Source organism: Castanea sativa, chromosome 1 (assembly GCF_040712315.1).
Source record: "Castanea sativa cultivar Marrone di Chiusa Pesio chromosome 1, ASM4071231v1".
NCBI lineage: Eukaryota > Viridiplantae > Streptophyta > Magnoliopsida > Fagales > Fagaceae > Castanea > Castanea sativa.
In genome coordinates, this window is record NC_134013.1 from 1626322 (window position 1) to 1770500 (window position 144179).

A 144179-nucleotide genomic window follows, 5' to 3' on the forward strand; every position below is an offset into this window, starting at 1 on the left:
GATTTCGAACATCTCTCCAATCAAAATTAAGTAGCCCATCGAACTCCTCCATTTCAGTTGTTCCCTCTCAAATGTAGTAACTCCCAGTGAGTGCCCAAATGGCCCAATCAAAGTCAAGTTCAGATGCATAACTCAAGAAGCAATTCATGAATTTGTTGTCATTTGTATTGGTCTCTCTCTTTCGTCCATCCCTAATTCACTCACAAATAATGGAAATCCCTTGTCCAACAAAAATCCTGCCTTGATTAGGTGAAATTTTTTTTTTCCAACTTCAATATTCCTTTCGGAGGGATACAATTCGAAAGTTTCAAATTTCCAGAAACTAATTTTCTTCAAATAAGTAAATTTGAAATTAAGGAATGACAAATATGAAAATAAGGGCCTCCATTCGTAAAAAATTTGATTCAATAGTTGAGAGAGGGAGGATTTAAACTGAATGTTTTTCTTGGAAATACTATGAACTAATTCTTTTTTCTTTTTTCTTTTTTTTTTGAGAAACTACTATGAACTAATTCTTACATATAGCTTTTAGGGTCAAATATACATTGGATCCCTAAAATATGGATTAAGTTTACTTTTAGTCCTTTAAAATTCAAAAGTTCACTTTATATGTAAAAATTTCAAAATGGAACAATTTCATCCTTTCGTTTGTAGGGTCGGTATAATTTTGGTTCCTTAATTCGTTGTTGGCTTGATTTTGATCTAATTATGTCGTTTGTTCAATTTGGCTCCTCAAAAATAGGGTGTCTTAAAGCATTTCTTTGTCAAGTAAATCAAAAATAGATGGAGGGATCAAATTGTTCACGTTTTGAAATTTAAAGGACCAAATCCTATCTTTTTAAATTTAAGAGATAGAAATCAAATTTACACCAAAATTTAGGGATGGAATGTATAATTTATACTAATTTTTAGTATTTCTATTACTAAAACTCTCACAGAACAAATTGACATAATGGGATAGGTTCACCCATTAATAGAGGGTGATAGGGAACTGATTTAGCCTATCTCCGAGTCGTTCATAACCCACCTACTATTGTAAACACCCTCAGAAACTTACCTACAATTACCTCGTCCAGGGAAGAAGAGCTCTGGACGAGGTAAGCACCACCAGAGTGATGCACTCGTCCAGAGTGCCGACAACCTCGTCTTGAAGGAATTTTCCTGTTAGACGAGACAACCCCTGCGCGTATACCAAAGCACACTCAACTAAGGAACTCCAGGACGAGGGTATCATACTTAGGAAAATCTCCGAATATGACGTGATAATCCCTTATCCCACGCATAACCGCCAGGTATCCGTTGTGGAACAGAAGCATAACTTCTAAACGGTTATGCAAGTTACGTTTGATTTCTAACTCTCCTTGAATCCAGGAGAAGTTCCAATTTTGATAACCGCCTATAAGAACACTATATAAAGGCTGTTTCAGACAAGGCCAAGGTATGTTCATTTTTTACTCCAAAAAAGTTGGAACTCAGATAACATAGAGAGAAAAACTAACTTTGCCATCGGAGGGTTTTTGGCCGGCAGCTCCGGTCGCCTTTGATTTGCTTTTCTTTCTTTTTTCAGGCTGCAGAGAGAACTAGTAGTCTTTTCCAATCTGAAGCATCCAGCCTACTGATCTTCTTTGCATCATCAGAGGGTATATTAAATCAGAGTAACACATAAGATTGTTCTTTTGTGATATGCAGGCCCAGGTTTACTAGAAACTAATACACAACAATTAATTTTTCATCCTTCAACGGGTTTATGCGTCCTAAGAAGATCGGTGTTTGAACCATTAACATTAGGACCATGCACCCACCCTGAAGCCTTGTGGAGCTACACACTCGAGAAAACTATATCCCTTAATGGAACAAATTTTTGCATACAAGCAGATGGACCAGGAAAGCTACGAAAACTTAGTAATATATGCATCAACTCTGACTCAAAGTGGGAAGCCATCTCAGATTCTATGCTGCGTCTCTCATCCACGGTTGGTGATGGCAATACTGTTTGCGTGGATGTAGATTTTAACACAAACAATGTTGTGACAAATTGGTGCAAATGTGTGAGTGATGATAAAACATGTGGCCCAGGTAGCCAATGGTTCAAGCTCATTAAAAACACAAGATGAGCTGTGGTTCATATGATACTTCTCAAAAGTGAGAATGGATAGTGTTGGATCTGGCTTTATCAACATATCAAAGGCATACTCACTAGTGTAGTTCTTTGTGCAAACTTGTTATTTATTCAATTTTTTTTTTACTGTTATTGATTTGACTCATTTGAGTTATGGGATGCTATTTACACAACAAATATAGTTGAAAAATCATTGAATGCATGTGTAATAAGCGAATACAAATATATAATTTAAATGTAAGATACAATGAAAAAAGTGGCTAACATGTTAAAGTGAGATTCCTTAATATTTGGTTGGAATATTTTGACCTTGGTTGATTTTAATCAACTAACTGAGTTGATTAATTAAGACAACTATATATTAGATATGCCATGTAATGGTCACAACCGTATCGCAATTATTAGATGTAACAAAAATAAATTTATCACATACGGTTTTATAATGAAACGAGAACTCTAATGGGAAAAATCCTATGAGTGGTTAGGTCAACTTCAACACTACAATTGGAATTTTCTATCCTGTGAAACTCTTCAACGCACGAATACCCAACTATGTCTAACTAAGCTGCCGCTTATACAAAAGCTCCGCTTCCTCGTCTTGCTACTGGCAAAGCTTCTACCTACAACAACTTCATCGAAGTAGGTTATGGGTCCGTTTGGATAGAACTTATTGCTGAAAACTGAAAACACTGTAGCAAAATAATTTTTAAATGTGTAAATAGTATTGCGGGACCCATTTTTAATAAAAATTGCTAAAAACGTACATGAACAGTGCACGCACAGTACGCGCACAGTGCGCGCACTGCGCGCTTGTCCCCCCGCAGCAGAAGAAAAAAAAAACAAAAAACAAAAAACAAAAAAAAAAACAAAATGCAAACGCAGCACATAATAAGCTGGATCCAAACCAGCACTATATGTGCATCAACTTCACGTGGAACACCTCTTGATCTTCAATACAATGTTGGATATGATGTTTGGTACAGGCCCCTGGTGCACAACAGTCGCAACAAAATCTTCTTTTCATAGGTTGCTATCCTTATATTTATGATGACTTAGGCTGCGGTAAATGAAATCAGGAAAATATTTTCCATTGTGCTTGCTGTTTGGGATGCTCAGAAAATTCAATCAAAGGGAAAATTAAATCAGTTGACTGTAAAATAACAGGGCTTCAGGTGGAAAATAATTTACACTTTAATTTACCTTCAAATAGAATTTTCCAAACTGAAAACAGAAAAGAGAGAGAGCAACGGTAGTCACACCAGAAAAGAGAGAAAGAGAGAGCTGAAGGGAGATTGCCGAATCTGGTCAAATCACGCCGGTAAAGCCTAGATCGTCGGCCTCAACCCAAAGCCCCACAGTCGAGCTTGGGCTGGCGAGATTGAGTCGAGAGGTCGCGCGGTCGAGCTCGCGCCGGCGAGATCGAGCCGCGAGGTCGCGCGGTCGAGCTCGCGCCGGCGAGATCGAGCCGCGAGATCGCGCCATAGAACTCGTGCCTTGAGATCGTCCCACAGAGATCGCACTGTGAGATTGCATCGCCGAAGCTTGCCACCGCTGGACCGGTCTCATCGCCCATGACCCACCGACCACCAATCTTTCTCTTTCTCGATCTACCTCTCCCTTTCCCTCGATTTGCGATGACTCTCTCTTCCTTCTCCCTCTCTCAGTTTGACTGAATGATTTACTTGCCTAGAATTGTGTTGTTTTGATTTTTGTTTGTTTAAAAGTTGATGGATTGCAATTTTCTATTATAAAATTTGTTTAGAAGTTGAGAAAATGTGAGAAACTAGTAGAAAATTTGTATTTTCAAAATGTTACCAAACACTTGAAATTATTTTCTAATATAATTTTTTAAATGCAATCAAACACTAGAAAATATTTTCCTTTCCTGAAAATATATTTTCCTGAAATTATTTTACACTTGGAAATATTTTACACTGAAACAAACGCATCATTAATATGTGTTTAAATACGTTTTAGCACCCTAGTGCATGAATCCCAAAGCTTTTGTTTATCATAGGATGCAAACTTTAAATTTATTTTACCGTAGGCTTGATCAATTGATTGGAGATGTGGATAAATTTACATGATCATCTTTTCATAGGTTGCTCTGCTTATATTTATGATGACTTAATATGTGTTTAAGTATGTTTTAGCACCCTAGTGCATGAATCCCAAGGCTTTTGGTTATCATAGGTTGCAAAGTTATAGATTTATTTGGATCCGATCAATGTAAGGGTATACAATAAACCATCTCTTTTTTGAAATATATTTTCCAGAATTGAAAATGCTGTCAATACTTTTTTAATTTTCGATAAATAGTTTAAAAAATAATTAATTATTGTGTGTCTCAAGGCACACATTAACAAAATCCAATTTATTTTACGGCCTAATCAATTGATTGGAGATGAGGATAAAATCGAGTTTTAATGAATCCCGATCTATTGAGCTGCAGTTGAGCTTGCAGTCAAGTCAAGGCAATAGACTTGATGGCTTCCGAGCAATTTCCCATGTTTTCAATGTAACTCTTTGACCACTCTTTTAGAAACTAAAGGTCACATCTCAAGACATGTTTTTGAACACGTTGTGGACACATATTGTTCAAAATAATATAGGCATTTGCGTAATGGGTTTGATTATTGAGTATTTGAGCAGTGGGAAACTTTAACAAGGGATGCTTGTCTATGATGGTTCAATATATATATATATATATATATATATATATATATTAATAGGTAAAATTTAGAGAAAGTTCAATTATAATTTAAAGTTAAAATCTAATTTTACACCATATATCTAAATTTATGTGAGGATCACATCATAATTATCCACTTAAGTTTGTATCATGTGTCCATTTAAGTTTTTTAATCTTTGTGTTAAATGAGTTAATGAGTGTAAAATACTAAGAATATGATATTAATGTATTGTGGGGAGTGAAAGAACCTAAGTGGGTATTTGGGCATTGGGCTTTATCAATGGGTGCTAGTTCGTTCTTGACTAAAGGCCTTTAGGGCCATAAGTTGGCTCGCAAGCCGAGGGTCCGAAGAGTCACTCCTCGGACAGATCAGTGACTACTTGGAGGTTCACTAGAAAGATCAGGGCAGAGTTTTGAAAAGACTGTAGGTTACGGAGGGAGTCCAAATATCCTCTAGACATTTTGTTGTAAGAGAAATATCTCAGGAAAAGGCTACTGCCTCCACATTTAAAGATTTCAAGAATGTGGTAGAAGGAAATTTTGGGTGACACGTGGATAAAGGGAGAAGGAAAGGAAGTATATAAGGGGAAGAGGGGGTGGCAGAGAGGGGGTGGTGGTTTTTTGAAAAAGAACTTAAGAATGACTAGAGGCTGTAACCTTTATAACCAAAAAGAGAAATAATATACAAAGGGTCCTCGGCCTAATTCCGAGGAGGTTCATTTTTTCTCTATTTGTCCATTACTTATAAATATTATAATATTTTGGCTCGTTCATCAAGTTTCGAGCACCATCGAATTGGATTGAGAACTCACACTCTACAAATTGAATTGTTTAAGGCTCATTGGGCCTGAGCCCACGTATATTTTTAGGTCCAGGTGCAATTGTGGACTTACATGTATTATAAAAAGAAATTACACTTTATTACTCTAAACTATACCTCATGTTACACTTTATAACCTAAACTTTTTTAATGCACTTTTTGCACCTTAAACTGTAACCCTTGTTACACTTTACAGCCTGACATTAAATTTGCTGTTAACTTAAATGGAAAAATATGATATCACGTGAAAAGACTTAATTGCCCCTCTTCTCAATACTTAAAAATAATAATAATAATAAATTATACTTTACCACTTTAAACTATACTCCTTATTATACTTTGCACTCTAAACTTTGCATTTTCATCCAATTTAATAGCAAATTTAACGGTAACGTGCAAAGTGTAACATGGATCATAATTTAGGGTACAAAACGTGCATTCAAAAAGTTTAGGGTACAAAGTGTAACATGAGGTATACTTTAAAATGGTAAAGTGTAATTTCTCAAAAAAAAAAAAAACCAATCACATTTATTCAATAAAAATTACTACACAACAAAGATCACCAAACTTTTTATCTTATTAAAAATTAGAGAAAAAAATTATCAAAAGAAGTATTAAATTTATGTAAGAATTTTAAGATGACTAATTACGTTTACTTTAAAAAAAAATAATTTGACTAATTATTTATATTTTATGAAAAAAATTGTGTTTAATTTTAAATATATCTATACATATTCATTTGTTACATGCTATTTTTTTAAAAATAATTTGAATAAATTGTTTATATTTTTATAATAAAAATTGCGTTTAATTTTAAATACACTCATGTTTTTGCATAAGTTATATGCTAGTTGATTATAGTGGGAAAAAAATTAAATGCAAAACTTATAAGACAAAAACCACAAATCTACTTTATTATATATATATTTTTAGCTAAGCTCAAATTTTATTTTATTTTAAAGTCTCCATTATCAAAATTAAAATAAAAGAATATTAATAAATACTACAATTATCTATTAATATCTACTATAATTATTAAATAGGAAAAAATGTTATTAGGTAATTATGATATTTGTAATATTTTTTGGATACGTAGGCCATGGGAGAGGGCGAGTTGAGATTTGAACCACAAATATGAAACGCCTCTATAAGAGCATCTCCAATAGACTATTTAAACCCAATTTTGGAGAGCAAACCCACAAAAAAATCAACTCCAATAACCTCTCCAAAATCCAAAAGTAACCAATTTTTTTTTTAGAGTTGCTGCAATAGCTCTCTTGACCTGGAGAGCACTGTAGCAATTCCAAAACAATATAATCTCTTAAAAAAATACCAGGTTTAATAAAAAAATATTTTTTCTCTTTCCTTTTTGTTCACTCGCCTCCCTTCTCAACAAAACTCTCTTCCCTTCTCAATAGAACTCATTTCTCTCTCTCAGATATATCTAAACGGTAATAAACAATCAAAACACAACACAATCTTGTTCTCATAAAACCATTTTAATTACAATAACAAAACTGATCTGACCCAATCTTGAATGCATGCACTTTGCTGTGGGGAGGAGGACGAGCAGCAGTGTAGAGGTGACAGTGGATGATGAGATCTGGTCTTACTTGGCTGATCAAGCGACACTTCTCTCTCTCAAGATTTGGTTGATCCCTATTGGCCTTCGCAAAGGTCCTTAGCTTGAGTGAGGCAAGTCTTCCTCGAGGGTGTGATGGCGGTACGTTGGAGTAAGGTGGCAGTTTCTCTCTCTCTCTCTCTCTCTCTCTCTCTCTCTCTCTCTCTCTCTCTCTCTCTCTCTCTCTCTCTCTCTCTCTCTCTCTCTCTCTCTCTCTCTCTCTCTCTCGGCTATTCCTCTTTTGTGTGTGTGTGTGTGTGTGTTTGACGAGAATAAAACAAAACGAAAGGTCTGTGAAAAATAAGAAGGGCCGGTTATGTATTCTCAAATAAAATGTGTGGACATTAATGATAAGTTTTGTTTAAGGAAAATTAGTTATAAATTAATGAATAATAATAACAATAACAATAACAATAATTTGTTAAATTAAGCTTTGATAGGTTTCTTCAAATGAAATAAGAAAGGTATACGATGATTTAAGGAATATAAATAATTAAAAGATAAAAATTAGGCAAATGATAATAAGTGTGGTGTGAGCTTGTATGGTGGACTTCTTCTTCTTTTTTTTAATGATTATAAGTATGTTAAGTTTTTTTTAAAGGAAATTAATTATAATTTAATGAATAATAAGAAAAAAAAATTGATCTAATCGTGTGATAAACTTTTTTTAGTGATAAGTGTGTTAAGTTTTTTTAAAAAGAAATTTATTATAATTTAATGAATAATAATAAGAAGAAAAAGTATTGGTCTAAACATGTGGTGTCTGGTGGATTTTTTTTAATGATAACTATGGTAAGTTTTTTTTTTTAAAATAAATTAATTAAGTTAATGAATAATAATAAAAATATATATGATTGGTCTAAACATGTTGTGTTAGAAATTTGAAAAATATAGTTGATGAATGGGAATGAATAGAGGAAGAATAAAGAAATATTAAAAAAATAATATAAAAAGATTATAGAAATAATAAAGAAATAATATTTTAATGAAATAGAGAAATGATAGAGAGTCTATGTATTTGAAAAAGTAGGTAGGTAAAAGGTAGATGTAACTGTTTACTTTTCAAACAGTACAAAAATTTGGAGAAGCTGCTGGAAATACTCTGATATCACTTAACCCATGTCTTAGAATGACTTTTCTAACCTCCATTAATCATTGTTTTTCACAAGCACTTCCAAATGCATTGTTTTATTATATATATATATATATATGAAAAAAAAATTGTGTAGTAAAAAGGGAAATGAACTAATATCTTTTTTAACTGTGAAATGGTTTGTACAATTATTCTAGAAAGACAAAAATAGTAGGAAAATGCATTACAATTTTCTTCCCAGTTCCTATCTATAATTCTATATACACCATAAGTAAGGCTGTGCAAAAAATATGCTTGACCCGCTAACCCACCCGACCTGTGCAGGTTAGTGGAAGGCAGGTTTTGCTTGTTAAAATGTTGGGTTAGCTTGACATGCGAGCTGAATTTTTAAAACCTGTCAAACTTAACATGCCTGGAAAATATTTTACCATATTAAATAGCTTAAGGTGTCAATTTTTTTGTGGGTATTTGTTTTTTTTCTTATGTTTTTATTTGATAGAAAATCAAGAGCTATTTGAAAGAATACCTACTAAAAATTTCTATTTCATAACCTAATTAAAGAAGTTCCAATGTAAGCAAGCATATCTTATTAACTCTCACATCTCCACCCACCCTATTGAGCAAAAACTAACTTTCTACTAACTCGGAGACTGTAGAGATTGGTCAATTGGTGATGGTTTAGAATTTTTTCAACTTGTCCAAGGAGATTTGGTAAAAAGTTTAAACCTCAACCTTCTTCCAACTCAAGCCATACACAACTTCACGTAACTCATTAAGCAGAAACTACTTATATTTTAGACTAGCCAGATGATGGTAGAGATTGGTCAATTGGTGATGGTTTAGAATTTTTTTCAACTTGTCAAAGGAGATTTGGTTAAAAATTTAAACCTTAACATTCCTCTAACCCGACCCATACCCAAACCCATCCATATAAGTTTAGATCTAAATTGTTTAGTTTTACTTTATAAACGGATCTATAAAATAGTCTCTCAATACTTTTGTGATATAGACATGGGTTAGAACTTAGAAACTAAGTATAGTTAACCATAGTTAGTACACTATGGTGAAGATCTTCACTCACACACCTCATCCCAGTCATTCATCACACCCGGTTCGCAAGAGAGAACTAATAAAATAAATAAAATGAATTTGTTACTATTTGTATTTGTTAATACATGAGAACCAGACGGCGTTAAAAGGTTCCGTTAATTCAAATAACGCCGTAAGGGGATTCAAACGATTAGACGGACGGAGTTGACGGATTATATGAGAGAAGCAACGAGGGCCCTCTGATTATTGATGGACGGTCAGGATTGGACAGTTGAAACGTGACGGAGAGTGAGAGAAACGGGTATAAAAACTGAGTTTTGAAAGAAAGAAAGAGAGAGAAAGCCATTCGTTTTTATCAGAACAAGAACAACAACAAGAACAAGAACAACAAGCTCTGTCTGTGTAGCTTTGTTTCGTTCTCTCTCTGTGATTTTCTCTCTCTTTTTTCTTTCAATTACTTTCTTAGAAACCAAACACGAAAAATTACGACAGCTACACTATAAAAGCTGAGGATCTGGATTCTGAACCTCGTAAAGAGTGAGAGAGAGAGAGAGAGAGAGAGAGAGAGGTTTGTAATTGAGCACAGAGTTCGATTTTATAACTTTTGCTTTCTAAATAATCTTCGAAATAATAACTCATTTTTGGTGTAAATTTGTGTTTCACAGAGTTGAGAACGTGGTTTCTGTAGCTGATTGCGAAGAAGATTGTGTTAATTTTCATTGAAAACAAGAATTTTAGAGTTAAAGAGGTTTCCAATTCGAAACAGAGTTTGATTTCTTTTTTCCTTTTGTCCGATTTTCTCATCCGAGATAGTAACAACATTTGTTTGTGTTCGATTTGTGTTTCACAGGTTGCATTTCGGAGAGATTTGAGCTGTTTTTTAAGGAATCTGAAACTTTTGTTTTGTCGTATGAAAAAAATTCAAGAGCAGTTATCTGTTGGAGAGATTAGATTCTTACATGGAAATCGAAGATTTTCGCTCCGAAATGTCAACATTTTGTTGAAATCTGAGTAAATACAGGTGAGAGAAATTAGTATCTAAATTCGAAGATCAAGAAAAATTTCAAGTATTGGTTTTGTGAATTGAGCTTAGGAATTGAATTCCTTAGCGGCTTTCACTGGCAAATCGGATTTGAAAATTGAACCTCTGTAACCAAACACTAATTTTTTCCAGCTGGTTCTTTGTTTTTGTGCAGGGTATAGGAAACTACTGGGTTTCTCAGATAGTGATTCGGTGAGATTTTCAGGTAATGCGTTCAATTCCATGACTTTCTCCGATAATCGGTGCGCATTTGAGTCAGTTTCTCCGATGAAAATCCCAACTTTTTTTCCTTCTTGTTGTTGATTTTGGTCTGTCTTCCCTTGAATTTTCTTCAAAGAAAAAGAAAAGCTCTCCGTTTGAAAATTTCACTTCACGGTTTTTTGAATTGTGAAATGCAAATTCTGAGTTCTGACACAACGACCCTCTGTTTGGTTTCCGAGAAATCTGAGCAAAAGAAAATGAATTTTTTTTTTTTTTTTTTTCTGAAAAAAATTTCATATCTTTGAGATCCTCATAACCTTCAAATGATGTTCCATCATACTCAAAACGCAAAATCTCCACCATGATTTTTTGTTTCGTAAATCTGGACCGTCCGATGATTCACAATCTCTCTCCTTTGTTTCCATTTTTTTTTGTGGGTAGCCCCAATAGCCGTATATCCAAAATCCAAACTTTGCTTTGTTGTGCTATGCCTTTTTGGTGCTTCTTATTAATCTTCGCACTTTTTATTACTACTAAATTAGTACAAGTTAACCTTTGGGTTATATAGAAAGTTAACCTTAGTTACTAATTTAACTATGGATGGGACAGCTGTGTATAAAAATGGATAAAGACTCTGTGCCGAGGAACAACACCAACAACAACAACAACAACAACGTTAGAGGAGGAGGTGAAGCGACGTCGTCGTTTTTGAGACCAAGTATTGATAGTAGTAGGCAACAGGCAACGACGTCGTCTGATTTCGGGTTCCAGTGGGGGAATCGCAAGCGGCTTAGGTGTATGAAAATCCAGGTCAAGGACAAGGACCACGACTCGGCCGGACCGGTTCACAGGACCACGGTTCGCGTGGACCGCCGGGTCGTCCGAGCCGATAAAGACTCGTCGAATAGTCACCCCAGTAATAAAGGGTATTTGAATCTGCGTCACCGACCCTCTTCTTCTCCCCCACCGCCACCTCAGCGAATTCTCAGGTACACGCACACTTTGATTTAAAATCTCTCTCTCTCTCTCTCTCTCTCTCTCACATATTTTTATGCTATAGTAGCGGCGCGTGTGAGACACGCTACGCTGAGTCGTGGAAATTTGGCTGTGCCGTTGGGTTTTTTTTTGTGGGTTGGGGTGGTTGGGGAAGTGGTTGATTGGGCTGTCTCTGACTTCTAGATAAGTGGCGCGTGGGCCAGCTTCGCGCTTTTTATAGTTGTGGATTGCTGGATCATACGATTGCTTTTTTAATAATAGTAAATAGTATGCCACGAGTTTTTAACTATTTTTTTTTTACCCTTTTTTTTTACCCTGTGCTTTTAAATGTTTTTCTAAACCTATTTTTGGTTAGTCCGTGATTTCACTTTTAATTTGCGTTTAATAATCAAATCTTTCTAGGATTTATATTCTTGTTGTTTATTCTAAATTTGTGGCTGATTTTTGTTTTTGTTGTTGTCTTTTTGTCTAAAAACACTGCCTTCATCATTAGAAAGCTCTTTGAATGGAAAAATTAAGGTATAGTCCTTTTTTTAGGTATTATATTTGAGTTTTTTTAAGTAAATTTAAAGATGTAGTTTTTTGTTCAAAAAAAAAAAAAACGATGTAGTTTTGGAAGCTATATATAAGGAACTGCATTAGTCAATAAGTGGATAAAGTTTTGCTGCATTAGCAAATAAGTCCCTTGAATTTAATTTAATTATAATAAGGGATCTAAATTCTAAGGTACAAAGGTAAAAGCCGTACAATACTTCAGTCTTATCAACTCATAATGCGTCTTATTTTAGAAAACTTTATTGCAATGTGTGTGCATTTATGTTTGAGAAAAATAAATAATAATAAGAACTATGAAAAGATATACTAAGATGTATTCTGATGGCACGTGACACTCATTCCATTAGGTCACGTGATATTACTGTGAAATGAAAGTCTTGTTATCCGATCAGTGCTCTGTGACTATGCTGCAATTTCTGAAAATTCATATAGAAAGATACTTTTTTCACACTTTAATGGGCTTGTTTTGGATTGGCAAAAATGGGCGGATATGAAAGAAGTGGAATGGTGGGCTCCCACTATTTTTCTACTTGGAACTTTGTAAAATGCACATTTTAAAGGAAATGAGTGGTTGGATGTGGACCCTCAGATATGCGGTACATAAAGCCACAAAGTAGATTCCTCTAATTAAAGATATTTGAAATCTTCTTTTAGGCCCTCGTATCCCCAAAGGACAGTAAACAATAGAAGAGATATTATTGCCAAATACTTACTTTTATCTTCCATTCTTGTTTTAATTCTATTAATTTGTTTTATAACTTTTCGTACACATTGTAAAGTTGGGTTAAATTGCTATTGTTTGTTTGTCCCTAATTTTTTGGTTGAGTGGGTTTAAGATACTTTAACTGATAAAGTTTAGATGGTTGAATAAAGTAATTGATGTCTTGATATGATGATAAAGTACTATTATTAAGAACAAATGCTATGTTAAAACTCTAAAAAAAAAATATTTTGTTTAACTTTTACTTTATTTTGTTCATCTACAACCTTTTCTAAAGCTTTATTTATTTATTTTTTTAAGTAGAAATATACTTTAGTCTCTAGCTCACTTTTAACACCAATCAGTGGGACTCACGCATGGACCTAATAATTTCTTGTGCCTAATTGGTTTGTGGTGAGTGACCTTATACAGATTTTACATGTGAAATATCAGCTTCAAATGTGTCAGTTTTGTCAAAATCTTGAGTTAGATGGACTTAAATGCTGCATTGAAATTTCACCTTCAATGTTACATTTGGGCTGAATAACCGTACTGCTTATTTTGTCCGCTTGGATGGTCAGGAGCGTGAAGATTTATCGTTCAAAAGACTTGCTCATTGTAAGTGCATGAGGGGGCCTCTTCCTGTTAGGAATTAAATATGTTTAACAGTTTAAGGTAGGTTTTTCATGTGGTAAATTTTGCTTGAGGTCTAGATAAACTGACAAAAGTGACAATCTGATTCATGAATAACTTGGAAGAAAAGTTAAGTTGTAATATTGTATGTTTTTGCTGAAAATTTAGAGATATTTTTATGATGAGAGTATGATATTTTTTTGGGAAGATTGTTGCTGACCCTGAAATGGCAGTATGTGCTATAGAAAAAATAGTAATATTGTATATGGTCATGATTTGAATGGTCCAAAATTAAACAAAGATTAATTTATCTTTCCTTGAGCTTGTATGAGCCCCAGCTTTTTAAATCTGGATAAGGATGAGCTTTTATTGTCACCCGACAATTTCACATATATTTGTTTTCTTTTCTCTTTTCTCTTTTCTCTTTTGGGTATTGATGAAAACTTCGTTCACAAGTCCTAGTCATTGTTAGTCTCCTATCCTTCACAAAATTGAATTTTTTTTTCATGTGTTCAAGCTTGAGTTTATGATAATTTGAGGTGTCTATCATTTTCTTTCTTGTTTTTAAATGACAATGAGCTTGTATTATTTGTTGATTTTTCTTATTATATAGTCAAAGGCTGATGATGAGTTTAAGGGTCTTGTGCTTTGCTGTTTTTATGAGCAATAGTTTGGTGTTTGTTTTTATATAATGATTATTTTAACTTCAATTTAGCATTATTGGCACTAGTATGTTGCCTCGCAATCTGTCATCATTATTAGCATATTTGTTCTGTTTTCTATGTTAGGTATATATATATTACTTACCAAACAATAATGTATTATTTTATGTAATGGTTGATACAACATCTATCATATATATTCCTATGATTGGATTTTGGGTTACACCTAATGGTAGAGGAATGTTGTATATGCCTAACTGTAACACAAAATACCACCTCCTTCCTAACCCAATATACATATGACTTTGGATCCTCAACCATATATTATCTACACTGAAAGAATATATAAATCCCATTCATATATTCCATTAATGATTCTCCTCCCAAACTTAAACTTGTAAGGATCAACTAGTCAACACAGAATGGGAGAGCTACAAGGAGTAAAGTAATGTTTAACTTGCAAGTTGCAAAAACATTATCTATGAATATGTCAAAGCGAAAAGCCATTGGAATTTCCACCTAGCCCGTGACATGTGTAACAACGCTATGTCTTCTTCACCACACCTGATCATTTCCCACACTGCATCTCATCCATAATATACCTTTCTGCCCAAACACTCCAACAACAGTGCCTCCTCACAAAAAAATAAAAAGACCTGTCCAAATTTTTACTGACTTTTGTCTAGATCTTGTAACAACTTTCATGGGATCGGGAATTTTTACTAATTCTTATTTAGAGCTATTACTAACAATTTATTACAGTAACTGTCACATTAACGTATTTTTTTCTATTACTAACAATATGTCGTATCAGCACGGTGGAAATTACACTTTTCTGCCAGAGATACGCCAATTCATAGCCGTCCGATGACATGTCGGATTAGGAATCTGGTCCACCCCTACCCCCACATGCCACTCCACTTTTCAACACGTAGCTATATTATTATTAGTTCCTAACACACACCCAAAAGCCAATTCTCTTAATCCAACGCCTCAAAACTTTCCCATCAAACCAGCTGTTCAAATCTCTCTCACACACACTCCCCTCTCAAATATCTTAACTTTTCATTAAAGAAAACGAAATTAACATCTCTCTCTCTCTCTCTCTCCTTCATTTTAAAAGCAAAGACGCAACAAAAAAAACCCACCCCATTTTGTACGCAAAACACGACGAGATTCTAGCCCTCCTTTCCTTACTACTCACACACCCACCCACCGATCTAGATCACCCACAAAGGTTAATTTCGTAATTTCCCCTTTAACAACTCCAAAAAAAAATTTATTTTTACCAAAAAAATAATAATTTAATTTTTTTTTGGGTAAATTTATTGTATGATATATTTCTACCATATGGTATTCATATATTTTTATTATTTTTTGGGTTGTATTAGGAACTCTGCTGAGATTACTTCAAGTGCTATGAGAGGAGGCCAAAGCAACGGAGGAGTTGTGAGGGGAATTGTTGCCTCACCGGACAGAGCGGGTGCGCACGATAAGAAAGTAACACACACCAATCACAATAGCCACCACCATCACCATCACCATCACCAGAATGAGAATAATATCAATAATCATAATAAGTCAGCGGCTGCTGCTGGTTCGTCCGAGACCGCGCACGATAGCAAGAAAGGTGGTGGTGGTGGCTCGTCGTCTGGGGGTAGCGGTGACGCTGGTGTAGCGGGTGCAGGAAGTGTTGTGTGGCCTCCAAAGTTCGTCATTGCTTTGACCAACAAAGAGAAAGAAGAGGATTTCATGGCTATTAAAGGCTCTAAGCTCCCTCAGAGACCCAAAAAGCGTGCCAAGTTCATCCAGCGAACCCTCAATGTAAGCCCTTTTTTCTTTTTTCTCTTCTAAAATTTTATTTTATTTTTTTCCAACCAAAATAAAAAATTGAGAGTTCAATTCGTTAGGGGCAGTAGTTTATTGAAACAGTCCAATTAAAATAAAAAAAAAGTGTTTAACAAATAATTTGATTATTGTAAACTTAAAATATAAGGGTTTTTTTTTTTAATAAAAATTATGCTCTTGACTAGCTTAAAAAAACTCTTACCAAACATGAGGTTGCAAACTTGCAAGCGACCTTTTTTATTATGTTGGTTTTGGGGAATAGGACACGGTTTCTGAGGAGTTAGTTTTGATGTTTTATTCATCAAAGGATAGACCAATTTTACCAAGTTTAATAATATTTTTTAGCTCATCTGGCATTTTCCATGTCCTGCTATTTTCAATTTAGAAAATCAGTAAAACAAATCTTTTGGTAAAAAAAATATTAGAAAACGAAACGGTCCAAGTCTACGCAAAGTTTTAAGTAATCGTGGAGTAGAAATAGGATATCCGTGACAGTTTTAGTTTCTATAGGTAGGACTATATATATTTTTTATTTTCGAGAAGTATTACTTTCGCGACAAATCATTTGAATAATTTTATAACAAATTATAGATAGTAAAAATTGTTTCACAACAAATAATAAATTGTTATTAGTTGTAATTGAAGTCAATTTTTTGCTAACCAACAATTGCTAGGAACAACCTGTCATTCTAGAAATCTTTGAATATAACATTTTTTTTTGTGGGTGAATAGTGTATTTGTAATTTTAAACCCGTGTCCGGGAAAATTTCTAGGAGTGGCTAGACCGTACAGATAGAATTGTTTTATTTGTTAGTACTAAACTGCTAGTACTGTAGGTTTTTTTTTAATCTTTTTCTTTTTTAAAGTTTGGATCTGCTGCGCTTTTGTTGTTCTTTGATTGGGAAAGCTGGAAAAAAAGGTAAACACGTGTCAGTCACGGCGTGGATGTGTAACTAACAGTGACCTAATGTTTGTTACCGCTTTGAGTGAATGAGTAGGGACCGAACCAGGTGCTTCGGAATCATGCTAATTTGAGCTTTGTTATATGAGGAATATTTTAATATTTTTCACATCTACTATTTTTTTTTTCTTTTTAAAAACAAAAACTAAGAAAGATAAGAATTGATAAAGATTTTGTTTCAGCACACGCGTGAGACTAAAGCGGATAATTTAATTAAGGTGATTAATTTCATGAGAAAAGAGATTGTTTTATACTATATTTACTAATTTAAAGTTGTTTATGTCACATGGCATTACTTGTATTTTTTAATTAGTAAGAAAAATAATTCTTTAATCTTTACCATGAAACGAATCTATTTTTTGGATAGGATGATACGAAGCTTTACTTATTAAAGGAAATGGTAAAAATGTTAATTCCTCGTCAAGAAATGGATGGATTAAAAAAGTTCTAAAACACGGGTTAAGCTCTTCTAGAAAAAAGAAAAAAGAAAACAAGAGATATTGGTTAAGTTTATTTTTATGGTGATACTTATTGGTACTCCTGTCTTGTCATGGACATTTTGGTTCGTACCACTTCAATCTATGTGCCCATCTGAGTAAACATAGCCGTTAGATCTGAATAAAATATGTTATTTTGTGTGTAAATTATGTGGAGAAGCATACTAAGCAAATCATGGATTCTGAATGAATTGTGATTTTGCTTTAGACAAGCGGCTTTTGCTATGCCTTTGTCGGGTCCAAGTGTCTAAACACGAGGCTTAGTGGGCCCATTCCCAAAATTCCCCACTAGGGCCACTACAAAGTTTTTTTTTTTTCCTTGGCCAACTAAACTCCAAATATGTTACTACTTTGGAGCGATGTCATGCCGTGACATAGTCAATCATATCATTTTCCTAGACATAAATGGTTGTGAAATATGTAATGGATGTTGTCTAAAATTTTAAATCTTGTAATGATAATGGTGCTTACTAGGTTAAATATTGTAGCTTAATTGACATTACATTATAGTTATTTAGGTTTTGAATTCTTAATTAATGAAGTATTCATTAAAAAAAAGTGTTTAGGAATACAAAAGGCACTCTCTAATTGGGAGAGGCACCTACACGTGTCAGTTATTGTAATTTAATAACCGGTTTGAAATCCGGATGGGAGATGATGGGGGAACCTATTGAAATTGACGGTTCATACAATACCAAGTGTACGGTTCAGCACTTTTCAGTGGGGGATAGAAATTATGGTTATTGGGTCAAGGACTGGGCCACTTGTGGCCCAAAATAAAGTGCCGACATAAAGGGCATTGAGTGGACAGTTATTTGAGTCACTTTTTTATAGTAAAATCTCCTATTATTAAGGGTATTTTAGGCACTCTAACAGCCTTTTGATTATTGTGGAAGTTGCATATTGTTTTCCAGCTTTGGACCATACTGGCCAGTGGACAAAGCGCAAAAGGCACATGATGGCCACTATGTACATGCACTTAAGCATGGCAAGGAGGTAGGGTGAGATTGGATCTTGTGTGATTTGTTTACGTCGGTGGGTCGAGTTAGGATGGGGTGGAGGTGTTTTGTCAACCGACATGAGGTGGTTTCAATAGTAATAAGATAGAGTTGTGAGAAAAGAGGATTAGTTGCATTATGAGTGTTGAGATAGAGAGAAAAATGTTTTGGGATGGTAATAGAATATATATTAAAAATTAAATTATAAACAGGATGTGTATAAAAAAGATTAAATTATGTGTGTGTGTATATATATATATACTCGGGGTGAGGTGAGGCAGGCAAAACATCTCCGATTGGGCGTGTGACATTTTCGCCATCCCCAACTCTTGGTTCAATTTAATTTTTAGGAAGCATTTTACTTTTTTGCTAGCTAAATTTTATATAAAAACAACATACATGGTGAATAGAGAAATTATATTCAAGCATTTATATTTGCGAATTGCGATGTTTCTTAGAACGCTATTAATACAATTTCTGATTAAAAAAGAAGAAATAATTACAAAAAATTAATTATGAGGGTGCCTTGTGTAAAAAATTTCCATTCAAACTGGTTGTCCTAAGTGTGTGGAAGAAGTCATTTGCCTCCTTTGTTTTTTTAACGATTGGGTATAAGAAATTGATCTGCTTCTGACTATGTTTTCTTTGCTGTAATTTATTCCACAGCTGGTGAGCCCAGGAGCATGGTTGTGTGATCTGACCCTGGAACGATACGAGGTCAGGGAGAAGAAGATATCCAAGAAGGTACACTTTGCTCTTTCTAACTTAAAATTTTTTTTCTTCCCCTTGTCTTTATAGTGCGGACTGCCTGCCTTATGCAGCCAAAATTAATATAAACTTCTAATGGTAGAGTATATTTCTTATCTTTATTGCAACAAATATAAACTTTTGAAGCAAAAACCACAAATGTGGGCTGGGGTAACTCTGTTAAATGTATCACGGTCTATATCTCTGGGCTCTATACAGGTTTATTAAGTGAAAATGTTGAATCTAGTGCATGAAGTTCCCTTTTTTTTTCTTTTTTTCTTTTTTTTGAGAAGCGAGTGCTTAAGTTATTTGTATCTATTGCAGAGACCAAGAGGGTTAAAGGCGATGGGCAACATGGAATCTGACTCTGAGTAGAAGACTAACCCTTTGGAAAGTGAAAATTGTAGGATTGCAAGAAAATATAGTGCTCAATGATGATGAGGAAAATGTGAGAAATGTTAGAACTGTGTTGATCAGCATCACATTTCACTTATTGAAAGAATGAAAAGATAAATTTTCAGTTATTTTTTTCTTTTATCTGTAGCCTTTTAGTGTTAAAAAAAAAAAAAAAAAAAAAATCTATATCTTAATTTGTCTCCAAGATAAAGTTGAAACACTGCTCAGCTTAGGCTTATATGCCCTAGATCTTGAAGGCAACATTTCATCAGTCAAAAGGCCTAAACCCAATTAGTAAGTTTAGTGTCTTACTGTAAAAACCAGACCTAACTTTTCATCATCCAGAGTCTGTTGATCTTGGTCATAATGTTTACATCTAAAGGGGGAGACAAATTTCGCATACTTATGTTGAGGAATGCAGAGAGGGCCTTCTCCAAACAAAAGCTAGAGCTTTCGGTTGAACTTGGAGATCATAGCTCAACATTTCTATAGACTTGTCAAATTTAAGAGAACTTAATAGCCATTTCTGTTTAAGATATCCCAGTCCTTATTCTTTCTGCTATACTCAACTACCAACTTTTTCAATGGAAGATTAATACATTGCGCACCTGCTTCGGAGGATGATTTAAAGACCTCTATGTTGTATCTAATAGCGGAAAGGCTTTAGGCACTGATGGCTCTTTTCGTTCTAAACATGCCTTGGATTAATGTTGGGAGTAAGAGCAACGTAACTTTCATATGAACCTGTAACTAAAATCACTTTTATTTGCAACAATTAAAATATGTCACCATGGTGGTCATGAAAAAAATGGTGGAGATTAAACTGTGTTAAAGAATCGGTTTCAAAAGTATCTACAACTAACGCCATTTATCAGCAACAAAACAATAATAGAAGGTCATCTTAAATTTTTTTTTTTTTTTTTTTAATGAATATGCTTAACCACCACTTCATTAATGGCCATGGAGGGAATATATATATGAAACTTTAAGGAACAAAATCAAAATGACCTCAAATTATAAGTGTATAAATTGTAATTTAATATTGGGGTAAATATATTTTTAGTCACTATATTTTGACTTTTTTTCATTTTAGTTCCTACATTTTAATTTTACCACTTTTAGTCCCTAAATCAATTAACGCATTTCATTTTAGTCCTTTCCTTTAGCCCACTAACGGAAATTGCTTAGGTGGCAAACTGAGTACATTGCTGACACATTAAATATTGACGTGACCAATTAAAAATAAAAAAAATTTAATTAGCATTAAAAAAAATGTCATGTCAGCTTTTAAATATATAAAAAATTTATTAATCAATTTTAACGAAATTAAAAAAGAAAAAACAAAATTAAAAACAATAAAATACATCTCTAATTCACTTTAAACAAGAACACAATTACAAATTTAAACATCAACACAATCACATAAAGCACAAACCCAGAACCAAACACAATAAACACAAACTCAAATTTAAATATTACCACAAGATCACAAACAATCTATCCTCCACAGGAAACAAACTATCCTCACAAAGCTCATTCCATTTTGCCAAAAACCCATATCCCAAATGCATCGAAAACACCCAATTCGTCAATAAAATCCTAGAAATCCGAGGAGAGAAGAAACACCCAAATACCAAATCCACATGGGTCAGATTTGGGAACCGAAAAACCAACCGACCCGATTCGAGAAAGTGCTAAGATAAGAGCTTTAGAGTTCGAACTAAATGGCTTTGGAGGTTAAGCCAGCGCTTGCAAACAAGGGAGATTGAGTTGTGATTGGAATCTGGGAGTTTGGAGAGAATTTGGAGCAGGGTTTGGTTAGAGAGTTTCTGGGTCAGGTCGGACTTGGATTTCGAGTAATTGAAATTAGGGTTTGGGAATTTGGGGAAATTGGAAATGGGGATTTGGGGATTTTGGGAAATTTGGTGTTTTTGTTGTTGTTTTTAGTGGTGGGAGTGATAGGAGAAGAGAGAGATTGGAGTTGCATGGTGAAGATAACATGCTTAAGAGGCTTAGTGTTTTTGAGCCACAGGTCTGACCAGCTTAGTGGTCGTCTTTTTGGTGCAAATGACATCTTTTTTTTTTTTTTAGTTTTGAGTTTTCTCAGATTTGAAACTCATACACAAACTCAAACTCAACTTCGACTTCGACTTCATGGTCTTCGTCGTCGCCACTGCTATCGCCGAGAATCATTTGCTGGTGCTAGTAGTGAGTGTCAAGACCCAAATCCATGAAACATGAATTTAGATGTATGACTATATTGCTAACCTTACCTAACTCAATAAAATAATTTATTTAAACATAGTTCCATAAATCTCCAAATAAACAATGCTACTGATAAATCTCTTACAATAATTAAAATCCACAATTTATAATAATCTCCAAAATACTGTGAAGTCTAAAGCGGAAATGTAAAAATAACTAATAATCCTTTCAAAATTCCACAAATTGGAAACAATCTCCACTATATAAAACGTGAATTACCAAAACAAAGGTAACTAAAATTCTATGAGTCTTCAAGTAATACTGAAGTCGCCTACAACTTATACGCTCTACCTTGCACCTTACAAAGCGATCAAAGGGTTCTAATTCCCAACTACACTTTAATCTGAAAATATTAATTGATGGGGGTGAGCCACACATCTAGTAAGTAATTATACAGAATACACAACGGAATAGAGTCAAACAAAGCACGAGTTTGATTTCACAATTTCACTCAAAATATCCAATATAGTTTTCAAAACATGTAAAGAATCACTTAATACACATATAATCAAATCTTAAAGTCTTTTGGAAACACATACAAATAATTGATCAGAGCACAGTGTCACATATTCTCACATACAATCCTGTGAGCAGATACCAACATCTAACCCCTGCTGGTGAGGGATCAACACATATTCTCACATACAATCCTGTGAGCGGATTTACACATATATCTGATCAATTCTAAAAACACTCATATTGAGTCACATATCACAAACAATAAAGTTTATACAATATATAACAAATTTCTCAATATTAACAATTGTTCCAACAATAAAGACATATTGAATATCACAATATCAAATTGAAACATAAATCAAAAGATGCTTGACTCTCTTAGGGAACGAATAAGAACTGAAGAGTTTATATAAATATTTTTACAATTCTTGAGTAAGTTTGAAAATCCAGTTTGTTGAAAGGAACGTCTTAAATACCGTTTGAAAAACAAGAATATGATTTCGAAATCACTTGGTTTGAAACAATTTAAAGAACAAAAATCTTTTTAGAAAACTTACTTTGAAACTCAATTATTTTTAGAAAATAGTTTTGATAGGGTACTAATTTTGCCTATCTCCAAGTCGTCCATAAAAGTCGTCCGTAACCCGGCTGGAATTGTAAACACCCTCTAGAACCTACCTGCAACTATCTCGTCCAAGCAAGAAGAGTTGTGGACGAGATAAGCACCACCAGAGAATAGGCGCTCCACCAGAGAATAGGCGCTCCACCAGGGAATAGGCGCTCGTCCAGAGCGCGGACAACCTCGTCTTAAAGGAGTTTGTCTGTCAGACGAGACAGCCCCTGCGCAAGTGCCAAAGTATACTCAACTAAGGAATTCCAGGACGAAAGTATCATACTTAGGAAAATCTCCGAATATAATGTGATAATTCCTTATCCCACGCATAACTGTCAAGTATCCATTGTGAAATAGAAGAAATAACTCCTAAACGGTTATGGGAGTTACATTTGACCCTTGCGCCTCCTTGAATCCAGGGGAGGTTCCAATTTCGATAACCGTCTATGAAGGCACTATATAAAGACTGATTCAGACAAGGCAAAGGTATGTGGATTTTACTCCAAAAAAGTTGGAACTCCAAAAATATAGAGAGAAAAACTGACTTTGCCATCAGAGGATTTTTGGCCGGTAGCCCCGGTCACCTTTGATTTGCTTTTCCTTTTTCTTCAGGCTACAGTGAGAGCAAGTGGTCCTTTCAAGTCCGAAACATCCAGCCTACTGATCTTCTTTGCATCATCAAGTTTAGTTAAAAATCATCTTTTAAATGAGTTTTGGACATTCAAAACATTATTTAAAATTCGAAATTTCTTTTAAAACATTATTTAAAAGCCAATTAAAATTTCTCTTTCAGTAGTGTAAGAATGCTTTTTGATAAACTTTTAAAAAATGTAAGCTTAAAAATATAACTTTGAAAATCTTTTAACTTCTAAGAACCTAAAGAATAAAACTTGTGCATATTGTGCATAATTACTTACCGCACTCGAATCACTCTGAAAGTCCAGCCAAAATAATCTCCAAAGAGCCTCAAGACACTCTTAAATAGGATCTATAATCAATCATGAAAATATACTCAATATTCTCTACAATCATAAAGCTTATAGAACTATACAACTAACTCACTATGATTATACTTTGTTGAACTTATTAATAACACCAATGTAAGGAATCTTTGCCCAAAATGTTTCCTTGAATTTATCAAACCTTAGAGGCAGTAACCAATATATTGTAAACTCAGGATTTGATATATGCCCCTACAAAAATAAACCCTTATACGTTATTTAAGCTTTAAAATCTTGATTTTTGCTCTAGAATACAAGTTGTAGTAACCCTAGGATTTAATATATGTAGATATATAAAACCCAAAGAACGTAAAAGCCTATTTCAACTCTAATATATAACCTTAAGGCATAGCATAATCTCAAAGAAAGGTCCAAAGGCAATGTTTTGCCGAAATCTTTGACTTCTTCTATATCCATTATATATATATATATATATATATATATATATATATATATATATATATATATATATATATATATGTACAATCCGACGGAAGACTTAAACCAAAATATTAATTCGTGAAATCCCATGGCTCAATCTAGAATTATTTATATATCCTAATGAACAATCTAGCATCTAATGTGGATACCCAGCGGCAAATCTAAACGTTAGAATATAAATTTTAGGATCAAAATCAAATTTCTAAATAACCTTACAACTTTTAATTTTTTTTTTGTTCCTAATTGTGAGAAATCTTACCTTGAACAATTTGATTGTCTCTTCAATTGTATGTGCTCTAACTCCAAAGAAAACACCTCTTAGTCTCTTAGATAAAATCCTGACTATCTCTTCCTCTACCCTGTAGTTTGTATTATAAGAAGTGGGCTTAGTGGGTAGCGGGCTGCAGTAATAATTAAAAAAAAACCTATAGTCCATCAATTATATTTCAAAGAAAATTTTTAAATAAAATTATGTGGGGTGTTACAGTGAGGGTAGGCGTGTATGTGAGTGTGAGGGTGAGGTTGATGAGCATGGTGAGGTGGCAAGATGCCAGCGCTGGCACCATCATGTGGGTTTCTAGGCAGATTCGAAACCCCTCTCTCTCCTCACTTTCTCATCTCACTCTCTCTTTATCTAGGTTGAGTTTGTTGTATTTCTTTTGGATTTTTGTTAAATTTGAAAAGGGATAATATGGGTTTGTGAAAGGAAATTTTTTAGATCTACTGTTATTGTGTTTTTTGTGTTTGTAATCTTGTGTTAATGTTTAAATTTGAGTTTGTGTTTTTTGTGTTTGGTTCTGGGGTTGTGCTTTATGTTCTTGTGTTGATGTTTAAATATGTGATTGTGTTCTTGTGTGTTCATGTTCAAAGTGAATTAGATCTAAATTAATGTATTTTATTATATTTAATTTTTTTTCTTTTTTTAATTTCATTAAAATTGATTAATAATTTTTTTTTAGAAGCTGACATGACATTTTTTAAATGCTAATTAAAATTTTTTATATTTTTTAATTAGCCACGTCAGCATTTAATGTGCTAGCAATGCACTCAGTTTGCCATCTAAGCAATTTTTGTTAGTAGGCTAATGGAAAGGACCAAAATACATGTTAATTGATTTAGGAACTAAAAGTGGTAAAATTAAAATGTAAAAACTAAAATAGAAAAAAAAAAAACCAAAATATAGAGACTAAAAGTGCATTTACGCCTTTAATATTTGTATTATAAAACCGCCTATTGTTGTGAAAAGTTTTGTCTCTAGATTTATTTGTAAATCTAGAATGACATGGTTATATAATCAAGTCCTCCTTAGATTAAGAAAGTTACTCCAAAGAAGTTAATGCCACGTTCAACACTTTCGTACACAATGTTTATAATTCTACCACCGCGCACCCTTGGCGCGATGATCATTTTACAAGTATAAATGTTTATGAGGAATAATGGCCGGGGTTCAATTCTCTAGGATGAAGCTTTACATGCATATATACACTTAGATTAGAGTAGAATAGAATTTATACCTTGTATAAAAATATAAAAACCTCCATGTATTGCAGAGTCTAGAATCCAAATCAATTTCTTGTTGGAACACTATTTAAAGCGTATGTTTGTAATCATAAACTAACAGGCTTAAGCATTAAAAGTTCGTTTTTTGAATGATTTCACTACCTCAACTTAATCAACTTTCATTTTTTGAAGAAGTTAGATGGAAATGTGTTGTATCACTTTGCTCGAATATGTAGCACTTACTAATAGTAGGTTAGACTGTTAGAGACCTTTTTGACGATAGGAAAAGCCTGAGGAAGAGTGATCTATTATTACGTTCATGTTGATTATTGTTAGAAAGGTTTTTTCACACATGTTTTATGGATGCCGTAAGGATATATATATTAGATTCCATTGAACATAAGTTGATAACTAGTTACAATGGAGACATTGTTTTTAAGTTTTTTTTTTTTTTTTTTTTTTATGTGAAAACAGAAAATAGAGATTCACGATTGTTTTTCCTTAAAAAAAAAAAATTATATTTTCAGTAGAAGATTGTGGAATGCCACTCCCAACAATTATATGATTAGAAAAAAAATTGCCTTCTTCTAAAAAAAAAAAGAAAAATTGCCAGTTTGCATGCCGAGCTTAATTGGGAAAGTGATCAAAGACAGAGGGTTGAAGTTTTCAATTCTAAAGCAAGGCCACTGTATAACATATTCGGTGCTATATATAGAATTGTTCTTAACCACGTGACATGTAGAATGATGACTTGTAGGAGGACTAGGAATTTCGTCTAGAATATAGAAGGCTTGTATAAGGATTAAATTTTTTGTCTAGTATGTACAAGATAAGCATGTGAGAAGTTTCGTGAATATTTACAAATAGTAAAGAGATAGTTTTATCGATATTTACAAATAGTAAAGAGATAACTTTATACTTGTGTTAGCCTTATCACACGCGTTTTGTACATGCGATGAGGCTTTTTATTTTTATGTTTTTGAGTATAGTGTCATAACTTCCCTTTTTTTTTTTAAAAAAAAAAAATTTTGGATAAATTTATTTTGAAGACATGTATTAGTAGGAAAGTGTTCTATTTTGTAGGCATTTTAAGTGGAATTGGAGATATATTTTTACCGGGTTGTTTTCAAGTTTTTTCCTTGTTAAATGTATGGGTTAGGAGTATTTTTAAACCATATAAAAGTGCAATTCAAAAAGAAAAATTCTCTTATAAAAGTATAGATAACTACTTATCTACATCACCTAATAGGCTAATATACAAACTTTTATTTTATTCTTTCATGAAAGCTATACAGAAGTGTATAATAGTTGTGATCCCTTCTTAGCTTGTAACTATTCATCTGAGACACTTAATGCGTTACACGACTCTTTAGTTTTTATAGTATTGCATCTCACTTTAGCTATATAAAGAGGTGTCATTCTTTTACACCACAAATAACAAATATAACTGTTTAGCAAAAAAACACAAAAACAAAAAACAAATATAACTTTCTTACTCCATTTATAGCTTATCTTTCAAATGATCTTTTGTGTTAGAGCATATGTTGAGTTCTTTTCATGTTTTTGATAAAAGATAATGTTTTATTTTGCCTTCTATTGTGCAAATGTTTTCTATTAGTGTACTGTTTGTGTTAAGTACACATTTGGGGTTTTTAGGCATGTACTTCCCATTTGGTTGAATAAAATACAAATTTATGGGAAAAAGAAACATCAATAGTTCCACACAAACCAAAGGATCGGGTTCCTTAATTCTGGCTTACTCTCTCGAAGACCACCTTGTAAAAACTCATCTTATAAAGTTGATTTTTAAATCTTAAAAGGGAATTCCAACTGAACCAACTATTTGACCCTAACAGACCTCCCCTAAATCTCACATGATTTGCTATGAGAGGGTAGCTATATATCCCCCATAAAAAAAAAAAGAAAAAAAAAAACTAAAATTGTCAAGCTCTTGGGCCAAGTTTTTTCAAATTTGAAGTAATTAAAAAATGTGTTCCCATTTCAAATTTGGGGGGGGGGGGGTTTGATTACTTGATTGATGTGAGTGAAATAACGTTTTGTTAATGATAATTGTATTAAGTTATTAACCAATTCACGAACTGGAGCCCACAATAACCAAGAATTAGGTAAGCAATGAACGCAATCAATTATCAAACTCAACCCAAATTAAGCCAGCTTTTATGATCAGTCATCAGTACTCTGTCTAGGTAAGGAAACATTAAAAAATGTGTTCCCATTTCAATTGTACAAACAAAAGCAAAAGCAAAAAGGACGGTGAGAAAAACAGTACTGGTAAGCGAAATTAGAGGGGGGACATAGGATTAGCTAACACTTTTTTTTTTAATTATTAGTTACTCTCAGATACTACATACTAACGTACTTTTTCTTCTCATATAAATAATAAGTTTTACCATAAAATTACTTAGTAAGATCTACTATTTATGTAAAAAATGAAATTACAAATTTATGATACCAAAAGTACGTAATAATTTCTCACATTTTGACCCTTTGCAGAACTTTGGCATAGGAATTTTCAATACGAACCAACAGATATTCTAGCCTTAGGTGTCAGTGTGGTATTATTTTTATAGTTCCTAAAGGTGCTTTCCACACCACTCCCACTCATGTTATGAATCCATTGTGAATTCCAACACATAAATAGTATATAGTGTGAATTAACAATTGTTTGGACACGGACAAACCTTCTTAATTTAAAATACCGTGACACAAATTTGGTACGTCATAAAATACACAATTTGGTACATCATAAAATTCTTTCAAATCATATATAAAAAGTGAACTACTCCAATATCACACAATTTATTCCCTTCTATATTATGAAAATATTATAAATACAATTCTCCAGCATTATTTTGAAAAGAATAATGCAACAACTTTAATATTATATTATATACCACTCCCAAAAAAGAATCACACTCCAACCGTATGAAGTGCGCACCAATGCATTATTATTCTCTTGCACCCACCAACCACATGGTTGATGCATTTTCACGGTTCGACTATTTCGGTACAGAGAGTACTTTCCTTCAAAGTTTTTTTTGGTAAACTTTTTCCTTTCCTTCAAAGTTATTTACTTATATATTATGATTTTTTTTTTTTTTTGCATACTTCTCATTAACATTTGTTTGATTATTACCAATCTCACCGCATCACTACTTAGAGCCTGTTTAAATACCACTTATTATTGACCAAAAAAAACACTGATCGCGCAAAACGTGCTTTACTTGCCGATATCTAAACATACCCTTAATGCCTAATTGCCTCTCACATAGCATACATAAACAACTATGAAAACATCTTTATTCAGATTTATCGCTTAGTACATGGGGTGACAATGACACACCCAAATACATTAGGTGTGCCATTATGTGTTTCAGTTTTTGTTGCAGTTTTAATTATGCCTTGTCCTACTCTATAAAGACAAAGCCGTTTCAAATTCACCACAAGGTAGGAACACGTGATTCTCTTGAATAATTGGCAATAGGTGCAGGGGTAAATCTGTAAATAAGCGTAAAGACAATTAACTTAAGAACTAAGAAATTTGGTCAAGTTCTTAACAACGAGGACCCAAGTGTGACAAAGTGTTGATTTTGGTTTGAATTTATTCTCAAGCATAAAACCCATCACTATCTGGTCCAGAACGAAAGTGATAGAAACCCAATACTATACTCCCAAACACAATATTCACAAATTCCAGGCTTTCATTATTCAAATCAGGAAGGCAAAATTAACCACCCCACCCAACATTTTTTAATTTAAAAAAATTACACACTAAAACCGTTTGGTAACGATGGAAATGAGTATAATATTATTTAATAACAGAAAAGTTGAAAGATCTGTTTCGTATATGTATTTAAAAATTAAAAATGATTGTTTGAAAATATTTGTAAAAATATGTTAGGAGTAAAAATGTTAATTAAAAACTGAAAAGGTTAGTTTGAAATCACAAACCAAACACCCCTAAGAAAGGCTGCAAAAGTTTTGTTAGTTTCAAATCAATTCAAATCCCAACTTTTCAAGAATTGGCAAATCCATTAATTTTTTTTTTTTTTGAGGATCAATCAATTAAAATTTCGAAGGTTTAAATTGGTATAATTTAAAAATTTTAGAGTTAAATAAAGTAATGATACCATTAAATTTAAATTGAAACTATCACTATAAGATGAGGTTTCAATTTACCAATTACTTTTTTATTAAAAAAAAAAGTATATTTGTTATTTAACTCATTATAGGTTTCAAAGGTAAATTTTAAACAAAATCTCACAATCAATTTTAATATTCAGATAGAACAATTGTAATTACATTGATATTAAAACCACAAAAATCCAGACACAATTTTCTTATATCCAAAACGTTTATTAGTTTTCAGAACTACTTTTCTTAATTCAACCTTAACTCAATAAATAAAACAATAATTAAGCTAAAAAAATAGAACAAACCGTTTACACTTTTTTAACCGCAAGAGTGAAAAAATAGGAACCGCATAATTAATAACAGAACGAGAAAAACACAAACACAAAGAAAAATCTCAGATCTAAAATAAGAAGAGGAAGAAGAATAATAAATTATTTACTACAAATGATAACACGTTAATAATCGTCTCTCAAACCATAGACAAAATAAAATCCATCACGACGCATTATATAGATTTTTCTACCGTCTGTGCACCACTACCAAACTCTCTTCACCTACATAATATCCATATCACTCCCTAATAAAAACAGACATAAAGAAAATTAAAACCCGAAAACATACCAAACTAAACATATAAGCAGAAAAACCCAAACGACGACTCATAAACATCGCGACCAATGAGCGAATGACGCGTCACGATCACGATCACGAACGAACGAACGCCTCAGATCCTGAGAGAAGATCCGAAGACGAGAGCAGCGACGGCGGCGAAGAGAGCGGAAGCGACGGACGGAGCGATGGCGGCGGCGGGGGAGGTTGGGCTGGGCGCGGGAGCCTCGACTTGAGCGCGAGCAGCTCCGATGAGAGAGAGAGCTGTGAAGAAGAGGAGAGCCATGTGAGCCATCAACGAAGCCTTGGAGAGAGCCATTGATGAATGACTGAATGAGCGAAAATCTCTGTTTAGGGTTTCGAGTTTTTGATTGAGAGAGAGAGAGACAGAGAGAGAGAGAGAGAGAAAAGTGTTTGGGTTTGTTACTTTGTTTATGTGTGTGTAGGTGAGGAAAAGGAATTGTTGTTGGGAGCGTTTATATAGGGAGAGAGGTTAAGGGTAGCTTAGCGGTTTACAGGCTGGCGATTCTTCTGAGTTGTGACAGCTGGTTCCTTCACTACTCTGATTTCTAACGTCTCTCTACCACTACTTTTCTTGTGCGCGTGTTCGTGAACATAATAAATGTTCGTCGTTTCGTGTACAATACAAATACGTGGTTTCAATTTTTTTTTTTAATTATTATCTTCTTAAACTTTTGGCACATCCGGTAGCACCTGTAATAAATGACTATAAATCAATCAAGATGTTTAGAAGAACTTTCTAAAGAAAAGATTTTAATAAGAAAGAAAAAAAAATATTTGTTTTATATGGGTAAAATTTGGGTCTAGTGTTCAGTTGAATTTGACTCGTTGGGATAATAACACGTGTCACTATCTTAACGAGTCTAGTGTACTGGACCTAAATCTCACTCGGTTTATATTTGTATATTTAACAAATAATTTAAGTTTAAGTTTAGTTTAAACTCAGCTATTGAATGAATTAAGATCAAACATAGTAATGTATTCATAGCTCATAAGTTTAGATGTTTATATCTTTCTAAAAAAAAAAGAAGATGTTTATCTTCATGTATGTGTATGGATATATTTCCATATAGATTTTATATTGAATTGTATAAATTTGTAAACAAACTCTTTAATATAAAATTTTAACTATAGTTAAGACATTAATTATTGTATAGATTTTTTTAGAAGAATTATTATATAGATTTATAAAGAGGTAAAAATTTTAGTACTTGTAATTTTACTAATTTGTGAATAAGCTCCAAAGTCCAAAATTGTTCAATATGATAATAAAACAAATTTGAAAAAATTTATCATTTTGATGACGAGTTCAAACTTTCCATGTATTCTCCTTATTATTATTATTATTATTATTAATTTTTTAGAAGAATAATATTTTCTTTTTTGTTTAAAATAAAAATTAAATTAATTGTGTATAATTTGAACATCTTCTAAAATATATAATTTAACCGTTTAATTGTAATTGTTTTTAATTGTATTCGTACATATGCATGAGATTACACGCTAGTTATTAAAAAAATTGTAAACTAATACCGTGTATTATTTGAATATCTTCTAAAATACAATATATAATTTAATCTGTTTGATTATAATTATTTTTAATTATATTCGTGCATATGTACGGGTTACACATTGGTTATAAATAATCAGGGGCAGCTTGATGCATTTAGGGACCTAAGGCGAAAATTGATTATCATGTGTTTAGATGCAAAATTACTATTAATTAACATGAATTATGTAGTTTTTTTTTTTATAGAAATTTTATATACAAAAACAATTTAAGAAAATTTTTCATACTTGTTGATGTGAGAGATTGATAATGGTAAGTAAAAGAGTAGCGTTAGTAGTAAACTTGGAAAGCCATGAATAAGCTAAATTATTTGAAAATATCACTATAATTATTTTTTCGCTATCAATAACAGGTTGTATCAACCTGCTACTTAGCATTAGTTGTAAAAGTGTTGTGAAAAATATTGTGAATGTTGCATTTTTCTCTATTTTTTTTTCATCTGGTAAAAAAATATTATTTTATTTATTGATTATATATAATTCTATTGGTTAAAATTTGGGGGCCTTTTTTTTTTTACTTGAGGCCTTAGACGACTGCATTTCTTGCTCTACCATTCAACCGGTCCTGTTAATAACGCATTTAATTTGATGGATTATTTTGCGTTATTAAAAAAATGTAAGTTAATATTGTGTATAATTTGAATATCTTCTAAAATATAGTATATAATTTAGATCGTTTAACTATAATTATTTTTAATTATATTCATGTATATATACTGGTTATTAATAACGAATTTGATTTTTTTTTATTTGATAAACACACATATAACGTATTTGATTTGATTAATTGTTTTGCGTTATTGATTCACAATTCACGCGTTAGATAGACGCGTACGTAGATATGGTATGGCGCTTTTCCGGGCAAAAGGATTGATTTAACAAAAAAAACGGCCACAGAGCGCAATCATAGCGATTCAGTAAACGGATAAATATTTGTGTCTCTCACATTCACAAGGACCGACCTGTAATGTGTGGCTAAGGCCAACCGTAAATGGACACGTTGATTGTGCCCAACAACAGCTTGTTCAAATTGAGGCAAAAAGATCTATCACATTCGCAGCTCACAGGTGTAAGGTTCGGATTTTGTTGTGGGTATTGATTCCTGAGATTCTTTTATATTATGGTTTCGAGAACCTTCTCTTGGTTTCTACGCCCTGCTAGTGACTTTGTATAATGTGTCACAAGTACGCAACAATGGTCCCTGTTAGTGTTATTAAAGTAATCTTTAATAAACCCCTGATGCCTTGTTGTGTGCGTGGGAGAGAATATTTCTATTTTGTAGTGCACTTATTTTTGTTCCAATGATCTGTATGAGCTAATTGGAAGACATTTTAGTTAATAATCACACGTGATAATACATTTTTTTACTATGAATTATTTATTTTTAATCTTTTTAAGTTTAGCACTTTTATTTTTGGCTATTATACTTTACTTTCTTACACTTTACTTTTTTTATTTTTTATTTTTTACCTTTACTTCTTGAACTATCCGAATGTATATTTACTTATCTCTAAATTATATATTGTTTTACATATATCCTTAAACTATACATTTTTTACACTTACTTCTTTAAACTATATCATTTTTTACACTTACCTTCTTAAACTATAAGAATACACATTTATTTTCCTAAATAATTACACATGGGATGGTTATAAAGTATTTCACAGGTAGTTTAGGAGAATAAATGTGCATTCTCATAATTTAGGTGAGCTGATATTACACGCGTAATAATTAAGGGGGTTAAATGTTTATTCTCAAAGTTTAAAAACTAAGCGTAAAAGAAAGTATACATTAGGAGAGCAAGGTGCATTATCATATACATTTTGTTCTCTTATTTATACCAGTATTCCTTTGAGGGTGGTCTTAGAAATTTATTTTGATTTATTGTCAAGTTTTGATTTCGTTTTTTTCTAATTAATAAAAGAGTAGGAGGTGATTAGTCCGTAAAAACACTACCGAAACTTTCACAGGTCTGTTTTGATGGGTTTGATCTAATATTTTTACTTTCAAATTAAATGAATTATGTGAGTGGTATTATTGACAAACCAGTGTACCATAACCATGGTCTACGCTGGTGTTGATTTGGGGTTTTGAAATTTAAAAACTTATTGTAGGTGAAAGAAAAGGAAATGACAACTTTAGTCTGCATCAATATTAGATACATATTTAGTAGTACCTTTTTTTTTTTTTTTTTTTTTTCTGCTGAGATAAATTTTATTGTACTCAATTTATTGTGTTCGTGAGTCATGACCACCTATCTTGTGCCTTTAAGCGGATAGTTAAATATTTAAAGAGGGTTCATTCACTTCATTGTCGCAAACGTTGCTTTAAAGCTCAATCAGTGCGATGGTGAGTCATTCACTTCATTGTATACTCATTTTTTGTATACAGAAATCACTGAGATTAAAGAAATACAAATCTAATTGAATTTTAGTAAATATGAACCCTTTCAAAAGGTTATAGTGCCTGCAACAAAAGATGAATTCAAATTACGGTGGTGTTCAAAATTGACTTTAAAGTAAAGCTCATTTCTTTAAGCGTGGTTGGCCTGTCTGCTTACAGACCAGCACATTTATTGCCTGAATGAACGGTGAGGTGGGGGATCACCCATGATGATGGTAACGACTCTAACAAGGTATGACCGTGATAGTTGTTCTATCTGCTAAGATACCAATGCTTAACCTGGCATAAAATGGTAAGGAGACTACAAAGTTTCATATTCAAAATGTACAGTTGAAATGAGTTTTTCTACCTTGTTTCTTTAAAATTTGGGAAGTTTTGGTAAAGAACTCTGCAGAGATATACCTTGTTTTAAAGTCACTCATTGTTTAGCTGAAATCTTTCCTTGGCAGTCAAGTTTTGATTAGTGATTGGTGTGCAGGAAAGGGTTATCTAGATTTAATGTGTAATTGGTTTAAAATGTTCTAAAATCTCTTCAAAAACTGGATCAAAACTAGTTCTTGGGGTGGTAAAGAAGCAATTAAACATGAGATTATGAACACGAAACCGACTTTAGATTTCTCTGTCCATTCGATTAAACAAATAGTGGGTATTTGAAAAGAGAGACATTTGAATTCAGAAAGATTGCAAAACATGGGATGAAGAGTTATTCAATAGAAATTTAGGTACATGTTTGAGGAAAGTACATGGTATTGAAGAAAGAAAGGATTACCCTCTTCACCATTTCCAGAAAACATTGGAACCACACTTGAATTTGTCCTTCCCTTCACATTCCAACTCCAAATCGTCAGAGAGAAATGGTACTTTCTGCATCAACCCAGAACCAATTAATTAGAATCAGTTAAAGGAAAACCATTGTAGAATCAAACCAAGAAACAAGTGATTCTGCACGACGCAGAGATCACTAGTTCAAATTTCTCTTTTCTCCACTTCCCTTATGATCAACACTCATCAAAGAGAATATATATATTAGAACTAAACCATTCCATGTCATTTATGAGTCAAACCTTTTGCTTGGCAAGATCTTGGCAGCCAGTGAAGTTTTCAGGGAATTTACATGAGCCAAATTGAACTGTATAAGCTCGTGCAAAGTTAGCACCACTTGTGGCCAGCCTCTTCTTGTCATTTAGTTCCTATTACAACATTCAAGCATACTGTAAGTCTCATATTACAACATTCAAGCTGAGTTTAAGTCTACTATTAGAAAACAAGGATGACAAACAAGTAAGAATGCATAAAAGTAGGACAAATCACATATCAACAATTAAAATGCACTTCCTTAGTTACAAATAAGCAATTCTATATATAAGTAGCAAAAGCATGATGCTTTTTATGTATATGAGTATATCCAATATAACTATAGCTAGAAACATGACAAACCTTGTTAGCTTTGCTCTTCTCAAGGTAATCTTCAATGACCCCAGCATTGGAAGATGAATTGGAGGCAGCAGCTGCGAAAAGGGTGGCTGTTAAGCAAAGCAGGGCAGCCCTTCTTCCTTCACTCCCTCTTGATTCTTTTGATTCAGAAACTTTAGCCTGTTGGGCCCTGATCACAGGCAACTTGTGACCATGCACAACTGGGTATGCAACAGAAGGTGTGGAAGCAAGTTTTGCATTGAGCTCAGATGATCCAGCACCCGAGATGGCATAGTTGCATGCCAAAACACTAGAGTTCATGGCTGCCATTACAGTAGGAAACCAATATTCACTTTCTAATAGTGAACAAAGGTGAAGAGATGGTGGTTAATGGGTTTTTTTTGGGGGGGAGGGGGGTTATGGATAATTTGATATGGAATGATAACGAATGTAATAACAGGTTGTGGTGGGAGTGTGGATAAGGTGAGATTGCCTCACTCCTATTGGCAAACTCTGCTCTTCGTGCTGTTTTGGGGTCTTGAATTTCTATGGTGAGCTATAATTTTGGCCCCACTTAGGAATAGAGTTAGAGTGACAGACCCAATTTACATCAAGGGATGGATAGAATAAATAGATACACAATTTTGTTTTTCTTTATCTATTTTTTCTTTTCTTTTATAGCTAGGAGCAGTAAAGCTCACCACTGAAGGTAACAGATTGATGGTAGGAGTTCCTTGAATCATCATTCTTGCGAGTCCAAGAGTTGTGGTTCGAGTTGTAGCGCTTAAGTTTAAAATACTATGCCCAAATGGATAGCTCCAAGTAGCTTTGGTGGTCCCACGCCATAGAATTTGGGTTTAAGTAAACTAGGGCAATGATACCACGCCGTAGGAGCACTTGTTTTTATTCAATCAAAAAAAAAAAAAAAAAAAAAAGAAAGAAAAGAATGTAAAGCTCACCCTATGGGGTGAGCTGGTGCCTGGTTGGTCAAATGTGAGCTCACCTCTTTGGGTTAGCAGGTGGGTCGCCACTAGACCCAGACCTTAGACTACATTCATGTGTTTTAAGATGGCAATAATACATTTAGTCTTCAATGAAGTATCTCAAACTTAATCTACTAATTCTATATAAAATAATAATTAATCTACTGGATTTTTAATGGGTTTGTTACATGATCTTATTGTCTAATCTCTTGACAGTCTATGGTTAATGGCACAAGTTTTAGGAGCGGCTTTAATCAAAACAAGAGAAATGGGCTTCCAAAACGTGATGGAAATATAGGGCTGTAAATGAACCAAACCGTTCATAAACAGCTTGGGTTTGGTTCGATAAAAAGCTCGTTCATGTTTGTTTATTTATAAACAAGCCAAGCTTGAGCTTTAGTTTTAGGCTTATTTAATAAACGAGCCGAGCCCGAGTAAAAAATATTGTTAATGAATAAGCTCATGAACACCAAAACTCGATCAAAAAGTAACAAAACAAGTTAAGCCTAGGCTTATTTATGAATTTGGTAATGAAATTGATATGAGCTTGACAAGTAAACTCATATCTTCTAAGACTTTAATTAATTATAAGTTGTGACCACTTATCCAAACCAAATGGGCTAGATAATAAACTTGATATAAGCTTGATAATATATTTGTGTCGGATCTAAAGCTCAAAAACATGATACTGAGCTTGAGTTTGGGTTTAATATAGAGCTCGAGCTCGAGCTTGGCTTGACTAATGAACCGAGCCAAGCCAAGCCGAGCTCAAGCTTAAGCTTTTATAAGCTCAAGCTTGAACATTATTTGTAGGCTTGTATCAAGCTCAAGCCAAGCTTGAACATTCTTTTTTTGCTGTTGAGCCGAGTTTGAATATTCACTACTTGACAAAACTTAGCTTGTTTACAGCCCTATCGAAATAGAATGAAATGTGTTGAAAATAGAGGATGCCTTGCATTATGTCAGAACAATATGTGATAAAGCTGCGCTAAGTTTAGCAGCTATTGCTAAGGAGATACAAGGCTCTTCCACTTGGTTGGGAGAATGCCCCGCTATTCTTCTCCCAATTGGAAACGAGGCTATATGATTAAATCATAAGCTATGATTTGGGTTCAAAAGAAAATCTCTTGATCTAAATATATTAAATGATCTGAGTTTGGAATTTTTTTTTTTGGAGATAATATAGATAGAAGACACAAGAATGGAGAAAGAGGAAGTGGAAAGACAAGACTTACAATACTAACCCTTACAAAAGGGACCTTTGTGTAAGGCATAATTACGAATTAGAGACTTTATTTTTTGTTTTTTTAGATACAATAAAATTCCAACATATGCACTAATCTGCTCTATGAGGATTACTCTTTATCATCAAATTTGAATATCAATGGTTTTTCGTGTAAGCAAGGCTCAAAACCTAAATCTCTTAGTCAACGACAAAATTAGAGGCTTAGTTTCAGTAACATTTTCATGCAAATTTTCCTTTTTCTAAAGTTAATTAGAACCCTTTTTTATTAGATAATCACAAAGACAAAAATAGATGTGGGCGTTACAGACTCCGTTAATTTAAATTAGTCAACAACAATATGCTTCAAAGTCAAGCAAAGGTAGAATTTCTTCAAGTTAAGTTTCATCTTCTAACTAAAGGCCAACATGTTTACCTCTGCAAACTAAACCCTAAGTACAAATTGCATGCAAAACAATCTATGTAATCAAACAATCGTATTAATGAATTAATCAATATAAATACTTCTGTTCTGTCAGTTCTGTGATGTAAATCTACATAAAATAAGATCATAAAGTCGTCTATGTTAATATGGATTTTCAACATACTTCCTCCCAACATATATGCACATAAAGGCACCAAGGAATACAACAAAAATTGTAAATACAAAGAATAAAGCTTAAGGAAAGTAACTGAAGATAAGAGATGGTCAAATGCTCAAAAATTCCTCCCAAGTCCAAAGAAATTTTTGTACAGATGCCTTCTTTAGAACGGGGTCCTTAAATTTGCTCAACCATGAATGTGCAACTGATGTAAAATTAAATTAAACCTCTGATTTCCTCCAATGTCATCTCTCATGATACCAACCAGTCCATATTCTTTGAAGATGGCCAAGTGTATATGACCCTTGGTGGATGCATTCAAGAGTTTAACACCACCGGCAATGGAGTAGGAATAATCAATTATGTGAAACAATTTAAAATGAAGAAATTTGTGAAGTTAAATCTAGTTTGCTTTGATCTGAACTAATCCCAGAAGGAAATCTGTATCTATAGAAATTTGTGAAGTTAAATCTAGTTTGCTTCAGTCTGAACTATCCCAGAATAAAATCTGCATCTATCAACTCAGGCTATTACCTTAGTCGTGATAATCTTTTCCGCTTCCGGTTCTTCTTACGTACAGCAGCAGTCTGCATACCCTGGGAACTAGATGGAAGAGCCAGAGTGGGTGACCGCTTGCCAGCATTTGTTCTGCCTTTCTTTGAAACCCATTTCAATGGAAGATTGTTTACCACAGTGCCAATGTCACTAGAACCAGTAAGTTCAACTAGTTTCTGAAGTTGATCAAGCATCTGGTGAGTCCAAGCCACCGACAGATCTAGTGAAACTGAATCATCCATTGGTTTTCTCCATAAATTCATCAATATCTCTTTAAATGACTGAAAAGACATAGAAGGTTGATAACTTTGATGATTTGCGCATATCGTATTGACCTTAATTACATGCTTGCAAAGGTTTCCTTGAATTGACCATGCACAATCACAGAATGCAAATTCTGATCCAGGATTCCACACAAGACGTGTTAGACTGCTGTCTTTCTGGCTTAAAACCTTGGCAAAGAGTTGCTCCTGATCATCCAAGGTGACGGCAGAATCAGGAATCTGCAATGCCCGGTGCCATGATGTAGAAGCAATATATTCCTCCTTCACATTTTGAAAAGAATCACTTTCATCTGCATAGCGGTCAAGCCAATAGCTTGAATGCAGCTCAGTAGTTAGCTTGTGCACCAGCCAGTCAACTCTTTGAAGTGCACCGAGGTGTGAATCATCAAACAGTTTGGCTTTTAGCTTCACATGATAGGCTTCTATGGCACCAGAAGCCTCTTGGCTAGCTAGAGGAAGAGTTCTGATAGTTGAAAGCCACATTTCTGTCAAACAAAAAACAAGCAAAACTTAGATGCAAACATTCCAAGGAAATTTCACACATTTGTCTCTTGTCCAAGTTGTGTGCGTATGCAGGTATGTGTCCCACAGAGAGAGAGAGAGAGAGAGAGAGAGAGAGAGAGAGAGAGAGAGAGAGAGAGAGAGAGAGAGAGAGTGATATCATACCAATCTTAGGCACCCAAGAGGCCTTGAAGTATTCCATGAAAGCAGTTTGATCAACAAAATCCTGGGCTAATTCTTCTAAGGCAGCAAGAGTATCAACTCCACCCCAAATGCTGTACACTATCTTCCCCAGCCGTTTAAAAATTTCCCGCTGAACTTCAATGTTATTGCATTTCCTAACAATATTCCTTAGCCATGATCTACGAACACGCCAGAGGGAAAAAAGAACAGGGCAGCAAAATATATCCCTGAAAACCAGTCAATAATATTCATAAACTACTCTATTTTAAGGTTGCATATTATTCCTTTTTTTTTTTTTTTTCAAAACATGAAGTTAGAGCAAGTGATTCCTGCCTTATGGGATCAATTTCAGCCGCTGCATCATCAATCAAAAACCCACTGACCTTCCACCCAGGCTCCACACTACGGGCTCGACCAAGTAAAGCTTTCATCCATTTGGACACATCAAGCTTTGCAAAGCTGCGTGTGATAACCCATGCAACAGGCAGCGCATGTTGCCTTGAATCAAACACAAGAAGTGTGCTCAAGGGGTACTGTAATCCAACAAATAATAACATAAATATCCTCTCTAATAATTTTTCTATAGCTAGAAAGAATGCACATAATGAAGTACTTGCCTTAAGTCGCTTTATGCCGAACGTTGAATCAGCTGCAATTAGACTGCGATGGCCAAAACGGATCATTTGTTGCAATTGCCACTCTGTTTGAATCCCCAAAATGAAAGAATCTGCTTCTGAAGTATCCTGGTAAAAGAATATTGACTTTCTATTGCGTTCAACCCACATCTGAATGCTAGCATGGTCATCCAGATCCAACTCATGGGTGGATCGTCTTATAATCATCCCCAGTTTGTGGACATACTGGGAAGCAAGGCTATTAACTTTCGCATTTGAACCACAGTATCGTTGAATCCCTTCTATGTGTTTCTCTAACACATTCTCCTCTGGAATGCCCAGATAGATCATAGACATTGTCTGCTGTTGAATCTCATTACAGATATATGGAATTTTCTTGGCACCAGGGCCTATGGCATCTCTATCAAGTGGCCCATGGCAGACAAAACCAGAATCATTTACATGGCGCCTGTCATTATCATTATATACAAGAAGTGCAAGTGATGGACGAGCATACAGGCGTTTCACCACAAAATGACATTTGCAGCCTCGCATGGATTGAGGTCTAGCAGCACGATTGCGGGTGTTAAGTCGATATCTTCGACTAGGTAATATACCCCCACCTTCCCCATAATTTTCAGGACCAAATGAACACCAATACCTTCAAGATCAAAATAAGAAAATGACATTAGAAACTTGAAAACCTTCAATTGAATAAGGATATCTATCATCTTTTATCCATCTAGACCCTTGCTGCCAACATGTCTTATTATACAAGCCCAACCAGATGGTTAAATAGGTGGGTTAGTTTGTATGTGGTGCTCATAAAAAGGTCTCAAACTTCATTATACATTGATCTCAAATATCAATGGTAATCAGGGGGAAAATAACTCATTTTCTAAAAAACATTTATGTCAAAAACAGAGTGCAAATAGTAAATCTTTAATACCAAGCAAACTAGAAACTTACAGCCTATATTCCAAATAATCATCATTCTTGTACTCCTTCAAGCTGCCAAATGATCGTTTCCGTACCCTCTCAATATGAAACCGTGTTGGGCATTCTATGTTAGAGCATTCACCAATTATAAATGCATCCACACGCTCGTAAGGAATGAGGGCAACATCATCTTCACGTTCAGAAGTGCGAAATTTGGTCCAAGTCAAATCAGCCCAACAGAACTCCTCCTCTGCTGGATCTTGCACTGGGATATCAAGTATGGATTCTACTACAGCCATATGCTCTAAATTTCAAGCCACTGATATATTGTACCAGCTTAAAATTAGTACAGCATCATCTGTGAAATAAAGTGCACAGAATAAGATAAGTTCAACAATGGCAATGAGTAAAAGTAAACCAGTCAAAGCAGGAAAGATTGCATAGAAAAGACTTTGATGAGACCATTACTACTTGTTATTCTATGCACGCTTTATAACAAAAATATTTATTTTTGCAACAATTAAAGAAAATTATTTTGAAAAGTTGAAGAGGGGTTATCAATTGATTGAGTTAGTGGAAGTCAACCTAGAAAAATTCATTTTCATATGGACTTCAAAAAGGAATGATCAGGTACTTTTCTTTTAACATGGCAATGTTACAACAGTGCAGCCCAAAAACTCCAACTTGAGTGTAGCAAGATTCTGTCTCAACAACATGAAATTTGTTGAAAACAATTAACTGGAGTTGCAAATGAGCAGAAAAACTAGTTCATGTGACTTTCCTAATTATGACAATGAGGCTTTCATCCCAAACCAATTCATGGTCAAAATACCACTAAAATGCCCAAGATGATCCAAATACCTCCCAAACCTCTAAAATGACCAAATACCTCTAGGTTCTAGACCTCTAAATTGACCAAAATACCCTTGAAATGCCTAGAATGATCAGATTACCCTAAGAACCTTCAAAATGACCAAAACACCCTGAAATGTGTAGAATAGAATCCCAAAATGACCCTAGAACCCCTAACATGTCCTTTATTTTTTATGTATGTGTGTGTGTGTGTGCATGTATTGAAGATACCTGCATGTGTGTATTGAAGATATCTACACTAGGCAAGGTACAACTACAAACACTTTTGCAAAAAAGAAAAGAGTGGATGATCTCTAAGAATAGCATTTTTCAACTACATCTGACTTCAAACATCTATTCTAGTCATATATACTATTGGGTGTTTATTAGTGATTATCATTGAATTTCCTTTCACTTACTATTTTTTTAAATGATTTGCTGCAAATTTATATGGATTTCAATTGTAGAAATTTAACCGAGCTGGCCAGATGCTTGTTTCAGGCAATTAAAAACAAAACAGGTCCCAAAACAAATTAACCTGAACTAGATGCAGGACAGAAATAAAAAAATTATTATACAGCTTAAATAGTTACTACCGCTTACCATAAACAGCAACTCTATAATAAAAATGCAAAGAGACTCTATTTTACATACTTAATTTTTCTTTTAAAGGTTTCAAAATTACTTTTCTCCCTGAACACGAAGAGAAAGATTCTCAGCTTCAGACCCTCCATAGCCGACATCCCAACAAGCGGAAAAAAAAAGGTTCAAGCGGTTCCAACTATTGAAAGAGAAAAAGAAAGACAGAGAGAATCCATGGTTATGCAAAATTGGAAGATATTCAAGCTCTTTGTGCTCAAGGAATGTAGATTAGAAATTAAAATGATTAGGCCTGACAAAACCAACCAAAAACGTAAAAAATAAAAGTGAAGAACATAAAGTCCATGCTATTGGACCATATGATGCTAATTTTGTAAGTTAAAATGATATAGGCCTGCCCCTAGAATAAGTCATACAATACGTTATGCTCGCATGGGAGTACAGAAAAGCCCAACCATTTCGAAATGAAAAGTTAGGATCAAGTTTCTGCATAATGCTATCAGAATAGTCACAGGCAATACAAAATGATCTAATAACACGCAAATTTAATCAGATTAGTAAGGAAAAACATGAAGCAATTATTCATGAGACCATAACCTAAACAGAAAAAAAGAAAAAAAAAGAAAAGAAAGTATGGAAGGCCTGCCAGAAATCAATCATCCAATAAAGCATAGAAAAGTAAAATGAATTAGTGTCCATTTGGCTTGAGCTTATGAGCTCAGTTTTTAGCTTTTATGTACCGCTTTTTAAAACCTCACTTTTTTAGATTACAAGTATACTTTAGCATACTTTCAGCAAAGAGTTAGATAAGTTGTTCCCAAATAGACCCGAATCGAACTTATCACAAAAAAAAGAATGACAAATAGCATGAAGCAAAAAACTAATAGATAAATGGCAATACATCTCTCTCTGCATATTACCAATTGAAAAGCTTAGAAGCATGTGAGCAACATTCTTCTTCACCTACTCTTTTTCTTAGAGGTTAGTCCATTTGTTTTTCACAACATTAATCTCAATCCTATCTTATGCTTTTGAAAGTTACTTCTCCATTTTCTTTTGACACAATCTCACGACCATTGATGTAGAGAAATAGTCAGAATATCAAAGGAATTTCTCTATATATTCAAATTCATAATCTACACCCAATTCAACGACTTCATAATCTCAATGAATAGTATATTTTGTTTGTCTTAACTGAAATTCAGAGTCTTTTTTTTTTTTTAAATGATCAAAAGCTTGTTACAAAAACACCATAAAAACCCATGATAAATGAAATCAGTATACTAACAACGTAGAAAATACTCCAAACAGAAAAACCCAATACTTGAAAGACTTACCTGTGAAAGCTACATAATAGAATGAGAGAATCAAAAGCTTATCTGTTTGGTAGCTGGGAAAATTAACCGAGAGAGAGAGAGAGAGAGAGAGAGAGAGTCAGAGAGGGTTTTAAGAGTAGGGTTCAGATTTTTTGTTTTTATAGTATTTATTTTTCTCTTTTAATTGGAAATTTCGATCTCCATTTCAAGGCAAGATTTAGTTTAAATAAAATCTATGGTGTAGGATTTGCCACCTCATTAAAAAATCACACGGACATAATTAACACAGACACAGTAGTAAAAAGTAAACAAAACCATGGTTCTAACAACTGGTAAAATTCGGGTCATCTGTTTTAATAATGTTGTTTAAGTGTTGTGAAAATTCGTGCAGATGAAAAAGTGATGTGAAAATATATGTTGTTTAAACAACACAACCAAACGGGCCTAAAAGAACCAAAAAAGTGACTGATTATCGATTTTCTGATCGAAACCGTGGTCGAACTAATGATATTATAAATAATTTAATTAATAATTTTTTAAATTATACAAATAAATAATAATTTTTTAAAATACTAAAACTAATAAACTAATAGTAATAAATACGTTTCCTTCAAAAAGCATACAGCATATAAAATCTTTTTAAAGAATTTAACATAATAATCATCCTTAACATTATAAATATTCACCAAAACCAAATATACAAGTTCATTACATTCCAATAGCAAATAAGTTTCAAGTAGATAATTAAGAATTTGTTTAGATACCGTTTATTTTACTGAAATTGAAAATTTATTGCTAAAAGTACGGTAAATAAAGGTAAAAGTTAATTGAAATAGTATAGTAGGGTCCATAAATAGTATCAAAAAATGTCCATAAATAGTATCAAAAAGTGTCGTGGGTCATGAATAGTTGCAAAAATAAATTAAATAGTAAAATAATTTTCATTTTTTATTGGTATTTAAACGAGGCTAAATAAGTTCATTTTATCAGCAAAAAATCCATCAACACACCTATCAAAACAAAAAAAAAAAAAAAAATCCATCAACACAACATACACAAAATCACAAATAAATAATTATACAAATAAATCCACCAACTATGAACACACACTGACAGGCACACATGTAAACTAAAATGCTCTGTAAAGTGTAAACTATAATGCTCTATAATTCATTAATTTCTAATAATCGAAAGAATAATTGAAAGACTGAGAGATTCAAATAAAATATAGAGTAGAAAGAAAAAGAAAGAGAGTTCAATTTAGTGTTTACCTGAAGAAGCCAAGAGAAAAAGAGAGGGAAGCGAGAGGCAGAGGCAGTACGGCACAGACCACCGAAGTCCGAAAGCAAAGGGCCAGAGGCAGTACGGCACAGAGAAGACGAGAAGCAGCAGAGGCACTGAGAGGCGCCCAAGTCCGAAGCAGAAGAAATGAAAGTTTTTTTTTTTGGTGATGAATGAGATGAGAGACGCGTGTGAGGGTGAGGGTTTGGGTTTGGGTTTAGCCAAAACCACGTAGTTTTAGGTTTGGGCAAAAAGGTCAAAACCGTGCAGTTTTATTTTTCAGCGTAACCAGCCAATAACTGGTTCAATTATGCGGATTTTCGGTTTTCCCGGTTAAATCGGCCGATTTTCGATTAATCCCAATTTTTTTGATATCTTCTTCTTGTTTTTAGTCATAATCACACTGAATTAGTGGCCAATTCTTGGTTGAACCAATTGGATCAGCTAGTCCAGTCTAATTTTTAAAACCATACTTTAATATCAATTTGGTTAGAATACAAAGTACGTGGAGAATCTTAGTTAAAGTTTCAGATATGTTAAGATCGAGAGCTCTTTCACATAATGTAAAGCTCAACTAAGTTCCTAGAGATCTGAATAGAGTTGCTCATGTTCTTGCAAAATGGCCTCTTAATAATTACTTAGCTAGTATTTTTGTTTTAGGCTATACTCTTGTTTTTGTTGATGTAATTCTTCTTGAGTAGAACTTAATCTTTATAAGTGGCTTTTGTATTTTTGGTTTTTGTATAAAAAGAATACTGAATACTTGACTAAAATCACCCGTATATGATATATTTGTAGTCTCCTATCTATTGGGGCATTTGATTCACCATAATATTATATTACATCGTAATATTATATTATTATAATCTTACATTAATGTAATCTCAATACAAGCATACAACATTGTATTGTTTTAGGAAGGTGGTGAGATTAAGGTAATGTAATATATTTGGTAATTTTAGATTACGGTAATATTAGAAAAAATAAAATAAACTGAAAATTTTAGGGCTCGTTTGATACGTGTGTTTAAACAACATTTTTCAATTTTTTTGAAAATACATGTGGATAAAAAATGTGTGAAAATACATATAATGTTGTTTAAAAACTGAAACATGTGTGTAAATTGATGTATCAAACATGCCCTTAATGTCACATCATCATAATGTGCATCCCACGTGGTCTAGGGTGTTAGCTAAGAAATTTATTTTGATTCATTGTCAAGTTTTAAATTTTTTTTTTCTAATTAATAAAAGGGTAGGAGGTGATTAGTCCGTAAAAACACCACCGAAACTTTTACCGGTCTTCTTTGATGGCTTTGATCTAATTTTCTGACATTCAAATCAAATGAGGTATGGGAATGGTATTATTGACAACATAGTGTACCATAACCATGGTCTAGGCTGGTTTTATTTATTTATTTTTGAGAAGAAGGTCTAGGCTGGTGTTGATTTGGGGTTTTGAAGCTTAAATCTTTTTGTAGGTAAAAGAAAAGGAAATGACAAAATAGTGTACCGTAACCATGGTCTGCAGTAATATTAGATATATATCTAGTAGTATCTTTTTTATGCTGAGATAAATTTTATTGTACTCAATTTATCGTCCTTATGACCAGTTGACCACCATCATGTGCATTTAGAGGATTGTTAAAAACTTAAAACTTCATTGTCGTAAACACTGCTTTAAAGCTCTCAATCAGTGCGGTAGCGAGTCATTCACTTCATTGTATACAGAAATCACTGATATTAAAGAAAATACAAAACTAAATGAATTTTAGTAAATATGAAGCCTTTCAAAAGGTCATAGTGCCTGCAACAAAAGATGAATTCAAATTACAGTGGTGTTCTTCAAGTAAAGCTCATTTCTTTAAGCATGGTTGGCTACTCGGCTTACAGACCGGCACATTTATTGCCTGAACGAACGGTGAGGTGGGGATTTAGCCATGATGATGACTCTAACAAGGTATGACCATGATAGTTGTTCTATCTGCTAAGAAACCAATGCTTAACCTGGCATAAATGATAATGAGACTACTACAAATGCTTCGTTAAATAAGTTGGGTCATAGCCTCACTTGAATTCCAATTAAAGTTTGCCTATACCAAGACCCTAATCACTAACTATTAAATGAAAAAAGAGTGGTGTTTTATAGATGAACGCCTTAACTTTTTTCCCCCCTTAAAAAAGATGTTCATTACTAAGAACTAAAATAAGTATGCTTGAAAAAGAACTCAAGAGCATTGTGCAGAGGCAAGAGGAATTTGAGATTAGATACCTCACTTTAAAAGTCCACTATACCAGCACATGTAATTATTCTGTTGAAAGGACTTGGAATTGCTGAGCACAAATATAAAGCTAATGCACAGTTGTACACAATAGAGGCAGGCTTTGCTAGATCAAAACTCATAGAAATCATATTGCAATACAAAAATGTGAGTATGATGCTAAATGCTAGTTCTCTGTACATCTAAACTTGTTATTGATAGTAGCATTGTCTAAGAATTCAAAAGAAAAAAAAAAAAAAAAAAAAACCCAATATCACAATTGAGGTTAAATTTATACCATCAAAAACATGTATAATGCACAGAATTTAGTCTTGCACTCTCCCTTTGAACCTTTTCTGCTGTGGCAATTTTCACTTCAAGATGTAAAATTGATTGCGGATTTTATAATCAGAAGCCCAAAACCTTTGGTGATAATTGTAATAGAGGTTCCAAGGCACTTGGAGCAAATTTTCTTGCAAAGAGAAAACAAACTGAAGAGGCACGATTATTGTAAGAGCAGTTTTGACCTTCAACAATTCTTTTAAAGAACTCTACCGTGACATCTGATCTTCCAAAAGTGGCCGGGTGGGGTCCACCCCTTGACCAATCCACCCAAGTGATGCTTCTATTTGCTAATAGGTTCCCTGCTTCAATGGTTAGCATGGTGGGGAAATAATGCTCATCCACATAACATGCCGGTCTACAGAATTGTTCAAATTTTGGGTAAAATGTAGTATCTCCGACAATGTTGATGGCAAGCTTCCTGTTAACTTCAAACCATTGGGATCCTTTACGCCACTGGGAAATATCTACCTCAGGTGCCATTTTATCATTATAGCGTCCTCTCCCATACGGCCCAGGATCATCAAATGCACCCATGAAGCTATGTCCGGATTTCAGTATATAGTGGTATATGACATTGAAATTATAGAGAGGAATGCAAGATTCAGAAAGGAGGATGAACCATTCATTGGAGATATCAAGCAATGCGTTAGCAAGGAGTCTTCTCTCAGCATCACACATACTCATCCTTCCCCACTCAGAGACCTGCAGAGCCAAAAAAGAAAATGTCTGTGAACCCTTAATTGAAATGCTGGATATAATGCATAAAATTACAATTCAAATGGAAAACATGTTCTATAATTAACAAAAAACAAGATGAGAGTTCATAAGTTTGGCCTGAATATTCAAGGGCAATATCACCAATATAAAGTAGTTAAACATAGGGTAAAATTGAATCCTAATACAACTATATCAATAGGACAACATAATGGAGTTATTACTGTTTAGATAAGCTAAAAAAAAAAAAAAAAATCCTAACATCTATCTATCTATATTCAAGTGGTAGTTCAAATCTCCATACCAAAACCCGTCAAAAATAAACTGCCATTCACGTGCTACACAGCCATTGCAATCAGTTACCTCTAGCTAAGCACTATCTAGCTACTTTTTCATGACTGGAACACGGATCAAGTTTTCCCTCGAAGCAGCTTACAAGGATGAAAGAAGAACCTGGCCTAGAACTGAACTCATCAGGTGTGCAGCTCAACTCAACTCAATCATCCAACTATGGTATGGCTCCTCTTATAACCTTCTCTGCCTACTCCAGTTAGGGCAAAACAGAGCTTTGTTTGTATAACCTACACAGAAAGCTCATCAAGACGTGTGCTATGTACCAGACAGAACTTGTTTTTCATCAAAACCCAAAATGTTGATCACTTGTACTTGTTTTGCTTTCTGACAAGGAACCATTTGCAAAACTGAACTTAGGTACATGACCAGCTGCTTGAGCAAAAATACGTACCCATAAAGCCCTAAATAGGTGTGCTATTGACTTGAACTTGCAAAGCAAATATGACTCATGTAATTCAAATATCATTATGTCAAACAAACTTTGACCACCTATAGAGTAACTATGTGTAAAGCTATATTCTCAACCTTTTTCATAATAGAGTCACATCTCATTAATGAAGCAAACCAGGGTTTCAGCTAAAAATCATAATCATGATTATTTAGACAGGATAGGTAGATACATCCAGCCCTCTTGTTTCTGAATTACAAAAAGACACTAATAACTCAGAAAAAGCTTAATTCAGTATAAGCTCCAGCAATAACAATAGAGGGATGCTTTACTCAATGAGTAATATAAATTTGAGAGACGATCACTGTCCTATCTATATCTCCACTCCACTACCTACATGTAAAATAAGCACCACTGATGGTATATAATCAGACCACTGAAACTCTATAAAACCTAAATGACAGTGAGATCCCACAGTAAGAATCGTTGTTGGCATCCTCTAAGACCACAGAGAGGCATAGGAGCTTAATGCTTGTCGTACAACATGTTAAAAAAGATTGATCCACTTGGGGGACAATGCAGAACTATGTTTAAAATAGAATTTTATAACTAACTTTAGTTCTTCAACAAAATTGATTACAATAAATTCCATTTGTTAAAACTGATAGAGTCAAGCTTTAACAGAGAAAACAAAAATCAGCACAATTATGCTTGAGTAGATTCTTCTTCTAGTGACTGGGCAGAATTATTTTAGGAGAGATTTTATGTTTAGCTAGACAAGCATCTGGTCTGGTCTTTTTAAAGCATTTAAAGGCGTAGCTTATTTTTAAATCCTAATCAAATTAAAGAAAAAACACTTCATAGTGTCCAATTTAAAGAAGTTTATTAAAAAAGAAATAGAAAAGTTCACGGAATTTTCCAGTGGCAATTGTAGCTCATCGTAGTAAATGAGGCAAACCTAACACTTCCTATCATTGCTTGTCTTATTCTGTACATAATCAGGTATTGATCTTTTAGTCAAATGACTAAACCATCAGAACCTTCAGCTTTTGAATGAACCCTAACATATATCTCCAATATTCATCTATTGCCCCAGTTTTTGACTTTACCCCACCTTCAAGCCTATTCTTAAGAAACAATAGAAACACCTGCAAATTCAAGAAAATAAACTGATTGTGGTTTAATGTCATAACCCAAGCTTACATCTGTCTTAGAGAGATCTCAGCCTTATCCCTTGGCCAATAACCAATTCATCATGTAACCCAACTCTCAACACTTTAATAAAATGATGTCAATAACACTTGCAAAGGTGAAGTAGTTTCCACAGGCCTTGACCTCGTTTTCAAATACTAGAGATCTACTATTAGTGGGCATGGAGAACAATAACATGGTGCCAGCCTCCTAAATTAGAAGAAAAACTTAAAATTTCATATTGGAGGTATTTTGGAGGTTGTTTAGTGCGGAATTTAGCAGTCCTTCAGTTACAATTTTTTTAAATCTTAGTTTTATCAAGTTTTGTCAAATTCATTCTCATTTTAACTCAAGTTGGGTCCTGTTAGTATGCAATTTCTTGTGTGTGTCTCTCATGGTGTACCCATAAGACTTCTATTTTCGCAAAATCCTTATGCTGATGGCAATAAGATTTCAATGAATGATATTCAACCAGCATCAGTCCAAAAAAAAAAAAAGGCTATATGGAGGCACAACTTTCTAGCCTCTACCTCCATCCTTGAGTGTAAACCATATAAAAACAAATCTAATCTGCTTAAGCAACCTAAATTCATATAAAATAATATCAGGTGGTAAAGCAAACATGATAATGATATTGAATATGAAAATGCATGATTTTTATATCCAATGGAGAACTTCCAGTAGAATATGCAAACTTCCAAAAAGGAATTTAGCACAAACATCACCATACCTGGCTAGGAATCTGTCTCTGGTAAAAAACTGATGAAGGTGGAAAGTTGGCATGGAATGTAGGCAATGAATGAATATATATCGAAAAAAGCCCTTCATGTCCCTTCAAAAACCTCTCCCACAGAGGTGCCAGTGGCAATGGTCCCTTAGTCAAAAACATGAATGCAACCTTGGGAACTCTCCGAAAAGGATACTTCTTTACCCGAGGCACAATAGACGCCCTCCACAACAGTTCCTTGTCACTCATAGTATGGATTAAATTCGAAGGAGGCCTAATCCATTGCTGAAAACTATTAGGTTCCTCATAGCACGGCTGGAATGAAGACTTAACCGTTGTCACTACACTTTGAATACCAAAACGCCGAATTGTATACACACTAATGACCGAGAAGGCAATGCACAGAGCCAAAAACAGCAGGAGTATCTGAAACAGCCTTAGCGGCAAGGCTTTCGATTGGCTTGTGGTCCGGTTTGTAACCACAGGGACCTTGTCTTCCTCTAATGGCACGACTCTGGATTGCATTTTGAAACTAAAAGTACACTAATATTCAAGTTCCGGGTATTTGTTTTCTTCACAAAACCCAATCAAAAACCGCCTTTTCCTTCACGTTTCCTCTAATGGCACAATTCTCTGGATTGCACACTGATACTAAAAGTACACTACAATTCAAGTTCAGGGCATTTGTTTTTTTTTCTCAAACCCCAATCGACAAAAAGCCTTTTGGGGATTGAAAACCCTTCCAAGACTCAAAATTTTGGACAATTATTAAACTTTCCTTCACAACTATAATGCATAACACAAAACAGTCTAAATTTTACCACGTGGGTAGTAATTGCCTATTTGACTGATTGACTGACTGACTGACTTTCTTCAATCTTCAACGGAAAAAACCGTCTGGCAGATCTAGAACAAAAACTACAGTACTCAAAATCAACTTTGAACAAATATTTTGACAAAAAAAAAGAAAAAGAAAGCAAAGAGCACATGGGTATTTGAGAACAACCAAACACACTTCTCTTAAAAATATATAAGATCTGAATCCAACAAAAGAAATAGAGTAAACGTACCAAGAAAAAAGAAGTTATTGTTGTCCAATGAAGTGCAGATCACGAAAACAGGAAATATGAAGGTTTTGACTTTGATTTTTCAAACCGAGTGCTTTGAATTGTTTTTGCAGAAAATTGCGGTGTGTTAACGTGAGTGTTGGGTCACAGAGAACTTTGGTCAACAGTGAGCAGCATGTGAGGATGGTTATGCACAAGAAAATAGGAAGGTCTGGTAGAAGTGGCTATAATAGGCTTTTAGATGATAGATAATAGTATATAAAAAGAGAGAGAGACAGCAGTGTGTAATACGTTGATGTTTTTTTTTTTTTCAGGAGATGAACTCTTAGAACATGAATGTCTCGTGGAATCTGATGGGTTTAGAAAGTATATAAGGTAATGTTTTTTTTATTATTATTATGTTTTTGAAGGAGAGAGAGAGAGGGAAGGAATTGCTGGATTTTGTGTCGGGCGTGATTACTTTTCCATGTTTGTTGCTTGCTTGTAATGTGAAGTCAGTATCTTTGAAGTTGGGTAAGGGCAAAAGATCATGATCATGACCTTTTGTTTCTAATTGTGACAATTTTTTTTTATTAAAATAATTATTAAAGTTTAAGATTGTTACACACCAAAAATTATGGTTTCAATATTTATAAATTTAAAATTTAAATTATTCAATCAAATCTGAACTAATCCCCAAATTAAACCTGAAAAATATAGTTTTAAATTGTTATGATTTAAACGTGTAGGGTTTAATTTAAAACTAAAAATAATAATAAAGTTCAATTTGAAAGTTGAAACTGTGCCAAGCTTCAGAAAAAGCATCTCTAAAATATAGGGTTTATATATAATTTATCATTTTAAAAAACTAAATGCCTTTGTTTTTGTTTTAATTTTGTTTAGGTGAGAGTTTTTTTTTTTTTAGTTACACCATTTAGAAGTGATATTGAAACTTTAATGACTATGACTAACAAATTGCAATTCTATTTCTAACTCTTTCAAGCAGGCTTTGCCTTTGCTAGACGTAACCAATATACTTACCAATCCCGCAAAACACTGGTCCTATTTCTGTTTACATTCATGTATCATGCATTGCAAAGTTGGAATTAATTGGTAATAGCTAGGTGGTAGATTTTAATTTCTAGATTTAGTGTGTGTTTGGCAAAAATTATTTTTGTCAACTTATTTTACTATTCAGCTTATTTTTGCCACTATTCATAGGCTCCACTACATTTTTTGGTAGTATTCATGGGTCCTATTGTATTATTTTAACTAATTTTTATCTTTATTTACAGTATTTTCAGCAAAAATTTTTAATTTCAGTAAAATAAATGGATCTCAAATAGACCCTAAGAGGAGAGAATTTTTTTTTTTACTAAATAATTGAGAGAGGAAGAAGAAAGAAAAAGGGGCAAGGAAGTGCATAAATGATAAATCATTAATTGAATTAATAGCACCTACACATTAATGCCTGCTTCTTTGGCTTCCTTTTGCATGGAAATCAAATGATTAACAGACTAACAGTCAACAAACCAAAGGCTTTTGGAATTTTCTAACAAAAATTATGTTGCTTATTCAACATTTTTGTTGGTTAATCGAATTTGAAAGTCTCGGGAGGGAATTTACTTCGTGTCCCATCATTTGTCTTAATTTTATATCATGCTTTTACGAAATAAGCACCCATTTTGGTCAAACTTAATTGTTTAATACATTAGAGTAACAAACATGGCACGTTATGAAGGCAATTAATACTCTTATTCGGACCCCAAAATCATAGCATATCAATCTAATACCTAATCCTTAAAGCTCTTTTTAAGGCTTTTTTTTTTTTTTTTCAACTAAAAATAATTTCTTGACAAAGATAGCGTTTTTAGTTGAGAATGTGGCCAGGGCCATTCTCAACCATCATTTACCCCTGGTCCCCTACCATCACCAATCACAAGTTAAACAATACGACAGTGGAACACCGGCCATTAGGGGTAATCCGGGGTTGGCAGGTTGTGGAGGAGTGGTTAGGGATGAGGATGGAAGGTGGGTTGCTGAGTTTTCAAGGCGTATTGGGGTGACTACTAGCTTTGTGGCTGAACTATGGGGGCTGCGAGAGGGTCTCATTCTATGCAGCAACTTAAACATCCAATCTCTAGTTATTGAGCTTGATGCTAAAGCTGTTGTGGATGTGTTTCTAAACCCAAACTATCAAAATAATGCTGTCTCACCAATTCTGGATGACTGCAGACATTTGATGCTTCGGTTCCACCAGGTTCAACTTAGGAATTGCTTTCGCCAAGCCAATCGTTGTGCGGATTTGTTAGCTAGGATGAGTTGTGATCAAGCTGCTGATTTTATTTCCTATAACTGTCCGCCTGTGGACATTGGAAATTCATTAGAGGAGGATGTAGTTGGTCTGTATGTTAACAGAGTTTGCTCTGTATCTGATGGTTCCCTTTCTTGTTTTAATGAAATCTTCTTTTAACCACAAAAAAAGAAAAAAAAGAAAAAAAGAAAAAAGAAGAAGACAGTGGAACACATTCACTGCCTCCAAAACATGACCATATAGGGTGATTAATTCACAATCAGTTAATAGCCCTAACCAGTAAATTTATGAACAAATCCAAGTTCAATTCACATCAAGCCAGCTGCGGATATAGATTCATTGTTACTTCGTGTTTAGCATCCAAATGCTTCCATATCATCCAGAAAAGAACAATTATATGTACCTTGACAAAATGTGAACATTATAGTACTACTCTCTACTTCACTACATCAAATGTTGAACGGAGATTGGAAATCATAACTGGGCACTCTCCCTTCTCATCATATTCTGAAAACTCCCCTGCTGACAAGTCGATGTCATCAAATTTTGTTCCTTCAATCTACAAAATGAATAGGGGCAGTAAGTTGACATAAACAAAGAAAAAAATGGATTGGGTATTTTTAAATTTTAAATGTCTATAAGAATAATCAAGATTTCTTTGTGGAGTGCAAAATTGCCAAGAGCCTTGTGGCTTAGTGGCACTGTTCTATCTACTCTGTGGGAGATCCTGGGTTCAAATCCCCCCTCCCCCACTTATGTAAGCAAAAAAAAGAAGGGGCGAGATACTGATAAAGCCATCCAATGAGGTAAGTGCAGTTTGATCACAGCAGAAATCATTTAGGAATTGAAATAAGATATACAGCCATCCAACGTCAGTGCAGAATCAAAGATGCAAAGACATAACACAGGATGGAATATACAGTAACAGTATATTGAAAACTGGGCGAAACTAGATTGCCAAGCAGTACTATTTCTAGTAAATGCCGAAGTCTAGGAGCAGCATGGTTGCATGTCTAGTTCTAGTTTAATTGATTGAAAACTTGAACTAGACATTTCCAACTGGCCTTTGAAGATCACCCACTTTAACAATGTGCAATGTTGGAAAGCCTTTTCCTTTTGGGATTTCAAAGTTTCATTAAAGTGTTGCTCAGTAGACTGTTCTAATGAGTAATATTCTCCTGATTTCAAACTTATTCAATCTCTTATTTTTTGCTTTAGTTCTATTTTTCCTTCTTTCTTTTCCCACTGTGTCTCGAGTTGGGGGGATGGGGAGGGGGAGGGGGAGGGGGAGTTGGATTGGGGCATAACATGCCACCTGTGATTTTGCATAATGGCCAAAAGAACCAGAATCAGATTGGCAAATTCTCAAGGGATAAAATTCATTAGCAAGATCATCAAATATTCAAATGCAAAATTGACATTATCTAAGAACAAGCCCAAAAATGGTGTAAGGGAATTCATCAAAATAAATTTTATTGCATACAACAAAGTGTATTTATAAATGCATGGACTGACTTTTTAGTGTAATTTTCTGGTTCTTATCCATTTGTGACTTTTTCAGTAAACAATTCCACAAATCTGGAATGTGTAATATGAGAACATCATGAAAGTTCTAAGAGACAAAAATTGTTTACAAGAACTTGCTGCGGGAGTGGAAGTGTGATGTTGTTTGTTTACAAGAGACAAAAATTGCGAGCATGAATCGTCAGCTGGTTTGTAGTCTGTGGGGCTGCCCATATGTGGACTGGGCTGTGTTGGAGGCGGACCGGACTGCTGGTGGTATTTTGCTTATGTGGGATAAAAGGGTTTTGGATAAGGTGGAGATTATGGTTGGTACATTCTCAGTGTCGGTAAAGTGGAAAGGGGTGGGGGACGGGTTTATTTGGGCTTGCTCAAGCGTCTATGGTCCAAATGAGAATGTTGAGAGGGGTCTCATGTGGGATGAGTTAGTGGGAGTTCAGCAGTGTTGGAGGATTCCGTGGTGCTGTTTTGGGGACTTTAATATAGTCCGTTTTCCTAGCGAGCGTAGGGGTGAGACCCGTTTTTCCACGGCTATGGAGAAATTTTCTGAATTTGTTGAGGATCTTAACTTGGTTGATTTGCCTTTGGAAGGAGGTAGCTTTACTTGGTCCAGTGGTTTTGATCAACTAATGATGTCTAGGATTGACAGAGCTTTGGTCACTCCTGATTGGGAGGACCATTTCCCAGATGTTTCTCAAAGGATTTTACCCCGTACTGTTTCAGACCACAGTCCAATTCTCTTGGAGGCAAGGGGAATGGCAAGGGGGAAAAGTCCATTCAGATTTGAAAATATGTGGTTGAAGTCGGAAGGTTTTGTGGATAGGGTTCACACATGGTGGAATCAATATTCATATGTAGGGACTCCTAGCTTTGTGCTTGCGAAAAAATTAAAGGCTCTCAAAGAGGACATTGTGCAATGGAATCGCCGAGAGTTTGGTAATGTAGCGCGTCAAAAGAAGCAATTACTGGAGGAGTTGATAACATTAGATGCTAAGGAGGGAGATTTTGGTCTCTCTCATGGGGAGAAAGTTCATAGGGCTGGTTTGAGGTCCCAGGTGGAGCATCTTCTTTCCTTAGAAGAAATTTCCTGGAGACAAAAATCTAGGATGTTATGTATCAAAGAAGGGGATAATAACACCAAGTTTTTTCATAAAATGGCTAATTCCCACAGACGGTCCAATCACTTAAGGACCTTGGAGGTGGATGGGGTGGTTTTTGAAGAGGCTTCCGAGGTAACGTATCAAGTTGTACAATTTTATAAAAATTTGTACAAGGAGACTGAGGAGTGGAGGCCCTTAGTGGAGGGTTTGGAATTTGATCGTATCGAGAATAGAGAGAGGGTTTGGCTTGAAAGGAAGTTTGAGAGAGAGGAGATTCTTCAAGTTGTTAGGGGTTTGGAAGGGGACAAAGCTCCAGGTCCGGATGGGTTTACTATGGCATTCTATCATCATTGCTGGAGGATAGTGGAGAAAGATGTCCTAGCGGTCTTTGAAGAGTTTTTCCATCATTGCAAGTTTGAAAAATCCCTAAATGCGACCTTCATTGCTTTAATTCCTAAAAAGAATGATGCTTCCAATATTAGAGATTTTCGACCTATTAGCTTGGTGGGGAGTGTGTATAAAATCTTGGCTAAGGTCTTGGCAAACCGCTTGAGAGTGGTTTTAGATCAGTTGATTTCTGAGAATCAGAACAGCTTTGTGGGTGGGAGACAAATCCTTGACTCGGTTCTCATTGCGAATGAGTGTGTGGATAGTCGTGGGAAGAGTAGGGATCTTGGAGTTATTTGTAAGCTCGATATGGAGAAAGCCTACGATCATGTGAATTGGGAGGCTTTGTTGTATCTACTGAATAGGATGAGTTTTGGAGTGAAGTGGTGTAAGTGGATACGTTCTTGTATATCCACAATTCAGTTCTCTGTTTTGGTTAATGGGTCCCCAGCTGATTTCTTTGGTAGCTCAAGGGGTTTAAGACAAGGAGATCCGCTATCTCCTATGCTGTTTTTGATCTTGATGGAGGTGTTTAGTAGGATGTTAAGGAGAATGGAGGGAGCTGGCTTGATTCGTGGATTTAATCTTGGGGGTAGGAGGGATGGTGGGGAACGTGTTTCACATCTCTTATTTGCAGATGATACCATCCTCTTTTGTGATGCAGATGTGGAGCAAATTCTTCATATTCGGTTGTTGCTCCTTAGTTTTCAGGCGATAACGGGTTTGAAGGTCAATGTGCATAAGAGCGAAATGGTTCCTATTGGGGAGGTTGGTGATGTGCATGCTCTGGCTGATAAATTGGGCTGCAGAGTTGGATCTTTACCTATGTTGTATCTTGGCATGCCGCTGGGGGCTCCTCACAATTCCCCTTTAATTTGGAATACAATTTTGGAAAATATTAGGCGGAAACTATCTGGGTGGAAGAAGTTGTACTTGTCTAAGGGGGGTCGTTTGATGCTTCTCAAGAGTACGCTTTCTAGTCTTCCGACTTACTTTCTATCGCTATTCACTATTCCTACTCATGTGGCTAATAAAATTGAAAAGTTGCAAAGGGATTTCCTTTGGGGAGAGAGCAAGATTCATTTGGTTGGTTGGGACAAAGTTTGTGCGCCTATAGCCAATGGTGGCTTAGGGATCAGGAAACTCACTTGTGGAGAAGCATCCACATGTGTTGGGAGGATTTCAGCAAAAATTGTCAGTTTGTGGTTGGATTGGGGAATAGGGTGAGGTTTTGGCAGGATGGGTGGCATGGGGATCAACCTTTTCAATTGGCCTTTCCAAGGCTGTATGGCATTGCCATTGCGAAGGAGGCTTCTGTTGAAGCTTCTTTGCATAGGCAGGGGGCGGAGGATAGAAGATTTTGGAATGTTCGGTTTAGTAGATTTTTTAATGATTGGGAGATGGATGAAGGGCTGAGGTTTCTTCGTATGTTGGGTGCTATAACCCCTCCTATGGATGTTGGAGATCGGATGAGATGGAAATTGAAGCCTAATGGAGCTTTTGACATCCAGTCGTACTATAACAAATTAAGAAATTCTCCTTGACTATCTTTCCTTGGAAAGCTATTTGGAGAGTAAAAGGCCCACTGGCGAGTTTTCTTTTTTTGTTTGGTGCGTAGCTTGGAATAAGATCCTAACGGGAGACAATCTGAGATTGAGGAGATTGAATTTTGTGGATTGGTGCATTATGTGCCATCATTGTGGAGAGACGGTTGATCACCTTCTTCTTCATTGTGAAATGGCCTACCGGTTATGGAGCTTTGTTTTTATAACTTTTGGCTTGGCCTGGGTTATGCCTAGATCGATTCCTGAATTGCTTTTTGGTTGGTGGAATTGGTTGGGGAAGCATTCATCTCAGATCTGGAATTTAGCTCCGCTGTGCATCCTTTGGTGTATTTGGAAGGAGCGAAACCGGAGGACTTTTGAGGATTTGGATAGCTCTTGTGATCAGTTGCTTGTTTTTTTTAGTGGAACTCTCTTTGATTGGTCTCGCGCGTGAGGACTCACGTCTAGTGATTCCCTCCCTTCTTTTCTTTGCTCCCTTTTCCTTTAGTAATTTACTTGTTGTCTTTGTTTCTCTTTGTTTTCTTCTTCTTGTAACTCCTTCGTTGCTCTGTGTTCTTTTTCAGACATAGAGTAACCTTTCGTATATATATCATTCTTACTTATCAAAAAAAAAAAGTTCTAAGACATTAAAACTCAAAACCTTAATCAAAACAAGCTACATTTAAGAAGTCAACTTATGCATATGCAAACTAATTAAAAAGTGGAAGATATTGGGGGAGCAGTATATGAAAATTTGAGAGAAAAACAGGTTTCCATTCTGAAACAATATAGCCATTAATAAATTTAACAGATTTATGCATAAAATTTTGGACCAGAAATCCAAAAAAGTGAATAATGCGAAGTGCAAATTTCTTGGAACCAGCTACAATCACTATAGCGCCCCCGCATTTCCCCCCTGGCGGCCAAAAAAATATCAAAGAAAAGACAAATCAAGTTATGCTTCCATCATGCCACCACCTAATTACCCAGAAACTAAAATAATAAAATGCTCAACATAACAACCAAAGGGAAACAAGGCAAATAAGTCTAAAGAGAAATTTGTTAGAAAGCCAGAATCAATGTAAGGGAATATTCACCCCCTACAAGGTCTACTTTAATGTTCCAATAACAAAGCATTTACCAGCCTTATCTAAACCAAAATATTCTTAATTCTTTTTTTCTTTTTGATAAGTAAGAATAATTTTATTATATAGAGACTACTTCATGTATGAGGGACACAAAGTAGCCTAAAGAATTACTTGCAAAATGGCAAGGACTCTATAAATGATGCAAAGAATGGCTATGTAAGAGAAAAAAGGGTGACTGAAACTTACAGATTCAGCCTTCCATCCACTGCAAAATACATATTCCAGAGGCTCATAACCCCTGCAGTCAAACTGCATCAAGGGGGCATACTTCCCAGATTGACTTGCTTCGTCAGTCAATGGTTTACCTTGACCAGGGATCATTGTTATAGTTCCATCCCTCCCACAAAACTTGCACTATAGGGAGAGAAAAAGTCACTAAAATATTCCAGCACTAGAGGACAACTGCTTGATAATCAAAGAGAAATGGAAGAAAAAGCTAATAACAATTTGAAGCAATGCAATAAAAGCAAACAATATAGCCACTAAGCTATGCAATAAAATCTTATCTTATGACATGAAACAAGTGCAAGTTAATTGTACCGAGTTGATTCAATATATACCAGCTCTTAGACCAAGTTGATCATACCAAGTAAGGCTAGTAAAAATAAAGAAGACAGGAGGAAAAAGGTAAAATATAGAGGCTGCTAAGAAGGGGAAAAAACTACAGCCTCTAAAAGCTCAATGAGCCGTATGCAGCTTATCTTTCTATCTAATTGGCAAAGGGTCTGAGCCCCATGAAGCACCTGTTATTAATATTTATAATGAAAATGGGTTATCATTCCATGACCTGATATGTGAGGTCTGTGAAAAAGTTATCTTTCAGACTTAGAGATAGAGTACATCATACAAGAGTGATTTCAAAATTTAAGCAGGAAAGGGAGAAAAATGTGAGGAGAGAGATTAAGTGATACAAGAGGAGAACAAATCAAAGAGCTACGGGCACCAAGGCATGTGAACAGACTCAACAGAGGCTGGTGATGGAAACAAGACTATGATTCTCCCCCACATTTTTGCATGAAAATCAAATTGAATTGATTCCTCCTCCAATGTGTGGTCATTATATCAACAAATACAAAATAACACCCCAACGCTCACAAACCCACATAATTAAACAAAAAGATTGATGTTTTATAAGATTGAAAGATGAAATAGTGACAGATAATCAGAGCTTTCACAGAATTAATCCTATAGGCCTAGACTAAATGAGCCCAAAATCTGAACTCTAAAGGCGTATGAGAATTAAAGAAAAAAGAAAATCAAGGCTCAGAAAATTAATATTATCATCATATAAGACACAAAGAATATGAAAAAATCCAGTGAATAGAGTGCATTATTTCTTTCAAATTAAAAATTGTTAAAAGAGAAAAACATTATAGAGCTAGAATTTTTTTTCATTTTTCTTCCCTTTCTTATGATTGGCAAGCAATTGGTGAGCATCTGGGCTAAGTATTGCTATTAACCTTTTACAATATAATCCAAAAATTATTTAGAAGAGCATATCGTGGATTGAGGACGAGAGACAACCTTCTGCATGAGATTAGTTGTTGCCTTGCCAGCTGGGAGAGCAACAGTTTCACTCAAGGTCACACAAGTTTCTTTCTGGCTCACCTCTCCACACCTCCCGCATTTCACCTACAAATATTTAAAAATATAAACAAAAAAAAGCTTCATAATAATCTTTAAGAAGATAGTGATAATTAAGAAGTGCAAGAATTACTCATGAAACAGAAAACAACAACAGGTCTAGATCCAACTAATTTAAGCCAAACATCATCACAAACATTACATAAACAGAACAATACACACATGCAAACCCACATTCGTATTTTTCTCCCCATGCATACATGCATAAGTTTGAACCAAGAAATCAAAGAAACCCAGCAAAGAAAAAAATGGCATAACATCAATCAGTGATTAACCACCTATGGTATAGCCCGTTTGGACCTCCCATACCTGTGGTTTAAAAAGTTGCATTTTACCCACCCGAGGTTAACTCTATTAGCTTCTGTAAGCCACTGCAGTGCTTGCCGTAAAAAAAAAATGAGGGATAAATGTAGATCATATATTGACATAACAAACACTAGCTGACTATTGATAATAAGATAACAAGAAGACACACATTACAAGCTGATTCACCATTAGGAATGTGTTGCATAAGTTTGCAACTGATGAACACAATGTATGGATGTGAGTTGCAGTTAACTACAACAACAACAACAACCAATATCTAGTCCCAAAACTTTGGAGTCGGCTATGGAGCCTCGACAAACTAATCAAGGTTGGCCATATGTACGAGTAGCATTTAACAATTATCTCATATTAACATAATAGTTTTATATTTATGGAATGATAAAAATATAAAAACCCATTTTAATGAAATAATGTAAATTACAATGGAATTCATAAAAATAACAACATGAGCATAATGTGATTGGCATAATATGATTGGCTGAATTTACACTTTGAGCACAACCACAAGGCAATTGTGAGTTACAAGCTAAACTAAAATCTATGATTGTGAATTGTGAAAAGCTAAAGTCCCAAAAGAGTACATATTTGTAACTATAATGAAGTAACACAATGAAGAAATTGGACGATTAAAAGTAAAACTACAAGAAATAGTAAAGACTAAAATCCCTAAGAAATGGAACAAAGAAATTGAAGAAGACCTTAAAGAGGAAAGAGAAGTTTGGGTCGTCACAGCCACCTTGGGGCTGAAGGTTTGTGAGATTCTCAAGCTCCGCAGTGATCTTCAGAAGGTAGTTCACCATTTTTGGATTGGGCGTCAATTTCAATCTCTCTCTCTGCTCTGGATTTTGTTGCTTTATACTGATTACTGAATGGTTCTGTTTGTGAAAGTGAATGGAGATTTGGGCTTTTATTTTGATGGGCAGCACATGAATAGAGCACTTTGGATTGGGCTTTTACTTTCATTCTAGAGCCTAGCCCATGAATACAACTTGGGGTTTGTAAAGAGCCTTTATTTGTTGTTGGATAAAGAGAAACTTGTAGAGACGCTACAACATGCTTAAGTGTCATTTTATGGTTGGATGCATCTAAATTTACTTTATGTAAGTGTTGTAATTTAATCGCAAATTTACACCCAAATATGTAGTGAAATTTTGGTTGGGTTTGTAGGCAAATTGATAGATAAAGGGTTCAAATCCCAAATACCAAATATTATAGAACCTATTAATAATGTGAACAGCAGTTAGCACACATTCACCCCAATAGGAAATATGAACATTAGATTGAAACTTCAATGCTCTTGCTATGCTCAAAATGTGCTGGTGTTTCCTTTCCACAACTGAGTTTTGTTGTGGAGTGGCAACACATGAATGTTGGTGAATTATGCCATGGTTAGCATAAAATTCTTTTAAGAAAAATTCAGGAGCATTGTCTGTTCTAATGACCTTAATATTGGTATGAAATTGTGTGTGAATCATGTTATAAAAAGAAATCAGTAAGGCTCTAGTATCAGCTTTTGATTTCATAAGATAAACCCATGTGGATCTTATGGCATCATCCACAATAGTGAGGAAATACCTAAAACCATCATGAGTGAACCTAGCAAATGGTCCCCAAACATCACAGTGAATCAAATCAAAAGCATTATCTGAAATATGATTAAAAGAAGGAAATGGAAGTCTTTTCTGTTTTGCAATAGGACAAAGAACACAGTTTTTATTACTATGAAAAGTTTGTACATCAGGGAGATAACTGTGCAAAGCATGACGCTTATTATCGGAGACATGACCTAGCCTCATGTGCCAAAGATATGGCTTAGTAACAGTAGGAATTGACACAGAATTAACAAAGGAATGAAAAACAGACTCAAGAATTGAGGAAGCTGCTGAATCAGATTTGCAAGAGGATGTAGTTTGCAGCAAGTACAAATTGTCATGCAATTCACCCACTCCAATCGTTCTCCAACAAGTAAGGTCCTGTATGAAACATAAATTGGAAAGGAAAACAAGACAACATGACAGGGTTTTGGTTAATTGACTGACTGATATCAGATTAAAACTGAAAGAGGGAACACATAAGACATTTTCAAGAGTCAGAGTTGGAGTAATTTGTATTGTACCTATATGTGTAACCATAACTTTTTCTCCATTTGGTAATTGAACAAAAGTAGAAATTGAACTAGTGATATGTGTAAACAAGGATAAAGAATGGACTATGTGATCTGTAGCCCCAGTGTCAAGAACCCACACATCATTACCATAAGCATTCTTATTGGCAGGATTAACAGCAAATACTGAATGATGCAAGTCTAAAGAAACAAAATCTAACCAAGTATTACACATTTTACCTGAAAGAGCAAAATTTGCTGAGTGCAGGGCATCATTGGAACCACCTGATGTGGAAGCATGAGAGCTAAGCATTAACATCAATTGCTGGCACTGCTCTGAAGTGAAAGGGAAGGGATTGGCTTGCTGAATATCAGAAGAGCCTTGATCACCTTCAACCAAAACTTGATTTGCCATTGCCACTCTACCTTTCTGTTTGTAGCCAGGAGGAAAGCCTATTAGTTTGTAACATTTTTCCATCACATGGCCAACCTTCCCACAATGACTACACATAGGCCTTCCTTTAGTGTTATTCCCTTTAAAATTTTTACTATTATTCCCTGGAAATGAATTCCCTTGATTGAATCCTTGATTCTTCACTACAAGAGCAGTAGATTCAACTGAAGGAGTAACAGCAAAACCCAAGCATCTTTGCCGTTCCTTTTGAATCACCAAAGAAAATGCCTTATCAATAGAAGGACTAGGCTCCATCATGAGGATTTGAGTTCTGACTTGAGAATAAGAATCATTCAAGCCATTGAGGAATTACATGAGAGCATCTTGATGCTGAAATGCAGTGATTTTATCATTTACACCACAGGTGCACTTACCACATGAGCAACATGGTAAAGGTCTGAAATTCAATAATTGATCCCAAGCAGCTTGAAGATCAGTGAAGAAACCCGTTACTATAGCAGCACCTTGCATCATACTTGAAATTTGCTTCTGAAGCTGAGAGATTCTTGGTCCATTAGCTTGGGAAAAACGTTTCTTGAGAGTATTCCATACCTCAAATGCTGTGTCTCTGTAAATCACACTAGCTGTAAGATGAGGAGAAACTGAATTCAAGATCCAGGAAGAGATCATCGAATTGCACTTGGACCAAGCTTGCTTCTCAAGTGGTGTGACTGCCATTGAAGCCTTGACAGAACCATCAACAAAACCTAACTTGCTTTTGGCATCCAGAGCCATTCTCATTGCTCTAGCCCAAGTAGGATAGTTATCTTCAGTTAATGGCTGAGTAACCAGAATTGCACCTGGAGTTTCACCATGATGCAAGAAAAAAGGACTTCGTGGATCTTCCATTGGAGATAACTCTCGCTGAGAAGCTCACTGGAAAGAAGAAGACGAGTCAGTCTGATTATTCGACGCCATTGATGGAGGCTCGAGCTCTGACACCATATAAGAAAGCAAAGATAAAAGAAGCAGAAATATGAACAGAGAGAAATTGAGAGTGAGAGAGAAAGATGATGAACTTTCTGTATATTGATTGAATGTATTGAATATGTACACTATTCAAGCTTTATACAAATGCAATGAAGCTATTTTCCTAAATCCCCAAAACTGAGTAAACCAAATTATAAGGAAAACAGTTAAAACAGTTACTGCACATGTGAACATAAACTACACGTGTGATACAACCAAATTAAGTTAATTGCTAAACTACTTGTAGTTTAGCTACTGAATTAAATTGCCTTGTAGCTTCAGCCATCATTGTCGTTTGTCCTTCTTCCCTTTCTTCTCATTCTCTATTCTTATATTCTTGACTGCTTGATCTGTGACTGTCTGATAGTTAATAAACTCAATAACATTGTGTTACTATTTGAATCTTGATTTACAGAGAGTTTTCTTCTTCAATGACATTCTTTATTTTTAATTTTAGGAGAATCTGAATTTGGATCCCTTCTCATTGAAAATAATAATAATAAGAATAAAAATAATAGGCCTTATGATTTCCCTTATACTACCCAAAAAAAGAAAAAGAAAAAAAGTGTTGGTCACCAAAATGTATTAAAGGTTTAATTTTACTATCTAAAAAAATGGGTTTTCATATGTAAATAGCTACAATTTAGCTTTTAAAATTTCTAATTGCATCAATTTGATGCTCTTTATATATGCAAGTTGAAGATATTGTGGATATAACATATGAAGTGCTGACTATTTGGAAACAAAAAGAAAAATTAAATTTTTTTTATTATAAGTCATGTCGAATCGTTGTTTTAAATATGATATTTGTCTTTGATTAAAAGAGAGTTTATTATGTAGATTTCAATTAGCTCAACTAGTAAAATCTATTATCATTGAATAATAGATATGGTTGTCAGTTGTTACATCATTTACTACATGTTAAAAGTGCTTCAGTTTCTTTTGTATTGCCTAGACCGGTGTCGGCCCTGCTTGTGTCATGTGTAAGCCTTTAAAAATAATGATTTGATACAATTACCTACAATCATTTCTAAGGCCATTGAGGATTCATTCGTATACATCATTTACTACATGTTAAAGGTGCTTCAGTTTCTTTTGTATTGCCTAGACCGGCGTCGGCCCTGCTTGTGTCATGTGTAAGCCTTTAAAAATAATGATTTGATACAATTACCTACAATCATTTCTAAGGCCATTGAGGATTCATTCATATCTTCTTCTAAAATTAATGTTGTATTTTGAAATTGGAAGATGTAAATGAAATTTTGATGGTTGGAAGGTGAATCATGCAAACTTTGTGCATGGATACTGGATATATACCATCTTTTCCCATTAGCATAATACCACAGTGTGCCTCTATAGTTCAAATCATATTTTACGTCAGAAGTTTATTGCAGAGATAGATAAAAATGAGAACAAGTTTTTCTCATGGTTTGGGATTCAAAGGCATGGTCTTTTTTATAGGAGTGGCTCTCATTTGTTCTCGAGTGGTGGAGGGTAAAACATTTTCTAAGCAGAAGGTTTCGGAAGTTGAAAGGAAAAAAAACCACCTGAGAAGGCATGCATTAAAAAGTATAAAGGTATACACTTTTTCTTGTTAAATCTTCCTTTCTTTGGTGAAATCTCTCTTAAGTTCATAGCCAGACTAGTTGAGAAGTGCTTCCAGAAGCATACCATGAATATGTTCGCTTTATTTATTGTTTCAAAATATGCATCATGCAAGTAAGAAAGAGGAAACATGAAAACAAAAAGAACTAAACTCACAACCATTTAAGTGGAAGGAAAGTAAAGCTATTATTTTAATTTGTAATATTCCTAGCACTAATCTTATGTGGAGTCATTGAAAATATATTTAATTTCAATTTGATCCATTTCATAGTTTAGATTAAATTTGACAATATAAAGGTATACAAACTGTCATGTCATTTAATTTTAAATAACATGAATTACAAAAAATAAAATTGACCATGAAATAAAAGTAATAGAGAGAAGAAGTTGAAATTGGGATGATATTGTTCTTAATTATACTAGTGCATGTAGAGTGCAGATGGAGATATTATTGATTGCATTGACATTTATAAGCAGCTAGCTTTTGATCATCCTGCTTTAAGGAATCACACCATCCAGGTCTGCCAATTTTTTCTTTCTATAATTACATAAATCTCTTATTCTTTTCTAGTTTTAATTTAGATGATACTGTCACATTAAGATTATACACTATGGTTTACACCCAAAAATATTTGATTCTTAACTTCTTATATCAGATGACACCCAGCTATGATCCAACTGAGGCTAAAACAAGAACAAAATGGGATGAAAAGCACTCTTCCATGACTGTGACTTCACAACTATGGCAGAAAAGTGGAAGTTGTCCTAAAGGCACAATCCCGGTTCGAAGGATTCGAAAAAATGAACTACTTAAAGCTTATTTAGTTGAACACTATGGAAGGAAAAAACCGAGCTTTTCGCATCAAGTTGCTCAGTCAAGCGACAGTCAGAATTCAAACTTTCAACAAATGAATCACTCAGTGAGCCTCACTTGCACAAGTTTTTTGAGTTAAAGTTTTTTGTCCTCTATATATTTTTATGAGAAATACTAGTTTCTCGTGTACACCTTATTGCACGCATCTTTACACATACTTGAAAATTGCATTGAAATTATGACCTAAAGTCACAATTTTGAGCTTGGAAATTACTTCTTGTTACATGTGAAAATTGCATTTATTTTTATAGGAAATACTAGTTTCACACATACACCTTGTTGCACACATCTTTACACGCACTTGAAAATTACATTGAAATCGTGACCTGAAGTCATGATTTTGAGATTGGAAATTGTGACTTTAGTGCAATTTTCCTATGTGTAAGTTTGTGCAATAAGGTGTGCGTAATAAATACTACCCCATTTTTATGAGTAATGCTAGGGATACCACTTTTGACACAACTTTGTGCCAAAAATGAGGTCCCTAACATTATTCTATTTTTATTCTACTACTTTTTTATTTTTTATTTTTGCTCCATTGCTTTTCTCACTCAGCATATTATGTGAATCAGAAGGCAATATTGATTACAGAAGGTTATAGCTACACAGGAGCTAAAGGAGATATCAAAGTTTGGAATCCTAACGTTGAGGCTGACGATGAGTACAGTACTTCTCAAATTTGTCTCTCCAATGGCCCTTACTATAATTTTGAAAGCGTTGAATCTGGATGGGCGGTAATTAGCATAAACACTTTAAATTTCTAGAGCATCGTTCATTGCTATGACTAACTACTCTAATGCTACACATATAGTTGTATTATACAAATTACCATGTGACACGTGAATCTTTATATATCTGGAAAATGTTAAAACAATTATCATTTAATTTGAGAACTGACCATGACCTAACAACAAATAAATGTGATTGGTGTCATATCAACAATATAATATACAAATATTTGAAGTTTATGCAATAAATTTATGGTATCCACAATTTTAATCTATAAGTATTTTACTTTTTTAGGTAAATCCGAGTGTATATGGGGACAGACAGACTCGTTTATTTGTATATTGGACGGTAAACGTACAGCAACCATAAGTCAAAAAAACATGAAGCTCTGTAAATTTGAAATAATATATTTCTGAAGGAATTATCATTCAATTTATACACACTTTTTTTCCTGTGTGCAATAGGCTGATGCTTCAAAGACAACAGGTTGCTTCGATCTCACTTGTCCTGGTTTTGTTCAAACCAGTGATATAATTGCTCTTGGCGCAGCAATATATCCAATTTCACTGCCTGGTGGACTCCCATATCAAATAACCATTTACATTTTTAAGGTCAGCAAATGAATGTAATTCATTTTCATAATTTGATAAATTACAACTTGATCCCAAAAGTTTGATAGGAAATAGTGAATTTAATCTTAACCAATCTTCTAACACTTCTTGCATGCATCTCTCTCTTAACATAAGTAGGGGCCTAACCTAACACCTAAGATTTTTAACCATGTGTTGTTATCATGATAAATTACCATTCGATTTCAAAAGTTTAAACTAATAGGATAACATGAATTCAAACACTTGATCAATCGATATTCTATTAGAATTAGGATACCAATTGAAATGCGTTCCATCAATTGAGTGGAGACATAATTCAAATTTATAACTACATGCTCTTATACAATGATAATTAAATTATTAATTATGCCAAAAACTTAAACTATTAAAAATTGTTGAATTTAATCATTTTACAAATATTCTAATGATTGCTTTTGACTTCAGGATCCCAGCACAGGCAACTGGTGGGTGCAATATGGAGAGAAAATTAACATTGGTTATTGGCCCCCTGATTTATTCAAATCTTTAAGCTTTCACGCAGAAACTGTGGATTGGGGAGGTGAAGTATACAGCTCCAAACTGCGACATACTCCACACACTGCAACAGCTATGGGAAATGGAAACTTTCCCCTTCCTTATCTGTGCAATTCAGGCTGCATAACACGAATGCGAATTCATGACAATTCTCCAACCTTGAAGTTCCCAGATTGGGTAGAAACTTATACGGATGAGTACAACTGCTACGATGTTAGCTATGTTGGAGATTACATTGAAGATCCTGAATTTTTTTATGGAGGGCCTGGTAAAAATTATATTTGTCCTTAAGGACTTGTAATGGCTAGTAGAAGAGAATGGTTAATATAACAATTTTCTAGTGCTGTTTAATCATATGTAATATATCGAAGTTGAAGTTCAATCAAAATCCAAATCAAATCTAAATTAGCTTCTCATTAAAGTTTAATTTTGCACTAAGTGTCGATAATGTACGCATTCTGTTAATTAGTAAATGTTTCCATATGAATGCATTACAACCTAGCGATTATGATTGTGTTATATCAATATCCAAGACTACCATTTGTAATTTCATAATCATGTATCTAATTGGAAAAAGTGCAACTCTTTCCTTCTCCTACGACATTGTAATTTCTTGGGTCGTAATTGTTCTCTCACACTTCACGCTTGTTGATGTAGACTCTAAACACATTATGTGATTTACGTCCATAATTTCACACATTATTTTCACTTTTTTTTTTTAAATTTATTGATATCCATATTTAAAACATAAAATGGGTGATGAGTACAAATAATATACAATAAGAAGTGTGTGAAAAACAATGCCCCTTTTCTAATTCCTAGACTAGTGTTTTTAGAATGCAGCACAAATTTGTGCCATAAGCCTTGTAGTTCAATTAGTACCTCCTAGTATTTTTGAAGAAGAAATTCAAGATTCAAATCTCATCTCCTCCATTGTTGTAAGTTGTAACTATCAATATATATATATAAAATTGCAACCTCAGTTTCCAAAACCCCAAGCAAAAATATAACTCTTCTAATTTGGAATTTCCTTAAAAGCATAGTGATGGGGAAAATGCTAAAAGCCTAAAAGAACTACAATCAATTTTAGTATTACAAATGAGTTACAAACTATGGTGATAATAAATGTGATTGGCGTAATTTCAATGATATAATAAATGAATGTTCAATTTATATATTTATGATTGGTGGCACATTAATTTGTGATAATAAATGTGATTGGCGTAATTTCGATGATATAATAAATGAATGTTCAATTTATATATTTATGATTGGTGGCACATTAATTTATGTAGTAGAACATATAGGATCCTAGATTTCTAATGTCATAAAACTATCATCAATTGATTACCAAATTAGATTGAGGAGTATTTAACCTTTGTATTTTGTTATAAAAATCCTAGATTCATAATATCATAAAACTATCATTAATTGATTGCCAAATTAAATTGGGTATTTATTATTTGGCTTTTGTTAATTAAAACCCTAAAAGCAGTGATAAATGTGCACTTAATGCATTATTAAGGCCAAAATACACTCTTAGTCCCTCCATCTAGCGGTGGCAAAATTTGACACGACCCGCGAACCCGACACGACACGACACGAAATTAGCATGTTATGGGTTGAGGCTTAACGAGTTCGTGTCATATTCAGGTTGACACGGCTAACCCGTTTAATAAATGGGTTGGGTTAGTGTTGAACACATAGAACTCATTTGACCCGTCTGACCCGTTTAATTAAATGATATTTTACCAATATACCCTTCAAACTCTAGGTATATAAACTTATTAGTTGTTGTGATTTATTTTCTTTGACATATTGTGATTGATTATTTGTGATATTGGGATATGCTTTAATTTTGAATGATTATTTGTGATGCAGTTACTCGTTAGTTCTGAATTTTATATTAAAAATATTTATTTGTTTGTTTTTTCATTAATTTTTATTTTTCATTTTGATAAAATCTGATAAACAGGTCGACACGATTGACCTGTTTAATAAATGGGTCGTGTTAGGGTTGAGGAATCTTGACCCGTTTAATAAACATGTCGGGTTAATGTTGACCTATGTAGTCGAATACTCATGACTTGACACGACACGAGCCCGACACGCGAACACGAGTTGCCACCCCTACCTCCATCCCATTTTGTTTGGTATGTTTAGAAAAGGATAAAGTTAATAGATGCCCTAAGGATATTGGTTAAAAACTATTTTAAGAAAAATTTTATAGGAAAATGATAAAGCAATTAATTTTTTTGCTGACTTTTTATATTTCCTATAAAGTTGTGTCAAAATTTTCCTAAAATTGTTTATTAACAATTTCCCTAAGGACATCCATTCATAAGACCCTTAAAAAATTCAATATTTTAAGAGAATGTCATTTAATGCACTGTCAATCTTTAATAAGTAACTTAATTTAGCAAGGGTCAGAATTCAAGTCTCCAGGAGGAAACTTCCTATACATATACACTTAGATTAGACTAGAGTTAAATTCTATCTTGTATTAAAATTTGCCAAAAGAACCCATATGGAAAAATGGAAACTTTAGAAGGATAGAATACCATTGAAAACTAGGCAACATTTTATTAAGAACTAATGTTTTACTTCTCAGGCACTTATAAATCTCTTTAGGTTTCTTGCTATTCTCCATATGTGTAGTTTTTTTTTTTTGTTTTTGTTTGAGAGAGACAGAGAAAGAGAGTATGGAGAAAAGAATTACTTTAAGGCTTTTGTTTGTGATAGCTTTGCTTGTTTTGAGTAGCGTAGATGTAGAAGCTAAAGCTAGAAAAATTATATCAGAAGTCGATAGAAAATTGAAGCTTCTCAACAAGCCAGCAGTCAAGAGTATTAAGGTATTTTTTTTCTACTAAACTTTCCACTATCCTCCTATACCGAGAAGCAAAGACACCAAAAGACAATTGGTGTCTTGGCTTGATGATTAAGAGAAATCTTCATAGAATATATGTCATGGGTTGAAATTGTGTTGTAATTATCAACCAAAAAAAAAAACAAAAAAAAAAAGGAGCATAGACACTTTGAAATTTTCTGTCTATGTTCAACACGTCAAGGGAAACTCCTACATGCGTGTTCATGTTGTGTGTGGGAGGAAAATTATATCTAAATTTTGATTTTATTTCTAAATATTTGGATAATTATTATTTATTTAAAACTTAAAATAACCATAAAATATGCCTATTAATGACTAAAATCTATCTTTTTACAGAACCATCTAACGATGTATATTAATTAATTGTGATATTCCCACTATCTCATACTATTATTTTTCAAGAATTTTTGTGTCTCGTGTCGTGTCATGGCACGTCAATGCTGATGTTTCTACTCTACATACCTATTATAAACATTTAGGACATGTTTGTTATGCGGTAATTAGATCTCATGATAGAACGGTAATTCTTGTATAATGGCTATTTAGTTATTTAGTTGCATCTTCATTACAAGGAATAGTTATGACTTAGGATTAGCTATTACATAAATTGAGGAATAGTTATCACTCTCTAAAGAGAGTTATTTCTTAGTAGTGACAATTTTATAATAAAATATTTTAAAATATACATCATTTCCATATGCATCATCTTTTAAAAGATTTCCACATGTACAACTAATTTTACAACCAAACATATGAACTATGAATAAGAATTCTACTATAACATATTTTATTCCTGATAATAAAGATTAATATTCTTTATAATAATAATAATAATAATAATAATAATAACAATAATAATAATAATAATAATAATAATAATAATAATAATAATATTCCTATCATAGTCTCCCTTTATTGATCCAAACGTACCCTAAATTATATGTCTAACCTCACTCTCTCACGTAGGTTTTGGCCAAAAGAAAATTACTTGGGATAGTTCCATGAATTTCCTTTATTTCTAATCTATGCCGAGATTTGGTCGCACCCAATTCTATGCCTCCATTTCACAAATTTTCTTCAAAACCATGCCATTTGAACACTATGACATATAAAATTGAAATCCTCTGCAGGAAAAATCTCATTCAGAGATATACCCATGTGGCTTTGTCACATTGAAATATCTTATCCATACAAATTTTTTTTCATAGATTAGAGATTGTAAATTGGAGCAATTCATACCTCATGGTAAAATGTGGCACAAGGCCAGCCCTTCCACTAGGCCAATTAGGCCATTGCGTAAGGCTCCCAAGTGGAAGAGGGACCCCAAAATTTTGAAAAAGAAGGGGTAGTAAAAAAAAAAAAAAATTTAGCTTCAGATGAAACTACAAAAAATCTGATACATCCTTGTAACCAAAGAACAAAAAATTTGAAACATCCTTGTAAACATTGGTACCCCAAAAAAAAAAAACTTTGGTCTAAACAAAAATCAATTATCCCAAAAATATCATTCTTGACTTCTAGACAAATAAAAAATCAATTGGATAAAATGGAAATTCGGTCTAAAAAATTATTCACAAAACAATCTCAAATAAAAAAATCTCGAATCTCTAAAATTTACTCATACCTTTTCTCTCTCTCACTCTTGCTCTCCACCTCTCTCTCTCTTAGCTAGATGATGATAGTTTGCAAAAATATTGTCTTAAACTTGAATATTTCCTCAAATATGATGTTTATTATGACATTGGTGGTTTATATTTAGTTTCAGACTTAAAAGTTTTAAAAGAAATTTTACAAATAAAAGAATATACTCCAATTGACATACTAAATTATACAAAATGTTAGGTTCATTTTCAAAAATAGGCATTGCTTATAGAATTTTACTAATAATACATATTATAGTTGCTTCTGCATAAAGAAGATTTTCAAAATTCAAATCAATACAATCATATCTAAAATCGATAATATCTTAAGAACAAATAAGTGAATTAGCTATACTATTCATTGAAAATAAGATGTTAGAAGAACTTAAATACAAAAATTTAATTAGTCAATTTGCATCTCAAAAGGCAAGAAAAATAGGTTTTAAATGAAATATGTATTTTAAATGAAGAGGATTCTAATGCTATTAACAAAGTATGCTAGGCTTCCAAAAAAGAAAAGAAAAGAAGTATGCTAAGCATTGCCTTAGAAAATTTTCCTTTACTTTTTTGTTTCCTTATTTGTAAATGATGTACTTCAATTATAAATGAATAAAGCTTTCTATCTTTTAATTAAAAAAAGGGGGTTGCTAAGTATTTGTGGTTCTTACTTCTTATAGAGTGAAGATGGAGATATTATTGATTGCGTTGACATCTACAAACAACCTGCTTTTGATCATCCTGCATTAAAGGACCATAAAATTGAGGTACTTTTTCTTTCATAACCTTATTCTCTCTTCATGTTAGATTATTTATTCAAAATATACTTGTATGTGTGTGTGATGCAACAAAATGAACTTATTAGTGAAATTATAAGAGAAACTCTAGGGCATCTAAAATTATTAATTCCTTCAATGTACTTCTAGAATTGGATTCAATTATACATATTATTCACTTTACTTTCTTTGATTTTCCTCAATACTTAGCTTGCATGCATACTCACCATTCTAATGATTCACCACTCAAAATCAACAATTTCAGCGAGTTTTAATAAAATGTGTGGTCGTAAAAGAACTCCTAATACAATGTTTCATATAATTTGCAGATGAGACCGAGTATTAGTTTTCCATCTGACACTACTATAACTGCTAAAAACGAGTCATCTCAACGAGTTCTGTCGCAAATTTGGCACAAAAGTGGAAGTTGTCCAAAGGGAACCATTCCCATTCGCAGAATTACGAGGCAAGAATTATTGAGAGCTGCCTCCATCGAGCACTTTGGAAGGGAAGGCCCACGGTCTTCTTTTGTTGCAAACACAACAAATAACCGAAGTAGTCCTATTGTATACCGTAACAATGGCACAGAAGTCAACGTCTTTCCTTTACCCGACCACTCGGTAATTATAATTTATAAGAGCCTATATATATATATATATATATATATATATTTTTTTTTTTTTTGCCATAGACATCATATATAGTTCTGTGCACTAGCTTTGTGCTAATGCCTAATGGACATGAGCTCAACACAGTCGGATTGCACTTTTTTTTTTTAATTTTACATTTTGATTAGATATTATTTATTATCATAGATATTTAGTTTATAATTTTAAGGTTAAAAAAATTTAAACATTTCATAGATGTGAAATAGTTATACACAAAAAAAGTTACTGAGTGTTGTAATGTTAACAAAGATTTATAGACTAGGTGTAACTTGAATTTGACTATTAATATGTGTGTCAGTAGATTTAAAGATGCATGCAAGCACATCAATGGATGATTTTGAATTTTTATAAAGTTTTTCTACGGAAGATATTATCTGGGGAAAATATGTATTATTTTGTAAAGGTGTCTTCCCGATTGCCTAAAAAGACTTTGTCACAGTATCTATTCTAATGCTGCCCTAAAAAAAATGGAAAAAGAAAGTATTCGACATGCAAGTTTGTTCCAAAATATTTATTTAAAAAAAAATTGAAATCATGCAATTAGTTAATTAAAATTTTCAGTGAACAAAGCATCCAACATGCAAGTTTGTTCCAAAAGATTTCGTGTTTTTAAAACCAAAAAAAAAAATGACAATTTTTATTTTATTTTAAATAATTGAAATCTTGCAATTAGTTAATAAATATGTTCATGTTGAAATTTGTCATTTTTTAAAATTATGCTGATTTTTTTTTTTTGGTGATGCTTGTGAACCAGACTTCATATCTTATTACATTGGGATATAGTTATATTGGTGCTAGAGGAAATATAAATGTCTGGAATCCAAGAGTTCAATCGCCTGATGAATACACTACTGCTCAAATTTGGCTTAAAAGTGGCCCTGGAGATAGTTTTGAAAGTATTGAAGCAGGCTGGATGGTTGGTTCATTAAACAAAACATTAACCCCATTTTCTAGTACATATTTAATGCACATGGTATTAGTCACATTTTTTTAACCTCAAAATTTGGTAATATTGTTTTCTCTTTTTCTAGGTCAACCCAAAGTTATTCAGTGATACACAAGCTCGATTATTTATACGATGGACTGTAAGTACATTTTTGCTAAGCCAAAGAGGGGAAATTGCAATCTCAATTATATTTTTGACACTTTATGTGTGAGTTTTCACAAAGATTCATGTAGCTCAATTGGTATCTTGTGGTATTTTTAACGAAGACATTCCAAAATCAAATCCCCCCTCCCCTGTTATAACTATCAAATTTATTCAAAAAACAATTGTGTTTACACTAACAATCTTAGTTTTCCTCTGGAAACAAATATCAATTAGTTAACAATATATTTTAAGTTATTCATTTATTCATTTTTACTTTTTTGCTTAGCTGGATTCATATCAGAAGACAGGCTGCATTAACCTCCTTTGCTCTGGATTTGTACAAACTAGCCAAGGGATCGGATTAGGCTCAGCTATTCAACCTACATCACAAAGTCGGGGAGACCAATATGAGGTCGACATCCAAATTAACATGGTAAAATATATGAACGAATCTCTCTCTAAACTTTATAGTTCTATATCTATTAAATGACACTTCCTGTTATGATTCAATAGATATGATTAGATATAACCAAGAGTTTTATATCTTAAATGACACTTCCTGGTATTTTGGTATTTCCAACACGAAACCTATCCCACCTATTGAATTATCAAAAAGAAAAAAGAAAAAAAGAAAAGAGATTTGATCATATAAATGAAGGGAATTATTAAAAGATTTGTGCTCAACTTGTGTGTACAATTCTTATACATAAATATACCATTTTTTCCCTTCTCTCTCTGAGTAAATAATGATATGTATTATGTAATGGTTTGTTTAAAATCCAATGTTTTTGTTTTAGGATCCAAATCTGAGAAGATGGTGGCTAAAATTTGGAGACGTTGTGATAGGGTATTGGCCCTTCGAAATCCTAACATATATGCAACAGAAAGCCGTATTAGTTCAATGGGGAGGGGATGTTTATAGCAAAAACGTGAAGGGAGTCAAACCCCACACTACAACGGCCATGGGGAGTGGAGATTATGCATCTGCTTTGTTGGGAGCAGCTTGTTACATTAATAAGCTTAGAATCGTGGATTATTCTCTGCAGTTGAAGTACCCTGAATGGGTACATACTGATTCCGAGGAACCCGATTGCTATAGCTCTCTTAATTACCAAAAGAGTCTTGCATTTGAGCCTACGTTATTCTTTGGAGGTCCTGGTCGAGGGTTTTTTTGCCCATGAGAGCAACAAGATATAGATATATGTTGATGCCAACATTTTCTAGCAATAACACATCTATAACTTAGCTGATGCTTTCCACACAAAAGGTGTGGATAATTACATCCCCAATTGTGTAATTGTGTGGCATTAAGCAATTTTTGGCTTTTCATCGAAGCATTTGAGAAATGATGGGATAAATTTCAAATTAGTTTCCAATCTTTCCACTGTATGTTAATTTGGTTCCAAATGTTTTAAATGTATTATTTTAGTCCCTACTTTTTTTTTGATATTGTGTCAAATTAATCCTTCCAATTAAGTGATAGATAGAAAATACCGATGTGGTTAATAGTTAAAATAAAAAATAAATTTTTTTGCCAACACAAATGCCCTTGTTCAAAAGAGAGTTTGTGTATGTTCCAATAAGCTAAACTAATAAAGTTTTTTTTTGTCGAATAAGAGATTTAAAATTTGAACCCCACCTACACCCAAAAAATAATTAATGTTTTAACTTGCTAATAGAAACATTCATAATGAGGCAGACATTATATATTGAAATTTTATTGTATCTAAAAAAAAAAAGAGTTTGCTATTTAATGTACGTTTGGTACACTAAAGCTAGATTACATTCATTTGCATTTACTTAGAGTATGTTTGGTACACTGAATGTAGCTTACATTAAGAATAGTAATCTTTATTACTAGAAATAAAAGACGTTGTAATGGAATAACTATTACTATCCATAAGTTTGGTTGTTATGTATAGATATGGAAAGTTTGTAAAATATGATGTATAAGGAAACTTTATATTTTTAGAAATATATTAAGTATATCTTTGGATAGTTGAAAATTTATTGCGTCTATGTTTCACCTTTTTTTTTTTTTTTGAAGTGCGTTCCAGCACTTTGAGAGATTCCAGTGGGTCCTGTGCACTGTTCACGGGACCCACAAACACCTTTTACCAACAAAACTTTCATTAAAAATGAGTCTCGCGGCACTATTTACACATTTAAAAATTATTTTGCTATAGTGTTTTTAGTTTTTAGCAAAATAAGCGGTATTCAAACGGACTTTAATTTTAAAACTTATTATATGCACCAAGAAATAACAATTACATCAATTTTAAAAAGGAATAGTTATTCTTCAATTTAAAGAATAGCTACTTCAATATAATAACTAATCCATGTAATAAAGATGCAACAATATGACCGAATTGATATTACACATGAATAACTATTCCATTACAGGAGCTATTACAACATACCAAACGTACCCTTATTGTTTTCTACTCTTAACACACTAATGTCTATGAGTAGGATTAGTTTCTGTTAGTTAGCCAACTAGGAGTAAGTCTAATGCCACAAAAATTTTTATTACTTTTGCTACAACTTGTTTATGTGGCATGTTGTAAATGGTGCAAACAAAATAGTAGTACATATGAGTTTATGATTTCACCACTCACGAGTTGCCACGGGGTAAAGTTATAGAATTAGTTCGGCTATTAGACTTACTCGCCCACTAGTGTTAACGTTAGTTAGAGGAGATCAAACGTTCCAGTCAAAACTTAAAAGCAAAAATCAAAAAAGTAATAAAAAAGGCATCACAATCACATGGCTCTTTTTTTTCTTTTCTTTTTATTTGTTTTCTTCAGCCCTTGGGTGTGAATGTCTGATCTGATCACGTGCAAAGCCTTTTCACACCTCTTACGCTTTTCTTTCAGCTCCAGCTAGTTGTTTCCGTTGTGAATTTGGATATTTTGATTCTTGGTTAATCAGAGCCATACAGTAAGGAGATAAATAAACACGTGTCATTTGTTGAGTGGAGGAGCAGGGACTGGGACCTTGAGACAGAGGATTAAGTAACTTAATTTTGGCAAATGAACCTATATGAAAAGTTAGTAACTTTTGAAGGATAGAATTAATACCATTCAAAATAGTGCAACGATTTACTAACAATTAGGTTATGCTTGGTACACTTTATAATCTCAGTCTACAACTACAAAAGAGAGTCATTTTGTAGTTGTACTCTAATTATGTAATATATTATAAACTTGGTTTAAAACACTATTATTATTTTCGTTTGTATTCTAATAAATATTACTATTTACTAAAAAAAAAAGTTACTTTTGGTACACTGAATATGGATTACAACAGGAATGGTAATCTTTATTACCGGGAATAAAATATATTGTAATGAACGCTCTGTTTGTTTCGATGTAAAATATTTTCAAAAAAATATTTTCCAATTTTACAGTGTTTGTTTTACAGTAAAATATTTAGTCAAAAGTAAAATATTTTCAGTCAACTAAATCATCCTTGACAAATTTATGTAAAATATTTTACGCTTAAAATTTTGGGAAAATATTTTACATTTGCTCAATACTTCACACCCCGATAATTATCACTCCCGCACTTTTGCGCTAAAACACTCTCTCGTATATATCTCCAAAAAAATCCAGCCCCTCTCAGATTTCTCTCCAAAAAACCCAGCTGCCTTCAGTCCCCTCTCTCGCCAATCTCCAGCTCCAAGGTACAACGCACCACCGGCCAGCTCTAGCTTCCGCCGGCGCCGCCCATCGTCGGCAAAACCAGGTACTTTTCTGCCTTTTTAGTTCAGATTTCTCCTTTTCTTTTTGTTTTTCATCATATCTAACCCTTCTCTGGTTTTTCTTAACTTCGATCTGTTGTTTTATTATTATATATCTGTTTGTGTCGTATGATTTTTGGCTTTTGTGCTCACTTCATGTTACTGGGTTTTTGGTTTTTGATTTTTAGTCAATACTATGTGTGTCCCTGTTTGAAATTTTCAATCTAAAAATGGATTGGTGATCAGTGGGGTTAGAGTACAACTGATTTAGACAAATGGGGGTTTTTTTTTTTTGAAGCATCTATAATAGAAACATTTGCTTCCATTAATTCTTTGATTTTGTACGTTTTTCTGAAAGTGAATCGAAAAAGACAAAGAAAAAGAAAATGTCTTACCGGGATCAACAAGGTTAAAATCACATAAGTTTTTGGGTTCCTTAAAAACCTTAATCATAGCCTAGCTAGGGGAATAAATGGAAGTGAAGGAACAAAAATAACTACTCTTAGCAGAGTTGTAAAGTCATAAAAGCTACAAAAAGCTATCTTACTTTTGAGAAAATAAAATATGTCAAAAAAGAGAGGGAAGGTTTCTTGTGTCTGGCAAACTTACATGATACATGGCTCCCAAACAAGGTAGATGTCATACCCAGTACATAGATAAGGTCTGGCTGCTATAGAATGACAACCTTCAGTAAGAGTATCCAGTTTCTCAGTGTCCTCAACCTGAAATAGTTTAATATTTGCTGACATATAGCTTTTAACACTATGAATCTTCAAAAGAAACATTTTATAAAAAAAAATTATTCAAGGGAAATGATGCTGCCTAGTGCCTCAGAAGTTTTGTTTCCACAGTTCTACCTGTTGTGGCAGCAGATAACACAGTTCTAACAATGACAGGCCCCTCATACAGAAATAGTTTAAAATATCTTATAAATGCTATCTAACCCTTCTCTGGTTTTTCTTAACTTCGATCTGTTGTTTTATTATTATATATCTGTGTGTGTCGTATGATTTTTGGCTTTAGTGCTCACTTCATGTTACTGGGTTTTTGGTTTTTGATTTTTAGTCAATACTATGTGTGTCCCTGTTTGAACATTTCAATCTAAAAATGGATTGGTGATCAGTGGGGTTAGAGTACAACTGATTTAGACAAATGGGGGGGTTTTTTTTTTTTGAGGCATCTATAATAGAAACATTTGCTTCCATTAATTCTTTGATTTTGTACGTTTTTCTGAAAGTGAATCGAAAAAGACAAAGAAAAAGAAAATGTCTTACCGGGATCAACAAGGTTAAAATCACATAAGTTTTTGGGTTCCTTAAAAACCTTAATCATAGCCTAGCTAGGGGAATAAATGGAAGTGAAGGAACAAAAATAACTACTCTTAGCAGAGTTGTAAAGTCATAAAAGCTACAAAAAGCTATCTTACTTTTGAGAAAATAAAATATGTCAAAAAAGAGAGGGAAGGTTTCTTGTGTCTGGCAAACTTACATGATACATGGCTCCCAAACAAGGTAGATGTCATACCCAGTACATAGATAAGGTCTGGCTGCTATAGAATGACAACCTTCAGTAAGAGTATCCAGTTTCTCAGTGTCCTCAACCTGAAATAGTTTAATATTTGCTGACATATAGCTTTTAACACTATGAATCTTCAAAAGAAACATTTTATAAAAAAAATTATTCAAGGGAAATGATGCTGCCTAGTGCCTCAGAAGTTTTGTTTCCACAGTTCTACCTGTTGTGGCAGCAGATAACACAGTTCTAACAATGACAGGCCCCTCATACAGAAATAGTTTAAAATATCTTATAAATGCAAAGGTATTGGAGGACCTTTCAGGAAACTACAAAATCCACCCAAGAGAAAAATAAAATAAAAAACTAATTAAATAGCATGAATTGTTCCATACGGAAGATGATAGCTTTCTCTTTGTTTTCAAAAAAAGAAAATCCATAAAAATGGTATTTCAAACCCATTACAATTCGGAAGATTTCTTTTGGTTTAAAAACTTTAAAAACCCTCTTTCTAAAACAAACGTAGATATGCATTACCAGTATATAATGCACAGCAACAAATACTAAGTGCACTCTGCATATGTTTTGCCTGTACCAGCCCTATTTAGTGGATCCTAAAATTGGCCCAATAGAAAGTTCTACAGTCCAAACAGAGATAAAGGTAACTCACATTTTCAAGATTGAATTTTTGTCTTTTTGCTGGAGAGTCTATTAACTACTGTTCAACATAACAGTGTGACAAGGGAAGGACCTAAATAACATGGATCGGAGTTTACTAATAGAGAAATTTTGTTTATTAGGGAAATGTACAAAGCTGTATATTACTTTAAATTTTGTTGACTACTGTTAACAACCATTGGCAGAGAAATTATGGCAATTAACCTACTTGGATTGATTTACCCCAGCTTTGAAAAGGGAGAAATGGTGTCTTGGGAAAAAGCACTCTCCACTTTATAGGACATGGGAGCTTCTAAAGGAAAACGTTGGGTCTTAATCTAGTCAATACTAAGTCTTATCTGCTGCCAAACAAACATGGTATCTGACAGGGTGGTTTATATGGATTATATGTTTAAGAACAAACCAGGTTGCATATATTTATGGAATGTTTCATACTTGAGTGTGATATATTTTTTCTTTGTGTGTGTGTCTACTTCTTTTTGCATATTTGTTTTGTGTGCCAAGCCCTTGTTTTTGTAATTGATATGGGTATTAAAATATGTAGCTGTAGCAATGGTGTGAGTGGGTGTTTTGAATGATGCTCTTAACAGCATGTACATATTCAATTTCGTATGGTATTTGGTTACTACCTTTGCTTTTTGGTTGTGTGGTTGGCTTTTTCTATTTTGTTTTAGTTTTGTGTGGCTAAACAAAAGTTAAAAGAGCCCATTATCTTGGTTTTGTTATGTAGATGGATAACCAAAAAATTCAAGCAGCAGTTCTTGCCACAATTGCATCTGTCCTTGCTGTGGGAGCTATAATATTAGAAGATATTAGGTCTAGGAGATTTATAATTAGGCAACCTCGTGTGAACCGGGATTATGAAAGAGAAGGTTTTATAAGTGATATTCTTCATCGAGGTGACGCACGTTGCAGTTTTATGATAAGAATGAGACCTGTAGCTTTCTATGAATTATGTAGAATTCTTGTTGAGAGAAACTTGGTACGTGAGACTATCTACATGCACATTACGGAAAGCAGGTGTTGATGTTTTTGCATATTATTGGCCATAATGTTAGGTTTCGAGTCGTTCTTTGCCGAGGTTCCATAGATCGATTGAGACAACTTACCGATATTTTAAAATTGTCCTTAAAGCAGTTTTGCAGTTATATAGGCATGTTGTTAGATTATCTGAGAACTCTACACCCCCAGAGATAAGGAATAGTAGAAGGTTTTATCCTTATTTTAAGGTAATTTTTCAAATTTTGTTTATTGTTTTTTTATTTGTTAGGTGATTTTTGAAATGAACATTACTTAATATTGGTCATCATTAGGATTGTGTGGGAGCAATTGATGGAACTCATGTTCGTGCATCTGTTCCAATTGAAATCCAAGGAAGGTTTCGTGGTCGAAAGGGGGGGACAACACAAAATGTGTTAGCTGCAATTTCATTTGACTTAAGATTCACCTATATGTTAGCTGGTTGGGAAGGCAGTGCTCATGATTCTCGTATTTTAAATGATGCACTTAGTAGACCAAGGGGACTTACAATACCAGAAGGTATTATATAGATAACTAGCATTTATATTTGGTTTTATGCTAGAATTTTTTATAAAAAATTGATTAATAATTTGTAGGTAAATATTATCTTGGTGATGCTGGTTATGGAAATAGGCCTGGAATCTTGTCTCCTTATCGAAGTGTTCGATATCATTTGAAAGAGTTTAGTGATCATCCACCTGAAAATGCAAAAGAATTATTCAACCTTCGTTATTCTTCGTTGCGAACAACCATTGAGCGAGGGTTTGGAGTTATAAAAAAACGTTTTCCTGTCTTGGACGCAGAACCATTTTGGTCTTTTAATACACAAGTGGATGTTGTTTTAGCATGTGGTGTTATTCACAATCACATCATGGGCGTTGATCCTAATGACCCAATTATGCAAGCTGAAACATGTGAGACAAAGTCTAGTGATCGAGTCCAACCTAGCCGATGCGAAGCTATAGTGGAAAGTAGAGAATGGAATAATAAGAGGGATGAGATATGTCAAGCAATGTGGGCTGACTACATAATTAGGAGGCATGCATAAATTTATTCAATCTAAAATTTGTTTGGACTTATTTGTTGATGATGTTTGACGGCGTTCTATGATTATGTCTTTGTCAACTTTAATTGGCTTTGTATTTGGTTGCTAACGAGCATAAGTGGATATCTTGTACACTTTTTAAAATGCAATAATTGAATATTTTTGTGGGATACGCTTAAAATTGTTATTTGGTTCCTCAAGTTCAAGTCAACATGGCTTTGCATTGTTTTTGGATGATGAATTTTTTTGTTCCATAGTTTCAGGTTTTATTTTTGTAATAATGTTTTATATTGTTATTATCATAATGGTTGTGATTCATTAGATTGTCCTTTTGGCTATAGCTATGTCCAAGAACAAGGGGAAAGAACCAGGATCTCAACTTAGGTGGACACAACCAATGTGTGACATGCTATTTAAAATGTTGGTTGTTGAGGCTGAACAAGGCAACAAGCCCTCAAACAAATATAAGCCTCAATCCCTTGACAAAGTGGCAAAAGAAATTGGTGTGAAGTTTAATGTAGAGTGTTATGCATCACATGTGCATAACCGTCTTCGTACGGTTAGAAAAGAGTGGAAACTCATTCAAGACATTCGAAAAAAAAGTGGATTTGGTTGGGATGATAATTTGAAAATGATCACATGTGACAAGCAAACTTATGATGCTGAAGTGCTGGTATGAAATTTATATAAATGAGCTTTTTCTTTTTTGAGGATCAATAATGATTTATACATTTATTATATTAAATCATCCAATTTATTGACATTGTCATATTTCTTTGAACAGGCTCATCCTCCTCATGCGCCATATTTAAATAAAAAAATTGAACAGTATGATGAGATGGCTATTGTTGTTGGTAAGGACATGGCAACTGGTGGCTTTTCAAAGCAATGGAGTGAATCTTCTCCATTGGTTGAAAATGAGACCCCACAGAATGACATCCAAAATCCAGAATTTGAAGGTGACTCTAATACATTGCCAAAAGATGCCAGTGAAGCTTCCAATGGAACTTCATCTAAGGGAAGGAGCCATAGAAAGAGAACTTATGCAGCTATGAATGAAGATAGTCCTTTCAGTGAGATGATTGAACAACTCAAACAGATTGCAGTAGCCGTTACAGCTCTGAGTCATGGCCCAGTTAATACAAATGAGCTTCATAAAATAGTGATGAATGTTGAAGGCTTTGAAGAAGACATGCTTGATGAAGCTTTTGATCATTTGGTTAATGATGAAAAGGCAGGAAGGGCCTTTATGGCTAAAAATGATAGGATGAGAAAGCTTTGGTTGGAGAAATTTTTCAACAAAACCTTATAACTTGAAGTTGCTGGATACGTTGTGTGAAATATGTTAGTGGTACCATGGTATTCTTTAGGTTATTAATAATTATGGAACAATTCCATATTTTGCAAGATTATGTGTTAATGTTAGCTATATTGTCATAGTCTTTGGGTTTTGTTATTGTAAGTGTGCTTATGGATGGTTATGCAACACTGATTGACATGTTTTGGAGTTATTATGGAATAATGTTATATTTTGGATTCATTAGGATTATGAATGTTATATTTTGTCCATATATATTTTTGCAGGTTTTGGTGTATTGGTTTCTAAACTATTCTGCAGGTTCTTTCATTTTGTTAATTCACAGTATGCAGTTGGTTCTTTCTCCGTTGGCAAGGGTTAGAAAAAGAGAAAGCATGGTCACTGATGTCTCAAATGCTTTATAGAATTTTTGGCTTCAATTCAGTACTGTGGACATGTTCCTTGATCCAAACGGACATTTTGCTACTAGAAGAAGGCAAAATGATGTTTTGCATTGCTGAACTCCCTGTGTAGCTACATTGGTCATGATTATTACAATAGGTGAACTCACTAGACATTTACACGGGGCCAGAAACGTTGGGTGACAACTGTGGTCTTCAATCTCTTTTGTTATATATTGATTCATCTATTTGACACGTTCATATATTGATATTTTGATATATTGAATCTTTGTTGTTATCAATGATTCATCTAGTACATTCTTTGACACATGTTCAATAACTGGATATGTAATTGAGTAAATGATGGGTGTACAAAGAATACTAGATTAGTGCCTTTGATCACTTATGTCTTGCTCTTTCTAAAATTGTAGACACCTGCGTTTTCTAAAATTCATAATTTTTGGAAAAATCATTTAGATATTGTACTTGTTTTAGCCATTGGTGATGTCTCAGTACAATTTTAAATTTTTACCAGTTTTTTTTTTCTTTCCATTTTACATTGTGCCAAACATCGGAAAATATTTTACACAACATTTTCATATACACTGCCAAACACTGTAAAATGAAAATATTTTCTTGTAAATATTTTACATGTAAAATATTTTACCTTTACAAATATTTTACATCGAAACAAACAGAGCGGAAATAACTAAACATATTCATTAGTTTGATTGTGAGTTGTAACATTAGAATAAAACTTATGATCTATTTTTGGAAATGTCACCTTCATACAATTATATTACCTAGAAAATAATATATTTTAAATTTTAAAGAGATAAGTTATTTTTTGATGATTTTTCATTTCCATAATTGTCAGGTAGATATGAAAATTTTATTTATTTGGAAATATATTAATGTTAGAAATTATTACATTTACTAAAGAATAGTTATTACAACCTTTTTAGAGAGGAATAGTTATTTCTTATTTTAAAGAATAGCTATTCATAAGAAATGACTATTCCCTGTAATAAAAACATAACTAAACTATTGAATAGTTGAACCATAGGAATAGCTGTTATATTACAGTGCTTATTACAGTGTACCAAACGTGCCCTTAATATTTTCTTTCCCTAAGCCAAACTGACTTATAAACCTCTTTTGGTTTCTTGCTACTCTCCTTACGTATAGTTTGTTTGCTTGAGAGAGACAGAGGAAGAGAGAGTATGGGGAAAAAATTACTCTGAGGCTTTTGTTTGTGAAAACTTTGCTTGTATTGAGCAGTGTAGGTGTAAAAGCTGAAGCTAGAAAATTTTCATCAGAAATCAATAGAAAATTGAAGCTTCTCAACAAGCCAGCAATCAAGAGTATTAAGGCATTTTTTTTCTTTTAAACTTTCCACTATCCTCTTATACAAAGATGCAGAGACACTATGGGTTCTAGTGAACTCAATTGATGAAATCTCTTTTATCATCTAATAAGAATTTTGGTATTCGAATCTCGCCTACACCAAGAATCAATTGGTGTCTTGGTTTGATGATAAAGAGAAATATCACATAACAGATGCCATAGGTTAAAATTGTGTAGTATCTATCAACAAAAAAAAAAAGGAGCATAGACACTTTGAAATATTCCATGTGTCTGTGTTCAACACGTCAAGGGAAACTCCTACATGTGTGTTCTTATTGTGTTAGGAGGAAAATAATATTTAAATTTAGAATTTAGACATATTTATAAATATTTGGATAACTACTAATTATTTTAGTAACTTAAAATAAGCATAAAATATACCTAATAATGACTAAAATCTACCTTTTTTTTTATGAACCAAACATACACACACTCGCACACAAAGGAGGGGGGATGAGGTTCTAATACAAAAGAACACCACAAATTTCACTCAAAAACCATGATTATAGAACAACCTAACGATCTATCGCTTTTCTATCCCCCTCGCCCCCCCCCCCCAAAAGGAACTACCTAATAATGTATATTAATTAATTGTGATATCCCCACTACCTCATATTATAATTTTTCAAGAATTTATGTGTATTGTGTCATTCCGTGTTAGTGTCCATGTTTCTGCACTACATATCTATTATAAATATTAAGAGCATGTTTGCTATGCGGTAATTAGATCTCATAATGGAATGGTAATTCATTTATAGTAGCTATTCAATTATTTGGTTGTATCTTCATTATAGGGAATAGTTATTACCTAAATTGAGGAATAGTTATCACTCTCTAAACATAGGTATTCCTTAGTAGGTGTAACAAAATTTTGAATTAATATATTTTCAAAAATACAAAATTTTTATATGTATCATCTTCTACAAGATTTCCATATGTAACAACTAATTTTACAACCAAATGTATGAACTATGAATAGGAGTTCTATTATAACACACACACACACACACACACACACATATATATATATATATACACATTATTCCCGATAATAAATATTAATATTATTTATAATAAAAAAAGATAAGAGATTAATATTCTTATCGTAATCTCTTTTTAGTGTACCAAGCATACTCTAAGTTATTTGTCTAGCCTCACTCTCTCATGTAGTTTTCGACCAAAAGAAAATTATTTTGGACATTTCCTTAATTTCTAATCTATGACAAGATTTGGTTGAACCCAATTCTTTGCCTCCATTTCACTTTTGTTTTTCCTCTAAATCATACCATTTGAACACTATGACATCTAAAATTGAAATCTTCCATAGGAAAAATCTAATTCAGAGTACCCATGTGGCTCTGCCAAAGTAAAATATCTTATTCATACAATTTGTTTTTTTCATAGATTAGAGGTTGTAACCCAGAGCAAATCATATCTCATGGTAGAATGTGGCATAGATTATAATTGTCAATAGGCCAGCACATCTAGGGTGGGAAACGTCAATTGACCAAAATTTCTATTGTTTTGAGCATATAGATTGTATAATTCCCATACATAATTAACCATGATGTGGTATAAAGTTCAAAACATAGCACTGGCATAACAAAATGCATATTGAAAGTTGTCTTGTTTATTAAAGTCTTTATATGTATTGGAGTTCATCACTGTTAGTGCTAGTTATCGAGATATTTTTGTGATTATTAAAACATATTTCTTGGATCTAATAATGTACACATTTTTACATCATTTAAAATTTTAAATGAGTAGACAACACAAAATACATCTTTAAATTTGTAACATTTAATCCAAATAAAAATGGATTCATTTTAAATGAAGAGGATTCTAACGCTATTAACTAAGTATGCTAAGCATTGCCTTTACTTTTTTTGTTGCCTTATTGCTAAATGATGTACTTAAATATTATAAAATGAATAAAGCTTCTATCTTTTAACTTTCATTAAAAAGGGGGTTGCTAAGTATTTGTGGTTCGTATAGAGTGAAGATGGAGATATTATCGATTGTGTTGACATCTACAAGCAACCTGCTTTTGATCATCCTGCATTAAAGAACCATAAAATTGAGGTTCATGTTCTTTCATAACCTTATTTTCTCTTCATATATATTGGAGTATCTCTTAGAAATATACTTATACGTGTGTGTGATGCAACAAAATGAACTTATTAGTGAAGTTATAAGAAAAACTCTAGGGCATCTAAAATTATTAATTCCTTCAATGCACTTCTAGAATTGGACTCAATTTTATATAATATTCACTTTACTTTCTTTGATTTTCCTCATCAATACTTAACTAAGCTGACATGTATACTCACCATATAATATAAGAGAAATTATAAGCACACAACTTTTATACCACAACTCTGTTATGATAAATTATGAGTAATCAGGAAAAAAAAAGAGGACTTATATGAAAGTGATGCTTCACCTCACAGTCAATTATTTTAACAAGTTGTAGCATAATATAAGAGAAATTACAAGCACACAACTTTTATGCCACAATTTTGATGTGATAGATTGTGAGTATTGGGAAAAAAAGTGAACTTTATATGAAAGTGATGCTTCACTGCTCACAATCAATCATTTCAAAAAGTTGTGGCATAACGTGTGGTCATAGAAGAACTCATAATATAATACTTCTTGTTATTTGCAGATGAGACCGAGCATTAGTTTTCCATCTGATACTACTACAACTACAACTACAACCGCTAAAAACGAGTCATCTCTACCAGTTGTGTCTCAAATTTGGCACAAAAGTGGAAGCTGTCCAAAGGGAACCATTCCCATTCACAGAATTAGGAGGCAAGAATTACTGAGGGCTGCTTCCCTCGAGCACTTTGGAAGTGAAGGCCCGCGGACTTCTTCTGTTGCAGACACAACGAATAACGAAAGAAGTCACTTTGTATACCAAAATAATGGCACTAAACTCGAAGTCTTTCCTCCACATGACCACTCGGTATAATATAAGAGCCTATTGATATTTTGTTTTTCCATAGACATTATATAGTTCTGCACTTGTGCTAATGGACACGTGCTCAGAACAATTTGATTACAATTTTTTTACATGTTGATTAGATATTATTTATTATCATAAAATTATAACTTTAAAGTAAAAAAATTTATTTTAAATATTTTATAGATGAAATAAATACACACATAAAAAGTTTTTTTTTTTTTGATATCCAAATAACCTTTCCTTTCATTAATCTGTAAACTCGTTCAAGAGGGCTACATCATACAGAATCTGTTGCTCAATAGCAGGTGGGGTGTCTTCCACCCAAACAACATAATCAGATACAAATTTGGCATTTTTTGCCATAAGGTGTGCTCTAGATTTCTTTTTTCTGCATATATGCTTGCCTTCCCACGAATCAAAACCACACAGGCCCAACTTTGCTCCTTCAATCACCTTTAGAATGAAGCTTGGTGCGATACTTCTTTCAGACAGGGAATTAACAATTACTTGGGCATCACTTTCCAGAATTACATTATTTAGACTTAACTTTTCAGCTAAGATGATACCTTCCTCAACAGCTTTGGCCTCCACTTCCAGAGCTTTCAGGGGTACTTCTAATTTTTTGCTCATTGCGCCCATTAGCTGCCCTGCTTCATTTCTTATGACAACTCCCACTCCACAGCTCCCCATCTCCTTATACACAGCCCCGTCAACGTTAATCTTGTAGAAACCTCTTTTTGGAGGAGTCCAATTCTGTCTGCTTGGAGGTGCAGGTCTTATCTGGACTTCTTTAGATTGTCTGACTTCCTTCATATAGGAAGCCACCTCTTTGACGATCAGTTTCGGGCTTTTACTCTTCCCCCCATGGCGAACCAGGTTTCTGTTATTCCAAATACCCCATGCTGTTGCTGCAAACAGTTCCCAGTCAATCCCAGGCCACCCCTTCAATATGTCCCACACTATATCCACAAAGTCCACTGGTATGATCTCCATGCTAGGTAACTTCATCTTTGTGTTGCTCCACACCTCCCCTGCCACTTTGCACCCCCAAAGGATATGTCCAGACTTTTCACAGCCACCACACAGATCGCAGTCGTCATCCCTCCCAATACCCGTAGCTCGTAATTGGTACTTGGTTGGAAGTATATTTGAGCATGCTCTCCACATAAACATTCTTATCTTGTTTGGGCAATTCAATTTCCAAATTTGTTTCCATAAGTTTCTCATACCAGCTGTGTCTGAACTTTCCCCTCCCTCCAGCTTGGGTTGCGCTTCTATCAGTAAGGTTTGGGCCACCTTATACGCACTATTGACGGTAAAATTACCCCTTGGCGTCCATGCCCAAATAAGGGAATCCCGGCAGCCGAGGGCTTAAACGGATGCCCAGGATAACATTGGCTTCATAGGGAAGGAACATTCTACTTATGTTTGCAACATCCTAGGTTCTCCTCTCCTTGTCTATAAGCTCAGCCACCAACTCAGATTCAGTCTGCAGGGGTTTCGGGCTTACAACTTTAAAAGCCTCCGGTGTTGGAAGCCAACGGTCCTCCCAAATGCTTACCTTCTCCCCATTACCAATAACCCACTTGGAACCCCTTTCGACAATGGTTCTTGTTGCCATGATACTTCTCCAAGCATAGGAAGGCCGACTACCCAACTTTGCTTCGAAGAAGCTATTCTTCGCAAAGTATTTTGCTTTAAAAATTCTATGGACCAAAGAGTTCTGATTTTTCAGGATTCGCCAAGCTTGCTTAGCGAGGAGAGCTAAGTTGAAGGCTTTCAAATCCCTAAAACCCATGCCACCTTTTTCCTTTGTCGTGCACATCTTTTTCCATGAAAACCAAGCCATTTTCCTCTCCTTATCCTTCTGCCCCCACCAAAAATTTCTCATCATGGAGTTTAGCTCATTGCAAAGTGAGTCCGAAAGCTTGAAGCAACTCATTGTGTACGTAGGTGTAGCTTGAGCCACGGCCTTAATGAGAACCTCTCGTCCAGCGTTTGATAACAATTTGCTCTTCCATCCAGTTATATGCCTTCCAACTTGGTCTTTTATTCGATTGAAGGCTTTCCTTTTCCCCTTCCCAATTAAAGGAGGCAAGCCTAGATACTTCTCATGGTGTTGGATGATTTGGGCCCCAAATTTTTGCTTCACATATTCTTGAGTTTCCCATGGTGTGTTTTTACTAAAAAAGAGGGAAGTTTTCCCTTTGTTGAGCTTCTGCCCTGATTCCACCTCATAATCCTCCAAAACTTTAATAACTCTATCACACTCTTCAGTGGATGCTCTACAGAACACAAGGCTGTCATCCGCAAACAAAAGGTGGGAAATTCGGGGAGCTTTGCTACTTACAGCCACCCCCTTCAAGGTACCATCTCTCTCTCCCTTTTTGAGCATAGCAGATAAGCCCTCGACACATAACAAAAAGAGATAAGGGGAGATAGGGTCCCCCTGTCTCAGCCCTCTAGTTGGAATGATTTTCCTTTTCGCCTCCCCATTTATTAACACCGAATACTCCACCGAACGCACACACATCAACATGAGAGAAATCCACCTTTCCTTAAAGCCCATCCTCCTCATCATGGCCTCTAAATACGCCCATTCTACCCTATCGTAGGCTTTGCTCATATCGAGCTTAACCGCCATGAAAGCTTCCTTCCCCTTTCTCTTTTGATTTATATTGTGCATCATTTCAAATGCCACCAAGATTTTGTCCGAAATAAGCCTACTTGGAATAAAGGCACTTTGGGACTCATCAATGATCTCATTAAGGATATTTTTTAGCCTAGTTGCAAGCACTTTCAATATCAGTTTGTAAATAACATTACACAAACTGATAGGTAAGTACTTCGAAACTTTTTGGCGGGATTTCACCATGGGAATAAGGTAGATATATGTTTCATTCATACCACAGGGCATAATACCAGAATTGAGAGACTCTAAGACACATTTAATCACATCAGGGCCTAAAATTTCCCAATATTGTTGGAAAAAGATACGGGACATACCGTCTGGCCCGGATGCTTTTGTGGGATGCATCTGGTTGAGAGCTCGCCTGACTTCCTCCACCTTGAATTCCTCCAACAGTTTCTCATTCATATCCTGCGTAACTCTTTGGTTGACAGCACTCAGACTTGCATCGAAATTAGACGGGTGATCTGACCTGTAAATTGTCTCAAAATATTCAAGGATGGTCTTTTCAACATCGTCCTGATTTTCCAGCCAAGTTCCTTCTATGCTCTGTATACCAGCTATTCTATTTCGCCAACGTCTCTGCCTTGCCGTGGCATGGAAAAATTTGGTATTGCGATCTCCCCACTTAATCCATGAAGCTCTAAACCTTTGATTCCACATAATCTCCTCTCTGGTCAGCATTTCATTAATTTCTTTTCTCAACTCTAGAATCTCCTCTGCCTTCTCATGTAGACAATTAAGGCCCTCAAGTTGTTGCAGTCTATCCTGCTTTTGTTTCAGAACTTTATTTACGTTTCCAAAGAGTCTCCAATTCCAACCTTGGAGGCTCACTTGACATCTCCTCAACTTGTCCATGATGCTATAACCTAAATCCCCACGGTATGGGTCCCAAGCCCCTTCAACCACTTCCTTACAACCTTCCTCCCTTACCCACATAGCCTCAAATTGAAAGCGCTTCTTTACAGGTTTTCTAGGATGCTCATTTTTCAGAAATAATGTAAGTAAACAGTGATCAGAGCTAGACATGGACCTGTGATGTACTCTGGTTTCTGGGTAGAGCTCCGACCAGCACGAATTTGCAACCATTCTGTCAAGTCTGAGTAGTGTTCTTTGTTCCCCCAACTGCCCATTGCACCACGTGAATCGTTGTCCAACAAAGCCCAAGTCAAAGAGACCGCATCTACTCAGGCATTCCCAAAATCCCTCCATTTGTTTAAAATCCCTTCCCATCCAACCAAGCTTCTCGTTTTGATGCGTAATTTCGTTGAAATCGCCAAAAACGACCCACGACATCATTCATTGATTCTTCAGAGCCTCAAGGAGCTTCCATGATGTTTGGGAAGATTTTTTTTTTTTTATAACAGTTTTTTTTTGGGAGATATTATCTCCAGCAAAGTATGTATTATTTGAGTAATACTAGAGATACAAATTTTTTTTATAAAAAGTTTTACAAACTGCTGATGTAGTAAGTGATTATTGGTAAATGAAAAAGTGATGATAATGGTGGGCTTAGATGAAAACCAGTAAGAAGTTGATTACATTAACAGTTTGTAAAAATGTTGTAAAATAGTTTGTGGCTGTAGCATTACTTGTATTATTTTGTTAAAACGTCTTCCCAATCACCTAAAAAGATCTTGTCACCATGTCTCTATTCTAATGCTGCCACCAAAAAAAGGAAGAAGAAAGCATCCAACATGCAAGTTTGTTCCAAGAGATTTCGTGATTTTTAAACAACAAAAATTTTCAATTTTAAATAATTGAAATCTTGCAACTAGTTAATAAAAATGTTCATGTTGAAAATTTTCCTTTTTTTAAATTATATTGATTTTTTTTTTTTTTTTGTGATGCTTGTGAACCAGACTGCATATCTTCTTGCAACTGGAGATAGTTATATTGGTGCTAGAGGAATTATAAATGGCTGGAGTCCAAGAGTTCAATCTGACGAATACACTACTGCTCAAATTTGGCTTAAAAATGGCCCTGGCGATACTTTTGAAAGTATTGAAGCAGGCTGGATGGTTGGTTCATTAACCAAAACATTAACCCCATTTTCCAGCACATATTTAATACACATGGTATTAGTTACATTTTCCCCCCCTCAAAATTTGGTAATACTGTTTTCTGTTTTTCTAGGTCAACCCTAAGTTATTCACTGATGCTCAACCTCGAATATTTATACGATGGACTGTAAGTACATTCTTACTAAACCAAAGAGGGGAAATTGCAATCTCAATTATATTTTGATACTTCGTGTGAGTTTTCCTAAAGAGTCATGTAGTTCAATTAGTATTTTGTGGTGTTTTCAATGAAGACATTCCACATTTGAATCCCCCTCCCCGTTTTGACTATCAAATTTTTCCAAAAATAAAAATTTGAATTTTAGATATACAACAAATACAATTATGCCACACTAACAGTCTTAGTTTTACTCTGGAAACAAATATTAATTAGCTAAGAAAATATTTTAATTTATTTGTTTATTCTTTTTGTACTTTTTTTGCTTCGCTGGATGGGTATCAGAAGGCAGGATGCATTAACCACATTTGCTCTGGGTTTGTACAAACAAGCCAATATTATGGATTAGGTTCTGCTCTTCAACCTATATCACAAAAAGGAGGAAAACAATTTGAGGTTGACGTCCGAATTAACCAGGTAAAAAATATGAATGAACCTCCTCTCTCTCTAAACGTACCAACATCATGTACTATATCCAGTATATTGTGTCGTAGAAGTTATGGTTGCTCCTAGTATCTTTCATCTCCTTGCAATAAATGGTTACTCTCTCTTGCTAAGAGGTAGTTACCCTTAAAATAAAGAATTTTAAACGGACTCCTTGCACGCACGTTCTTGCAAAAAGAAGGGAGGAAAAAAAAGAAACCATTGTACGCACATACTAATTAGTAATTAATGCAATGCATAGAAATTTTGTTGACATAATATGATTTTTTTTTCTATCTTTTATCTTATGTTTAAATATGAAATTTGATAACTATAAGAGTTATTAACATGAATTTATTATAATTGTATCCGCATATGAAACTTTATATTTTTGTATTATATATTTAACTAAACTATGGTGTCAAGATTCTAATAGATGGTTTAGATATGAATAAAATTAAATTCAATTATATATGTGTGTGTATAAATATATATTAAAAAAAGAAGATCAAAAAAGTTAGAATATAAAACTCTTTATTAAATAAAGCTAAGAGCTTTATAGTTCAAGTAGCATTTCCTGATAATTCCAATTGAGATGTTCAAATCCTCCCACTCCTAATTGTAGAATTATAAAATAAATAATGAAAAAAGATTTGATCACATAAATGTAGGGATAGAGTTTTTTGTTTTTGAGAAACTAGGGGATAGAGTTTGTGCTCGACTTGTGTGTACAATTCTTATGCATAAATATACCATTTTTCCCGTTTCTCTTTGAGTAGATGATGATATGTAATGGTTTGTATAAAATCCAATGTTTTGTTTTAGGATCCAAATCAGAGAAGATGGTGGCTGTCACTTAAAGATGATGTGATAGGGTATTGGCCCTTTGAAATCTTTAGTTATTTGCAAAAGAAAGCCCTATTTGTTCGATGGGGAGGGGATGTTTATAGCAAAAACGTTAAGGGAGTCAAACCCCACACTACAACAGCCATGGGGAGTGGAGATTTTGCATCTGGTTTGTTCAAAGTAGCATGTTACATTTATAACGTTAGAATCGTGGATGACTCTCTCCAGTTGAAGTACCCTGAATGGGTACATACTGATTCCGAGGAACCCAATTGCTACAGCGCTCTTAATTACCAAAAGAATCCTGCACTTGAGCCGTATTTCTACTTTGGAGGTCCTGGTCGAGGTCCTAATTGTCCATGAGAGCAAGAAGATATGTTTATGTCAACATTTTCTACTAGCTAGCAATAACACCTCTAAAACTTAGTTGATGCCTTCTTCTACATAAAAGGTCTGGATAATTATATCCGTAACTGTGTGTCTATTTGGCATTAAGCAAACTGGTTTTTGCTTTTAATCTCAGCATTCTATATATATATATAAAAACTTGTTTGAAGATAAGCTAACTTACCAAGAGCCTTATAGACTACATCTCGATTAACATCTTCTGGTATTTTTCACAAATAACTTTTATCTCCTTTCTTTCTTTGAGAAGATGATAACTTTTATCTATTTGTTTCACCTTAGCAAATAAGTTACCAAAGACGGTAGGATACCAAACATAAACACTGTATGAGTTTGAATGAGTCTCTATAATCGTCATTTAGAAAATCATATATATATAAAAATTAGGTCCTAAAAGCTAGTCATTTAGAATTACACTAATGCGCGCTTTTGTTTACAACTTTTGAAGGATAGGTCCGATAGGATACCATCAAAAACTGTGCAACACTTTATAATTAAAAGAATTAGTGCTTTCCTTCTCTAGGCCAAACTGACCTATAAATCTCCCACAGTTTCTTGCTACTCTCCTTATGTACAATTTGTTTGTTTGAGAGAGACAGAGAGAGTATGGGGAAAAGAATTACTCCAATGCCTTTTGTTTGTGATATTTTTGCTTGTCTTGAGTAGTGTACATTTAAAAGCAAAAGCTATATGAACTTTATCAGAAGTTGATAGAAAATTGAAGCTTCTCAACAAGCCAGCAATCAAGAGTATTAAGGTATTTTTTTTGCTACCAAACTTTCTGCTATCCTCCTATACTAAGAAGGAAAGACACCGCAAGTTCCAATAAGCTTAGTTGGTAAAATCTCTTATCATCAAATAAAAGATTTAGGATTTAAAGCCTGCCTATACTAAAAACTAATTAATATCTTAGCTTGATAATTAAAAACAATTATTAAGGAATGATTGCAATAAGTTGAAATTATGTTATATTTATCAAAAAAGGGAAAAAAAAAAAAACCCATAGATGCTCTAATATTTTCAGTGTCTGTGATCAAAAGTGCATGTTCTTTTTGTATTAGGAGGAAAATAATATTTAATTTTGATTTTAGATATATTTCTAAGTGTTTGGATAATTATTATTTATTTTATAATTTTATAATAAACATAAAAAATGCCTATAAATGACTAAAATCTATCTGATGACGTGTGTGTATATATATATATATATATATTTTTTTTTTTTCTTTTTTCTTTTTTTGGAGGAACTCTAATGACATATATTTAAGTAATTGTGATATCCCCACTGTCTCATATTCTAGTTTTTTAAGAATTATTTTATCTCATGTCATGTCATGTTAGTATCCATGTCCATGCTTCTGCTCTACATACCTATTATAAACATTTAGGGCATGTTTGCTATGTGGTAATAGATCTCATAATGAAATGGTTATTTTGTAATAACTATTTGATTATTTGATTGCATATTTATTACATGAAATAATTATCACTTAGAAATAGATACTACTTAAATTGAGGAATAGATATTCCTCTTTGAAGATAGTTATTCCTTCGTAGGTGTAACAACTTTTGAAATTAATATATTTACAAAAATATAAACTTTCCATAGGCATCATCTTTTACAAGATTTCTGTTTATCACAACTAATTTTATAACCAAATGTATCAATAGAAATAGTTGTTCTAATACAGCATATTTTTTATTCTCAATAATAAAGATTAATATTCCTTATTAAAGAGAGAGAGAGAGAGAGAGAGAGAGAGAGAGAGAGAGAGAGAGAGAGAGAGAGAGAGAGAGAGAGAGAGAGAGAGAGAGAGATTAATATTTTTATCGCAAACTCCATTTAATGTACCAAACATGCCCTAAATTATTCGTCTAACCTCACTCTCTCAAGTAGGTTTCGGCCAAAAGAAAATTACTTTGGACAGTTCCATGAATTTCCTTAATTTCTAACCTCTGCCAAGATTTGGCTCAACCCTCCATTTCACAAGTTTTCTTCTAAATCATGACATTTGAACACTATGCATCTCAAAGTGAAATCCTCCATAGGAAAAATCTCATTCAGAGATGTACCCCATGTGGCAGAAATTAATGAGGCCCGACAACATTGAAATATCTTTCAATTTTTTTTTTATTTTAGATTAGATGTTGTACCCTGGAGCAAATCATATCTTACGGTAGAATGTGGCAGAGATTATGAATGTCAATAGGTCATATATCTGGGGGAAAAAATGTCAATAGGCCAAATTTTCTATAAAAATTATATTGTACTGAGCGTATAGTTTGTTTAATGATCATAAACCATGATGTGGTATAAAGGTTAAATATGGCATTGAAGTGACAAAATGCAGACCGAAAGTCGTCTTGTTGATTAAAGTCTTAAGCATGGCATTTCATGCATGTTAGTGTTACAGATTTTTGGTATTATTAAGATTATATTTAATTTCCTAGATTTGATAGTGTACAAATTCTCTTGTCATTTGAAATTTTAAATGACATAGCACAAAATACACCTTTAAATTTTTAATATTTAATATAAACCATAAATAGATCCATTTTAAATGGAGAAGATTATAATGCTATTAACCAAGTATTGCAAAGCACTACCTTAGAAGATTTGCTTTTGCATTTTTGTTGCCTTGTTGGTAAGTGATGTACTTCAATTACAAAGGAATAAAGCTTTCTATCTTTAAAATAAAAACAAGGAGAAGAAAGGATTGCTAATTATTTGTGGTTATTATAGAGTGAAGATGGAGATATTATTGATTGTGTTGACATCTACAAGCAACTTGCTTTTGATCATCCCACATTAAGGAACCATACAATTGAGGTACATATACTTTCATAACCTCATTCTCTCTCCATATAACATTATTTATTCAAAAGATACTTATATGTGTGTCTGATGCAACAAAATGAACTTATTGGTGAAGTTATAATAGAAACTCTAGGGCATCTAAAATTCTTAACCCCATCAATGCACTTCCAGAATTGGACTCCATTGTATATATTATACTTAACTAAACTTGTATCCATACTCACTATATAATATAAGAGAAATCTTATGCCACGACTCTAATACGATTGATTGTGAATGGTAGAAATAAAAAAAATTGTGGGCTTATGTGAAAGTAATATTTCACCACTCACATCAATTATTTCAACAAGTTATGACAAAATGTGTCATTGTAGAAGAACTCATAGTATAATGCTTTGTGTAATTTGCAGATGAAACCAAATATTATTTTTCCACCTAATACAACTGCTAAAAAGGAGTCATCTTTAGTTTCCAATCTTTTCATTGTATGTTAATGTGGTTCCAAATGTTTTAAATGTATTATTTTAGTCCCTACTTTTTTTGGATATTGTGTCAAATTGATCCTTCCAGATAAGTGACAGATAGAAAATACTGATGTGGTTAACAATTAAAATAAAAAATAATTTTTTTTGCCAACTCAAATGTCCTCGTTCAAAAGAGAGTTTGTGTATGTTCTAATTAGCTAAACTAATAAAATTTCTTTTTATCAAATAAGAGATCTAAGATTTGAACCCCACCTACACCCAAAAAACGATTAATGTTTTAACTTGATAATAGAAACATTCATTATGAAACAGACAATATATGTTGAAATTTTATTGTATCTAAAAAAAAAAAAAAGAGTTTGCTATGGAGTTTCTCATAAATTTTGTTTGTGATACAACAAATATTGAATTGTACAAGTAACAATTAAGGAGAATTCCAAACTTTGTGTATTCAGCCTTTTTTTTTTTTTTTTTGAGAAGATGTCGTAAATAACTTAATATTAATAGATAAATATACTATGAAAAGACACAAATGAAAATGCATTATTGAAAAGTTACCATTGAAGAGTCACAGGACTCAACCTTCAAAACATTATCAAAATGAATGTGCATCCTCTATCTCAAGGTCTCTGTCCCAGTCCCTGCTCCACCACTCAACAAATGACATGCGCGTCTACTTAGGGTACGTTTGGTACACTGAGGGTCTATTTGGTAACCACTTATTTTGCTGAAACTGAAAACTTTTTGCTAAAAGTAATGTAGATTACGGTAAAAGTTAGCTGAAATAGTATAGTGAGACCGATGAATAGTACCAAAAAGTGCAGTGGGGCCCATGAATAGTAGCAAAAATAAGTTTAATAGTAAAATAAGTTGCCTTTTTAAGCTGGAGTCAAATGCACACTGAATGTAGATTACATTAAAAATAGTAATATTTATTACCAAGAATAAAAGACATTGTAATGGAATAACTATTATTATCTGTTGGTGCAAACACAATAATAATGTAAATAACACAAAAGATAAACTAAATAATACTTCTGAATATTATTAATTTAAAGAGAAAAATTACATAACACAATTTGGATTGAGGCGTGGCACTCACTCTCTTTAAGGAGATTCAAGCCTTTGGTTGGCTAAACTTTGTAACCGGTGCAGACCTTCTCTGACTTGTCCCCCCTAGGATACAACAACCCAACAAGTGTTGTATGGCTAGAACAACCTCTGCACAAAGTGTTCAAGCCCAAAACTCCACTAAAAAGAACACCCTTCCTTGCCAAGAACCTCTCTATTTTTTTAGTGTATATTGCAGTCACTTGGATTGGGTCTGAATGAGTCTATCTATAGGCTCAATGAGCCTCACAAAATAACTACCCAAATTAATTTGGTTAATTAGGTCCATTATTCTGATGTAGTGTGTGTCACAAGATTAATTGCTGGATATTAATCTGATGGGCTAGAGTTACACAATTAAAGGTGAGATAAGGAGTTTTTGAAGAATGAATAAGCCCAAATGGATAGTCCATTAAGTGGGTTAATGACTCTTCATATTTCATAATAAAAACTAAGTATTAACTTGGGCCAATATCTGAGTCAATTCATATTAGCCCATTAATCACCAGAATTAAAAGGAATAAAAAAGTCTCTCTCCTTTTCAATGTGGGATTAAACATTTTCAATGTGGGATTAAATATTTTCACTAACTCTTCATCTTCTATATTCACTCTCACATCTTTACATTTATGTTGTAATATTTATTCATTTTAATTAATTAATATTAAAATGCTCCAACAATCCCCCACTCATTTTAATATTAAAATTTTTAGTTAAAGAGAGATTATCGGGGCAAAGACGGGTCACTATGCATCATGAAGGTGTGCTCTGCATTGAACCTTCACTTAGTAAAACAACGATCTCAACTCCAAAGTCGTAGTGGTCTTTGACTTGAACTAGGACTGCTTTAGGAAAATTAAGCGTCACTGCTTACACATAACAACCTACATATTGACATGAGCTTTTATAGCTAGCACTTTACGGCTGTGTGCCAGTTTCATGAGTGTATTTGAGATTAAGTCCATATCTCATAGGGAGCGGCTCCACCCTCACAGTCACATAGGTGAAATTTTGTCAATGGCACTCTTATAATTCTGACACCCCGCTCATACGAGTTACAAATTTCATTAAGAGTTTTTTACTCAACCTCTCCACATTATAAGATAAATGCACTTACATCATAGGGATGAACAATTGAAAAAATTATTTACAAAATAAATAATTAAAAAAATAAATAGTGCATTTCTTACGACCATTGTATGATTCGTTTTTCTCATTGAACCCAATTCTCAAGATCTCTGGTTCTTCGGTTAGGTATCCTCATGCATGACTCATGATTCTACGGACTTTAGTCCCATCCCCCTCGATGTATTCCAAACCTTATCTTTTGCCACAAGCCTTGGTAAATGATTATGCAAGATTATCATTAGATTTAATATAATTCATAGTTATGATGCCACTACTCAAATAAGATCGCATGGTACTGTGCTTTCTTGTTATAGGTCTAGATTTACCATTGTAGTAACCGTTTTTAACTCTACCAATTGCAGCAGTGCTATCACAATGAATTAATATAGGTAGAATTGGTTTTCCCAAAGTGGAATTTTATATAACAAATCTCTAAGTCAATTTGCCTCTTCAATAGCTGAAGCTAATGCTATTAATTCAGCTTCCATTGTTGAAATAGCAATTATTGTTTGCTTTTTAGATTTCCAACAAATAGCACCACTACCTAAGATAAAAATATAACCAATGGTAGAAAGAGAATCATCTGACAAAGTATTCCAATTGGCATCACTAAAAGTTTCAATCACAGTAAGATACTTTTTATAAAATAAACCATAACTTTTGATACCAATTAAATATCTCTTGACTCGCTCAATAGCTAGCCAATGATCTCTACTAAGCTTGCTAGTAAATCTGCTAGACACTTCTACTGCATATGCAATGTCAGGTCTAGTATAATCAGTAGCATAACGGCAAACTGCCAATGATACTAGCATAATCCTTTTGATTAAAAATCTCATCATCATTATTCATAGGAAATAAATGAACACTAGAATCAAAAGGAGTAGCTACACTTTTGTGATCATGAAAATTATATTTTCTCAACATAATGTGATTGGTCAAGAAATATTCCATCACATGTTTTTGTAATTTTCATGTTCAAAATAAAATTAGCCTTACCAAGATCTTTCATATCAAAATGACTTTTAAGCATATTTTATTGTCTCATTTATAACATGCATATTTGAGCCAAAAATCAACATATCATCCACATGGAGTCTAATAATAATATGTAAATTATTCTATGATTTAGAATAAATACTGTAAGGTCACAATTTGTACCTAAGCCCAATAGTAGAAAGGGTATAGACCCAAAGAGCCCAATACAATAAATTTGTAGAGAGTGGGTTCTAAATCTAGTTGCTTATGGGCTTAGTTAACAATAGTAGTGGCTCAAGATCACAAAACAATATTGATGGACTAGTTGTATGATGAAAAATTGTCCTCGGACTCAAGCCGATGAGCTAGTTCTTATATTTCTTTCTTCTTAAAGGAAGATTACAAAAATATCCAGTCTACAGTGTTTTCTTTATTTCTCTCCGATTCCCTTTCCTGAATGTCTCCCCCTCCTTTTATATCATCCTTCTTCCTCTTTACATCCTCCACGTATGGATCAGATTATTGGTTTGGATACTTGTTCCATCAGCTCTTCCCTAAAGTCTTTAGAAGTAGTTGTAAGGCTAAACTTGGATGCTCAGGCATCACTTTCTCATTAATGCGGCCAGTGGGTTAACTGCAGAGTATTTAATGCGGTGACAATAGCTTTATCTTGGATATTTCATAGCCCTTCTTCCTATCCTATACGTCCACCATGCATACCCTTACTTACAGGATCTCTTAGAACATTGCTTTTGGATGATGAGTAACACTTTCCTACCTTGGCTTTATTTAGCTGAAGAAGGATTCCTCCTTGGACCACCTTCCGGGATGATCTTGATCAGACTTTACCTCCTTACTCACCAACACGGCCTCTTGGGTCAATATTGCCTCATCCTCAGACCATTTAATGTCCTTGGATTGGGCCTCTGGCCCAATAGGCACATACACATGTAATATTGGATTTACTGTCCCTACATATACATTTATCACATTCATTTGATTTATAACCATTCTTAATAATGCAGGAATCAAACTTTTCATGACATTACTTAGGTGCTTGTTTTAAGCCATATAGAGATTTAATTAGCTTACAAACCTTGCTTTCTTGTCCAGGCTCTACAAAGCCTTTAGGCTGATCCATATAAAACTCTTCTTCTGGGTCCCCATTTAGAAAAATAGTTTTTACATCCATTTGATGAATTTTCAAATAAAAAATTGCAGCATTAGCAATTAACAATCTAATAGATGTAATTCTTGTTACCGGAGAAAAAGTATCAAAGAAATCAAGATCGGCTTTTTATTTAAAACCTTTCGCAACAAGTCTAGCTTTAAACTTATGTATTGATCCATCTGGTTTCAACTTTTTTCTAATGACCCATTTACAACCTATAGTCTTACAACCCGATGGAAGATCTACTAATTTCCAAGTTCTATTAGAAATTAGAGATTTTATCTCATCATTTATAGTCTCTTTCCAAAATATAGCATTAGGTGATGTTAAAGCCTCTTTTAAATTTTGGAGATTTTTCTTAATGTTAAAAACATAATAATCAGGACCAAAATCCTTTTCAACTCTAGCTTTTTTACTCCTTCTAGGTTCCATTTCAAAATTTTCTTGATTTTGTGAATGTGAAGCAGAGGAACTAGGTTGTCACAAAATATTTTCTTCACCCCCACTATTTTCCAAATTAAAAGGAAATTTTTCTTCATATAAAATTGCATCACTAGATTAAAAAATTATTTTGTTTTCAAGATCAAAAAATCTATAAGCTGCACTATTAATTGCATAAGCAAGAAAAGCACAAGCGGTAACTCTTATACCTAATTTAGGTATTTTAGAGTCCGTAAGCCTTACATAAGCAAGACAACCCCACACTCTCAAATATCCCAAATTTGGCTTATGTCCTTTCCACATCTCAAAAGGTGTGGTATGTGACTTTTTATGTGGCACCCTATTCAAAACATGACATGTAGTTAAAATAGCTTCACCCCAAAAATGTAAAGGTGCACAAGATTCAATTAACATGGCATTTGTTAACTCAATTAGAGTTCTATTTTTTCTTTCAGCCACACCATTAGAAGCAAGTGAATATGGTGTAGTAGTTTCATGGATAATTCTCAAAGACTGAACAAATGAGTTGAATGCACTTAATTCATACTCACAGCCTCTATCATTTCTTTTTTTTTTTTTTTTTTTCTACCAAATTGATTTTCTACTTCTTTTAAAAAATCTTGAAAATTTTCAAAATCATAACTTTTATTTTTCAAAAAATAAATAGTTTTATATTTTGAGAAATCATCAATAAAAGTGATAATATATCTATTTCCCCCACGAGTTAAAATTCCCTCAAATTCACATAAATCGAAGTGAATTAACTCAAGCAATTTGGTATTTCTTACAACACTTTTATGAGGTCTTTTTGTAATCTTAGCTTGACTACAAGTTTCACATTTTTCAAAATTTTTTGACAGTCTTGGAATTAATCTTAAACTACTCATGATTCCCACATATCTACTATTTATATGACACAAATGAGCACGCCAAAAATTAATAGAAGAAAGCATATAAACTGAATTGGTAGATGCTTTTTTATTCTCAACATTCAATTTAAACATTTCATCACAAGCATAACCCTTACCCACAAATAATTCTTTTTTAGTGATTACATAATTATCAGATTCCATAGTTTGCTTGAAGCGAGCCTTGTTAAGCAAAATACTTGACATCAAATTCTTTCTCATAGACGGAGTATAAAGTACATCTTTCAATGTAATCACACGTCCAGAAGTGAATTTCAAATCAACCTCACCACTCTTAAAAACCTTGGTTTTGCTAGAGTCACCAAACATAACAGTTTTTTCTTCTTCAAAAGGAGTGTACAACTTGAACCAATTTTTTTCATAATAGATGTGCCTATTAGCACTAGAATCTACCCGCCACTCTTCAACATATTGCACTATATTGATGGCTGTAATCATAGCCACTAAAGGCTATTCAAATACATTAGCCTGCGGGACAAATTCATGTTTCCGAAATTTTCAAAATCATGCAATATGCTTGTAACGCCCCAAAATCATAAGCAATAAAAGTCTATTCAATCAAAATAATCCATAAAAAAAAATTAAATAAAAGTAACCAACAACCTAAAATCTCATCACAAATGTCAGAGCTCTAGTCCACCAAAGAAAAAACATCCTAAAAATAATTCTCCAATACAATGTTTAACGCCATAAAATAATAATAATATCCTCAGTTCCACAAAATAATTTATAACTGTTGTCTTCCAAGAATCTCTACTCCAATAATCCCTCTAATGTATCTGTAAGGGAAAATAAAGGGGGGTGAGATAACTCAATAAGTGGAATTCACTAACATTGGAGTGTGGGAACAAACCTTACAAATAAATAATTCTTACAACAAATTCATAACTTGTAACTCATCAATATTTTATCATCAAATATTTCATATAAAAAAAAATATCTTTATTTTGTGCGCCATCATAATATATATATATATATATATATATATATATATATATATATATATATAGACACACATTAATTCTATCACATAAACAATTTCCTAGGCTTTTTCGTGATCAACGTTTACGCCCCGTTGACAGGGTTGTGCTGTCTCCTTTTTGGGACTGGAACCTCTTTTTCATTCCCTTTCTTAAGGATGGCTCCTTTTGAACCTAAAAATACACTCCCTTTATAAGGAGCTTCCTTTTTGGATCCTCAATAGTCTACTCCCTTGCTAAGGAGCTATCAAATGTGCACTGTCCCCTTTTCTGGAACCGTCCCTTACTAAGGACTAGTTGTAGTATGATGGTCCATTGCTAAGAACTAAATACAATACTGAGCTTTTAACCACGACTTGCCATATGTTTTCAAAAAACATATTCAATATGCTCACAAAAATAATCCATTCATAATTCTAAAAAATATAAAGATATATTCACACATACAAGTTTAAATAAATTTAGGTTATCCCACAAGTTTTTCAGAAAATGAATAGTCAATGTGCACATCAAGCATTTATAAAATATCAATTTATATATATAATACCAAAATATTTCTTTGATATAAAATAGTTTAATAATCATTATTGTTTTGGGAAAACCCCCAAAATTAGTAAACACCACTTACCTCTTAGTTGCAAAAATAAAAGGAATCAATCACCCTTGAGTCACAATGAATCAGTAGAATTAGAGCCTAGCAACACCAAAAATAGGTCCATCAATACATGAATTTCCCACTAAAATCTGTTTTCATACTTAGACAATATAATCTTAGACAACACTGATATTTCCAAAAGTTTATATTTATTTACGTAACTCTCCAGTTCACTTTCAGCTTTAATCTAATTGTTCTGTTTCACATATTTTTACGATCCATTAACAGGCATGATTGTACTGCAACTTTATAAAACTCTATCATTTCACTATAGGTCTCGCCATCATATATTCTACTATTCCTTAAAAGCCACATGATATATATATATATATATATATATATATATATAGACACACACACACACACACACACACACACACACACACACACACACACACCTATCAGATCAACCTAATATTTATATCTATTAATCAAAAGTAGAAGCCACATATTATAGTATTCTTAATTTATCAATCCGATTGCATATATTTTTCCCTTGATGCCGCTGACATGGTTGTCAAAATTCCGATCTAGATCCTACGATCCTACAATTTTACGATCCCACTTGTTTAAAATGATCTGGATCTTTCAATCGTTTAGGATATGTAGAATCATATAATTCTGACAATCCCAAACGACCTTGGTTTTTTGTAATTTTTTTTAACTTGACAAAAGTCTCAGTTGGATCTAAATGAAAAATAAAATCCCAATAGACCAAGTTTCTCCACTCTAATATAGAGAAGTGTTAGTTGGACCCAAATAAAAAATATTCCAATAGAGTGTCACAATTTGAGGTTTTTGGCATCTTCAAATGATGCTTACAAATGGATGCAGTGATGTATGGTAATTATATTAATGAATATATAATTTATGTGATTATTTAATATACCAATGTGTATTTTTTTTTTTTCAAATAATATAGGATCTTACGATCCACGATCCGATCTTACGATCTACGATCCCACCTACCTCTCACGATCTTACGTAAGATCCCGATTTTGACAACCTTTGGACTTGTACTTGGACCATAACAAAAGTGTGATGGTTTAACGGTCAACAATTGAGGCTATATAAGTGAATACATATTAACCACAAGCACTCTTCTCCTTTTCACATGGTGACAAACTTGAAATGATAAGTCCAAGTCTTTTACTCCATTAGGCACAAATTCAAAGCCTGTGGCCCTTTCCTGACATATTGACCATTCCTTATCTAATATAATACAATTATATGAGTCATTTTCTATTAGTATAATGATAGTCTAGGTTCATGACAATTGCTAGCTATTGACTATTCAAACTTCTTAAATTTAGAGCAAGACAATCATACCTGAAATACTTGTGCACAACTGTAGAGAAGAAAAGAAACAGCTCAAACGTGTGTTACGGCTAAAAACAAAAAGGAACTTTCTTATGTACATACACGTGTAACTTAAAAGGTAAAAGACTAGGGTTATCAAGGCCCATATTTTTACTTATGCCACCTCACTTGGGCTTCATATTTCATAGCATTTATCTTATTTTTAATATCTTAGGCTCAAGTCAATTTAATCCATTTAATTGTAGGTCTCCTTTATAATTTACGTATAATAATTAAATTAATATCAAAATTATGGGGCGTTACAATGCCCACTCTTGCCACAGACAAAACATGATTTATTAGATTGATCTTGTGAAGGAGACCCTTGGTTCTTATTGTAATTTTTATTCGGGTTTCCCCTTCCATGAGATCTATTATTATTTTTGAAAACTCTTTTTTTAGACTTCAATTAACCATTTCTAGGAAAATGATTTTTGAGCATATTATTATTGGCTGAAATAAGGTTTACCTTTGTGGTAGAATTACCATTGCTCTCTTGTGTCATGAATGCATCTTGTCCTCTAGCCTCCTCCTCCACTCGGATGCGTGTGATCAAAGTCTACAAGAATGTCTACTTTTTTTTGTGCCGCAAATTCTTTTGGAACTCCCTCCAAGATTGTGATAGTATTTTAATTATGCCAGTTACAACCAAATTGTCTCCAATCTTTATACCTTCAGATCTCAATTCTGCCACAATCATTTGGAAGTATTGTGCTTGATCCACCACTGATTTTCCATCCACCATTTGGTAACAGAAAAATCTACTAACAGTGTCCTTCTTTACACTAACCTCCTCAACATCATACTTGCTTTGTAAAGCTTTCCAAATTTTCTTGGCCGAATTATAAGTTGTATCATAATAATCATGGAAATGATCGGCAAGACAATTCAAAAGATAAGAGCAACAATTATATTCATCTTTTGTATACTTATTTATTTTTTCTTAATGGAGACTAAATTCTTCCTCACTCATCTCATCGGTAGAAACTTTTGATGGATTCTTGTCAGTGAAGATGTACGCGACTTTGAGAAGACTCAAGTAGAAGGGGATCTTTCATTTCCACCTCTTGAAGTGGGCTCCTTTAAAGCGAAAGGACTTGTTGAGATCTCCATCAGGCTCATTTAGTTTCTCTTTTGTAGGCTCCATGTATTGAATCTCCTTAAAATTATTTATGCAAACACAATAATAATGGAAATAACACAAAAGAGAAATTGAATAATATTTCTGAATATTATTAATTTAAAGAGAAAAATTACATAACACTATTTTGACTGAGGCGCGACACTCGTTCTTTTTGAGGAGATTCAAGCCCTTGGTTGGCTAAACTTTGTAACCAGTACAGACCTTCTTTGATTTGTCTTCCCCAAGATATAACAGCCCAACAAGTGTCGTATAGATAGAACAACCTCTGCACAAAGTGTTTAATCCCAAAACTCCGCTAGAAAGAACACCCTTTCTTGCCAAGAACCTCTCTATTTTTTTAGTGTATATTGCAGTCACTTGGATTCGGTCTGAATGAGTCTATTTTAGGCTCAATGGACCTCATGAAATTACTATCCAAATTAATTTGATTAATTAGGTCCATTATTCTAATGTAGTAGGTGTTACAAGATTAATTGTTAGATATTAATCTGATAGGCTGGAGTTACACAATTAAATGTGAGATAAGGAATTTCTGAAGAATGAAAAAACCCAAACGGATAGTCCATTAAGTGGGTTAATGGCTCTTCATGTTCCATAATAAAAACGAAGTATTAATTCCGGTCATTTACTCATCAACGAATATGGTAATTAATCTGAATGGGTTGTCAAGTAGGAGGAAACAAGAGGCTGATTCATTTATATTTTTGACACCTCCCCCTTACGCACGTATCTAGCTCAATATCTGAGTCAATTCATATTAGCCCATTAATTATCACAATTAAAAGGAATAAAAAAGTTTCTCTCATTTTCAATATGAAATTAAACATTTTCACTAATTCCTCATCTTTCATATTCACTCTCATATCTTTACATTTATGTTGTAATATTTATTCATTTTAATTAATTAATATTAAAATGCTCCAACACTATCCATAATTTTAGTTGTTACATATGGATATGGAAAGCTTGTAAAATATGATGTGTAAGAAAACTTTATATTTTTGGAAATACATTAATTTTAAAACTTATTATTTGCACCAAGGAATAACAATTACATCAATTTTAAAAAAGAATAGTTATTTTTCAATTTAAAGAATAGTTATTTCAATGAGTCCAAATCTTCTATCCCATTTTTCCTGCTCTACTCTATACTCCACCAATAAAAACTTGTCACGTGTTTGCCTAATTAATTAAATACTATTATTAATTAATAACCGTAGCATTAATAAGTCAATAATGATAGTATTTAATTAATTAGGCAAACACGTGACAAGTTTTTATTGGTGGAGTATAGAGTGGAGCAGGAAAAGTGAGATAGAAGATTTGGACTCAATTGCTATTACACATGAATAATTATTCCATTACAGGAGTTATTACAGCATACCAAATGTACCCTTATTGTTTTCTACTCTTAACACGCTAATATCTCTAAGTAGGATTAGTTTCCGTTAGTTAGCCAACTAGGAGTAAGTCTAGTGCCAAAAAAAAATTCACTACTTTTGCCACAACTTGCATATGCGGCGTGTTGTAAGTAGTGCACATAAAATAGTAGTACATATGAGTCTATGATTTCACCAATCACGACTTGCCATTCGGTGAAGTTATAGAATTAATTCTGCTACTAATCTTACTCGCCCACTAGTGTTAACGTTAGTTGGAGGGGATCAAACGTTCCAATCAAAACTTAAAAGCAAAAATAAAAAAAGTAATCAAAAAGACGTCACAATCACATGGCTCTTTTATCTGTTTTCCTCAGCCCTTGGGTGTGAATGGCTTTTCACACCTCTTACGCCTTTCTTTCAACTCCAGCTAGTTGTTTCCATCGTGAATTTGGATATTTTGATTCTTGGTTAATCAGAGCAATATAGTAAAGAAATAAATAGACACGTGTCCTTTGTTGAGTGGAGGAGCAAGGACTGGGACAAAGACCTTGAGACAAAGGATGCGCATTCCCTCCCTCCTACTATATTTGGCATGTTTCATATATTTTTTTTTTTAAGAAAACACCATTTAATAAATTGAGTATTAAGTAACTTAATTTTGGCAAATGAATCTGTATGAAAAGTTAGTAACTTTTGAAAGATAGAATTAATACCAATGAATATTGTGCAACATTTTATTAAGAATTAAGGTACGTTTGGTACATTGAATATAGATTACAACAAGAATGGTAATCTTTATTATCGGAAATAAAATGTATTGTAATGGAATAACTAAACATATTCATTAGTTTGGTTTTAAGTTGTAACCTTAGAATAAAACTTATGATCTATTTTAGGAAATATCACATTTATACAATTATATTACCTAGAAAATAATATATTTTAAATTTTAGAGAGATAAGTTATTTTTTTATGATTTTTTATTTCCATAATTGTTAGGTGGATATGGAAAGTTTATTTATTTGGAAATATATTAATGTTAGAAATTATTACATCTACTAAGGAATAGCTATTACAACCTTTTTAGAGAGGAATAGTTATTCCTCATTTTAAAGAATAACTATTCATAAGAAATGACTATTTCCTATAATAAAAATATAACCATACTATTGAATAGCTAAATCATAAGAATAACTGTTACATTACAGTGCCGATTATAGTCTACCAAACGTGCCCTTCATGTTTTCCTTCCCTATGCCAAACTAACTTATAAATCTCTTTCAGTTTCTTGCTACTCTCCTTACGTATAGTTTGTTTGCTTGAGAGAGATAGAGGAAGAGAGAGTATGGGGAAAAAAATTACTCTGAGGCTTTTGTTTGTGATAGCTTTGCTTGTATTGGGCAATGTAGGTGTAAAAGCTAAAGCTAGAAAATTTTCATCAGAAATCAACAGAAAATTGAAGCTTCTCAACAAGCCAGCAATCAAGAGTATTAAGGTTTTTTCTTTTCTTTTTTTTTTTCTATTAAACTTTCCACTGTCCTCCTATACAAAGATGCATAGACACTATGGGTTCTAGTGGACTTAATCGATGAAATCTCTTTTATCATCTAATAAGAATTTTGGTATTCAAAGCTTGCTGACACCAAGAATCAATTGGTGTCTTGATCTAATGATAAAGAGCAATATCACATAACAGATACCACAGGTTAAAATTGTGTAGTATCTATCAACAACAACAACAGAAAAAGGAGGATAGACACTTTGAAATTTTCCATGTGTCTGTGTTCAACACGTCAAGGGAAACTCCTACATGTGTGTTCTTATTGTGTTAGGAGGAAAATAATAGTTAAATTTAGAATTTAGATATATTTATATATATTTGGATAACTATTATTTATTTTAGTAACATAAAATAAGCATAGAATATACCTATTAATGACTAAAATCTACCTTTTTTTAGAACCAAACATACACACACTCGCACACAATGGAGGGGGAATGAGGTTCTAACACAAAGGAACACCACAAATTTCACTCAAAAACCATGATAATAGAACAACCTAACGATCTATCACTTTTCTATCCCAAAAAAGAACTACTTAACAATGTATATTAATTAATTGTGATATCCCCACTGCCTCATATTATAATTTTTCAAGAATTTATGTGTATTGTGTCATTCCGTGTTAGTGTCCATGTTTCTGCTCTACATATCTATTATAAATATTAAGAGCATGTTTGCTATGCGGTAATTAGATCTCATAATGGAATGGTAATTCATTTATAGTAGCTATTCAATTATTTGGTTGTATCTTCATTATAGGGAATAGTTATTACCTAAATTGAGGAATAGTTATCACTCTCTAAAGATAGGTATCCCTATCACCGCACACCTCTGGTGCAATGGTCACTCCACATGTATAAATGCTTGTGGAGTGTGGGGGGTAAGGGCCGAGGTTCGGGTCGGGGTTCAAGTCTCTAGGAGGGAGCTTCACACACATTTACATTTGGATTAGGCTATAGTAGAAATTTTATCTTGTATCAAATAAAAAAGAAAAAAAGATAGGTATTCCTTAGTAGGTGTAAAAACCTTTTAAATTAATATATTTTCAAAATTACAAAAATTTTATATGTATCATCTTTTACAAGATTTCTATATGTAACAACTAATTTTACAGCCAAATGTATGAACTATGAATAGGAGTTCTATTATAACATATATATATATATATATATATATATATATTATTCTTGATAATAAATATTAATATTTTTTATAATAAAAAAAAAGATAATAGATTAATATTCCTATCGTAATCTCCCTAGTGCACCAAGCATACCCTAAGTTATTTGTCTAGCCTTACTCTCTCACGTAGTTTTCAATTAAAAGAAAATTAATTTGGACATTTCCTTAATTTCTAATCTATGACAAGATTTGGTTGAACCCAATTCTTTGCCTCCATTTCACTTTTTTTTTTCCTTCTAAATCATACCATTTGAACACTACGACATCTAAAATTGAAATCCTCCATAGGAAAAATCTCATTCAGAGTACCCATGTGGCTCTGCCACAGTAAAATATGTTATTAATACTATTTTTTTTCATACATTAGAGGTTGTAACCCAGAGCAAATCATATCTCGTGGTAGAATGTGGCATAGATTATACTTGTCAATAGGCCAGCACATCTAGGGTGGGAAACGTCAATAGACCAAAATTTCTATTGTTTTGAGCATATAGATTGTATAATTCCCATAAATAATTAACCATGATGTGGTATAAAGTTTAAAATATAGCACTGGCGTAACAAAATGTATATTGAAAGTTGTCTTGTTTATTAAAGTATTATATGTATGGGAGTGCATCACTGTTAGTGCTAGTTATCAAGATATTTTTGTGATTATTAATATATATTTCTTGGATCTAATAGTGTACACATTTTCACATCATTTAAAATTTTAAATGAGTAGACAACACAAAATACATCTTTAAATTTGTAATATTTAATCCAAATAAAAATGGATTCATTTTAAATGAAGAGGATTCTAACGTTATTAACTAAGTATGCTAAGCATTGCCATGGAAGATTTGCCTTTACTTTCTTTGTTGCCTTATTGCTAAATGATGTACTTAAATTATAAAATGAATAAAGCTTCTATAAATTATAAAATGAATAAAGCTTCTATCTTTTAACTTTCATTAAAGGGTTGCTAAGTATTTGCGGTTCGTATAGAGTGAAGATGGAGATATTATCGATTGTATTGACATCTACAAGCAACCTGCTTTTGATCATCCTGCATTAAAGAACCATAAAATTGAGGTACATTTTCTTTCATAACCTTATTTTCTCTTCATATATATTAGATTATCTCTTAAAAATATACTTATATGTGTGTATGATGCAACAAAATGAACTTATTAGTGAAGTTATAAGAAAAAGTCTAGGGCATCTAAAATTATTAATTCCTTCAATGCACTTCTAGAATTGGACTCAATTTTATATAATATTCACTTTACTTTTTTTTATTTTCCTCATCAATACTTAACTAAGCTGACATGTATACTCACCATATAATATAAGAGAAATTATAAGCACACAACTTTTATACCACAACTCTAATATGATAAATTATGAGTAATCGAAAAAAAAAAAAGATTTATTTGAAAGTGATGCTTCACCTCACAATCAATCATTTCAACAAGTTGTAGCATAATATAAGAGAAATTATAAGCATACAACTTTTATGCCACAATTTTGATGTGATAGATTGTGAGTGTTGTGAAAAAAAATGGTGAACTTTATACGAAATTGATGCTTCACTGCTCACAATCAATCATTTCAAAAAGTTGTGGCATAACGTGTGGTCATAGAAGAACTCATAATATAATACTTCCTGTTATTTGCAGATGAGACCGAGCATTAGTTTTCCATCTGATACTACTACAACTGCTAAAAACGAGACATCTCTACCAGTTCTGTCTCAAATTTGGCACAAAAGTGGAAGCTGTCCAACGGGAACCATTCCCATTCGCAGAATTAGGAGGCAAGAATTACTGAGGGCTGCTTCCCTCGAGCACTTTGGAAGGGAAGGCCCGCGGACTTCTTCTGTTGCAAACACAACGAATAACTAAAGAGTCACTTTGTATACCAAAATAATGGCACTAAATTCCAAGTCTTTCCTCCACGTGACCACTCGGTATAATATAAGAGCCTATTGATATCTTTTTTTCTTTTTCTTTTTTCCATAGACATCATATAGTTCTGCACTTGTGCTAATGGACACGAGCTCAGAACAATTTGATTACAATTTTTTTTACATGTTGATTAGATATTATTTATTATCATAAAATTATAACTTTAAAGTAAAAATATATATTTAAATATTCTATAGATGAAATAGATGCACACAAAAAAAGTTATTGAGTATTGTAATATTAACAAAGATTTAGACTAGGTGTAACTTGATTTTGACTATTAATGTTTGTTTGTGTATATTTAAAGATGGATGCAAACATATCAGTGATCAGTGGAAGATTTTTTTTTTTTATAACAGTTTTCTTTGGGAGATATTATCTCGAGCAAAGTATGTATTATTTGAGTAATGCTAGAGATACAAATTTTTTTATAAAAAATTTTACAAATTGCTAATGCTGCCACCAAAAAAAGGAAGAAGAAAGCATCCAACATGCAAGTTTGTTCCAAAAGATTTCGTGATTTTTAACAACAAAATTTTTTAATTTTAAATAATTGAAATCTTGCAACTAGTTAATAAAAATGTTCATGTTGAAATTTTTCCTATTTTTAAATTATATTGATTTTTTTGGTGATGCTTGTGAACCAGGCTGCATATCTTCTTGCAACTGGAGATAGTTATATTGGTGCTAGAGGATTTATAAATGTCTGGAATCCAAGAGTTCAATCTCCTGATGAATACACTACTGCTCAAATTTGGCTTAAAAATGGCTCTGTCGTTACTTTTGAAAGTATTGAAGCAGGCTGGATGGTTGGTTCATTAAACAAAACATTAACCCCATTTTCCAGTACATATTTAATACACATGGTATTAGTTACATTTTCCCCCCTCAAAATTTGGTAATACTGTTTTCTGTTTTTCTAGGTCAACCCTAAGTTATTCAGTGATACTCAACCTCGACTATTTATACGATGGACTGTAAGTACATTCTTGCTAAACCAAAGAGGGGGAAATTGCAATCTTAATTATATTTTGATACTTCGTGTGAGTTTTCCTAAAAAGTCATGTAGTTCAATTAATACCTTGTGGTGTTTTCAATGAAGACATTCCACATTTGAATCTACCTCCCCCGTTTTGACTATCAACTTTTTCCAAAAATAAAAATTTGAATTTTAGATATACAACAAATACAATTATGCAACACTAACAATCTTAGTTTTACTCTGGAAACAAATATTAATTAGCTAAGAAAATATTTTAATTAATTAATTTATTCTTTTTGTACTTTTTTTTGCTTAGCTGGATGGGTATCAGAAGACAGGATGCATTAACCACATTTGCTCTGGGTTTGTACAAACTAGCCAATATTATGGATTAGGTATTGCTTTTCAACCTACATCACAAAAAGGAGGAAAACAATTTGGGGTTGACTTCCGAATTAACCAGGTAAAAAATATGAATGAATCTCCCCCCCCCCCCCCCCACGCTCTCTCTCTCTCTCTCTCCCTCTCTCTCTCTCTCTCTCTCTCTCTCTCTCTCTCTCTCTCTCTCTCTCTCTCTCAACTTACCAACATCATGTACTATATTGTGTCCCAGAAGTTATGGTTGCTCCTAGTATCTTTCATCTCCTTGCAATAAATGGAGTCTAAATCTTCTGTCCCACTTTTTCTGCTCTACCCTATACTCCACTAATAAAAACTTGCCACGTGTTCACCTAATTAATTAAATACTATCATTATTGACTTATTAATGCTACCGTTATTAATTAATAGTAGTATTTAATTAATTAGGTGAACACGTGTCAAGTTTTTATTAGTGGAGTATCAAATGGAGCAGGAAAAGTGGGACAGAAGATTTGGACTCCAATAAATGGTTACTCTCTCTTGCTAAAAGGTAGTTACCCTTTAATAAAGATTTTTAAATGGCCTCCTCACATGCACGTTCTTGCAAAAAGAAGGGAGGAAAAAAAGGAAAAGGAAAAAAAAAAAAAAAACAACCATTGTACGCACATACTAATTAGTAATTGATGCAATGCATAGAAATTTTGTTGACATAATATGATTTTTTTTCTATCTTTTATCTTATGTTTAATATAAAATGTGATCACTATAAGAGTTGTTAACATGAATTTATTATAATTGTATCCGCATATGAAACTATATACTTTTGAACTATTTAAAGAAAATACGGTGTCAAGATTCTAATAGACGGTTTTGATATGAATAAAATTTAAATTCTATTATGTGTGTGTCTATATATATATATATATATATTAATAAAATGAGATAAAAAAGTTAAAATATAAAACTCTTTATCAAATAAAGCTAAGAGCTTTATAGTTCAAGTAGCATTTCCTGGTATTTCCAATTGAGAGGTTTAAATCCTCCCACCCCTAATTGTTGAATTATAAAATAAATAATAAAAAAAGATTTGATCACATAAATGTAGGGGATAGAGTTTTTTGTTTTTGAGAAACTAGGGGATAGAGTTTGTGCTTGACTTGTGTGTACAATTCTTATGCATAAACATACCATTTTTCCCTTTTCTCTTTGAGTAGATGATGATATGTAATGGTTTGTATAAAATCCAATGTTTTGTTTTAGGATCCAAATCAGAGAAGATGGTGGCTATCACTTAAAGATGATGTGATAGGGTATTGGCCCCTTGAAATCTTCAATTCTTTGCAACAGAAAGCCCAAATTGTTCAATGGGGAGGGTATGTTTATAGCAAAAACGTTAAGGGAGTCACACCCCACACTACAACAGCCATGGGGAGTGGAGATTTTGCATCTGGTCTGTGGGGATCAGCATGTTTCATTCTAAACGTTAGAATCGTGGATGACTCTCTCCAGTTGAAGTACCCTAAATCGGTACAGGGTTATACCGAGGAACCCGATTGCTACAGCGCTCTTAATAACCAAACGAATCCTGCACTTGAGCCTATTTTCTACTTTGGAGGTCCTGGTCGAGGTCCTAATTGTCCATGAGAGCAAGAAGATGTGTTTATGTCAACATTTTCTAGCAATAACACCTCTAAAACTTGGTTGATGCCTTCTACATAAAAGGTGTGGATAATTGTGTCTGTTTGGCATTAAGCAAACTGGTTTTTGCTTTTCATCTCAACATTCTTAAAAATAAATAATAAAAAAAAAAAAAAAAACTTGTTTGAAGATAAGCTAACTTACCGAGATCCTTATAGACTATAGCTCAATTAACATCTTCTGAGATAACTTTTATCTATTTGTTTCACCTTTAGCAAATAAGTTACCAAAAACTATGGGATACCAACATACACACTATATGAGTTTGAACGAGTCTATGAGATCCTATAGTCGTCATTTAGAAAATCATATGCTTTATATATATATATATATATATATATATATATATATATATATATATATATATAAAATATAAAATATGGTTTTCTATTAAAAAAAAACATATGATTTTGTGTAAAGTTTTAGAGCCCTTAACATAATATGTTTAACTTAATATTAAGCCAAGTTGATTAACAAGTTTGTTAATTAAAACTAGGTTAAACAAATATGTGTAAAACAAATATAATGCGGAAAGTAAAGAACACAAAGATCTGATGACCCAGAAAAACCAAACCTATAAAAAACCTGGGGATGATTTAGTGTAGCTATCATCAAGGTAAAACAAATTCACTATGAAAGAATTAAAGTTTGTACAATAGAACTTAGACCACTAACATCCTATTGTTACCTCGAGTAGAAAACTTACTACCACGACCACGTGACAACTCCGAGTTCACGGACTACTTCTTTCTTTGATCCATTGCAACCACAAATTCTCCTACTTGTGACTTTAAGACTTCACTCAAAGATTTCAGATTTTCTTTAAGTTCTTTATGCAACAACTGAAACGATCATCAAGTTGTTGACATGAATCTTGATCTTGATAACCCTAAGTGTATATGAAGGTAAACATCTCTAGATCTCACAAGAGATTCAACACACAACACATCAAAAAACCTCTAAAACGTAGCTAGAGTTTTTCTTTTTATATGTGAAGTAAAACATAAAACCCTACACGTCAAACGGGCTTGGGCTAAATTAGAAATTCTGCAGAAGATTAATTCTATACGATTTTCGATCGATCGAATCTAATTTTTGATCGATCTAGCCTTGCAGATTTGTCAATTAATTTCTGCAATCATCCGATTCCAATTTTACAATTAAATATACTTTGAGCAAGCCTAAACCTAGACTTTATGTTTTAATCATGATTTGCCAACACATTACATATTGAAATTCTAATACATTAGTCCCTAAAGTCTTAGAACCTAACAATCTCCTCATTTGGCAATTCGTGACAAAACACATCATAAAAATGAAATGCTCAAAGTTACAAACAGCCCATTAAATTTAAAATGCCTTAAACACAATTCAACCTAACTACTATCTATCAGTTGCCAGTGTAGACAGCAGCCACGACTGAATTAACCTGTATTCCTGAAATACTCAACAAACTCATAAACGCATGTGTGGAAAATACAAGTAAACCAAAATAAATTCTTGATTTCACAAAACATAAAATAAAAGACATATACCAAGAATAACCTCATAATATAAATCAATAACCAATGTATCATATGTGAAACAAGAAACAATAAAAGAAACAAAGCATAAAGCATAGTGTCTCCCCCTAACATATACAACTCATAAAAAAGAAAATACATCATCACCAAAAAGAATACATCATGAGCCAAAAATAAAATGAAATACATCAAGAAGCTCCTAGATACAATCTATGTACTCCAAAACAAAAACTCCCCCAATCTCCATGCACAATATGTACTCCCCCTTTTTGTGACGAATTGCCAAAGGGTACTCAGAACTCATCATCAAAAGGAGGTGGTGAAGTAGACCGTCGAGCACCCACCAAATCAGCTCGTAAAGCCTGAAGCTTCGTGAGCACATCCAACAAAATCTGTCCATGCACTGCCTGAACGGTCATGACAGTATCTAGCATACTCCAAATAGAAGAATCGCTTGATGAAGAAGGTGGAGGATCAATAGCGGCGGTAGGGTTGACATACTCCTCAGCAGTAAGATCGCCAGAAGGAGGAGGCCTAGATGCATCACCTGTGGAAGACTCGACTCTAGGGCGTTTAGAGCTAGCTTTCATCCGAGCCGCTCTTTGCCTATGAGAGCTATAATATAAACAAGCTCAGATGAAGGAAATCCTCTAAATCTAAGTCTAACAAAATCCTATGAATGAAAACCGGAAAGAAAAGACCATGAGATTTAGCACTACTCCTATAAACCTCAACTAAGGAGCTAATAAAAGGAGAATGAAAACTGATAGGAGCATCAAGGACGAGAGCATATAAAAACGCACATTTCTCGAGAGGAATAGTGTGAAGGTGGGAGATGGATCATATGGAATGACAAGAAATTCGAAAAAACAAATAATTGAGCTCAGTAAACTCATGGGAAGTGATCCGAGGATCAGTACCCCATCAAATGGAAGTACCGGTGAGTAATGACATAATGTCATCAAGGGGAGGGGTCTCAGTGTAAGGGTACACAGGTTGTTGTACCAAAAGTATACCAAGAGCAAAGGGCACTACTTGAGGTGTAATGACATACTCTTCACCCCTTATCCAACTCTTCACAAACTAAATGTTGGAATCATTGGAGTGAATAGAGATGTTTGAATAGAACTCTCTAATCAAAGCAGCAGCAGGAGGATGCTCTACATCTAAAAGAGGTAACCAACCCCTACTCTCAAAGTTCCTCCTAATCTCCCCATTAAGCTCATCTAGAATGACCTTACACTCAGCCCATACCGACCTAAAGATGTTAAGCTTCTCATAGGTTTTTTGGTTTTTCTCCATTCTAAACCTATCATTCTCAAACACAAGGGTAGAGGGGGTAGTGGTTTTCTTGTTGGCTCTAGTTTTTCTAACCATGAAGCTAAGAGATTAGAATAAAAAGAAAACAGAAAACAAAGAAAAAACCAAGGGCAAACTGCATTAGAGATGGTTAAAGCACAAAAATCTCAATAAAATATTAATCTATATGATGCATGTAATGAATACACATATGATGCATGCTCTAATGCATTGAAATTTGTTTAATTTTACTTTAGAAACCACCAATTGACTTGAACATAGAGTTTTATTCCAAAAACCCCAAATTTTGAAAAACCGAATTTCAAAAATTGAACCAAATTGATCAATTAACCATTATACTAGTTAGGAAACTTCATATAATGAATTAATTTATCAAAATCCCAAGTCAATTTCATCAAAATAACCTCAATTGAACAAAAACCCCAATTTCACAAAGTTCCAAGCCCTAGAATTTCCACTTGTTCTTAAACCAACAAATTAATCAAATTAATGCATAGGAATCAAGTTTATAACATCTAAGAACAAAAACCCATTAAACAAAAATGATTAAAAACAATTGAAATAAACAAAAACCCCTAAATTCCTATGTTCGAAATTTTTAAGAAAAATGCATGAAAAATGTGATTAAGTTGAAAAAGAAAGGGTAAAAGAGACTTACAAGTACTTGAAGACAAAAATCCTTGAGAAATTTGTGGAAGAAAACGAAAAAAATAGCTTTAGATTGGATCGGTCGAAGAAAAGGAGTGAGAAAAGGTTTGAAAAGCTTTTGAAAAAATGAAGAACACGTGAAAGCAAAAGCCTTTTAAAAATTCCTTATTCGAAATTCGATCGATCGAAATTGAGGTTTGATCAATTGAAAAATAGATTCGATTGATCGAGCACCAATCAAGCCAGGCAGACCTAAACTTTTAATGCATTTTCGATTGGTCAAAAAACAGATTCGTTAGATCGAAAATCTGGATTTTTGAAATTTTTGAAAAACAATGCAAGATTTAAGCAGGAATCACTCAAACCATTTTATTTCATGAATGAAATGCATGATTATGAGTTTAAAATATTTTCAAAAACACTTGAATTTGACCCAGATCTTCCAAAAACAAGATTTTCACACTTTTGTTCCCAAAACTCAAAAGATGAAACATATTTTGCATCAAAATCAAAGAGCATATAATCTTGGATGGACAAAACAAATTCACACACAATCATGTACTAAGTTTAGCAAAAAACAACCTGTGTAGTGTGTGCAACTAGTAAAAGCATGAGATACATGTGTGGTGATATGTAGATAGTAATCAATCACATTTTCTACAAAATTCATCACATACGTTTGAAAGAGACTATCACCTAAAGAGTTATATCATATAACTCTGACATCTTCTAGAAAACAAGCTTGCAATCATGAAAGTTTCTTGTTTTGTCTCATAATGTACACACCAATTTTATTTCCTTGTTAAATTGATATTTAAGTCAGATAATGTACACACCAATTTTATTTCATTGTGAATTTATTATAGCCCTATAATGTACACACCAATTTGACTATTAATCCGAGGCTACACCTTATGTTCTTTTTATGCATGTGCTACACTTTTTCGAGCACAAAATCTTATGATATGCACTAAGGTGTTCATGATTGGCTAGTAAACATTGGTGATATAGTTATTTATGCATTTCTCATTAAGTTCTAGTCCTAACATTCAAAAGCATTTGACTTCAAAATTAAAATCATGTGATAAAAAACTATAAACAACTCCCACACAACATGCACTACATAGCTAACACTAGCAAAATGCAATAAAATAAGTTCATCCAAGCTAAACAAGGTACATAAGTATGTTATGTAAAAATAATATGGCCAACCTTGAGTATACATCCAAGATAAGTAATACAAAACACATTTTACCTTTCCCATTTTTTTTCTTTTTTTTCTTTTTGGAAAAGACAAAAACAACCTATCATGAAATGCATGGATGTAATGAAATGCAAATCCTAAAAGCAAAAAGGAAAACAAAAATTGCAAAAGAATAATGGTCACAAAGAGTATTAAGATAAAGCACAAGGACCATGTCAAAAAGACTCAATTAGATTGAGCCTTTTGCACCCAAAACTTCTTAGATGCAAATTTGGGTCTGGAGTTATTATTCACATTAGAATGATGAGCAACTCCAGGATTTGTATAAAGGTTTAGAGCATTTATCAATTCACTAATAAGTACCATAGGATCTTGTGCTTTTGAGGCACATGTACTTTTGGCTTATTTGCACACTATACAGCTTGCAACTTAAAACAATTTAGACGAATATGCCTAGTCTTTCCACAAAAATGACAAACCCACAGAGGTCTATCATGCAACTTATCTTTAGGGAGGATAGGATTCTTAGGCTTAGCCTCTTTAAAATCAACCCTAATCTTCCTAAGAGGTGGTGTAACTTCCACTGGTTTGACAATCTCACTCATAGGAGGCTCAGAAGAAGGAACAAAATTTGTGGAATGAGTTTCAGACATCGAGATACTTTCTACAAAACCTAGACCAATTTTTTCTAAGGGAGACTTCTAAACACTCAACATATGGTCAAGTTTAGAACTAGCAAAACTATTAGTTTGTTCTTTAGCAACAGATAATTTTAGTTCCAAATTCTTAATCTTATCAAGCAATATCATGTTCTCAGTCTTCACCTTATCAATCAAATTACTAGCATCAAGCAATTTCAACAACAAATCTTTCTTATCAAGTTCAAGAGAAACAATTTTCTTTAAACCTAAATCAACATTCATTGCATCATTTGCAGCAACTTTGCACAGCATATTGAAAGCTTCTTGCAAATCAACACAATTGCACAACTTGTTAAGTTTTAGATCCCTATAAACTAGATTTTTTAACCTAATTAATTAACCAAGTAAATACTTAGGATTATTATTTATATCTTGGTTACAACAAAACAATCATATCATGCAAAGTAGTGAAAAATATAAAGAACACAAAGATCTGATGACCTAGGAAAACCAAACCGGTAAAAAACTTGGGGAGGATTTAACCTAGCTATCTTCAAGGTAAAACAGATCCACTATGAAAGAATTGAAGTTTGTACAATAGAACTTAAACCACTAACATTCTATTGCTATCTCGAGTAGAAAACTTACTACCACAACCCCATGATAGCTCCGAGTCCATGGACTACTTCTTTCTTTGTTCCACTACAACCACAAGTTCTTCTAATTGTGACTTTGAGACTCCACTCAAAGATTTCAGATATTCTTTAAGTTCTATAGGTAGCAACTGAAACGATCACCAAGTTCTTGACATGAATCTTGATCTTGATAACCCAAAGTGTGTATGAAGGTGAACATCTCTAGATCTCATAAGAGATTCAACACACAGCACATCAAAAAACCTTTAAAACGCAGCTAGGGTTTTTCTTTTTATATGTGAAGTAAAACATAAAACCCTACACGTCAAACAGGCTTGGGCTGAATTGAAAATTCTGCAGAAAATTAATTCAACACGATTCTCAATCGATCGAGCCTTGCAAAATTTGTCAATTAATTTCTGCAATTACTCGATCCCAATTTTACAATTAAACATACTTTGAGCAAGCCTAAACTTAGACTCTATGTTTTGATCATGGTTTGCCAACACATTACATATTGAAGTTCTACTACATTAGTCCCTAAGGTCTTAGAACCTAACATTTTGCTTTTTTTTTTTTTTTTAGAAAGCCATATTTTATATATATAGATGGTATCCTTCAAAAGTTATAAACAAAAGCGCGCATTAGTGTAATTCTAAATGACTAGCTTTTAGGACCCAATTATATATATATATACACACACACACTACAATTTAGTAAAAGCTCAAGGGATAATGCTTTTAGAAAAGAAAATGGTCATAGGAGTATCTTCTATTGACTTCTTGGGCGTAAACATATCATATGGAAAGTACACTTTGCAGCCCCTTCTCGTCCTCAAATTCTCTTATTGAAGATTTGAAGAAAAAAATACAGTCAGTTGAACAAGAATTGGCAACAATTACCTCCACAGGGAGCCCTTTTCTTCCATGGAAGGTGAGTGTCAATCTTACTGCACCAAAATGGAGGTGAGTGTATCCTTGTTTTTGCCATGGGATTACAAACTCTCGAGGAAGGGCAAGGGTGATAAAATTTTCTTTTTCACTAGCTGAAATGTTAAACTGGTCAAACTTAGAAGCATGGACATATTCTTTTACGCTAGAAGGATGTGAGGGAATAATGACAAGATATCCAAGACAAGTCCATGTGTGTGTGAAGAGTACCATCAGCATTAGTCACCCAATGTATTTCTATAGGGTGGAGGATTCTTTCTGCCTGAACATTATTTTTGGAATTTAGCTTGGCTACTATATATATATATATATATATATATATAATTGGGTCCTAAAAGCTAGTCATTTAGAATTACACTAATGCGTTCTTTTGTTTATAACTTTTGAAGGATACCATCAAAAATTGTGCAACGCTTTATAATTAAGAATTAGTGCTTTCCTTCTCTAGGCCAAATTGACCTATAAATTTCTTACAGTTTCTTGCTACTCTCCTTATGTACAATTTGTTTGTTTGAGAGGGACAGAGAGAGTATGGGGAAAGAATTACTCCAATACTTTTGTTTGTGATAATTTTGCTTGTATTGAGTAGTGTACATGTAAAAGCTAAAGCTAGAAAAACTTTATCAAGAGTCAATAGAAAATTGAAGCTTCTCAACAAGCCAGCAATCAAGAGTATTAAGGTTTATTCTTTTTTCTACCAAACTTTCTGCTATCCTCCTATACTAGGAAGAAAAGACGCCGAAAGTTTTAATAAGCTTAGCCGGTAAAGTCTCTTATCATCAAATAAAAAATTTGGGATTTCAAGTCTACCTATACCAAAAACCAATTAATATCTAACTTGATGATTAAGAACAATCATTATGGAATGGTTGCAATAAGTTGAAATTATGTTATATTTATCAAAAAAGGGAAAAAAAGAAAAGAAAAGAAAAAAGCCATAGATGCTCCAATATTTTCAGTGTTTGTGATCAAAAGTGCATGTTCTTTTCGTATTAGGAGGAAAACGATATTTAAATTTTGGTTTTAGATATATTTCTAAATATTTGGATAATTACTATTTATTTATAATAAACATAAAAAAATGCCTATAAAGGACTAAAATCTATTTGATAACGTATATTAAGTAATTGCCATATCCCCACCGTCTCATATTCTAGTTTTTCAAGAATTATTTTATCTCATGTCATGTCATGTTAGTATCCATGTCCATGCTTCTACTCTACCTATTATAAACATTAAGGGCATGTTTGCTATGTGGTAATAGATCCCATAATGAAATGGTTATTCATGTGTAATAACTATTTGGTTATTTGATTGCATATTCATTACATGGAATAGTTATTACTTAGGAATAGCTATTACTTAAATTGAGGAATAGATATTTCTCTCTGAAGATTGTTATTCCTTAGTAGGTGTAACAACTTTTGAAATTAATATGGGACTATTTGGCACTATTGTTTAAACAATAGTTTTCAGTGTTTAAACAACAATAACACTTGTCATACGTATTTCTATAACACTTAAACACCTATTTTCACAATACTGAAAACTAAACAACAATATTTAAACATTGCTACCAAACGGGCCCTATATTTACAAAAATATAAACTTTTCATAGGCATCATTTTTTATAAGATTCCCATTTGTAACAACTAATTTTATAACAAAATGTAAATAGTTGTTCTAATACAACATATTTTTTATTCTCAATAATAAAGATTAATATTCTTAATTAAAAAAAAAAGTATAATACTTCTATCACAAACTCCATTTCATGTACAAACATGCCCTAAATTATTTATCTAACCTCACTCTCTCACGTAGGTTTCAGCCAAAAGAAAATTATTTGGGACAGTTCCATGAATTTCTTTAATTTCTAATCTATGCAAAGATTTGGCTCAACCCAATTCTTTGCCTCCATTTCACAAGTTTTCTTCTTAATCATAACATTTGAACACTATGCATCTAAAAGTGAAATCCTCCATATCTCCATAGGAAAAATCTCATTCAAAGATGTACCCCATGTGGTAGAAATTGTTGGAAATATTTTAGTGAATAAACAAGTTTGATACAACAAACAATACCCTAAATAATTAGCAAGAATGTAAATAAGCAATAATAATAATATGAATTTAAGTAAATTTAGGAACAATCTCACAGTGCTATAGAATCACGCAAAGAGCGTTGTTCTTAAAGGTTGATTCGTGCCACCCAAAGTAAAACTTAGTGTGATTGGTTCTCTTGGCCAAACAACCCCCCAAGATTAGACTATAACATCGACCTTTGTGATGTATGCACTTCCACTCACAAAAGGTTTAAGAACAACTTTCTATTGTCTTTTCTTTAAAAAAAAATAATAAAAAAAACATTCTTGTAGAAAAATATGTGGGAGAGAAAGATAGTAGAATTGGGTATATCTAAAATATAGAGTAGTAAAAGACCCTTTAGAAAAGGTGTTATGATGAGTATTATATAGGTTACTTATGAAGATGATAGTCTATAGTTATTGGTTACTAATAACCCTTAAAAGCCCAATGGCTATATTATCAATTATTGCCTAACGGCTATTCTTCTCATAATTGCCCAATGGCTATTTTACTCATAAATTTTCAACGGCTAGAAAATAAATAAGAATAAAAATGTTTGGAACACACACTCACACCAACAGAAATGTGGCCCGGCCGCATTGAAATATCATTCAAACAATTTTTTTTTTTTATAGATTAGATGTTGTACCCTGAAGCAAATCATATCTTACGGTAGAATGTGGCAGAGATTATGAATGTCAATAGGTCATACATCTAGGGGAAAAAATGTCAATAGGCCAAATTTTCTATAAAAATAATATTGTATTGAGCGTATAGTTTGTATAATGATCATAAACCATGATGTGGTATAAAGGTTAAATATGGCATTGAAGTGACAAAATGCAGACGGAAAGTCATCTTGTTGATTAAAGTCTTAAGCATGGCATTGCATCGATGTTAGTGTTACTTATCGATAGATTTTTGGTATTATTAAGATTATATTTAATTTCCTAGATCTGATAGTGTACAAATTCTTATGTCATTTGAAACATAGCACAAAATACACCTTTAAATTTTTAATATTTAATATAAATCATAAATAGATCCATTTTAAATGGAGAAGATTCTAATACTATTAACCAAGTATTGCAAAGCACTACCTTAGAAGATTTGCTTTTGCATTTTTGTTGCCTTGTTGGCAAGTGATGTACTTCAATTACAAAGTAATAAAGCTTTCTATCTTTAAAATAAAAACAAGAAGAAGAAAGGATTGCTAAATATTTGTGGTTATTATAGAGTGAAGATGGAGATATTATTGATTGCGTTGACATCTACAAGCAACCTGCTTTTGATCATCCCGCATTAAGGAACCATACAATTGAGGTACATTTACTTTCATAACCTCATTCTATCTCCATATAACATTATTAATTCAAAAGATACTTATATGTGTGTCTGATGCAACAAAATGAACTTATTGGTGAAGTTCTAATAGAAACTCTAGGGCATCTAAAATTCTTAACCCCATCAATGCACTTCTAGAATTGGACTCCATTGTATATATTATACTTAACTAAGCTTGCATGCGTACTCACTACATAATATAAGAGAAATTTTTATGCCACAGCTCTAAGATACGATCAATTGTGAGCAGTAGAAATTAAAATATAAAAAAATTGTAGGCCTACGTAAAAGTAAGATTTCACCACTCACATTAACTATTTCAGTGAGTTATGACAAAATGTGTGATTGTAGAAGAACTCATAATATAATGCTTTGTGTAATTTGCAGATGAAACCAAATATTATTTTCCCATCTGGCACTAATGCAACTGCTAAAAAGGAGTCATCTTTGCAAGTGTTGTCTCAAATTTGGCACAAAAGTGGAAGTTGTCCAAAGGGAACCATTCCTATTCACAGAATTAGAAGGCAAGAATTATTGAAGGCTGCTTCCCTAGAGCACTTTAGAAGGGAAGGCCCACGGACTTCTGTTTTAAACACAACAAATAACAAAAATACTCACTTTGTACTCGATAACGGCATTGATGCCGAAGTCTTTCCTCTACCCGACCACTCAGTAATTATAATTTTTTTTTTATATATATAAACAAACTAACTACTAAACACACACACTTAATTACACTCTTTCACCAATCTTAAACACATTACTTGGTAATTATAATTTATAAGAGCCTATTGAGATATATATATCTATATATATATATATATATATATATATATATATATATATATATATATATATAAGTTTTGCACTTGTGCTAATAGACACGTCACATGAGCTCAGCCAGAGTAGGATTACACTTTTTTTTTCACATATTGATTAGATATTGTTTATTATCAAAAATATTTTGTTTATCATTTTAAAGTAAATTTTTTTAAAATATTTCATAGATGAAATAGTTATACACATAAAAAATTTATTAAATGTTGTAATATTAACAAAGATTTAGAGTAGGTGTTTTTTTAATTAATAATATGTGTGTGTAAAAATTTTCATGTTGAAATTTGTCATGTTTTTAAATTATGCTCATTTGTTTGGTGATGCTTGTAAACTAGGCTGCGTATCTTATTACAACGGGATATATAGTTATATTGGTGCTAGAGGAAGTATAAATGTCTGGAGTCCAAGAGTTGAATCACCAGATGACTACACTACTGGTCAAATCTGGCTTAAAAATGGTCCTGGCAAGAGTTTTGAAAGTATTGAAGTAGGCTGGATGGTTAGTTCATTAAACGAAACATTAAACCCATTTTTTTAGTTTATATTTGAAGCCCATTATATTAGTTACAATTTTTTTTTTTTTTGGTCAAATTTGTTAATGTTGTTTTCTCTTTTTCCAGGTCAACCAAAAGTTATTGAGTGATGCACAACCTCAATTTTTTGTACGATGGACTGTAACTGTAAGTACATTTTTACTAAGTCAAAGATGAAAAATGTCACTATCAATTATATTTTTTATACTTTGTGTGAATTTTCCGCTATTTTAAAAATCGGACTGGACAGGTTGGTTGATCCGGTTCAACCAAGAACCGAGCCTAGAATTAATTCGGTAAAAACCATGAAAACTGCTTGTTCGACAGATAAATGCTGAAAATTGAACTTATTGTTAGTTTTTTTCTTACCGTTTTGATTTTTAAAACCATGGAATTTTCAATATAGGAGCAACAAATACAAGTATACAAACAATCTTAGTTTTCCTTGGGAAACAAATATTAATTAGCTAGGAATTTATTTTAATTTATTTGTTTATTCTTTTGTGCTTTTTTTATTATAGATGCGTACCAAACGACAGGTTGCATTAACCTCATTTGCTCTGGGTTTGTACAAACTAGTCAAAAGATAATCTACATCACAGAAACAAGGAAACCAATATGAGATCATAATCCGAATTGACCAGGTAATGAAAATATGAAATATCTTTTTTATAATGAATATCTTTTCACAAACGTGGCTATAGGTTAAGTCTATAGCCACGGTCATAAACGTGGCTATAGGTCCAGCCAAATATATCTATTTTTAAAGGAGGACCTATAGCCACGTTTTTTAAAACGTGGCTATAGGTTAAGTCTATAGCCACGGTCATAAACGTGGCAATAGGTCTAGCCAAATATATATATATATATTAAAGGAGGACCTATAGCCACGTTGTAAAAAACATGGCTATAAGTCCAGCCAAATATATATATTTTAAAGGTGGACCTATAGCCACGTTTTTAAAAACGTGGCTATAGGGAAAAAAAACCCAAACGGGTTCACTTCAGCGTAAACAAAAATGGAATATGTCATAGAATATTCTATGGCATATTCCAAAATGTTCCATAAAAAAATAAAAAATAAAAAAACTATCTGAATGGGTTGACTTCAGCATAAACAAAAAATGGAATATGCCATAGAATATTCCTAGAATATTCTATGGCATATTCCAAAATATTCCCAAAAAAAAAAATTTTTGAAGATTTCAAAAACTGGAAATCTCAGACACTCCCTCTCGTCAAAAGAAAAAAATGACAGTTCTCTCAGTCATTCAAAAAAAAATGAAAAAACTCTCATATTAATCTTACAACTCTCTCAATCTCTCTCTCATATGTGCATGCTGTCATCGATCTATGTTGCCGGAGATCCAAAAAGTGCTGACCCACACTGTTAATCCCTTTTTCCCACTGATGCTGTATGAATGGGTTTGTGAAAATATGAGGTTTTGTTCATTGTTCTTTGAGTTTTGTTCATTTTTGTTCCCTTTAACTTTGTCTCTCTTTGCAGTAGATCTGAAGATTGAATCTTTCTTTGCTATAGACTTGAAGATTTTAAATCAATGAAGCTAAAGTGTCTCAAAAAATTATCTCTGTTTTCTTTATTTTTCTCTAACCCATGGCCAAAAATTATTTTCTTTTGTTGGATTGTGTTTTGATTAATTTTGGGTTTGAGCATATGGACTCTTTTTGGACCTATTTCTGTTATAGGGATTTTTGTATTTTTGAGCTTGTACTTTTGTTGAAGGAGATGTTATGTTTGTGTTCTTGCACTGTTTTCTTGTATTTTAGAGCATGTTGTGTTTGTATTGTGGGCATGTTGTGTTTGATTAATTTTGAAATTTTCTGGGTTTTTGTCTGAATTTGAATTTGCTGGGTTTGTATTGTTATTTTGAATTTCTTAAAACGCGGCTATAGAACGTTTTTTTTGTAGTGATACCTCAAAAGTTTGTGACACAATACTATGAGCTTAACCAAAAGTTTAACTTTTTATTTTATTTTATATATATAATAAATATATAAAGGCGGTCAAGAAAGTTTGAATATGAAACTGCTCTCTAAATTTGATAAAATAAGTTTTTTTTTTTTTTTTTTTACTGAAAAAGTTACGTATAAGATAGAATAAGGATTCAAACCCGCAAGGTCATGCAACATGGCCTCTTCAATTAACAACTCATATAAGAGAAGCAGAAAGAAATATCAATAGGGGATACATTAATGAAAGTTGTGTTCTAAGAGTTATTGTTGCCACGAGTGTCTATAGTGAGTATCATCTCTCTTTTTTTATTTTCTTTTTATTTTTGAGTGAGTACCATCTCTTAGTGACGTGTTTGATGAATATTAAAGATTTTTATTCTTCCACAAGTTCTCATAAAAAATAAAAAAGTGAAGAAAATACCAAAAAAAACCATAATATAAATAAATAAATAAAGGAGATCAAGGCACTGTAATATGAACTTCATCTTTAAAAGCAATAATATAAAATTTTCATACTTGGTTATTACGCAACACGACCTCTACAATTGACAACCCATATAAGAAAATTAGAAAGAATATTTATGAGGAATACACCAATTAGTTGCATTAATAATTCTAAAATAGTAAAATGCGACGAAAATTAATGAAAAGTGAAAACATTCGATGGCATATGATATAAGAAATATGGGCGATAATCGCGAAGCATACTAAAATCAAGTAATGGAATAACTATAAAGCCATTGCAACTTTTTGATCTTGATGTTGGGATAAATCCCCGTCTTTGTGTGAATTAAATTAAATTAAATATAGCCCAAGCAATAAAGAAAATATAAATCTATGGAAACGATAAAAAAATCAACCAACAAGAACACTAAGAAAATAAAGTGGAAACATTCTCTAACGGGGAGTGCCCCTATTAGGTCACGCCCTGGGGGTAAGTCACATATAGTCGCCCCCCCCCCCCCTTTTGTTCATAAAAAAAAATAGCATGGAAAACCCTCCAATGTAGAGGGAAAAACCACCAGGAAAATCCGATCAATCCACTATAATAAAATAGATATTACAACACTCAAGTTATACCCAAAACCTGAGTTCACAATAAATTGGAAAAATACAATAATATCTTTAGGAACAAATACAACCTCACCACAAAACCCGGTAGCAAGATCTTCCACATTGAATACTTCAATTTTTAGTGATTGTAGCACCCAAATAATCGTCTTAGAAAAAAACCCCAATTTATCTTCATCGTGTGTCTTGAGCAAAAGAAAAATCACATTTTCTTTTTTCCCTCAGTGCCGCACAAAGCACTAATCTTTTTTCCTTCAGTCAACTTCAAAACTCTGTTTCACTCTTTAGTCTCTCTGGATCTCTCACACTATTCATGAAACCCACGTACTAAGCTATATGGTTTCATGTACTAAGCTTTATATATAAAGCTCTGCCACCTAACACTCCTAATTCAATTAGGAATAGGAGTTTTTGACTTCTTGTGCAATTGGTAGACCTGTTTCTATCTGAAATAGGATTCCTTTAATGCTCAAATACAAGTCCTATATGGGCTAGACTTCAAGGTGCCGTGCACTTCCCAACAATCTCCCCCGCTAGCCCATTGAGGAAAGAGATCTGCATCCCAACTCTTCAATTAGAATTCATGCCGGCTGTTTCGGCACAAAGCTCAAGCTTCTATTTGGTCACAACCTTAGTCAACATGTCAGCTGGATTCTTTTTAGTATGAATCTTTCTCAATTGCATCAATCATTTTTCAACAACTAGTGATATCTCACTTCAATGTGCTTCGAGCGAGAATGGAACGTAGCATTCTTGCTCATGTCTATTGCACTTTAACTATCACAATGAACTACATACTTGACTTGCATCAAACCCAATTCTTGGAGAAATCGTTTCATCCAAAGCATTTCTTTACCTGCTTCATTCACTACAATATACTCAGCCTCAGTTGTAGCTAAGGCAACACACTTCTGCAATTTTGGCTGTCATGATACAGCTCCCCTTGCAAAAGTAAATAAATACCTAGAAGTACATTTTCTACCATCAAGGTCACCAGCCATATCTGCATCTGTATAACCCTCCAAAATTGGTTTAGAGCTACCAAAACTCAAGCAAGACTTAGAGCTACCTCTCAAATATCTAAAGATCCACTTCACTGCTTCCCAATAATCTTTACCAGGATTAACCATAAACCTGCTGACAACACCAACTGCATGAGCAATATCTGGTCGTGTGCAAACCATAGCATACATCAAACTCCCGACTGCAAAGGAATAAGGAACAGATACCATGTTCTCTTTCTCTTTCATGGATGACAGACAAGATTTCTTACTTAGCTTGAAATGACACCAAGAGGTGTACCAACTGGTTTGGCATGCTTCATGTTGAACCTTTCAAGCATCCGCTCAACATATTTTTCTTGTGACAACCATAACTTCGTGGCTTTCCTATCACGTGTAATTTCTATGCCTAGATTTTGTCATGCTGGACCTAAGTCTTTCATATCAAAGGCCTTGAACAAATCCTTCTTCAGATCACAAATCACACTAACATCTTGCCCTACAATCAACATATCATCCACATATAACAAAAGAATAAGAAGTTTACCATCAAGAAACTTTTTGACATATACACAATGATCTGCATCTGTCTTTGTGTATCCAAAACCCACCATGAATGAGTCAAACTTCTTGTACTACTGTCTTGGAGATTGCTTTAAGCCATACAAACTTTCCTTCAATCTACACACCATGTGTTCTTTTCCTTTCACTTCAAATCCCTCTGGTTGTACCATGTAGATCTCTTCCTCCAAATCACCATGGAGAAAAGCAGTCTTCACATCTAATTGCTCAAGCTCAAGATCCAAGCTAGCTACTAATCCCATAACTACTCGAATGGAACTCATCTTCACTACTGGAGAGAATATTTCATCAAAATCAACCCCATGTTTCTAACCGAACCCTTAACCACCAATTGAGCTTTATACTTCACTAACTTTTCACTATCTTTCTTTCGCTTGAACACCCCTTGTTTCTCAATGCCTTCTTACCTTTAGAAAGTTCAACCAACTCATAAGTCTTATTCTTGTGCAAAAAATTCATCTCTTCTTGCATATCCTTCATCTAGCTCTGCTTATCCTTATGAGATTCTACTTCTTGAAAGCATTCTAGCTCCCCCTCATCAGTAAGCAAAATATACTCAGAAGATAGATATCTAGTCGATGGGTGACGCTCCCTAGTAAACCTCCTCACTTAAGGTTCTTCAATCTCAAGTGGAACAGGCTACTCCCTTTCTTCAATATCTTTAATATCTTGAGCATCATCACCATCAACTCCTACTAGCTCATCACCATCAACTGCTATTGGATCATCACCAAGATTCTCATCTTGCAACTCTTCCAGATTTGTGGCATGATTGGAGGAAGAAGAGGTAGGTGTAAGGTAGGAAACACCTACAAAAATATCCTTTGTTTTTTCAGTTTTCTTAAGGTCTACCAAATTTTCATTCTAATGAAAAACCACATCTCGACTTCTGATCATCTTCTTTTTCTCAGGATCCCATAACTTGTAGCCAAATTCTGCATCTCCATATCCAACAAATATACCAGGAATGGTTTTGCTATCAAGCTTCAATCTTTGTTCCTTAGGCACATATGCAAATGCCTTGCATCCAAATACCTTCAAGTGAGAGTAAGAAACATCTTTCCCAGTCCAAACTCTCATTGGAGTATCAAACTCCAATGGAACTAATGGAGACCGATTAATTAGGTAGCACGAAGTTTGAACAGCTTCACACTTAGGCAAATTAGTCATTCTCAACATACATCTGACCTTCTTAACAATAGTGCGGTTCATCCTCTCTACCACACCATTTTGCTGTGGGGTACTAATAACTGTCTTCTCATGTCTAATACCTTTCTCGAAGCAGTAACTCTTGAACTCATTGGACGTATATTCACCTCTGTTGTCAATACGGAGACACTTCAAAGGTTTCCCTTTCTCTTTTTCCGCCATGGCATGGAATTTCTTGAAGTGCTCAAATACATGGTCTTTAGATTTTAAAAAAATACACCCACACCTTTCCTAAAGCATCATTGTTGAGGCTCTTTTTTTTTTTTTTTTGAAAAAAGCCCACCAGCAAAAAGAAGCCCAACAATATAGGCAAAAAAGAGTTAGCGGATCGATAGGAAGGAACCACTAACAGCAGGAATAATGGATCATAGGCCCATAAAATAAATAAATGGGTCTTAAGAAAGAGCAAAGGGGCCCAAAGGAGGAAGTAGTAAACCCATGGGCATTATGTAATGAAGAAAAACAAGAATAGGCCACAGCAAGCCCAATGTAATGAAGTAGGAAAGAAAGGGGTTGATGGAAAGTCCCCGAGCCCTAAGGATGAAGGATAAAGTAATTGGGATAAGGAAGCCCAAAAGAGTTAGCAAAGTGCCCATGGGAATGCAGAATTAGGAAATGGGCCGAGGATACCCAAGGAAATCAAATGGGCCAAGGATGTCCAAGGAGAAAGAAATGAGACAAAAGAGCCCACAAGCAATGTAACAGATTAGGAAAGCAATGTAACATGAATGATCATACGGAGTCATTGAAAGAAGGCTGGGCAGCAGGCCCAAAAAGGCCCAGCAAACGCGGGTCCAATAACATCGTGGCAAAAATAGCAGAATGGTGTGGCAGGAGCAACAACAAGACTATGGGTAAGGAAAGAAATAGACTAAAAGGAGAAGCCCAAGCAAGGCCCAATCCTTGGAAAGAAACAGACCAATAAAGAATGAAGGACCAGACGATTCACGCATGAGCAACAGACAGGTTTGGACGTACACAAGAAATGGAGCACGCACAAGACCCAAGCCCTACCAGCCTATACCCAGCCAATACAAGAGTGGTGGGTCATGGGCCAGAGGTAAGAGAGGGTATAGTCTGCGGTGGGGAGAAGGAAAATCCTATCCTAGGGTTCCTGCTCAAACTCTTTTGGGGGAAATGTCCTGCTGGGATGACATACCACCCAAAAGAAGGAGAATGAGTTGGAACCACTAGGTGCATGTCATGAGGGATAGGAAGGGAGAACACCCACACCGCAGCAGATGAGAAAGCCTCGATGAGCAAATAAACAAAATAACCTTCTTTGTCTGGTAATGGGGAGCGCCACAACCAGCACAGGTAAGTGGTGGTGGCTGGGACACTAACAGACCAGTGATACACCCAGACCAGACAAAGGTTGTTAAGGGATAAAATAGTAAACAAACAGTCGCGGCAAATAGTATATAAAGAGCCTTTGACGTGCAAAGTAGAGAGGGGGAACAGTAGCAATTACCACGAAAGTGATCACAATCACGCTGCACAAGAGATCATTAAAAGAAAAGAGAGAAAACAAAAAATGGAGAGTTACGAAGAATTGAAATAGTAAAACAGGGGAAAGAAACAGGGAGTTAAAAGAAAAGAGCAAGGGAGATTAGAATGGCAGGCATGCACCAATGGGTTTTCTCTTTCTCTCCTTCTTAAAACCTACCCTCTGCTAAGGAATACTCTTGGGCACAAGCCATTCAGGTCCGCTCCCTCAAAGTGTGTAATTTCCGCAGCAGGATACCCCTGCAAGGTTACCCACATTAAGGAAATGGTCACCTCCTTGGCTACAGCCCCGTAACTAAGCTAGATGTGGCAAACTAGTCATATTCTTCTTTGACTTTATTTATTATTGTTATATTTTCTCCTCCAGCCTTTATTATTACTCTTACAACTCGTTCCCTTCTTTTATTAAAAGATTGTTTATTCAATTTGCCCAACAATAACATATCTCGCTTATCATTGTTTTGTTGCACCCATTCTGCCACAACTTTCTTCTGCGTCAGTTTCGCCTGCCGTGGGCACGTGACAATAGTTTCGGCAAACGGAAGCATAGTTTGTGCACAAGCCGGACCAAAGTGAGTTGCAGTTAGGTGGGTCCCAACTCTCTTGTCCAAAATACTCAGGCCTTATACGACAGGAGGTAGTCTAACCCAGAAACGCAAAAAGGCCCACCACAATCATCAATAAAAGTAACAAAATACCTATTGCCACCTAAGGACTCCACATCAATGGGACCACATACATTAGAATAAACAAGATCTAACACATTGGGCTTTCTAGTGGAGGAAATGCGAAAAGACACTCTATGTTATTTTCCAAATAAGCAATAATCACAAGGTTTAAGTGACATACATTTGGCAAAAGGAATGAGAGACTTCTTACCAAAATCTACAACCCCTTTTCACTCATGTGAGCCAACCGCCTATGCCACAAGTTAGGCGTAGAACTTCCTGAGTTGCACTAACAACAACTTTGCACACCTTTACTTGTATCTTGTAAAGTGTACAACAAATCTTCCCTCTATCAAGCACCAATGATCCTTTGGAGAGTCTCCATTTACCATCTCCAAAATAGTTGTCATAGCCTTCTTTATCCAGAATATGAGTAGAAATCAAATTCAAGCACATATCAGGCACATATCGCACATTCTACAATGCCAAGGTGTATCCAGTATTAGTCTCAACACAAATATCTTCAATTCCCACAATGTCAGCATACCTATTATTGCCCATCTTCACTCTCCCAAAGTCTCCTACTTTGTATGAAGTAAAGAGTTCCTTTCTTGGAGTGACATGACCGAAAAAGGCTGAATCAATCACCCATTCAACATAAGGATGTGAAACATTGCAACATTCATCCTCTCCTACACAAATCACTACATCTTCAATTGCCAAGACAACATTTGTATTTTGTTCTTCTGCCTTATTTTGATTTTTCTCATCTTTCTATTTATTCTTCCAAGCCTTGCAGTTTCTTCTTATGTGACCTTCTTTGTCACAATAGAAATACCTGAATTTTCCTTTCGATTTTGACTGACTTCTGGATTTACCACGCCCGTTAGAATTTTTAGTCTTACTCCTCCCCTATTCTCTGTTACAAGAGCATGTGCATTATCCTTGCCCATGTTTTTCTTCTTGTTTCTTCATTGAACAAGCTATCCTTGACCATTTCAAGCTGTAGCACACCATTTGGAGCAAAGTTACTAAGTGACACCACCAAAGTCTCCCAACTGTCAAGTAAGGAACTCAGAAGTAATAAAGCTTGAAGCTCATCATCAATTATCAACTTCATTGTAACCATCTGATTCATCAGGTCTTGGAACTCACTCAAATGCTCGGCAACAAATCTCCCTTCCTTAAGCTCCAAATTCATAAGCTTTCTAGCCATAAAGCTTTATTTTGAGTTGTTTTTCTTTCATAGAGACCCTTCAATTCTTCCCAAAGAGCTTCTGCATTAGTCTCTTGAGATACATGATGAAACACACTCACATCAATGCATTGTCTAATACATCCAATGATTTTTCTATTTAACTTCTCCCAGTCTTTATCAGACATCTCTTTTGGCTTAGTACTATCACCCTTAATAGGGTCATGCAAATCCTTACAGTAAAAGACATCCTCCATCATCAGCTTCTAGATCGAATAATTTGATGCCAAGAGTTTAATCATAGTACTCATATTCATATTCATATTTTCCATTTAATTCAACACAAGACAATTACATCCAATAACCTAGCTCTAATACCACTTGTTGGGATAAATCTCCGTCTATGTGTGAATTAAATTAAATATAACCCAAGCAATAAAGAAAATAGAAATCTACGGAAGCGATAAAAAAATCAACAAACAAGAACACTAAGAAATTAAGTGGGAAATCCTCCAATGTAGAGGGAAAAACCATCAAGCAAATCTGATCAATCCACTATAATAAAATAGAGATTACAACATTCAAGTTATACCCAAAACCTGAATTCACAATAAATTGGGAAAATACAATAATATCTCTAGGAACAAATACAACCTCACCACAAATACACGCGGAATACTTCAATTCTCTGTGATTGTAGCACCCAAATAATCGTCCCAGAAAAAACTCTCAATTTATCTTTCTTGTGTGTCTTAAGCAAAAGAAAATTCACATTTTCTTTTTTACCTCAGTGCCGCACAAAGGACTCATATTTTTCCTTCAGTCGACTTCAAAACTATGTTTCACTCTTCAGTCTCTCTTTGAATCTCTCTCACTATTCATGAAACCCACGTACTAAGCTTTATATATAAAGCTCTGCCGCCTGACACTCCTGATTCAATTAGGAATAGAACTATTTGACTTATTGTGCAATTGGTACACCTATTTCTATATGAACAAGGATTCCTTCAATGCTCAAATACGAGTCCTATACGGGCTAGACTTCAAGGTATGCACCTCCCAACACTTGAATCTATGGTTTGCATATTATAAAGCAAAGAATAATTTCAAGGAATGATTAAAATTATTGACTAAGCAAGAGGAATACCAAATTGAAGAAAACGAAAATAGAGGAATACCAAAATGATATTAATAAAAGTAGTAAAAAAATGATGTGTTAATTAAGAAAATAACAAATAGTATATGACATGTTAATTGAGAATTTGTAATCGACCCTAAAAAATTAGGGGCTAATTTTTTTAAAAAAATTTTTGTTGTTAATTAAAATTATTGGTTGAATGTTCTTCATTCACAATTTCACATAAGATTAGGTTGTGGTTCCACACAATTCTTATGCATTTATACACCGTTTTGCTTTTTCTCTTTGATTAGATGATGATGATATGTTATGGTCTGTATAAAACCCAATGTTTAATTTGTTTTAGGATCCAAATACCAGAAGATGGTGGCTACAATATGGAGACGAGGTGGAGGGGTATTGGCTGCCTGAAATCCTGAATTATTTGAAACAGAATGCGATAATAGTTCAATGGGGAGGGAATGGAGGCAATTTTCCAACTAGCGTAGAGAGAGGAAACGATATAATAAGTTAGCATGCGGCGGAAACGAAACTGAAAAATAGCATCTCGAGTGTTTGAAGCTCAAGTTCGGTGATAAATTCAAGCTTCAAACATTCGAGTTCTGGTGTAGGACAATCTTATGATCTGTGGAATAGTCTGATCTGAAAGAAAATGGTGGAACTCGAGTCTAAAAAACTCGAGTTCCACGGAAAGTGATACTCACCTCTAAAAGAAAATGGTGGAACTCGAGTCTTAAAAACTCGAGTTTTATTTTGGAACTTGAGTTTTAGACACTCGAGATGCTAGTTTCCTGCATTATTTTAAAGCCTGACAACTAACTAAATTTTTTTATATTTAAAATTATTTGGAAAGAAAATTCGGAGGGAATGTTTATAGCAAAAACGTGAAGGGAGTTAAACCCCACACAACAACAGCTATGGGGAGTGGAGAATATGCATCTAGTTTGTTGGGAGAAGCACGTTTCATTGAAAATGTTAGAATCTTGGATTATTCACTACAGGTGAAGTACCCTGAATGGGTACATAGTATGGCCGAGGAACCCGATTGCTAGCTACAGCTCTCTTAATTACCAAAAGAGTCTTGCATATGAGCCTATGTTCTACTTTGGAGGGCCTGGTCGAGGTCTTTATTGTCCATGAGAGAGCAAGAAGATAAATATA

At 33.7% G+C, this 144179-nt stretch overlaps 11 protein-coding genes across 16 annotated transcripts; 6 read left to right on the top strand and 5 right to left on the bottom strand.

The window, feature by feature from the left end:
- Positions 1–9734: 9734 nt before the first annotated feature.
- Positions 9735–19759, top strand: LOC142613296 (uncharacterized). Of its 2 annotated transcripts, none has more exons than XM_075785598.1 (8): positions 9735–9963; positions 10061–10134; positions 10246–10416; positions 10592–10642; positions 11248–11627; positions 15576–16008; positions 19155–19232; positions 19560–19759. In XM_075785598.1, exons 5-8 carry the CDS (start codon positions 11260–11262, stop codon positions 19608–19610), a joined length of 930 nt encoding a protein of 309 aa, XP_075641713.1. In that variant the 5' UTR covers positions 9735–9963; positions 10061–10134; positions 10246–10416; positions 10592–10642; positions 11248–11259; the 3' UTR covers positions 19611–19759. The 2 variants fall into 2 exon arrangements, with proteins under 2 accessions (XP_075641713.1, XP_075641704.1); XM_075785589.1 differs by having other exon boundaries at positions 10063–10143.
- Positions 19760–35317: 15558 nt separating this feature from the next.
- On the bottom strand, positions 35318–36685 carry LOC142625419 (photosystem I reaction center subunit N, chloroplastic). Of its 2 annotated transcripts, none has more exons than XM_075799099.1 (3): positions 36108–36685; positions 35735–35860; positions 35318–35534 (listed from the first exon to the last, which is right to left on the bottom strand). In XM_075799099.1, exons 1-3 carry the CDS (start codon positions 36411–36413, stop codon positions 35445–35447), a joined length of 522 nt encoding a protein of 173 aa, XP_075655214.1. In that variant the 5' UTR covers positions 36414–36685; the 3' UTR covers positions 35318–35444. The 2 variants fall into 2 exon arrangements, with proteins under 2 accessions (XP_075655214.1, XP_075655255.1); XM_075799140.1 differs by having other exon boundaries at positions 35318–35530; positions 36108–36669.
- Positions 36686–38786: 2101 nt separating this feature from the next.
- On the bottom strand, positions 38787–46206 carry LOC142611145 (uncharacterized). 4 transcript variants are annotated; one of them, XM_075783200.1, is made up of 7 exons: positions 46006–46205; positions 43504–43599; positions 41997–42324; positions 41031–41688; positions 40747–40946; positions 40396–40640; positions 38787–40214 (listed from the first exon to the last, which is right to left on the bottom strand). In XM_075783200.1, the coding sequence occupies exons 3-7, from the start codon at positions 42263–42265 to the stop codon at positions 39421–39423; spliced, it is 2166 nt and encodes a 721-aa protein (XP_075639315.1). In that variant the 5' UTR covers positions 42266–42324; positions 43504–43599; positions 46006–46205; the 3' UTR covers positions 38787–39420. The 4 variants fall into 4 exon arrangements, with proteins under 4 accessions (XP_075639315.1, XP_075639322.1, XP_075639306.1 ...); XM_075783207.1 differs by having other exon boundaries at positions 43473–43599; XM_075783191.1 differs by lacking the exon at positions 43504–43599 and having other exon boundaries at positions 46006–46206.
- A 2267-nt stretch (positions 46207–48473) lies between these two features.
- LOC142623814 (glycosyltransferase BC10-like) lies at positions 48474–53536 on the bottom strand. Its single transcript, XM_075797275.1, has 3 exons — positions 53065–53536; positions 51998–52900; positions 48474–49322 (listed from the first exon to the last, which is right to left on the bottom strand). The coding sequence occupies exons 2-3, from the start codon at positions 52517–52519 to the stop codon at positions 48684–48686; spliced, it is 1161 nt and encodes a 386-aa protein (XP_075653390.1). The 5' UTR covers positions 52520–52900; positions 53065–53536; the 3' UTR covers positions 48474–48683.
- A 2007-nt stretch (positions 53537–55543) lies between these two features.
- LOC142622469 (uncharacterized) lies at positions 55544–63900 on the bottom strand. Its single transcript, XM_075795936.1, has 4 exons — positions 63724–63900; positions 62579–62686; positions 61241–61408; positions 55544–55913 (listed from the first exon to the last, which is right to left on the bottom strand). Exons 1-4 carry the CDS (start codon positions 63823–63825, stop codon positions 55791–55793), a joined length of 501 nt encoding a protein of 166 aa, XP_075652051.1. The 5' UTR covers positions 63826–63900; the 3' UTR covers positions 55544–55790.
- A 4058-nt stretch (positions 63901–67958) lies between these two features.
- LOC142621490 (protein neprosin-like) lies at positions 67959–71196 on the top strand. Its single transcript, XM_075794747.1, has 7 exons — positions 67959–68129; positions 68590–68676; positions 68814–68939; positions 69604–69765; positions 70055–70108; positions 70225–70371; positions 70816–71196. Exons 1-7 carry the CDS (start codon positions 67959–67961, stop codon positions 71194–71196), a joined length of 1128 nt encoding a protein of 375 aa, XP_075650862.1.
- Positions 71197–73607: 2411 nt separating this feature from the next.
- On the top strand, positions 73608–79144 carry LOC142621493 (protein neprosin-like). Its single transcript, XM_075794757.1, has 7 exons — positions 73608–73757; positions 76110–76196; positions 76535–76654; positions 77625–77789; positions 77905–77958; positions 78250–78396; positions 78761–79144. The coding sequence occupies exons 1-7, from the start codon at positions 73608–73610 to the stop codon at positions 79142–79144; spliced, it is 1107 nt and encodes a 368-aa protein (XP_075650872.1).
- A 5481-nt stretch (positions 79145–84625) lies between these two features.
- On the top strand, positions 84626–92042 carry LOC142621497 (uncharacterized). Its single transcript, XM_075794762.1, has 9 exons — positions 84626–84877; positions 84954–85124; positions 85209–85434; positions 85512–85829; positions 86302–86633; positions 86745–87241; positions 88940–89030; positions 91061–91147; positions 91734–92042. The coding sequence occupies exons 1-9, from the start codon at positions 84626–84628 to the stop codon at positions 92040–92042; spliced, it is 2283 nt and encodes a 760-aa protein (XP_075650877.1).
- Positions 92043–92282: 240 nt separating this feature from the next.
- On the bottom strand, positions 92283–93209 carry LOC142621501 (uncharacterized). Its single transcript, XM_075794767.1, has one exon. The coding sequence runs from the start codon at positions 93207–93209 to the stop codon at positions 92283–92285; it is 927 nt and encodes a 308-aa protein (XP_075650882.1).
- A 3363-nt stretch (positions 93210–96572) lies between these two features.
- On the top strand, positions 96573–98595 carry LOC142621505 (protein neprosin-like). Its single transcript, XM_075794774.1, has 3 exons — positions 96573–96746; positions 96862–96915; positions 98212–98595. Exons 1-3 carry the CDS (start codon positions 96573–96575, stop codon positions 98593–98595), a joined length of 612 nt encoding a protein of 203 aa, XP_075650889.1.
- A 15967-nt stretch (positions 98596–114562) lies between these two features.
- On the top strand, positions 114563–120898 carry LOC142621515 (protein neprosin-like). The gene is made up of 7 exons (XM_075794784.1): positions 114563–114712; positions 116951–117037; positions 117625–117744; positions 118557–118721; positions 118836–118889; positions 119211–119357; positions 120515–120898. Exons 1-7 carry the CDS (start codon positions 114563–114565, stop codon positions 120896–120898), a joined length of 1107 nt encoding a protein of 368 aa, XP_075650899.1.
- Positions 120899–144179: the final 23281 nt, after the last annotated feature.

Excerpts from the sequence above, each read along its gene's own strand:
- LOC142613296 (XM_075785598.1), top strand. The coding sequence starts at position 11,260 with ATGGATAAAGACTCTGTGCCGAGGAACAACACCAACAACAACAACAAC. Across the intron at positions 16,009-19,154 it reads TCATCCAGCGAACCCTCAAT|CTGGTGAGCCCAGGAGCATG; the intron begins GTAAGCCCTTTT and ends TTTATTCCACAG. Across the intron at positions 19,233-19,559 it reads AGAAGAAGATATCCAAGAAG|AGACCAAGAGGGTTAAAGGC; the intron begins GTACACTTTGCT and ends TATCTATTGCAG.
- LOC142625419 (XM_075799140.1), bottom strand. The coding sequence starts at position 36,413 with ATGGCAGCCATGAACTCTAGTGTTTTGGCATGCAACTATGCCATCTCG. Across the intron at positions 35,861-36,107 it reads AGAAGAGCAAAGCTAACAAG|GAACTAAATGACAAGAAGAG; the intron begins GTTTGTCATGTT and ends ATGTTGTAATAG. Across the intron at positions 35,531-35,734 it reads AAGATCTTGCCAAGCAAAAG|TACCATTTCTCTCTGACGAT; the intron begins GTTTGACTCATA and ends TGATGCAGAAAG.
- LOC142611145 (XM_075783191.1), bottom strand. The coding sequence starts at position 42,265 with ATGGCTGTAGTAGAATCCATACTTGATATCCCAGTGCAAGATCCAGCA. Across the intron at positions 41,689-41,996 it reads GATTATTTGGAATATAGGCT|GTATTGGTGTTCATTTGGTC; the intron begins GTAAGTTTCTAG and ends TTGATCTTGAAG. Across the intron at positions 40,215-40,395 it reads CTCTTGGGTGCCTAAGATTG|AAATGTGGCTTTCAACTATC; the intron begins GTATGATATCAC and ends TTTGTTTGACAG.
- LOC142623814 (XM_075797275.1), bottom strand. The coding sequence starts at position 52,519 with ATGCAATCCAGAGTCGTGCCATTAGAGGAAGACAAGGTCCCTGTGGTT. Across the intron at positions 49,323-51,997 it reads AGAGACAGATTCCTAGCCAG|GTCTCTGAGTGGGGAAGGAT; the intron begins GTATGGTGATGT and ends TTGGCTCTGCAG.
- LOC142622469 (XM_075795936.1), bottom strand. The coding sequence starts at position 63,825 with ATGGTGAACTACCTTCTGAAGATCACTGCGGAGCTTGAGAATCTCACA. Across the intron at positions 61,409-62,578 it reads CAACTAATCTCATGCAGAAG|TGCAAGTTTTGTGGGAGGGA; the intron begins GTTGTCTCTCGT and ends CTCTCCCTATAG. Across the intron at positions 55,914-61,240 it reads GTGGATGGAAGGCTGAATCT|ATTGAAGGAACAAAATTTGA; the intron begins GTAAGTTTCAGT and ends TTCATTTTGTAG.
- LOC142621490 (XM_075794747.1), top strand. The coding sequence starts at position 67,959 with ATGAGAACAAGTTTTTCTCATGGTTTGGGATTCAAAGGCATGGTCTTT. Across the intron at positions 68,677-68,813 it reads TAAGGAATCACACCATCCAG|ATGACACCCAGCTATGATCC; the intron begins GTCTGCCAATTT and ends TTCTTATATCAG. Across the intron at positions 70,109-70,224 it reads GTTTATTTGTATATTGGACG|GCTGATGCTTCAAAGACAAC; the intron begins GTAAACGTACAG and ends TGTGTGCAATAG.
- LOC142621493 (XM_075794757.1), top strand. The coding sequence starts at position 73,608 with ATGGAGAAAAGAATTACTTTAAGGCTTTTGTTTGTGATAGCTTTGCTT. Across the intron at positions 73,758-76,109 it reads CAGCAGTCAAGAGTATTAAG|AGTGAAGATGGAGATATTAT; the intron begins GTATTTTTTTTC and ends TACTTCTTATAG. Across the intron at positions 77,790-77,904 it reads GTATTGAAGCAGGCTGGATG|GTCAACCCAAAGTTATTCAG; the intron begins GTTGGTTCATTA and ends CTCTTTTTCTAG.
- LOC142621497 (XM_075794762.1), top strand. The coding sequence starts at position 84,626 with ATGGATAACCAAAAAATTCAAGCAGCAGTTCTTGCCACAATTGCATCT. Across the intron at positions 85,830-86,301 it reads AATTATGCAAGCTGAAACAT|CTATGTCCAAGAACAAGGGG; the intron begins GTGAGACAAAGT and ends TTTTGGCTATAG. Across the intron at positions 87,242-88,939 it reads GATAGGATGAGAAAGCTTTG|TGTAGGTGTAAAAGCTGAAG; the intron begins GTTGGAGAAATT and ends TGTATTGAGCAG.
- LOC142621501 (XM_075794767.1), bottom strand. The coding sequence starts at position 93,209 with ATGTTTATGTGGAGAGCATGCTCAAATATACTTCCAACCAAGTACCAA.
- LOC142621505 (XM_075794774.1), top strand. The coding sequence starts at position 96,573 with ATGCTTGTGAACCAGACTGCATATCTTCTTGCAACTGGAGATAGTTAT. Across the intron at positions 96,747-96,861 it reads GTATTGAAGCAGGCTGGATG|GTCAACCCTAAGTTATTCAC; the intron begins GTTGGTTCATTA and ends CTGTTTTTCTAG. Across the intron at positions 96,916-98,211 it reads GAATATTTATACGATGGACT|GATCCAAATCAGAGAAGATG; the intron begins GTAAGTACATTC and ends GTTTTGTTTTAG.
- LOC142621515 (XM_075794784.1), top strand. The coding sequence starts at position 114,563 with ATGGGGAAAAAAATTACTCTGAGGCTTTTGTTTGTGATAGCTTTGCTT. Across the intron at positions 117,038-117,624 it reads TAAAGAACCATAAAATTGAG|ATGAGACCGAGCATTAGTTT; the intron begins GTACATTTTCTT and ends TGTTATTTGCAG. Across the intron at positions 117,745-118,556 it reads GTCCAACGGGAACCATTCCC|CAGGCTGCATATCTTCTTGC; the intron begins ATTCGCAGAATT and ends ATGCTTGTGAAC.